This window comes from Bolinopsis microptera, chromosome 10 (genome assembly GCF_026151205.1).
Source record: "Bolinopsis microptera isolate Bmic1 chromosome 10, MBARI_Bmic_1.0, whole genome shotgun sequence".
Taxonomy (NCBI): Eukaryota; Metazoa; Ctenophora; class Tentaculata; order Lobata; family Bolinopsidae; genus Bolinopsis; species Bolinopsis microptera.
Genome location: NC_087081.1, coordinates 9,528,687 through 9,668,112, shown reverse-complemented (window position 1 = coordinate 9,668,112; position 139,426 = coordinate 9,528,687). Strand labels below are relative to the sequence as shown.

The window sequence follows — 139,426 nt, the reverse complement described above, 5'->3', positions numbered from 1 at the left end:
ACATCGTTTTTACAACATGAAATTAACTTTTATAGATACAGTAAATTATATCATCTTTTAATTTATACTGTTCATCAATATAATTTACATAAATAAATTCAATAAGGACGCCCTATGATATGATATAAATAACTCCCAACAACTTAATTCATAACTTGATAATTACTGATATCTGGATATTATCCGGTTGGAAGAGACAAGGACAAGTGAAACAAGAAAGTTAGGAGTAAGGGCAAATTTTCGGCGTCAACGCCATCTTCAGGCTCAAATTATTTGTTATATAGTAGTGTTGAAAGTATTAAAAGTTTTAATACTTTCAACACTACTATATAACAAATAATTTGAGCCTGAAGATGGCGTTGACGCCGAAAATTTGCCCTTACTCCTAACTTCCTTGTTTCACTTGTCCTTGTCTCTTCCAACCGGATAATATCCAGATATCAGTATTTCAATCATGAGACTAATAAACAGCGAACTACTCCGCTATTTGAAACTTGATAATTCTCAATTTATTATTCTTGCAACGCTTCATCCTTGCAAGGTTCAGATTGAAATAATATTTGTGAAAGGTTTACATCATTTGGATCACTGCTTTCATTGTTAATATTAGTGAGGGTCTTGCTAGATTCACTTTTTTCACAGAATGATCTAGAACTATCAGAAAGTTCCTCTGCCTTAGAATCCCCTTTAAACACAAACGGATCATTAGAGATAGCGCTACTACTTGACTGAGTGTCCGCTATACTCTTTTCAATATCAAACATTTGGAAGCCAGCACTGCTAGGGCCACACTGCGCTAAGAGTTTATGGTAACTGTAAGGCAGATTGTTTATCCTTGCTCGATGGTTCTTTCCAAAGCACTTGTATTTTTCCACGAAGATGTTATAAGTTGCAAAGTCCTGGTGAAATTGGAGGAAGCACTCTTGCTGGCAAAGCCCAACGTCACATATGCTGCAACTCTTGCGGCGTATCTTGTGGCAGACTTTGCATCTCCTTTGTTTGCTCTTTAAAAGGTCATGACGGTTCCCTTTTGGGTCTACTTTAAACACATTTGAATCCCTTGAACCTAAAGTTACAAACAGATTAGGAATCAGGCCTGTGATTCTTGACTTTTAACACTAAACCACTAACAACTACATCTTTTTTTTGAAATGTGATTCCCATAAAATTTGATGAATTTGGGAAACAATTCAAGACGGGGTCCCGAAAAAAACTTATGTCTTTCGTGATATTAATATTATACTAATTATGTGTGAATTTTGATCGAGCAATCAATAATATTATCAATTCTTATTTTCTACATTTGCAAGATACACATGGCCATAACTGCCCTTGAAACTGAACGATAATGCAGTCAATAACTGAATCAAACAGTTTAGTAAAAAGTAAAGAAGAAGACTTACGCTCTGTAGGTTTTGATGAAAGTGATCTCTTGGATCCAGGGAGGAGAGATATGCTGTTGAGCCTGAATATAATTTTGTCACTTTGGTCTTCTGATACAACCATAAAAAATCATATTTTCACTATAGTACAATAACCTTCAATTAATAGCAGCTCTATCTGGTCTTAATGTGGTATCAAACAGTAGATGCAGTAAAAGTAGCAGTAATATGAAGAAAGTCCACAGTTCTTTTCTTCCGGAGAGGGTGAGACCATATTGGAACAAACTCCCCTCGGATGTCAAGAATTGTGGGACTGTGTTAAGTTTTAAAATAAGATTAGAGGCTTTCAAAAAAGAGACTATTTCAAACGGATCTGTAAATGATAGTCATTTTTCGTATGTTTCGTAAGTATTAGGAAAGATTGAGGGATTAAATTATGCTACTAATAAAGAAAGGCACAATGAATATCTTGTGTGTAATCCTCATGTTGCTAAAAAACGCTTGATCAACTTATATAGTAGTGGAAAATATGTAAATTATATTCATTTTAACTTGGTTGTTTAGGCCAATAGATTTAAGATAATTTTTAAACTTTAGTAGATATATTTTTGATGATGTGTGATGATGTTTGTGTCATTATATTTTGATTTGATTTGATTTATTCTATAATAATGGTTCAGAATATTTAACTAAGATAAATCATATGATTCAGAAAATCGGCTATCTGAGACTGATTTACTCTATTGAACCTATAATCAAGAGATAAAAATACATGCACTGATATACTTACAAATTTTCTGAATTTGCCATAGTTGCGCTCACACTGGTATCAAGTTGAATGTTTGACATGTCCAACATGGAGTAAGGTAACGCAGTAACAGATGGCTTAAAGTTCTGGTCATTTGATAGTTTTACTGATGGACTGATATTTTGATTGCTTAAAGAATCTGTAATAAGGTTTTCTGTTTCCATGGGCAGACTTGAGTTATTGAGTTCACTTGACAATATTGCACTGCTTTTTTGTTCATCAAGCAGAGTATTAGCAACTGATTCTATTTCTTTAGCAAGCTGAAATATTGCATCTTCTTGAGATGACAGAGTCTCTGGTTTACATGGTTGCAGCTCTGGAAGTGATTGAAAAGATGATGGATCTGGCTCTGCTTCAGTGCTGAAAAATATGATATTTGTATAATTTGTTGCTTTTTAAAACCATGGCAATACTATTATGAAGAACATGATGTACAGTTACAACACAAATATGCAAGTTTAAATACAGTTAACCCATCCAACCGCAACCCTTGCCTGCCTGTCCACAAATACACTTTTAAATGAACCAAAAACCTTACAAGTTAATTCACCTCTTCGATATGCTTTCTTCTTGTGACTCACTGTCTTCAGCTGTCTCAGCATCAAGCGTTTCTGTTGCTTGACCTTCACTTTCATAAGAAACAGCTTCAATGACAGGTGTTAACTGGTGAGCTGAAAAATTGTTTTACTTTTGAATATCAGTGGTATCAAAACAGCAAAGCAAGGCCAACACTTTCAATTATAATAACTTTAAAACATTAAAAGTTAGTCAAAATTACTGGCATGCTGATCAAAAAAGGCTTAATGTTAGGAGAATAAAATGTTACCTATTGATAGAACTCTAGAGGCTGTATCCAAAAGAAAAACAATGAATTCATCATCCGATCTTTGATGAAAGTTGAATTCTGATTTTTGCTTCCTGTAAAGATCCAATACTTCTTTCTGTGGAATGATGTAATCTACCATGTCCTGCTGTAGTTTAAAAGGATCATTAGTAATTTAAGTTTACTTTTAACTGACAAAATTATATTATAGTAGAGACCAAAGAATTGTCCATCTAGTATGCAACAAGGATTTATCCTTTAGACAAGGATTTAGATTCTCAAAACAAGAGCTAGAGAAATCAATGAAACTAATAAAATCAATGAAACTAATAAAATCAATGTTTTAGCTCATTTTACAAAGTCAAATATTCAAAACAATTAAAATTGTATAGTGCTCAATTTGTAAATGACTAGTTGATCTTTGCTATTGGAAGTTTGCCAAGGACTGGCAGCTAGCGGGGCAAGGAATGCACGGGCTTAGGGGCTTTTGTGCACACCATGCCAGAACACTAGCTCGGTACATTTTTGGAAACTAGAAGGACTGAAAACTAAAATTGTTTTTGATGGAGGTTGAGGCATGTTTTTGAGAGGGACTGTATAATAGCTTGTGGTAACAACAAGCCTTTACTTTAATAGGATGAAGTTTTGGTTTTAGGACAGGGAGAAGGCATTAAGAAAATTTGCTCTTTGTTAACAAGGCAGAGGATAAGCAATGTTGGTTATAATATGTATCAATATCTAGATCTTCGTTTATCAATTTTCACTAAATATTTTTAAAATTTTAATAGGGAGGGGAATTCATCAACTTTATTAAGTATCTATCAAAAATAAATCTTATCAATGTAATAGTTCAAAAATCATAAATCATAATCCTAAGTTAAAAACACTTTCTCACTACACTGCGCTCACACACGTTAGTAAGGCAAAGGAAAATGCCACCCAGCTAATTTTCAATTTCAAGATAATCATTTTGGATGTGTGGACCCTAGGGTAGACTTGGTGTCAAAATTTAAATTAGAGCATTCGAAATCTTTGTTTGTCCAATCAAGATCAGCATGGTTATGCTGGTTGAAGAGCAGTGATTGCTTCATCCTAGACTTCAGGCAGGCCACACTCAGACAGTAGTCACGTATACCAAGCTTAGGCACAATTACGTTCCAAATACGAGTCGTTCTGCTATTGAAGTTGTCAGGGGGGTCTGCTTGGCTTAGTATAAGGGTGGGTTTCCTACTTGAGCAGGTGAAATTTTCATGGAGGGAAATCGGAGCACGGAATTTCATGATTTTATAGAGCTCAAGGAAACAGTGGTAACTGTACAGGTTTTGGACGGCAAGTATTCCGTGTTCCTTGAACAAAGGTTTGGTGTGCTCTTTCAAGAAAAATTTTTTGTTCAGATTTTGGTTTTTAAACGGTCGAGCACGAGCACAGGTCTTAAATTTATCTAGGTATGCCTCCCTGTCGCCAAACAGTACCCTGAGACAATATTTTTGCGCTTTGAATACAGAACTTATACGAGTGTTGGCTGCCCCACCCCAAACCGTGATACAATAGGAGAGGTGTGATTCAAATAGACTGTAATACAACTGGCGGTGTAAGAAATCTGGGAGGGAGCAGCGTAGGCGGCAGAGAGTTGATGTTGCATGGCTGAGAGAATGCCTAAGTGATTTTATGTGTTCTTCCCAGGTCCGGTCAGCTTTTCGTCGATGACGACTCCCAGAAACTTAGCAGATGCAACTTGTTTTATTGGAAAGTTATCAATGGTTAGGGTATTATATTCAGAATTATTGTCAGTCTGGGAGGACGATGCTGGTTTAAAGTGAATGAAACAGCATTTAGACATGTTGACATGGAGTTTGTTTGCTCGCATGTAGGAAGATAAACTAGCTAAAAGAGAATTACCACGCATATGTGCCTCCTTTTTAGATTTCCCAGTCACAAATATATTGGTGTCATCAGCGAAGGTGACAAATGATCCCAGACTGGAGCAGTTGGCGATATCATTCATATATAGGAGAAATAAGAGAGGTCCGAGAATCCAACCCTGGGGGACTCCAAACTGTATTTTCAAGGCGTCAGATTTCTCACCAACCACTTCAGTATATTGTGATCTATTTGTTAAGTAACTTTTTATAAGATTATTTGCCACCCCACGTATCCCATAGCCCTGTAATTTTACAAGTAATGTACCATGATCTATTGTATCAAAAGCTTTGCTAAGGTCTATGAATATGCCTAAGACATGATGCTTAAGTTTTAGAGATTCAGTTATAAGGTTTACTGAGTAATTAACTGCATGTGAAGTAGAGTGTGACTGCCTGGGTGTCTTCCACGAACAGTTTATGGTGTACTTAAGAATGACTTAAGTACAAATTTAAGTACAACCCTTCGTTTGTCGTCCACGAACTGAGTCTTAAGTACAAATTTTTACTTAAGTCGCATGATTTAAGTTCCTACTTAAATATTTAAGTACGACTTTGGGAGTTAAACTTAGCGTGCACTTAAAGTTGCGTTAGCCTCCATATAATATGGTGCGTGTTGGAAGCGTAATTGTAATCGATACTTACTTAAGCCCCAAATTAACTTAAGAGTGGACTTAAATCAGGGAGATTTAAGTAAAAAGTTAAGACCAGTCCAAACCTCACTTAAGCTGTACTTAAGTCGAACTTAAATGTAAAATCGGATTTTGTGATAACTAAAAATAGTGATTGAGGAACAGTAAACAGTTTCGAGGGTTTTAAAAACATATAAACCGTAAATTTGGAGTGTTTTTCAATAAGCTGAAGGTCTTAGTAACAGTTATCTTCAGTCAATATTTACATGAACGAATCAATGACACATGTTCTAGCTTCCTGTCCCAATTTCAGGGCCCCTTTTTCACTGATGTCCTCGCGATGTCTGTATCTACAGGGTAGTCCATATTCCTAGATCTGCAGTAATTATGCAGGACCATACAACTAACTATTATATTACATGCGGTGTCTTCCTGATATAATATTGCACCACCTGTCTTCTTGCAGAGACACCTAAACCTCGATTTCAGGACACCAATGGCCCTTTCTACAGTGAAGATTCTTCACTTTTTGTGTGCAACGTTGTACCGTTTCTCTTTCGGAGTGAGATTTTCTTCAAGCAGTGGAACCATCATGATTTCTCGCTGGCCGTACCCCGAATCACCATGAAGCTAACCCTTATAGTTTGGCCCTTGGCTCTTGACAAAATCTTCGACCAAGGTCGTACCCCGAATCACCAAGAAGCTAACCCTTATAGTTTGGCCCTTGGCTCTTGACAAAATCTTCGACCAAGGTCTTAACCCCACTTAATTTCCAAATGGTTGAATCATGGATACTACCGGGCCAACGCACAACAGAGTCCAGAAATCGCTCATTGATATCACATATAACCTGACAGTTGATAGCATGTCCCTCTTCCAAATAACTGGAAATGACATAATCAATAATACTAATAGAATCTGCCTGGGTGTGCTCAATTTGGTTCCTACTTGCTATCACACCATTGGTTAGTGTGACCTGCGTTACCTCATTCACGTGACAGTTAAGTACTCTGCATGATACCCGTTCATGGACGACAGGTTTGTTCTAAATTTGTGTTTGCTTAAGTGTCTCTAGTTTCGTGGACAGCAGAAATTGTCGTACTTAAGCTAAGTGCGAACTTAGCTTAAGTTCAAAAAAGTTAAGTACAAGTTTCGTGGAGGAGGCCCTGAAGCCAAATTGTGATTTAGATATTATACCCTGTGAGCTTACAAACGAATATATTCTTGAGTAAATGATCTTTTCAAAGATTTTACCAAATATAGAGAGAGTAGAGATTGGGCGGTAGTTTTCTATCTCTTCAGGGTTTCCCTTCTTAAATACAGGTCTTTAGAACGTCGGGGAACGTGCCATTGGACATTAAGATGTTGATGTATCGACTAAGGATTGGTGTAATTACGTGAGATGATCTTTTGATTACACTAACAGGAATATCACTTGCTTTTCCATTTTCAAATCCTTTTATTATTTCCATTATCTCATTAGGTGTACAGTCTTCTAACATAATCGATTTTTCATTTTTCTTTCCAAGGAAATCATAGAATGTTTTTATAGGGAGAATTGGTAAACCAGAGGCCTCACTGCTACAAAGTGTTTCATTGAGCTTAGGGGCAATAGAAACAAAGTAAGAGTTGAATCCATTGGCTATGACTCTACGATTCATGATTCGTTCGTTGTTTATGATAAAGGGAGGCTTAGTTTGCTTCTTTTTCTTGCCCCTGAGCTCATTGATTATCTGCCACGTTTTTTTGCTGTTTTCTATATTTTTATAGATTTCATTGCAGTAGTACGATCGTTTGGCGACCTTGATAATACTTTTAAGCATTCTTCGGTAGTCACTGAAGACTTTATAGAGCAGTACATTACCCTCAGGGTTTCTATTTGTTACAGTGCTTGACCAGTCTCTACAGAGTTCATGTTTTCTTTCAACTGAGACAATGATTCCATTGGTAATCCACGGGTTGAGTTTGGGAGTCCTTTTGGTAACTTTTGGCTCATCAAGCTTACAGTGTTTATCAAGTGTTTCATTGAAGCAGTCCAAAAACTCATTGAAGTTTACCGAAGGAGTTAAGTCATTCACCTTCACCTCGAGTTCATTAACAAAATTAGTGAGTTTGGACCTTGAATAATCATAGTAGCGAACATGTTTAAGTTTTTCAGTACTGTTTTCGGTAGGAATTGACGTGAAGGTGAATATAAAGGCATGGTCACCAATCCTATCATTCAATACACCGGAGAGAAGTACATGATCTATCTCTGATGTGAGGATATTGTCAATACATGAGTTTTTACAGTTAGGACGGAAGTGGGTAGCAAGTGATATAGTAGGATACATATTGTTACGAAGTAACGTGTCCTCAAATAGCTGGCTGGAGGTTTGTACATTGAGGAGGTTAGAGTTAAAATCGCCAAGAATATGGAACTTTTTACCAGACAACTGCTTAGATATATCCTCAAGAGTTTGACAAAAGGACAAAAGGACGATAAGCAACCCCATATGTCAGTTTGTCACCCGAGCTAAGAGTAATTTCAACAAATAAGCACTCAATATCTTTAGTGCAGTGAGATAGATTTTCGATTACTACAGCATTCAGGCGATCAGAGACATATAAGGATACTCCTGTTCCTTTTTTCTTATCAGGGAATGGTACTTGACAAAATGTTGTATACGAGGGGATTTGGTATAAGCCTTGTTGGCTTGGATCGATGTTGGTCTCAGCCAATCCAATGACATCAAAATTACACGGGAGGGTCTTATGTTCTATTAAAAAGCTGTCAAAATTACTAGCAAACCCATCTATATTGCAAAACAGAGCGGGCAGATAAGCTGAATTTTTATTTTTCTCAGGAAAAAGTTTGCTGATTGAGTTTGCTAGTTCTTGTTTTGTGTAACACTTACAGTCTTCAAGTATTGAAGAGAATTTAGCTATGGTGACATCTTCCTGGTTGTTTGTATCATAGAATTTATCTGAATCATCATATCTTTGGCTGCTTGGAAATGGGCAATACCTATCTTCTATTGTACTACAGCAATCACTACTGTACAACAGCAATCACTAAATGTATGCAACTAAAAGGTACACAAGATTCAAAATCTTTTGGCAGAGCCCCGCCCTATCACAGTTTTCCCAATCATTCAGCTCAGTAGACCACAGAAACGTGATATGTTAATACCGCTAAATAGGGAGAATTGTTATCAATAATATCAAGTCAAACTCTGTGGGATAAAGGGTTGTAATAAAATAGATTTATAACAAGGTTAGATAACTCTCTAGTTATAACTCTCAGATGTTCTTGGTTGATCAGTGATATGAGTGTTATGATTATTACGCTGAGTGATCTGTGTTCAATATCCAAATCACTTCAATAAATATTATCTAATAATAATTTAACTTGTGCTTTTGGGAAAGTTCCTTGATCCACTCTTTAATAGTAATAGCTCTCTCAGCTATACTGTCCCTCTTGATCTTACTTGTGCTGTGCTGGTTAATGCTCTCTCAGAGCTCACTCAGGTCCACTCAGGTTATACTTGTCTGCTCTCTCAGAGCTGTTCCCTCTAGAACTATATCCTCAATCTAACTAACCATAGATCATCCTGAGAAATTTGATGGCAGAAACGGAACTAAAACCACCTGATCCAAAATAAAATGTCTTTTTCACGATGTTCATACACTATTATATTGTATTATAAGGAAAACACAATTTAAGGCCAAAAATATGTTAATATATATTATGAACTATATCGTTTTTAATATACAGGGTGTCCAAAAAAAGGTGACCTTAACGGGCAATACTCGCAACTATTTCTTCGAAATATATCTTCGACAAGTCGAACTCGGCGGGCGTATTGGTAGGTTATTAACCTACAAAAGGTGACCACAAGACTTTAGTTGATGACTCACCTGGAATTTATGTAAGGAAAACACAAATTATGTGAGTAAAACAAACGACTTGAAACTGAAAGCCAATGATCAATGAAACATTAGGGGACATGGGTTCTGTTTATAGTTGTTACTATAGGTTGCAGTCTTGTTGTGACAAAAAGTCTACACTAAATTGATTGAAATAAATTTTCGTGCACATACAGAATGAATGGTTAATAATTTAATATATATGTAGACCAAGCTCTGTGCACGGGATGCTTCCTGGAAGAATCCAGTTCTTTTAGCGGGGCACCCTACCTAAAGCCAAATTGAGATATAATAATCATATTCCTAGGGAAATAATCAGAAATCGAATACCAATCAAATAATATGATATATAGGAGTAATAACCATATAAATAATGCAGTTATCCAAGCTTTGCATCACATGATCTTCAGTTCGGGACCATAAACAAGTCAATACCATAAAATATGAGCAAGATATTGAACAATTCGTAAAAAAGCGTCATGATGCTACCAAACACTACTTGATTGAACTATACTAGGGGTCTAAAAATGACCTTGATTGCTATCAGACACAATGAAAAGAATCAAACATAGTTTAAAAATTCGTATCTTTAATGGAATTTTAGGGTAATAGTTACTCGGTAATATTAGTGAAACAAATTTTTTTAGTGAAACAAATTTAAAATTTTATCCTTTATTTTACAATCATAATATAATAATATTTATAAGCCTCCGTTTTGAAGGTTTTAAATTTTAATACATTCACATTTCTATTTAAAATTCAATATTATGTACAAGTCAATAACTGGCCGCCAAAGCCGCGCATTCTTGAAAACAGGATTAACTTAATTATAGTTATACGACTTTGTAAATTTAAAACTATCCGTGGTTTTTTCTTTAAAATAAATAAGTTATAATTTTACCTAAGTCCAAAGCCAGCTTTGAAAAATTTACTATTAAATCTAATCATAATATATCGTCAACTTTAAATATTTACAATGCAACAATTCATTAATCTGTAAACACGCGTACTCCAGCCCCTAAACGCATAAATTGTTATGCGGCGCGGCTCAAGCCGCGCACGCACGTATTATTTTATACTGTTTGCTTTCTAATAAATATCGTGCCAATGTGTACGTCTAAATTGTAAACGTTCATGTTTTGTGTAAAGTGAATCCAATTGGGACTAGTGACAAGGATAAGGACCCAAGTGCCTGTACGGCTTTTTCGGACCCCTGTGGACCACTACTCTTGAAATCACTCTACAACATTGAACATTTATATCTACTACGTCATTTGGCAACTATTGTCATTAATCTAACTTTCTAATTAATTGCCGAGGGGGAAGAGTAAACGCTTCACATTAAAATTCAATATACAAAATTCAAAACCATCAATACGGTATTAAATATTATGGACAAATCTATAGATCTATTTCGTAGTCATATATTCCCATGATTTGCTTTATATTATCTTAATACTGTAATGAAGTACAGTAGGATTTGTGTTTCGAGAAAGAAAGGTTGCGGTCAAATTATTAACAAAAGTAAACAAAAGTCCATCAGGGACTCCGTGGAGTCGAAAAAGGTACACGGCCGCTGTCTGGTGCTGCTAGGCATTTATTGATCACGATGTTTTATTGTATTGATTTATAATGATTCTATTGTTCGTGACTAATCAAGTTCTAAGTGGAGGTATAAAGTGCTGCTTAAGATACTTCGTCATATCATGTCCAGTATATTAATGATTAAGATAGTATACAATGCAGTTTTAGTAGTTGACCCATACAGTTAAGTCCGTCATAACTCACAATCGTTAAGTCGTCGGTCAATTGTCAAAGTCGTTGTGTGTTTATTCGTTGAGATAGCAGTAAGATAAGATGTTACGCGCGCGCGCGCGTTTAATCCCGTCGACGTGAAATGTGACAATGAAAACGCCATAGAATTATTATTTTCGCGCGTTACGTAGAGTTTACCAGTGTGTAATACTAGTTAACACTGGGTGTACACTGAGTGTAAGTGTAAGTTTCATATACAAGCCGTTGAATATTTCCAATTTTGAGTGTATCGTGAGCATGTTTTACAGTGCGATTGCTCGGTACTAGTGTGTTTGTGTATATATATATATATATCATTTGTGGAGTATGGTGTAAGTAATGTTTTTGGTCGGAGTGCAGTGGTTGTATGTATGAGAAAGATATATGGTCATTTTAGTAACTCACATAAATCAGAACTTGAGCTCATTTGTGGCAAAATTAAGCTCACACCAATCAAGTGTATCATGCTTGAATTGCAATTCTCGTAAGGCAATTTTCAATATATTCTTAAACCCGTTTGTCGGAGTATTAAAACTTATCTTACTTGATGTTTGTCGACAGCTGTTCCACATGTAGGATGATTGGTAGATGAATTGTGAGGATGGTTGTGATGTAATGAAATAATCCTCTCGTCGTGGTGACCTGTTAAATGATGAGTACAGTGATAATGGTTCCTCTAACTTATTAATTTTGAATAGTTCTAAGAGACAAGTGTACTTGTACAGATTGTGGACCGTCAACAACCTGTGGGTTTTAAACAAGGGCTTGGAGTGTTCTTTTTGGTAAAAGTCCACCCCCAGTCTTTGCTTATCAACAGGTCGTGTTCGGGCACACGTTTTAAACTTCTCTAGGTAAGCTTCTCTATCCCCAAACAGAATTCTTATACACTTTTTCTGTGTTTTAAAGATAGGTTCAAGTCGGTTATTGCTAATACCACCCCACACAGATATTCCAAATCCTAAATGTGATTCAAATAGAGTATGATATAAATCCTTATAATACTGCTTTGGGACAATGTGTCGTATTCTGCACAGCTTTCCTACTTCGCATTTAAGTTTTGAGTTAAGTGACTGCGTATGTGATTTCCAGTTAAGTTGGTCGTCAATAATAACGCCTAGAAATTTAGCTTCTTGAACTCTTTTAATAACTACATTATTTAAAGTTAGTATGTTCTCGTCATTTTCTACTTCCTCTTTGGCCCGTGAGGGTTTAAAATGAATAAAACAACATTTCTTAATGTTAATATGTAATAAGTTTAGTTTCATATACTTGTACACAAATGATAGAACTTCATTTCCTTTTTCGTATAGTCTTTTGACACATGTGTCTTCTATAAATATGTTAGTGTCGTCGGCAAATAGTATAAACTTTCCTATAATTGATGAGTTACGGATGTCATTAATATAAATAATAAAAAGTAAGGGACCAAGACAGCTCCCCTGCGGCACTCCATAGACTACTGGAAGTTTCTCGGAGTCTTCACCTAATACTGAGACATACTGGTATCTGTTCGACAGGTAACTTGCTATAAGGTTATTTGCATTTCCACGGATTCCATAATTTTCTAACTTATGCAGTAACTTTTCATGTGATATTGTATCAAAGGCTTTACTAAGATCAATAAATATTCCAAGAACGTGTTGTTTTTTCTTGAGGCAAGATTCTACGTGGTTCACTGAGTAATTTAGGGCATAACTGGTCGAGTGATTTTTACGGAATCCGTACTGGTTTTCATATAAGGAGTTCTGTGAATGAAAGAAGCTGTATAATCTATTGAATATAATCTTTTCAAATATTTTACCAAACACAGCTAGCGTTGATACAGGTCTATAGTTTTCAAGGAGTTCCTGGTTATCTTTCTTGTAAATGGGACTAATCCTTCCAACTTTAAGGTCATCTGGAAATATGCCATCTTTCATACATTCGTTATACAGTACAGTGAGTAAAGGAGTAACTATTTTAGAGGACTGCTTAATTACATGAATCGGTATGTCACTTGCCTTGCCATTTTTAAGTTCAGATATGATTTTGCTAACCTCGTCTGTTGTGCAGTCATGCATGTAAATGCTGGAAGTGTTTGAAAGCGGTAGATAATCATAGAAACTAGGTATACTGTTTATGTTAATTTGTCCAAGATCATTGTAAGCGGTATTTAGGTCAGAGGCTAATGATACAAAATATTTATTGAATTCGTTTGCTATGATCCTTCTATTTGTTATCTTAACGTTGTCTATGGTGAACAGCGGCTTTATTTCACGCCGCCGTTTACCTCTTATACGATTTATTAGTTCCCAGGTCTTTTTGCTATCACCGCTATTTTCAGGAAATTTACCAGAGAAGTATTCTGTTTTCACAGTTTGACGTGTTTTCTTTAGGACTTTTCTGTATTCTTTGTAGATAAGGTAGCGACTACGTTTTAGTGAGCATTCAGGGCACTGGCAAATGCCGCCCTTGTTATCAGTTTCCCCGAGTTTACATTTTCTATTTCTTATCTCAACCCAATTTTCGTACAGTTTATGCTGATTATTAATTGAGCAAATGAGACCGGGAGTTATCCAAGGGTTAACCTGAACAGTTCTCTTAGAGGTTTTCGGGGTCTCTAGTTTAAACGATTTTTCGACGCAGTTTTTGTAAGTGTCATGGAATTCAGTAAAGTTATGGATTGTTTTAGTTTTAAGCTCATCTTCAAGATCCACTAGGAAGCCGTTAACATTTGATTGACAGAAGTCGTAATATTGTTTAAAAGAAGTTTTTTCAGAGTTGACTTCAACATTCCAGTTAAATGTGTTAAAAATAGGTGAGTGATGAGTTTGTTAGTATTCTCACTGAGCTGCGAGGGCCACATCGCTGCAGTGTTTCTATTTCTATTATGGATTGTATTTGTATTTATATTCATTTATTTATTTATTAAGATGACTAACCATCTATCTCCATAGGAGTGGTGGGGCTGTTTTTACACTACAATTACTGCCTATCATTGCACCGTCTAACCAATAAAACATGGTAAACAGTGAAGATGAAAAAGAAAGTAATCCACCACCTGATACAGCAACATCATCAAATGTTCAAGGAGCAGTACTGCAACCAGAGCCAATACAAGTGCAGTACCAACAGCCAGCAGCCCGCCTTACAGCCCCACCGCAATGGAAAGCATCTATGAGTTATGAGGAATGGAGACTACAAGTTGAGATGTGGGACAAATTATGTGCAGTCAGAAAAGTAGACCCCGCAGAGCAAGGGTATGCCTTGTTCAACCTAGTATCTCAACACACTGATCATAATATCGTATCAAAGCTCAACTCAGCAGTAAAAAACAAAGACATCGATGTTCTTGACGGGGAAGGAGTACAAAACATCATGAAGCTATTAGATAGAACATACAGGAAAGATGATACCAGTAAGATGATGAAATCCTGGTCGGATTTTATCAATCTTAGGAGAAAGGACAGTCAAGATATGTCAAGCTTTCTCAATAACTTTGATCAAGCCAACACCAACTTGAAAATTAGCAAGATAACTCTTCCTGGAACTGTGTTAGCATTACACATGCTAGAAAGATCCGGTTTATCAGCAAATGACAAAAAGCTGGTAATGACTGGAGTTGAGTTAGTTAAAACAGAGTCTGTTGTTGAAGATATGATGAATTCAATCAAGAAATACTTTGGTGAAGGAATCCGCGAGGTTGAAAAGAGACCACAATGTGATACGCCCATCAAAGAAGAGCCAGTATTCAATGGTGAGAGACTTTTTTCTGAATCGTCAGAATCTACACGTTCATCATCAGATCCTGATAACATGTCTGAAGAAGAGGAAGCCTACTACACCAATTGGAGAAATAGAGGAAAGGCTTGGAGAAGAACAGATAATAACAGATCATACAACAATCACATCTCAAGATTTAATCGTGACAAAAGGGATAATGGCAAAGGAGAATACAAGCCAAAGAGATATTCAGATAATGATCGAAGAAGAGATAACTCTAGAAGTTTCAAAAAAGAGTACTCTAAGACATATAAGACAGCTGACGACTCTAGGGCAACTCAGAAGTTTAACCCCCGGTTGAGATGTAATAGATGCGAATCAGTAATGCATTTGATTAAAGATTGTCCTCATTCAGATAGATCAGAAAATGTTAATGAATGTAGAGAGATTTGAGAGATGGAGACAGCAGAATGCCATCAGGTAGCACTTTTAGACTCTGCTTGCTCGAAGAATGTAGTTGGCGAAGAATGGATTCGTGAGTACATAGATAACCTGACAGAAGAGGACAAAACACTCCTGAAAGTGTCAGACGCCCGTTCAAAATACAGTTTTGGAGGTAGTGACCCTATTGCTGCCGCGGATGCGGTGAGAGTACCTTGTATAATTGCCGGAAAGAAGACATTCCTTTGGGCTGATATAGTGCAAAGGAATATTCCATTTCTGATCTCCAAAGAAGAGATGGCAAAGCGAGGGTTTAAATTAGACCTTGGTACAAGTACGATTGAAGTAGATGGAGAGGTGATCCCTGTTATAACAACCGAGTCAGGTCTGATTGGCATATCTCTATGGGATTATAATGAAGTTGCTATAGAAGAGCAATGTAATCTAGTCAATCTAGATGACACAGTCAGCAGTATTACCAAACTTCATAAGCAGCTGGGTCATTGTTCAGCAGAGAATCTGAAAAAGATTACCAAAAATGCAAACGTACAAGGTGAAAATGTGAACAAGGTGATTGATCAAGTGCTAAAAGAATGTGATGCCTGTGCGAGATATAAAAGAACACCCTCCACACCAGTCGTTGGATTACCTATGGCAACGAAGTTCAATGAGGTAGTAGCTCTTGATTTGAAACAATTTACTGGAATCAATGGTTATGTGATTTACATTGTTGATATGTTCTCAAGATTCTGCAAAGCTAGGGTGATTTCCAACAAAAAGCCAGAGACAGTAATAAAAGCCTTTACTATGGAATGGATTGCAGCAGGTATGGGACCTCCAGGAAAAATATTAGTGGACAATGGAGGAGAATTCGCAAACAATGAACTTAATGATCTCAGTGAACAACTCAACTTTGAAATTTGTGTTACCAGTGCCTACTCACCTTGGTCAAATGGCTTATGTGAAAGAAACCATGCTGTGGTTGACAAATCAGTGCTTAAAATGATGTATGACGGGTTTCCATTGAAGATAGCACTTGCATGGTCAATCAATGCCAAGAACACACTGTACAATGTCAGTGGATTTTCTCCAGTGCAGATAGTGACAGGTCAGAATCCAAACTTTCCTGGGGTATCTTACAACTTGCTACCTGCTAATGAAGGAGCAGATGAATCATTATCAAGCGACATTCAAAGGAATCTTAATGCAATGTATCTAAGCAGAAAAGCATATCTAGAGGCAGAGAATTCAGAAAGAGTGAAAAGAGCTTTGAAAAGACCCTTACGAGATATCAACCAAGACTTTATGATTGGTGATGTTGTATTCTACAAAAGACCTAATATTGAACGCTGGAAAGGACCTGCCAAGATAGTCGGCAAGGAAGGAAAGACTCTTATACTGAGGCATGGAGGACTGCTTATCAAAGCAGCAAGCTGTAGAATTGTGAAACGAGAATATATAGTGAGTGACGAGCACAACCAAAACAATGATGATATCTTGGAAACAGAGAATAGCCAACATGATGAAGCAGTCAATCTTAACGATGATCAGTTTGATGAAGCTGCTGAAAACATAGAAGAAATGCCTATTCAATTTCAAGTGCCAGTGGAAACAGAGGAAATACCAACAGGACAAGAAATTATGAGCTCCTCTCCAATACTTGAAATAGACTCTAAGATAATTTCCAATGAACAAAAACAACAACTCAAGATTAAGTATTTGGAAACTAGACTTCAGAAAAACGATGTTTCGGTCGGAGATACGGTGAAACTTGTTAAAGAAGGAAAAGAAAATGAATGGGAGACATGTACTGTGACTCAAAAAGGAAAACGGCTTGGCAGAAAAGATCACTGGGTAAAACTTATGACAACCCAAGGTGAAGAAAAGCTGATAGATTGTACAAAGACGGCTATGTACAAAGCTGATGCTGCTATTGATGCAGAACCTGGAGACGATCACGAAGAATGTAATGTTGTGACAATTCCCACTTCCAGACACAATGAAGATGTGGTTATTAAGGCTAAAGTTATTGAATTGACTAACTGGAAGCAGAGAGAAGTATATGATGAAGTCAAGGATTGTGATCAGAATGTCATTACAACAACTTGGGTAATAACAGAAAAACCCAGCAGTGAACTTGGAGTTAAAGCCCGGTTAGTAGTCCGTGGATTTCAAGAGCAAAATCAGTCGATTGAAGTGGAGTCACCTACAGTATTCAAAAACACTCTCAAGGTTGTACTTGCTATAGCTGCAAACCAGCAGTGGCAACTAACAACGATTGATATCAAAGCTGCCTTTCTGCAAGGAAATAAAATTGAAAGAAATGTTTATGTCATACCACCCAAGGAAGCTCATGTAGAAAAAGGTTATTTGTGGAGATTGAGAAAGACAGTGTATGGTTTAAATGATGCGGCAAGAGCTTGGTTTATCAGTGTGAAGGGACTTCTTATCAACCTTGGTTGTACTCAATCAGTGTTAGATCCTGCTTTGTTCATATGGAGAACTAGTACTGGATTCGAAGGAATACTTGTGCTTCACGTTGATGATTTCTTAGTAGCTGGTACAAAGTCATTCTTTGATAGAGTTGTAAAAGAACTGACATCAAACTTTGAAGCTGGTAAAATATGCAAATCAAAGTTCAATTACATTGGTCTATCAGTTGAGCAGACAGAAGACGGTATCCTAGTGAACCAACATGAATATATCCGAGATCTAGCAGATGTCATCAATGGTAAAGAACATGAGATATATCATCTGTCGACTGACAGGAAGCTTAGAACAATATGTGGTCAGTTGAACTGGGTAGCTGCTCAATCACGCCCAGATTTGTCATTCATGACGTATGATTTAAATGTAACAAAGAGTGTAGATCCAGTAGAAGCTGTTAAGAAGGCCAATAAAGCATTCAGACGGATGAAAGAGCTCAACGGTTGTTACAACACAAAGTTCTCAAAGTTAGGAGACATTTCTACACTAAAGATTGTGATCTACTCTGATGCATCATCTATGAACCTCGGTGACAAGGTGTCCACAGGAAAAGGTCATCTAATAGTCCTAATGAATGAGGAAGGAAAGATATCACCGTTATCATGGGGAAGTCATAAATGTAAACGAGTTGTAAGCAGCACTTTGAGCGCAGAGACTTTGGCATTCAAAGATACATTAGATCATGGAGTGTATGTCTCTCATCTGATAAGTGAGATCTACTTCGATCAATTTGATAAGTCAATGGTTCCAGTAATAGGCTTTACAGACAATCAATCTTTAGATAAAGCTTTGCGATCAAGTAAACATGTTGAAGAAAAGAGGTTGAACGTTGATCTGGCTACCATTAGACAAATGCAGCAGAAAGATGAGATTGAAGTAAAATGGGAAGAGGGAGCTAAACAGCTTGCGGATCCCTTTACTAAAATAACCAGTAACAGTGATAAACTTTTAGTGATGCTAAATAAAGGAGAAATTGTTTCAATTTAATTGGTATTTAATGGTTTTTTAATTAGTGGTAGGTTTTGACGCCAATGAAACAGTGTGCATTTGTTTTTTTTTAATTGTTTATAATTTGTTTATAATTACGAGTGACGATGACTTTAATGTATAATTAACCTTTAACCAAAAAAAAAAAAAAAAAAAAAAAAAAAAAAAAAAAAAAAAAAACAACAACAACAATCCGAAGTCCCGGTGACACTTTGTCAAGAACAGCTTGTTAAAAGAAAAAGACAATCCGAAGTCCCGGTGACACTTTGTCAAGAATCAGCCCATCAAAAAAAAAAAAAAAAAAAAAAAAAAAAAAAAAAAAAAAAAAACTAACAATATTTACAGGGTTTCACAAGGAATTGGTACCTGTGCATCTCTGCTTTGTTTTTGGATCTTGTGATCTCTCTGTGGTAGTGTGGCTCTCCTCTTGGCTAGTACCTACTCTCACCTTGCTCTCAACGTGACAGACTACTTACTTTCTCCTGCTATCTATGGCCGTTGTGAGAACGGGATACAGACTATGATTAGTACAGTGTAAGAAATTGAAAGGACTGAAAGAATTGAAATGAACAGTATTATTATGATTTTTGAAAAAGGAATGAAGAAAGAATTGAGAATGTGATGATAGTTTTTGGAAAAGTGGTGATGATAGTTTTTGGAAAAGTTTTAATCTGTTTTAGAAATTGGGGTAAGATGTTAGTATTCTCACTGAGCTGCGAGGGCCACATCGCTGCAGTGTTTCTATTTCTATTATGGATTGTATTTGTATTTATATTCATTTATTTATTTATTAAGATGACTAACCATCTATCTCCATAGGAGTGGTGGGGCTGTTTTTACACTACAATTACTGCCTATCATTGCACCGTCTAACCAATAAAACAGAGTTATTCGTTCTTTTAGGGTGCCTGAAGTAATCACATTCTCAATATCGTTAGTAATAATGTTGTCTATGCAGGATGCTTTACAGCCTGGTTTTTCGTGGGTAGCAATAGATATTAACGGACAAAATCCTTTACTGAATAATATTTCTTCATATTTTTGAACATTTTTGTTATCTTTATCATGAAGATCGATATTAAAGTCTCCAGCTAGATAACTAAACTTCGGCATGTGATCAAGAAGGTTAGAAAGTTCAACTAGAGCTTGGGAAATACAGCCACTTGGTGGACGATACAAAACACCTACATTAACAGGTTGATCTTCGTTACTTAATGATAAGACAAGTATTTCTAGATGTTCTGTGACTTGTGATATATTCTCCACTACAGTAGCATTTAATTTATCGTCAACATAAAGGGCTACTCCAGTGCCTTTTTGTTTGTTAGGTGCTGTGTCCTGATAGTAACTATTATAACCGTCGAGCTGGAATAGATTGCTTAATTCTTTTCCAGTGTTGGTTTCAGCTAGGGCTATTACGGAGAATTTTGTTTTGTACCTACAGGTTTCAATGGCAAGGTTGTCAAAATTTGATTTATTTCCATCAATATTTTGAAAGAGAATTGATGATTGTTTCTTTATTTGGTTGCAGAGAATATTTGTAAGGTCAGATGCAGTGTATGAGTTACAATCATTTAAAGTATTTGAGAATTTGGTTGTGTATTCGTCTAGGTTGTTGTCGTCGTCGTCATTGTCAGTGAGTAGTTTAAATGGGTTGTATTTAACCTTGTCTAAATGGATACAACGAGTACAGTAAAACTCATTAGATTGGCTATTTGGATTTGATTTGCGATAGCATTTATGGTGCATTATGCACGGATAATTTACAGTGCAAATAGATGTGCAATGTTTGTGGATAAAGCAGTAAAACCACAGTAATCGTCTAAATCAAGCTGAAATGATCAGTATCAATGTATGGTAAATAATACCTCTAGTCAATCTGAATAACTCACAATACTTCTATAAAGAGTAAAAAACAACAATGCTTAGCCAGGAAAAGGAAAGAGAAATAGTGCGATGTGGTAAGGCAAGTGAGGACTAGAATTAGATTCGCCATGTTAAGGACAACACCATGTTAAGGACAAAACTATCCCAGAAGAGAGGAGAAGACTATGCGGCTATTATGTGTTACATGCGCACCAGGATTAGATTCTCAATCCTCAGGAGCACCCTGATAGCGGTCAGGGGTGAGAGAGGGAGACGGCAATCGTGTACATTGCCAGTCAGTGTAACTTCGTTTAACTTGATACCTGCCACCATGGACTATGAATGTTTCTAGACACTATCCTTTTGATATTGAGATATTGGTATCTCAGATCACGTGTACATCGTTCCTTTTTTATGACACAGTAATTTATTGACACTCACAGCTATAATTTTAATCATTGAATCAGTATTTTTATCTGTGCTCTGCGTAATGCATCACATGAATCAGTTTTTTAATCTATTAACTTATTACACATTTGTGCTCTGCTTTAGCATCACTTGACTATTTAATAAAATTGTTTGTTCAGGCCATGACCTTATAGTCAGCCAATTGGCCATTGCTATATTATGTGTATATTGTTTGAATATTCTTTTCTGTTAAGGACAACACTCATCGCTCTACGAGGTTACAGAGGCAAAAGAATGGACAAAAATATGAGACACCTTTGTTTTCTTTTCTTTAAAAAAAAGGGGGGGACCCCCAACCCATGTAGCTGAGACACCTCACAGCAAGTAGACCAAAGTGGCTCTTGCTTGTGAAAGGTGCGTCAACTACCCGCCGAAGTCTCTTACAACCTCATTCCTGCCCCTATGATGGACTAGATGTGTATATGATATTAACTGATCGTCAATATTTCATATATAATATAAAAGTATAAAAATTATTCAAACAATGTACACATAATTGTCACAATGACCCTATATAAAAACAACCCATCAAAAAATCAATATATTCCCTATGGACATCTTCAACAAGACGTTGTCTCACGTTTTGACTGCCACATGCTCGAATTTTGACTGCCACACCATGTGATAGTTATTACTCGGCCAATTTTAAACCAATTACCACAAAAATTTGTAGTTTGGTCAACAAGGATACAATAATCACTCATTCATCAACATGAAACAGCTAAATTTGTTATTTGTACACTTTATGATAAGAATATCACATGGAAACTTGTTTATGGCTGTGTAAAATCGAATTTACATGATTTGAGTGAGTTATCGTGATAGATGTGACCATCAAACCTTTCTGAAGCATGTGGGTGTTATATGTACCGCGATTAATGGTTAAATATACGAAATATGGTACGATTATCACACATCACTTAGGGTAGGCTATAATGACAACCAGTGAGGACTATTTTGATGTTTTGAACGTTATTCAAGGTGCTTTAGGCTGTAAAATAATGTTGTAATGATTGACACTCAATAAATAACCTGTAAATGATACAAATATCACATTAAATTCAATATTTTTCACGAATCAATGTCAATAATGTGTGAATGTTGTTTTTGAAGATCAATTTATCCAATATTATTAAACATAGTCAATAAGTAATAGGCATTTCATTAAATAAGCACTTTTCAGATACAAATATCACTTGATTAAAAAAAAATTTAAAAAAATAAAAAATTATTTAAATTGAAATTGTGATATTCGTATCCTATTTTGGTTCCTAGATGTGCTGTGTAAGATGTTCAGGGAGTAATAATGTTTATTGTACATGTATCAAAAAGAATCTCGTTCTATAGACCCATATTGATACATTTATCACGAATGTTACACTTGTAAAATTTGGTTCACAAAAAATGTGATATTTGTATCCTTCAAGTGATTGGAACAATTTTTCATCCTTGTATCCATACTGAGTTACCATTTTGTAGGTGTGAATGAAGTTTCATCTTTATTAATGAATTATGTACCCTTCAAACAGCCACCCAGAGAACTGGACCCGAAAAATAGCTATATTTCGTTGTTTTAAAATACAATGTGATAATTGTAGTACATCTAACGGGAGGTTGATTTTTGTATCATACTTTTCACTAATTCTGTTTGGAATTGCCTCTGGTAAAGTTTGAGTTCAACGAAACAGAAAAAAGAGGTCAAGGGGATTCAATAATCACATCATAAAACGGACAATTTTGAAACGAAAATGTGTGATATTTGTATCATAATGAGCCTAAATAACGATTTCCTTTTGTACACTGCTTCCTTAGGAGACAGGCATCATGTTACGAAATTTTCATAAAAATCTGATAACATTCGGTCTCTCCAGACCCATTTGTATCATTATCACATCTCAGAAAATGTGATATTTGTATCATTGGACTTTAAAGTGGTCTAGCTCTGTCAATTTATGTGATAGCATGATTTTGATTTCATAGTCATAAAGCTATGAAGATTCTGCAACCAATCAATCGAGTCTATCATAGCCAATAGACTATATAAGACTCTAAAAATCAATTTAGAAAAAGTCAAAACGTGAGACAACGTCTTGTTGAAGGTGTCCCTATTTCAAATATTGGGAGAAATGTTTGAAAATCACCCTTGCCCTTGTGGCTCCAAATTCAAATCTAGACTATTTATATATTAACAAAGTTCTTTCTCGCACTTCTGTCTCCAATAAAGCAGTCAAGCATTATGTATGTTATGTTGAGCATTCTCAACCAACAAATGTGGGAACACCCACGAAAGACCAAAACAGATCTAAAGAGACACTTAACAACATTGGAAAATAGACTTCAATTTGTTTATATAATTTATAAAGCGTATATTATTGCCCACGTTAAGGGGCCTGTTAATAATTTATTAAATTATTAGCTATTTTAGATTTAATAATAATAATATTCCCCGGAGAGAAATTACTGTTTCATATATAAAATTGGTAGCAGTGGACAATTTCCGTTAACTCAGTATTGTGCTCTGCCAATTGCATCACTTGATTTCATTTATTGTATATATACTGTTTGACACATTTTTCTTATCTTTTTAGTACGGAAAATTTCAAATTTCACTTTGTTATATTTAGAAAATTTTCCTGCTTGAAGTCTTCGACAGTTTCAAAAAGGATATCCGATTCCCGGTTTTGCAAAATGTGTACACTATTTGTTAAACAGAAAATGGGTCTTAGAGCAATACTACCAGGTTTTGTTAATTACTGGTACAAAGATGGTACACCACCAGCAAGTACCAAGTCTGGTTTCTATGTACACAAAATATTGACAGTTCATAGTATCATCGTAAAGAACGCATTAGTTTTTATACATAAGCTGAAAAACTTCCCAAGTCTAGTGCCTCCCTCTATAAAGAAAACAATACCTAACAGTGCACCAATATTTAACGTCGCCGATCCGGATTCGAGTCTTACAACTTTATGGTCAGATGAATACGGTAAACACCCTTACAATAATTCAGTATTCTACAAAGGTCCACTATTAGCAATAAACAGATATAGTGTCGCAGCAACTTCCTTGCCAAGTCTATTCAACCTTAACATCTACAAAAGGTGCATAAAAAACATGCTCATTGATCAACAAAACGAGGGCATTGCAGACGAATGGCCTAACTTTATGTTATACAATATAACGGGACTAAGGAAATCAGAGCGCAACATCAACCGTAATGCTAATAATAACTCTGTCCCATAAGCACGCCATCACAGAATCAATTTCACTGCATACCATCTCAGTTACACTGCCATCAATTCGCCAGCAAAAACGGCATGACGCTATGCGACTGATAACAGTCGTTAAATTTTAAAAATTTTGGAATAGCTAGCTAGCAGTAGCTATGCGCCTGTTTCCACTCTAACAACTCTAAAAGCATATTAATATGATAATTTCAACTAAAGGCAACTTTATATGTGCTCAGCTATGTTTTGTTTCGACAAGCTCTATTATATACATTTTAATCGTTTTAATGAGATCTAATCTTGTATGAGTTTTGAGTTTGAATTGATAACATTTATTATATATATTATTTTTTGAGTAAACATTGGCTGGTACTTCGGGCCGGTCCCCAACAAAAAGTACGTTTTTGGATTTTTGTTTTTTAAATGAGGACCTTGTTATAACTTTAAATGTTAAGGTTATTTTTTAAACTAATTTTTGGGCGAAATGCTTAATTGACGATGTCAACCCTACTTCCAGATCGTTGCTTTGCGAATTAACAAAGCAACGATCTCGTTGCCCGGCTCAAGCTGTTCATAGAAATAAGATTATCGTGCGATTCTTGCGCTGTGGCCAAATTATATACCATCCGATAGGAAAAACGCCAAATCGGATGTCGCAAGAAAAGCGCAACCTAGCACAATTTCCTATAAAAAGTTATGACTAAATAACTGGTCAAAATAAATATTTACACCGCGCAGCGAATAAAATAAAACCATATTAAAATAACTTGCGCGTCTCTATCTGTTACTATGCGTCGCCATGGTTATGACGTCACGTATGACTATATTTGGAAATGAGGGGAAGGCTCCTTGATCGCAACGGCGAGGTAGCGCAGTTGGTTAGAACGCCAGCTTTGCAACCGCGAGGTTACGAGTTCAAATCCCACTGTCTGCCTGGTTGTGGGGTGAGCGTCGTTGACGTTCAGCTAAGGATCCTGAGTGGTCTATGTAGCCCCCGCTATATTCTATCAGCCGAATACTCGGGAAATCGGAAGTGAGGGTTAAATGAGGAGCTGCACATTGCAGCAGTCTCGGGCGAAGTACGGTACACACTACTTTAAGTTTAACCGTCACTGGCCAAAATTAATCCTTCGGCTTCCTGCAATTGGCTGGTTGCACGTGTGTAACAATGTGGCTGTTGGAATACTCCGAAGTAATGTCGTTAAATTTACTGGAGAATCAATGATGAGGTCTGAGGACATTTTGTGTATTGGGGTACAGGGCCGGTAGCATGCGTTAATTTAGGGTAGCATGCGTTAATTTACTGACTCTGACACTACAACATTGGAATCCTTTATCGATTAGCACAGCTCGTAATCAATAAATGTAGTGGTTGTCGGCTGAACAGATTGCCGATGCAACCGCTACAAATTAGCTTTATAAGAGTCTTCAGTCATATTGATTTCTTCAAATCAGAGCTGCATTTTACACCCTCCTGTCTGGTGGCAGTGCAACTGTTAGTGAGGAAATTTTTGGGGTACCTCCCTACAGGCAATTGTGAAATAACATGGTAGCATGCCTTAGAGAGCGTATCTCCAATTTCAGGGGCGACCCTAGATGGATCAAAGATCGTGCATATCTAGGGGTATCTGTGATCTAGCGCCCGGCTCTACATTAAATACAGAAATATTACCGATTTTACGAGAAAATCGTGGTGTTGCTTGCTTACCTATGTTATGCTATGTATGCTAGAATAGGAAATGATCGCGGTGCCAACAAAGAATGCGGCCCAATATTGCTTTAGTTCTCCAGTAGGATATACAACTTGTATGAACAAGGCCAAGGCATGGCCTCAAAATTCGTTGCATCGTGTATTTGAATTGTAATATGGCCTAAGCGGGATTATTATATCGTCTTGACATGCTTTTCTCTGCATGAAGCCTAAATACTAAGTGTGGTAACACGTCGGTTAGTCAACGGGGACAAGCAGTACCGAAAATAAGCGACGCTTAGTTGAATTTCCCCCAATTTTTCTCAATGGCTGGGTGGCCTAGTGGTTAGAGCTTCCGCCTTCTGTACAGAAGGTTCAGGGTTAGAATCCCAGTTTTACTCAGTCTAGTAAGTAGCTAAGGATTCATTGGATCTATGTGATCTCCTCGGTCGACTCAGCCGAATGATAGGAAACTTGATTGAGGGTTAAATGAGGAGGGGTGCCTGTGCCAGAAGATCAAGAATCTTAGGATACTCCTTCAGAACATCTACAATGTAGTGTACTGTTAAACAAGGGCGGTCGAACTATTCGATGACCCTGTAGAGGAATATACGAACTTTACAAATTATACAAATTATTATTATATTCTTCACCAAGAGACATTATCAATTTGAAAGTCATGTTAATAAATTTAAATCACAAATTCATTATATCATAAATTCAAATCATACATCCAATAACTTTAAGAAAATCAAGTTAACAGTCTGCAGTCTCTCGTCATACTTAAGATCCACTTTGCTGCTCCTCGGCTAGGACGTTCTCTGCACAGTCTCTTCGTGAGTTTCACATATGTTATGTCCTGCTCCGCCTTCAGACAGTCCAGAAATTTCCAGATAGTAAGGTTTGAAAAGGATAACATTGAGTGCAGTAGAGGCCGTGGAGCAATCCTTCAGCTATGTTGAACTCCGGGGAAGCAGCATCTTGGTGGAGTCCATTTGTAGTGAGCGAAGGTAGGATTGATGAGATCTCGATCCATGTGGACTCGTAGCTAGTAACTGTAGAACTCCGCTATGTCTGTAGAAATCGAGTTTTCTGCACTGTATCCAGGAGTAGGGGCTTGTCTGGATTCTGGAAGGGTGTCTAGGAAGTTTCCAAGAGATGTCTTGAAGCTTGTCAAAGTCCTTTGAGTATTGACAATTTTGGGGAGAACATTCCAGAGTCTTCCAGCTCTTACTGCGAATGAGTGGTCGTAGGTGGAGCGTGTAGCAGCTGATGCTTGTTTGGTGAGAGAAGGGAGTATAACTTTAACTCCCAGTCTGGCATTCTCTCTGAACTGTACATCTAGAACATTTGGACATATTCCCTGGAGAACTTTCCACAGATGTATGATGGTGTAGCGTTCTCGGCGTCTTTGCAGTGATGTAAGTTTCAGTTCCTTCAGTCTATTCCATTTAATCGGTGTCTCTAGAGCCCTAGAATCCGTCTGGTGAACTAGCGTTGTATGCTCTCGAAAGACTGGACATCATAGATCTTGTTTTGATTCCAAAGCGGGCAGCAGTACTCCACTCTGGGGATTTGTAGAGCTGGAGCATAACAAGTGTTGTCCTGTCTTTGAATACTCCAAGAGTGTTGTCAGTGTTGAGTCTGGATATTCTTTTTTCCTTCGAACGTTAGTTTCCTGACGATAAGAAACAATAGTCAATTGGAATCATGAATTATTGAACATATATAGACTAGATACAATTGGAACATTAATTTAATAACTGAATAAAGATTTGGAGACAAGAATTGAACATAAACTAACTTGAAAATGACCCACCGGTTAATACGGAGTGCATGTCTCACTGTCTCAGACCCCTCACTATCCACGGCTCTCGCACAGCGGATATCATTAGTGATTATAGAGATAAAACATTCCTTTAGCTTCACCTGGAACAGACAAGGTTTCAACTAATACAGTAGCGGACAAACTAAATCATTTCAAATCGTAAAATACACATAAAATTTTGAACGGTAATAAATTCGGACACTCTGCTGTGCGCGCGTTTATTGCGCGCCAATAATTTAATTAAAATTTATCAATCCGAAAGTGCTTGCGATGTAAACTTCTTATGAGGATCTAACCAAAAATTACTAGTACTTGAAGATACAAAGAGTTGATATCTTGTGGTTCTTGAAAATATCCTATGTTTGGTCGAAAGGTTAACTTACTCAAGTTCGACAAATAATTTACTTGGTAGGCCAGATGTTCACACGCAGAGCTTTCGGGACTCGCGTTAGAACCAGACAAAATTGCAACACACCACTCTCAATACCAACAGAGAGGCTGGGAAAGCAGTCAAGTCTGCCATTAGCCTGTCTCATGCCATGTTTTTGAGTCACTCAAAAACCAGCTGATGAACGATCTTCCACCTTTGATCAGTGAGAAGATCCCACATGCATGTGAAAAAGGTGCATCAAGCTGGCTGACCGGACTACCTTATGAGAAGTACGGATTTGTCTTGAACAAGCAAGGGTCCAAAGACGCTATAGCACTGAGATACGCTCTACCCATTGCCAACATAGCCAAGAAATGCATTTGTGGCAAAGATAACACCTACAACCACATTCCTATTTGCAAGAAAGGAGGCTTTTTCAACAGCAGGCTTTGTCAACAGCAGACGTGACCACAGACGCTCCCGAAAATTTCAGCAAAAAGGTAGCCAACTTCAACAAGATCTTAGTACAAGCTGGCTACAACCATGTCGGGAAAACATCCCCTAAAAACAAAGATAGCTGGATGAATAGTGATATAAGAGCTAAGGCAAAGAATCTTAACCTCCTTACGTCGAGAAGTGGGGCAGAAAGTACTGAGGACCAGGTGATCCGCATATCTCAAGGTATAAGCGACGGATTCCAGAAAAAACCTGCTCAGCGGACAGTACTAGCGATGTTGGACTATTCTAAGGCGTATGACAGGGTATGGCAGCAGGAACTTTTCCACACCCTGCTTGATACAGGTGTTCCTGCCCAAATCATACGCTGGTTCAGAGCATTCCTCAAAGAAAGAACAGCCCAAGTCCTCTACAACGGAGCATTCAGCAAGCGATTCTTTATGAGACAGGGTCTCCCCCAGGGTGCAGTGTCATCCCCTCTGCTTTTCCTCTTCTATATAAACAGCATAAGTGAAGTGATCCCAGAGCAGAAGGAGTAGAGCTAGCTCTGTTTGCAGATGATGCCTCCCTGTGGGCATCAGACATCGATCTCAACAAAGCCAACAGATAAGTTCAGCTAGCTCTTGATTAAGTACAGGAATGGAGCAACAGGAAAAATATGATGCTCAATGTAGATAAAAGTGAAGCTACGTTCTTCACTCCAGCTACTAATGAAGCAAAGTGGAGACCTTCCTTGAACCTGGATGTAACACCTATCCCGTTCAACGCTAGCCTAAAGTTCCTTGGGGTTCATATGGACCGAACACTGTCATTTCAACAGCATGTCACTGAAGTGACCAAGAAAGTCTCTGAACGCTGTAAGATACTGGCGTCCCTGGCAGGAAAACAGTGGGGCTGGAGGAAAGAAAACCTACGGAGGGTGTACATTGCTACCCAGAGGAGCGTACTTGATTATGCTGCAGCTGCTTGGCAACCATGGCTATCTGCTACTCAACTCAACAAGCTAGAAAAAGCACAGAACAAAGCCCTGAGGCTAGTCACTGGTCAATACTCGTCAACACCTACAGAAGCGCTAAGAATCGAAGCTGAAGTTGAAAGCTACAAGACACATAGTGAGCGAATCATCACTATTGCTGCAGGAAAAGCAGACCGACTCCCTTCAGATCATCCAAGGCACACAGCACTACGCCCTAAAACACCTACCATCCACAGAAGCAAGATCCGTAGTTCCTGGAGAGAGAAAACTAACTCCACCAGAGGGCAACTACCAACTCACGGAAATCCCGTAGAAGCCCTTTCAGAAGAACAGAGGAAAAGGAACTGGAAAGTGTTCACAGCACTCCCAGAGACTCCTATGCTAGTACCCAAATCCCATCCAGCTGTGCCTAACAACCAACACCCTTTCTCCACACGACCAAGAGACACTTTCTGGGACACAAGCGATACAGCTAACGAAAGCTCTGCCAAAAGACTGACCGCCCAAAGTGCTATCAGAATGATTGACAAGTACGACATATGTACTACCATCTATACTGACGGATCATGTAAAGGTGGAACCAAGGAAGGTGGAGCAGCAGCAGTTATCACCACAGGGTCAGCAGCTAACCCCGTTATACTGGAGACCATCAAAAAGAAGGGAAATAAGTTCACCTGTTCCTATGGTGAGGAGAAAACTGCGCTTACGGAAGCCCTGAAATGGATGACAGAGAAGCAGAAGTATGATGACACCATCATATGCTCTGATAGCCAGGCATTACTGACTAGCATCGATAGCCTGAACCCAGACACACAGAATATCAGGAAAACTCTGGAATCACTCCATGGGACAACGAGTGGATTCCCGGCCACTCCAACATTTCTGGGAACGAATACGCTGACCAAGCAGCTAAGGAAGCAGCACAACTCCCGGACCTGGGCCAAGGACAGTCTACAATCTCATACGGAGTAGCCAGAGCAGTAGCGAAGGCTCACATCAAGGATAGCGACCCCCAACACCACCTGGTCTCCCAGACTTACAAGGGATACAACAGAAAAAGAGCGGACAGTAAAATAGAGAGCAGGAAAGACGGAGCGCTGCCAGCACAACTCAGAGCAGGCCATTGCCTTCACCTGTCCCACTACAAAAATAGGATCGACTCTACAAAGAGTGCAACTTGTCCCCGTTGCGGAGAAGAAGAAGAAACAGTTGCAGTACCACACTGGATTCGGTGCCCTGCAACGATCAGGACGAGAGAAGAAATCTTCGGAAAATCTGACTTAAACTTGGACATACTAACCACCAACCCGATAGATATCCTGGCGTTTGCTAAGAAGACCTTGCTTGAGGGACCCTTAGACGCCTAGCCCATCACCACAGCAGACACAACCGACTGGGAGACACTGTTGCAAGCATTCTTTTGGACTTTGTACAATGGACTTCTCTGTGGAAAATTGTGATCCACATATAGTGGCAAAAGAAGTGATTACCAAAATTTGGGAATCATCGGGGTGTGATCCTAAAGTGGTGGCAGCAAGTTTGATCGGGATTAAAAAACCTGCAGATAGTGGTAAACCGAGACCGATAAAAGTGACATTGGCTTGCACGGAATCAGTCAAAATGGTTCTTGCTCGAGCAAGAAATCCGAAGAAATCTAATTATGCAGCGTACCACAAATGGTACATCACACCTGACAGAAATAGGGAGGAGAAAGCAGCTCACCAGAAAATTGTTGTAAAAATGAAGGAAATGATTACTGCTCAGCCAACAAAGTATCACTATATCAGAGACGGCAATTTATTTGTAGATATCACCTTGGTACTCGGGACATCCTGGAAGGCAACAAGGCTGATATTGTGGTGGGGTCATAGTACTTTTCTATCAGCGAATTAAGTTAGAGAGGAAATGAATACTCAGAAATCAGTAACTCAGTTGCAAGGAGAACTATTGGACATAACAACTTTAGAGCTAGATTCAGTCCAGAAAACTGTTAAATCCGCCGTTAAGAGTTATCCAGTGTTACGGTGCTGCTGTGTCAAAACAGTCTACCAGCTTTGCTCTGCCTCCACTTTCACGGCTAAGAACTAGTAGAAAATAGTTCGGAATGTTGTAGATGAATAATATCGCAACAAGAATGTCTTGATTTAAAATCTCAGGGGGGATACAGGAGAGAAACTCGGCGATCAAATTTGCGATGAACCATAGCAGAAAAACCACGCTCCGAGGCAGCTCGATACGGGAATGTGTCCGCTGAAAAAAAAAGTACTCACATATTCCACTTTCAGCCCATATAATCGGTTGTTATCATGCCAGCATACAAGAACCTTCGTCAGGAAAGCATTACATCCCAAGGGAAATTCTGGTTCAGCTAGTAATAATGATATTTGTTTTACTTAATTTAATCTCGAAAATTCTGGTTCACTGCTTGAAGCTATACTATAATTAGAAAAATCAATCTACAAGATTAGTACACAGTTCCACTAACAGTTCCACTAACAGTTCCACTAATTCAGTAGCACTAAATACCCTCTAGCGATTACTTAATAACATAATCGCAATGTGCAATAATACAGTTACTTTCGGACAAATTAAAGCGTGTGACAAGGGATGCTAAAAGGAAACAAGCGAGCAACAGCAGAACGAGATTAGACGGTGCACGTGTTGAATTGCGTAGAAATATACGCGCTTCCAAAAAAATCGAATTAAATCTTTTCACTTCCAAGTAAAGTGCGCGGCGTAGCGTGTACTTTAAAATCCAAATAATAATTATTTTAGATTCAAATATTAAACACAAAAATTACGACATAGGACTAATCTTATGTAAAAAAATGTGATAAACAATATGCTGTCAAAAATATTTGTCAAAAATTTAAAAAACACGGTTCTCCGCCCCGTTTTCTGAAGTGATCATTTTATGGACTTTGACAGGCTATATGCTATAACATATAACTTTTGCTAAAAGTGGCCATTTGCCTAAAACTTTTTATAGTGTGACTCTACTCAATAATATTATTCCTTTGATGTATAATGTAATAGGGGTTTATTTGTTATTAAGGGATACAATTTTCATCCGCAAGTTTACGCTTTTAGTAAATACACTATAACATACAATGTAAAAGTTTAGTTTGAAGACAAAAATCACCTGCACTTGCAATATTTTTCCACTTCACTGTTTTAAGTTTATATAATGTATTATATAACGAATCGATTTAATATAGTATATTAGTCGAAAGTGAACTGTCGATCTATAAATTAAAAAGCAATTAACATTTTCATGTATTTACTGGGCGGTGCTCAGCCTGCAGCCTGTCATTCCGCCTAATCTCTATTAACTTGATCATGCACATGAACATATATGTATTTGCCAGGGCTCCCCAGGACTAATGTCATGTATAATACTTAATAATTAATTTGTAATACAAAAAAACATATTATATTATGATAATTCTGAATTCGACGCGCAGTTTGTACGTGTTTGTACGTGTAACTGTATATAGCGCGGCCGAAATTGTGACAAACCTACCTAGGAAGTAGCTTGACGTAATTGTATCGCGCGAGAATGTTTTTGTAGACGCGCATGTGACGTAACGACTGAAGAGCTCGCAGTGGGTGCGAAGTAAAAATGATGCAAAGTAAAAATGATGGGTTGCGCGGCGCGGCAAACTTTCTGAACTCAGGCAGCTTGAACAACTAAATTTGAAAAAGTAACACTTCTTGTCTGAATGAAATACTAGAACCTCAAAAAGCTGATCCGCATATCTCCGCTACTAAATTTTTTAATTGTTAATGAGCCCAATCACTCATCACTTAACAGTTTAATCCTCAAAGTGAGTTGTACAATTTAAGTTGTTTTAAGTAGCTGTTGATAGTGTAAAACAGAAGTGACTTGATCGTTTTCATAACTTCGATTTACAATTTGTACCATAATAAAACTAGCACTGCCATGGGGTTCGAAATAAAATGTAAAAAGGGTCATTGTAAGCCTCCAGCGTAATGGTCCTAAGTCTCTGCCCCATGCGGTGCCTGTCAGCATCAGCTAACAGAATAGCCCTAACATAACGATCAAGCCACAAATTAGGTTCTATAATGATTTAATATTGTTGAATAAAGAGATTTGAATATAATATTTGTTTTATTCTGAATATTTGTATTTATTGCATTTGTAAAAACTAAAGTAAGTTCATTTTAAATAAAGTCACAAATAATGAATAATTTAGAAATAAATATTCGGAAATTTATCCCATTATTTATTAATAACAATCAAAACATATCATATCATAAAAATGAAGCCGCGCGTTGGTTGACTGCCTCAGTAAGGTAAATAATTTAAGCTTGAAGGTGCCCCGCGCATTTACAGAACCTCATGCGGCGATCACATTATCAAAGTAAAGTCTAGTAAAAGTAAAATAAAATTTATGACATCACATCATTACACATGTTTACAACATATCTTTGCACTATATGAAAAAATATTTAATAAATATTTCCCCACCAACATTAATTATTTATCAAATACAATATAAATATTTAAAAACAATTTTATCAAAAAGGAATACAAAATTTTAAGAAATACAAATTTACAAAAACATTATCCTATTTTAAAAACTTTCCAGTGGAAAAAATTGCTCTAACCAGAGCCCTCTCGCTTACAGTAGCTCGCGAAACAAGCGCGTCACGCATGACGCAGTACGCGTATACTTACCTTGTCATACGTTGTATGACCCGCCGCGCATGAGTGCGCGGCTCCCCTGTATCGTAGAAACTATACACTATAGTGAAGCGACAGTGGGGGTCACCACGTGATACAATACTTACCTGGGTACATTAGGAAGCGCCTTCGTTTCGAAATCTTAAGAACGACGGTAATTTCTCTCCGGGGAGACAGAGGGGCGAGAAAGAATTTTGTCAATATAGCATATCGACAGTTTACATTAAAACTTGGAGCCGCATGCAAAGGCCAAGGGTGATTTTCAAAATATTGAGTTTTTGAAGGGTTATTTTTATATAGGGTCATTGTGACATTATGAAGAAAAGAATATTCAAACAATATACACATAATATAGCAATGGCCAATTGGCTGACTATAAGGTCATGGCCTGAACTTTAATAGTCAAGTGATGCTAAAGCAGAGCACAAATATGTAATAAGTTAATAGATAAAAATACTGATTCAATGATTAAAATTATAGCTGTGAGTGTCAATAAATTACTGTGTCATAAAAAAGGAACGATGTACACGTGATCTGAGATACCAATATCTCAATATCAAAAGGATAGTGTCTAGAAACATTCATAGTCCATGGTGGCAGGTATCAAGTTAAAAAGTTGTGACATTATCTGTATTCCTATCTAGATGAAGTGTTAACAAAAAGCAGCACACAAAAAGCATTCATTAGGAGAGTCGGATTTCTTTGGGGACAAAATGATGCTCTCCAGGATTTATCCGACTAGAAAGATCACGAAATAAATACTCTGCAAACATCTCAGAGAAATATTACCACCATAAAGAACAAAGAGGGAATATCCTGGACCCCGAAATCCACCACTTTTCTGTACTTTCAGAGGTACCAATGTGGCAGAAAACCAGAGCTCATACTGCCTCTGAGCTAAAGCAGTAGAGGGGATGGCGGCTTCTCTAGGATCTAACCACTAACACGTCCTGAAGCAGACCAACACTATGTCCCAACGCACTGGTGTTGGGATGTCTGCCCCCGTTGCCTGTCCGGGCCAATAAAGCAGTCAAGCATCATGTATGTTAGGATGAGCATTCTCAACCAGCAGATGCGGGAACTCCCACAAAAGACCAAAACAGATCTAAAGAGACAATTAGCAAACTCGGAAAAATAGACTCACATTTGTTTATATAATTCAAATTACGTTACGTAATTATGTTATTACCCACGTTAAGGGGCCTGTTAATAATTAATTAAATTATTAACTATTTTAGATTTATTAATAATAATAATATGTGTATACTGTTTGAAACATTTTATTAATGTTAACATTAATTGTTAATTATTTATCAAACACAATATTTTTTTTAAAATTGATTCAAATTGATTATTCATGTTATATTGAGCCCTTTGGCTGGAGAATAATTTCTTAGATATTTTGGACAGTTTTTAATATTGGTAATGTTAATGAATTGAAATTGATTGATATGTAATATTTAGGCACGTGGCCATTTTTACATATTGTTCATGCTATAAGTTGTTCCTCTAAAATCTAAAACGATATTGTGCATTGATGTTAGCTAGTGCACTGGAATACGTTTGAAATGGTTTTTAAAAAACCTGTATGGCAAATTTAAGATTCGATGCCGTCAGGTTTGTTCATTAATGTAGGTAAAATTTGAAATTGCAAAAAATGATTTTTTAATGAATTTAGCAAAATTCTACCGCCAACCGCTGTGACGTGAAAAGCACATAAAGAATTGTTCAACATCGAGCACTACCAAAATTCCCCTCTTCCTGGCCTCCTTAATCAGTTCGATCTAGTCTGTTAAGGATACATTTGTAAACATAATAAAATGTACCATACAAATATTTTTGTTCATCTTGGCTGAGTCGACCGAGGAGACATTACTATACACAGATGTGTATTGTGTAACGTTGCCTAGATCCAACGGATCCTTAGCTTTCATCTGCACCCTAGACTATGTGACACTGAGGTTCGCATCCTGGACCTTCTGTACGTACAGAAGGTGGAAGTTTTAGCTAATTATCGTTTGAACTCATGTTCTCGTTGACCCCAATTCCTCTCTTCTTGCTGATTGAATATTCTGCGTTTATTGTTGTTTAAATATATAATACATGGAAACCAAATTATGGGAAATTGCTTTATGTAAATGTCAAATTTGGTTGTTTTCAATTAAAAATGTAAAATTTTATACATGTACACTTTATATATTAGCGACAATGTAGATTCTGGATGATGATTAATCACTCTTCACTCCACTGTCACGTGACTTTTTCAATACGTTCTTTTGGTGTCCGAAATTACATCGATTAAAGTTAGATTTAAAAAAATCTCGAAGATCGAGTGTAGAGTGATTGAGCACGCTCCGTGGATTCTATATGACTGTTAACATTTATCAACTGTTATTATAAGGTTATCATGTACATTCCATTCATGATCTTAGATGAATGGAATAAAATTTAAATATTTATTCGATATTTCATCCATTCATTTTCAGTTTTAAAACATACAATTACAATATTGTTTGACAATATATTAAGGTGTATAATCAGTATTTGTTTTAAAAACTGGAGATTGATCCTTTATCTGGAAATCCTTTTGTATTTATTTATATAAAAACATCACCCATACTTTTTTAATAGGAGGGTTTATCAACAAGCACAACAGCAAAGATTTTACCTCTAATAGTGTTCAAGTTAAAACTCACCATTCTGTACCAGTAAGTACAATTTGTTTTTATAATTCATCCCTTTTGTACTCAAAAAACCAAAATGCAACTTAAACCAATATTAGGTTTAAAGAAGCTGTAAGATCCTTTTTTACTAAAACGTTTTTGTTGTGTGGGCTTAAATATGGGTCAAGTGTTTGTGGATGTACATATGCCAATGCAATGTAATAGTAAAACAAATGGCAAGTTTCCATAAACGATATTTTATGATCGTCGCCGATAATCGCTTATTGGGCGCTTTTTCGGCGCTTTTTTTCAAAAAAACCGTTTACAATCGCTTTTTTTACGATTATAAGCGGTTCAAAAAAAAATCGCTTATAATCGACTATAATTGGTGTCATAATTCAAAAAAGCGCTTTTTTGAATTTAAAAGCGCTTATAAGCGCTTTTAAGCGCTTACTAGCGTCGCTGAGCGATTTGAAAGCGGTTTTCCAGTAGGATTGGCGCCAAAAACGGGTGGATAAGCGGTTGGCCGGATAAGCGATTTGTAGGCGCTTTTTTGAACCATTTATAAGCGATTATAAGCGCTTATAATTGGGGTGCAATTTAGCTGTTTGTAAAGCGCAAATAAAGCGCTTATAAGCGCTTTTAAAATTGACTCAAAAAAAACGCTATATTACATCTTATAACCGCTTATAATCGATTATAAGCGCTTTTTGAGAAATCGCTTATTACGGCTAATTCATCGCTATTTCACCGCTTTTACCGCTTTTCCTATCATCCATGGCCAGGTGAGCAGGAATTAAAAAGCGCTTATAAGCGCTTTTTCGATGCTGCCCCTAGCCTGGTCGGAACGGGGTAGTGCCCGGAATTTAAAAGCGCTTATAAGCGACTTCTCAATTCCCCTTAACCTGGTTGGAACTTTCATGTGCTTTTCTGAGCAACCTGGGGTGCACCGGCAGAGTCAGGATTTAAAAGCGCTTATAGGCGCTTATGATCGCTTTTCTACCACTTTTCCTATCACCCATGGCATGGGTTGGCAAGGATTATAAAGCGCTTATAAGCGTTTTTCAATGCTGCCCCTAACCTGTTCGGAACAGGGGAGTGCCCGGAATTAAAAAGCGCTCTTAAGCGCTTTTTAAATGCTGCCCCTAACCTGGTCGGAACTGGAAATCAGAGTGCCCGCTTATAAGTGCTTTTCTGAGCAACCTGGGGTCACCGGCAGAATCAGGATTTAAAAGCGCTTATGATCGCTTTTCTACCGCTTTTCCTATCACCCATGGCCTGGTTGGCAAGAATAAGAAAGCGCTTATAAGCGCTTTTTCAATGCTGCCCCTTAGCTGGTCGGAACGGGGGAGTGCCCGGAATTTAAAAGCGCTTATAAGCGACTTCTCAATTCCCCTTAACCTGGTTGGAACTTTCATGTGCTTTTCTGAGCAACCTGGGGTCACCGGCAGAATCAGGATTTAAAAGCGCTTATGATCGCTTTTCTACCGCTTTTTTACCGCAAGAATTAGCGCTTTTTCAATGCTGCCACTAACCTGGTCGGAACAGGGGTGTGCCCGGAATTAAAAAGCGCTTATAAGCGCTTTTCAATGCTGCCACTAACCTGGTCGGAACAGGGGAGTGCCCGGAATTAAAAAGCGCTCTTAAGCGCTTTTTAAATGCTGCCCCTAACCTGGTCGGAACTGGAAATCAGAGTGCCCGCTTATAAGTGCTTTTCTGAGCAACCTGGGGTCACCGGCAGAATCAGGATTTAAAAGCGCTTATGATCGCTTTTCTACCGCTTTTTCTATCACCCATGGCCTGGTTGGCAAGAATTAGAAAGCGCTTATAAGCGCTTTTTCAATGCTGCCACTAACCTGGTCGGAACAGGGGAGTGCCCGGAATTAAAAAGCGCTCTTAAGCGCTTTTTAAATGCTGCCCCTAACCTGGTCAGAACTGGAAATCAGAGTGCCCGCTTATAAGTTCTTTTCTGTGCAACCTGGGGTGCAACCGGCAGAATCAGGATTTAAAAGCGCTTATAGTGTATAGGCGCTTATGATCGCTTTTCTACCGCTTCTACTAAATCGCTCGCCCAAATTTTAAGGAAATTCTTGTGAAAAGGCCCTTTGGGGCATGAAAGTGATCTATATCGGTGTATTTTTGGACGCTGATTCCGAATCATCCCCCATGGGCATGACGTAGGGTTAAAATGCTTCCCTGGAGAGTTATGGGCAAAAAACCGTTTTGGTCACGTGACAGGCTAGTATTAGTATTGTAGCGCGATGCACTACTGGGTCGCGCGCGCATCAAATAATGCTTCTCGCAACCACACTTCGGTAGATCGGCGAGATGCACCACTGTGCCTCACCGAGCTGCGAAGGATTGACATCGTGAATCAAGTATTAGTAAAATACGAATTCGATTGTTTAGGGCCCGGGTTAGGGTTAGGCTTGTGGTAAGGGTTATGGTTAACTTCGGGGTTATGGTTAGGGTTAGGGTTGGGATTAGGATTTATGTAAAACCGTTTTGTACGGCTGCAAAACCATAAAAACCAAAGTCACGTGAAATTTTTGGGCGAGCGAATTAGTAAAAGCCGAGTTGGACTCCAATATATGGAACAAATATTTTACGAGTGTCACCCGTCAATTCTCGCAATCTCATTCAACATTGCGCTTCGCTAGTTTGGTAAAAATTCACCACTAGATCGACTGGGCCTCGCCAAGCTGTGAATTGAAAGATTGACATCGCATTGTGAGTCAATATTTTATTTTGTCTCATGTTAGTTCATGCTGTAAAATGGGCATATCAGCTTGTTTACCGATTACCGCGCAATTGTTTAATTTACTTATGACTATGTCACGACGCGACCTGAATGATACAAATAGACCCAATACCCATGGTTAACAGGTGATACTCTTAATTGACGGATGTTATTGTTACTCGTCTAAAGTAGCGCGCGCCGCTTTCTTCTCGAAATGCCACGATGGCACGTGCTATGTCGGGCCAGACCAGTAACATGTAACATGCAATGGTCAAGTGATACTCTTAAAATATTTATCACAAATATAAGCAATTAGACCGGCGACAATTAAGTGTCTTGCATGCTTATAAATACGTTTTGAATTGCATGGTATAAATACGTGTTGTATGGTTATAAACACACAAACTTATGGTTATAACTATACATAATACAGCCATGAGGGGTGATTCGGAATTGACGTACGACACTTCGTTTAACAAACTAATTAAAACGTTTTCTGTTTCCCGCTAGGCTCATTGGACCAGGTACGTGAGCTTGCATGCTTGTGAATGTGATTGTAAGTACAGCTGTACTGTAGTTTATACCTAATTACCTCTACTGCAGAAACTGCAAAGTGCGGGAAATTTTGGGAACCAATATATGGTTGCCAAAATCGATGGAGGGTTGGCGGCTAAATCAAAGCTCAACGGCTCTGGATTAGGGGTGGACGATAAAATAAACTTGCTCAGATTTTAAAATTTTTTTGTAACACTGTTTTCTAGAGACTGTGAGAATTTTCACAATACCAAATTTGTCATACCTTTTTGGAAAGATCAGTGAGTTTCGCCTCACTAGCTGGGTGCCATTTGCTCTATCCAGAGCCCTTGCGCTTGCAGTAGCGCGCGCCCACTCACTTCTTGACGTACTTGTGAAACAAGCGCGCCCGAAGTGGCGCGAAAGCACATGGTTAGGTGAAGGGTGCCATATTTTATGGTGCGCGGCTTTTGGAGCAAAAGTAGATGTAAAAGTCGCGTAATTTAACCAAATTCGTTGATTTTTGTCGTATTATTTCGGACACTTTCCTCGTAAGTCTATGAGTACAGAGTGAGCTAACCAATTTTTGTTGCAATCGGAGGTCGGGAAGGATACTCAATATCTATTTGTTTGAAGAAAATTGTGCTGGCCGAAATTAGCGCTAAAAAACTATTCTACTATACAGTCGGCACGCGCGGCTCACTGTCGATGGCGCACTACCTATCTGGATAGAGCAACGGCAGCACGAAGGCACATGGTTAAGTTAGGTGCAAAATAATCGAACATGCAGAAATTCTTAGCTTTATTGCATTGTATATCATGTGTACGCTTATTTTTGTATAAAAACCGCGACCGGCTCTTGCTAATTCGCTCGCCCAAAAATTTCACGTGACCTTGGTTTTTATGGTTTTGCAGCGGTACAAAACAATTTTACATAAACCCTAATATAATCCCAACCATAACCCCGAAGCTATCCATAACCCGCGTACCTTAACCCAAACCCTAACATGAGCCCTAAATAATCGAAATCATGTTTTTGTCACGTGACTAAAACGGTTTTTGCCCATGTAACTCTCCAGGGAAATATTTTTACCCTACGTCATGGCGGGTGATTCGGGATCAGCGTCCAAAAAATACACCGATTTAAATCAATGTCATACCCAAAGGCCTTTTCACAAGAATTTTTTTAAAATTTGGGCGAGCGATTTCGTAGGAGCGATTCAATTTAAACACGCAATCTGGCGCGGTTTATTTGTTGCAGTTTTACTATCTAATAACCAAATTTTAAAAGCTATCTCAGCACACCTGCACGCGCACGGCTTTACTAGCGTATATATACATTACTTTTTTCCTATTGGTACTCAGCGTGCACTTGTTTTTATGTCCACGATTGATTATGAACAAGTACATGAATGCTGGTCACGCACACACTAACTTTCAATGAGCACCGCACTTTTTTCAGACGTCGTGATTCGCTCAGCCCGACTAGAGATTCCTTGGAATGACATAAACAGGCCTGTCATACTCGTTGACAGACTGAGCGTGGCCCAGCGCAATAATTTAATTTCATATACTATATATTTCTTTTGCAAGTTCTGAATGTGAAGTGTGTATGACTGATGACGCAGCGCGCATCGACCGCCACCAGGACAACCACCACCATTAACAACATATAAATAAACGCTTGCAAGCGCTATACAATTTCTGACAATTATTGTCGGAGAACTTTGCCGCGCCGTGCACTTAGCCTTCTTGCTTGGCTTCTAGATCGCCAGTCAAACAACTATGTTTAAATCCATGTTGATGAATGATAGATAAATCGGTAAAAACCAGCAATAAAAAGTGATTGTAATCGCTTATATCTTATAACCGCTTTTCAAATCCTTAGGGACAGCATTAAAAAAGCGCTTATAAGCGCTTTCTAATTCCTGCCAACCAGCCCATGGGTGATGGGAAAAGCGGTAGATAAGCCATCATAAGCGCCTATAAGCGCTTTTAAATCCTGACTCTGCCGGTGCACCCCAGTTTGCTCAGAAAAGCACATACGAGTTGGCACTCTCCAATTCCGACCAGGTTGAAGGGAATTGAGAAATCGCTTATAACTATAAGCGCTTTTAAATTCCGGGCACTCCCCCGTTGCGACCAGGTTAGTGGCAGTATTGAAAAAGCGCTTATAAGCGCTTTCTAATTCCTGCCAACCAGGCCATGGGCGATAGGAAAAGCGGTAGATAAGCCATCATATTCATAAGCGCCTATAAGCGCTTTTAAATCCTGACTCTGCCGGTGCACCCCAGTTTGCTCAGAAAAGCACATACGAGTGGGCACTCTCCAGTTCCGACCAGGTTGAAGGGAATTGAGAAATCGCTTATAACTATAAGCGCTTTTAAATTCCGGGCACTCCCCCGTTCCGACCAGGTTAGGAGCAGCATTGAAAAAGTGCTTATAAGCGCCTTTTAATTCCGGGCACTCCCCCGTTGCGACCAGGTTAGGGGTAGCATTGAAAAAGCGCTTAAAATTCTTGCCAACCAGGCCATGGGTAATGGGAAAAGCGGTAGAAAAGCGATCATAAGCGCCTATAAGCGCTTTTAAATCCTGACTCTGCCGGTGCACCCCAGGTTGCACAGAAAAGCACTTATAAGCGGGCACTCTCCAGTTCCGACCAGGTTGAAGAGAATTGAGAAATCGTTTATAAGCGCCTTTTAATTCCGGGCACTCCCCCGTTGCGACCAGGTTAGTGGCAGCATTGAAAAAGCGCTTATAAGCGCTTTCTAATTCCTGCCAACCAGGCCATGGGCGATAGGAAAAGCGGTAGAAAAGCGATCATAAGCGCCTATAAGCGCTTTAAATCCTGACTCTGCCGGTGCACCCCAGGTTGCACAGAAAAGCACTTATAAGCGGGCACTCTGATTTCCAGTTCCGACCAGGTTAAGGGGAATTCAGAAATCGCTTATACATTATAAGCGCATATTAATTCCAGGCACTCCCCCGTTCCGACCAGGTTAGGGGTAGCATTGAAAAAGCGCTTAAAATTCTTGCCAACCAGGCCATGGGTAATGGGAAAAGCGGTATTTGAAAAAAGCAGCAGTGAAAAAACGCTTATAAGCGCTTTATAATTCTTGCCAACCAGGCCATGGGTGATGGGAAAAGCGGTAGAAAAGCAATCATAAGCGCCTATAAGCGCTTTTAAATCCTGACTCTGCCGGTGCACCCCAGGTTTCTCAGAAAAGCACATGCAAGTGGGCACTCTCCAGTTCCGCCCAGGTTGAAGAGAATTGAGAAATCGTTTATAAGCGCTTTTTAATTCCGGGCACACCCCCGTTCCGAACAGGTTAGGGGCAGCATTGAAAAAAACGCTTATAAGCGCTTTATAATTCTTGCCAACCAGGCCATGGGTGATAGGAAAAGCGGTAGAAAAGCGATCATAAGCGCTTTTTAATCCTGACTCTGCCGGTGCACCCCAGGTTGCTCAGAAAAGCACTTATAAGCGGGCACTTTGATTTCCAGTTCCGACCAGGTTAGGGGCAGCATTTAAAAAGCGCTTATGAGCGCTTTTTAATTCCGGGCACTCCCCCGTTCCGACCAGGTAAGGGGCAGCATTGAAAAACGCTTATAAGCGCTTTCTAATTCTTGCCAACCAGGCCATGGGTGATAGAAAAAGCGGTAGAAAAGCGATCATAAGCGCTTTTAAATCCTGATTCTGCCGGTGACCCCAGGTTGCTCAGAAAAGCACTTATAAGCGGGCACTCTGATTTCCAGTTCCGACCAGGTTAGGGGCAGCATTTAAAAAGCGCTTAAGAGCGCTTTTTAATTCCGGGCACTCCCCTGTTCCGACCAGGTTAGTGGCAGCATTGAAAAGCGCTTATAAGCGCTTTTTAATTCCGGGCACACCCCTGTTCCGACCAGGTTAGTGGCAGCATTGAAAAAGCGCTAATTCTTGCGGTAAAAAAGCGGTAGAAAAGCGATCATAAGCGCTTTTAAATCCTGATTCTGCCGGTGACCCCAGGTTGCTCAGAAAAGCACATGAAAGTTCCAACCAGGTTAAGGGGAATTGAGAAGTCGCTTATAAGCGCTTTTAAATTCCGGGCACTCCCCCGTTCCGACCAGCTAAGGGGCAGCATTGAAAAAGCGCTTATAAGCGCTTTCTTATTCTTGCCAACCAGGCCATGGGTGATAGGAAAAGCGGTAGAAAAGCGATCATAAGCGCTTTTAAATCCTGATTCTGCCGGTGACCCCAGGTTGCTCAGAAAAGCACTTATAAGCGGGCACTCTGATTTCCAGTTCCGACCAGGTTAGGGGCAGCATTTAAAAAGCGCTTAAGAGCGCTTTTTAATTCCGGGCACTCCCCTGTTCCGAACAGGTTAGGGGCAGCATTGAAAAACGCTTATAAGCGCTTTATAATCCTTGCCAACCCATGCCATGGGTGATAGGAAAAGTGGTAGAAAAGCGATCATAAGCGCCTATAAGCGCTTTTAAATCCTGACTCTGCCGGTGCACCCCAGGTTGCTCAGAAAAGCACATGAAAGTTCCAACCAGGTTAAGGGGAATTGAGAAGTCGCTTATAAGCGCTTTTAAATTCCGGGCACTACCCCGTTCCGACCAGGCTAGGGGCAGCATCGAAAAAGCGCTTATAAGCGCTTTTTAATTCCTGCTCACCTGGCCATGGATGATAGGAAAAGCGGTAAAAGCGGTGAAATAGCGATGAATTAGCCGTAATAAGCGATTTCTCAAAAAGCGCTTATAATCGATTATAAGCGGTTATAAGATGTAATATAGCGTTTTTTTGAGTCAATTTTAAAAGCGCTTATAAGCGCTTTATTTGCGCTTTACAAACAGCTAAATTGCACCCCAATTATAAGCGCTTATAATCGCTTATAAATGGTTCAAAAAAGCGCCTACAAATCGCTTATCCGGCCAACCGCTTATCCACCCGTTTTTGGCGCCAATCCTACTGGAAAACCGCTTTCAAATCGCTCAGCGACGCTAGTAAGCGCTTAAAAGCGCTTATAAGCGCTTTTAAATTCAAAAAAGCGCTTTTTTGAATTATGACACCAATTATAGTCGATTATAAGCGATTTTTTTTGAACCGCTTATAATCGTAAAAAAAGCGATTGTAAACGGTTTTTTTGAAAAAAAGCGCCGAAAAAGCGCCCAATAAGCGATTATCGGCGACGATCATAAAATATCGTTTATGGAAACTTGCCAAACAAATTTTTAGTAAAACAAATTTTATTTTATACCCACAATCAATTCATATTTAGTTCAAATATTAAAAGTCAAAATAACCATTTCACATAAGTGGTTTTATTATAATAAAATAATTTGTGATAAATTAATAAATTAATTTACACTAAAAAATGTACAAAATATACAAAATTTTGACCTAGTGCAACACTGGTTCTGCGCGCGGCTGATCGAAAAAGTTTGGTTTGCATTTACTAACTACAGTGTACAGCGTACATGAAAAGATAACTTACTGAATCTTTTAATACTAAATACATATTAATTCAGATGTTGTTCAATGGGTTAGCCACAAAAATGTTCAAATTATGTAGGAGGGTAAAGGACACAATTGCTAGTAATGCTTCTTTGTGCCCGTTGACTACAATGAACATTATGCGGAGTTTCTCCAGACGGCTTTTATCGGAGTGCATGTTATTTACTAGGCTATGCACAAGCCAGACCAACATTTTGTTTTTGTGTCAGCCGCGCTACCAGGTTGCAGAGTATGATAAACACTAAAAAATTATACACTATACAAATTTGCTAATACATAATATCAGAGTCCGATCTAGCTGCAAACGTCAGACACCAAAGTTCAGCCACCAAGTACCGTTTAAGTGAACACCGAGACACGAGGATAATGTGTATTATATGATAACGCAATGGTCAACACGATAGAAAGTATGGGAAGTATGGGAAAGCTAACAGGATAATGTAACATTAAAGCATTAATAATGTTTTTTATCTCCAAGTTAATCATAACAAGGTAAACTGGGCAATTGAAATAGCTTGTACCTTACTTTTCTAATACACTGCTAATGAACAATACACGACCACCCATCACTTTGTGGTTTGAAAACTAATCAATAAGTCTAAACATGTACTTAGACCAGCTCCGGAAAAGTACAAAGTAATTAAATTACTCTAATTTTGATGAAGTATCTTATAGAGTATTACAGTGTGCGTGCTCTAGTGTACTTAGACTCAATTAGTCAATCTCTGTCATCTGATTTCCAATAATGTCACTATATTACTATTATGTTGATAATATGTTAACACTGTTACAATTACAAAATTTGTATTCAAACAGCGTCGCATGTGAAAGTGAGCTAACTTGCTCCATGATTGCAAATGGCTGAATTACACTTTGTACTTCACAATCGGTTAAAGGTTCATTGCTTGTTAATCCTTTTATCTAAGAGTAAGTGCTTATCAAAACGATCTTTATAATTCAGCTTGCATGCATGACGCAAGCCATATCACATGTGTTCACGTCAATACTCAATACGACTATTACATACCCGGGCCGGGCCATTAATACAGCTATATTATAGGAATAATCTATATAGACACAACAGCGGGTAGTTCAAATGTAAACATAGTAACTGTTATTATAATAATACACTGTAAAAATCTACACACTGTAAGGTATATATATATAATATAACTACTAACCAGTAACCGTTAATATTATAATAATAACTAGTTACACACATTTCAGATTGTACTTCAAAGAGCTCAGTTATTTTGTTAAAAACCCGCACAACCTGCATTATAATATTTAAAGTAATAAACTGCGCTTTTATAATATTGCGCTGTTATAGCTTTATAGAATTGCAGTGACAATTATTACACTGTAAAATTAGTCTGCTCTCTCTCTCTCCGTACACTGTATTGATTGCACAACAAGACAATAAGTAGCTATATATTGTGTTATATATAAAAGTACACGTTATCTATTATACTACGATAAAGCAGTCCACGGAGTTGCTTCTCTTTACGAATTGTGCAACTTGCACAATATGTGGTTGTAAAATAGAGATTATGTGTTTATACACAGCAGCGCTCCTGGGGTTTGTTATAATGATAATGGTCCATTGTAATAGTTTACATTATTGTTTTCAAATTGTGCTTCTAGGTATTAATAAATCTGAGAGTTATGTGTTGTACCAGATGCTGAATATTGAGGGAATATTGAGGGAATGTTGCAATATGTACTATAATACTACCAGGCAGATTTAAGTAACACTTCGTTAACTTTATTCATGAAGCAGGAGTGATTTATGTGGTTTCACGTATTTCACGTATTCCGCTCATAAAACACCCTAGATATGAGGATTAGGGTAGCCTATCCGATAATGATATACGGTAATGATATTATATCACTGAGTGCACAAACAAAATATACACACAGTTCCTGAAATAAATCATGGCTTTACTTGAAGTATTATTACATTATATTATTTAGAATCTAGACTTACATTTGCATTGTAGTTCTAGAGAATTTCAGAATTTCACAAACTATAGCGGTTTTAAAAATTACTTTTAGACGAATAAAATCGCAAATATAATAGTGAGTTGTAATCTTTAGTCTGTTCTACTATTTTCCCGTCGAATAGTTTAAATTTTGTGAAATGGAATCCCTAGGAGCGCCTAACTACTCTTTCTGCAGACTAATAGTAAGTATGTAGTAATAAGTATTAGGTAGGCTGTGTACTGCACCTGTTAACTTAATTCTTTTAGTTATATACTGACTACTGAGCTTTATAAAGTTTCTCGTGTCTTGTTTAATTCTTTTATTTTTACCGCATATTATTGTGTACACTAAAACTTACGTTTACCTACTTGTAGTAGTAGTCCACATGCTGACCTACTAAAATGTTTTGTTATATTAACATTTACTACATAGTAATATAAATACACATACTGTGTAAGTTAAACATGTGAGTTAGACATGTAAATTATGCACGTAAATCATGGATATTAATCATATATTATGTAAATTATACAAAGTGAATTATGCTTCTAGTGGTCTGCTTGAAGCTGTAATTAATTAAACATCATGCTAGCACTAAGCACATGTTGGTCATTAAGTAAATGCTGAGGGAATGTAATTCACGTAAATATTTAAGAAAATCAGATATTTTTGTTTCCTAAAATGAGCCTGCTGCAACCCACGTTCATAATAATATGCTGTTATACTGTAATTAATAATTATATTCCCTGATATTCCTATATTATTGTTGCAAAGAACCTCGGATTTCGTCTCGACTCTCAACTAAACTTTGGTGAGCAAATCAAGCAACTTAAAACATCGTGTTTTCTGAAACTAAGAGACCTTGCTAAGATGAAAACATTTCTCACAACCAAACAGATGGGAACACTGACTCAAGCAATTGTAATCTCATCGCTTGACTACTGCAATGCGCTTTACTATGGTTGTAGTCAAGCCTCAATTACACAGCTGCAGAACATTCAGAACCGAGCATGCCGTCTGGTTTTTGGATTAAAGAAGAGAGACTCAGTCGAGGAGAAGCTCAAATCCCTTCATTGGCTCAAGGTGAAGGAAAGGATTGAGTTTAAGTTATGTTTACTGATTTTTAAAGCAGTCAATGGTGTTGCTCCTGCATATCTGTGTGATCTAGTAACATTTGTTAGTTCGAGTAGCAGAAGAACTTCCTCCTTACACCTACCTGTCGGATCTACAAGATCGCACCCAAGAGCGTTTCAGACTGTTGCTCCGAAAATCTGGAACCAACTACCAATTGAAATTAAGACTTGTTCTGATGTTGATCTGTTCAAAACATTATTAAAAACTCACCTGTTTAAGAAAAGTTATGGCATGAGCGATTAATTGACAATATAACTTTATGTTATTTGCTTAAACTGTTTAGGATGCAACCTAATGTCATGATCTTTTTGAACTTATTAGCAATTAGACTGTTAGCTCGCTTAATAAGCATTTCATCTTCGTTCCAAAACTTTTTATGTCCTATGCATACACTCCTTGATAGTTATCTTGATCTAGTATCTTTGTTTCACACAATAGAGCATAAGTTTTGTGGTTTATCCACTGGGCTTAGAGTTTGTGTTTAAGCTACCAAATTTTATTATTATTATTTATTATATTCTACTAAAGATATATTCCAGCAGTGGGACCTTCATATCAATTCTTCCAAGACTGAATTTGTCCATTTTTATTTAGCAGATCCTAAACCCACTGTTAAACGCAAGGTGATTGTTGGAAAAGTGTATAGAGGTGGTGAAGAGTGGCGCTCTAACAAAACTTTAGGATCGTTGATGTGCACTGTTAAGGATATCAAGAATCGAATATTCCTTGGTAATGTTGCCTTTAGTAAATTTCAGAAAGTTTCGATGAAGAGCAAGATTTCAGTCCAAAGGAAGATCAAAATCTACGAGGCACAAGTAGTCTCTATTCTACTCTACAACTGCAACTCCTGGGCTGCACCACTAGCTTCGTTGAATGAACTTGATATTGCTCATCGCAAACACCTCCGAAGAATCCTCAACATCAGATGGCCTACTGGGGTTATTTCTAATGAGGCACTCTATGCTCGTTGTTATGTCACTCCCTTGTCTGTGAGAGTCTCTAAGTTTCGATGGAGAATGTTAGGACATATCTTAAGAGGACAGGAAGACTCACCAGCATACACCTCTATGTTATTTGCTATAAATTCTGATATTTTTATGGAAGGGAGACGGGGTAGACCATGTTTAAACTTATTAGATGTTATTAGAAAAGACTTGACTAGTAGAAATCTTGATATTAGACTTAAGAATTTGACTGATTTCGAAGACCTTAGATTTTTAGCTTTAGATAGGGAGGAGTGGAAGAAGTTAGAAGATGGTTGATGTTTTTGTTTTCTTTTTTATGCGTTTTGATATCTATAAGGTGCCTAGGATGCTCTTTTAAAGAGATATTTCGTACTTTGAAAGATTTACTACTATATTCTACTAAGATAAATTTGCTGCTCAGTGTACAGAATATTTTTTGTTTGACATGTCACTCTGCAGTCTGACCACGCTCTGTATCAATTAAGCTACACGCCACCTTTTTGAGTATAAAAAGGCTGTACCACTGAGCTTAATTACATTGTGTACTAAGATAACACCCTGTTTAATAAGTGTCTATAAGTTGTTGTCATGACAACATTCCCAGTCTACTGCAAGTCTGCTGTTGCTGTTATACGGCTTTAAATTGGAACCATGATATTATATAATAGTTCTTTTAAAATTATCCAAAACTCAGTTTGTAGATTTCCAATACATTACCCAGTTGCTGGGTTAACGTTGACTATCATATTATTATAAAGAAGCCTTTTAAGTGTGTAAAACGTGTGCTGGTAACACTAACAATATTATAATATTAACAAAAGCAACCCATCCCCTCAATGCTGCCTCCCTCCATTCAACCCTCACTCCTCAGTTTTCACTTTTAATGTACGCTGTAATAAATATCTAAGATAATTAATTAGTTAATGAGGTTTTCTGCATCGGTTAAAGTTTGCTACTTGTAAGAGCAGATTGCTTTTCAGCTTTGTTTCATAGACCCTTGAATACTAATATCAAGATCGCACGGTAAAAGTAAAAGTGATTTACAAAATTCTCTCGTAAAGCTCTAAGTAATTATGGGAATTTAACTGTCGGACCAACAGATATAAAATGTGGTTAACCAAGGCTCAGCAAAGCGGTTAATGCGGTTTGTACAGTGGCTGCCGGGGCTGCCCCTGGCTGCCGGCTGGTCGTACCATTGGTAGTTATTGTTACATGATAAAACCGGGAGGAGCAGGAAAGATTTTGCTTTTGGTGCGTGGTAGGAAGTTCTGTGGTTTGGGTGCTTCACAGTCCACATCTGCACTAACAGTATCATGATACAGATGTCAGATACATAAGGTAGGAAATTAGCCACGTTACGCTACAACAATGTAGAACGTGAGGAAGTTAGCACCTTATATGGTGGTAATTGTATTTGATCGAGTGCTCGAGCATTGTATTGTACTTAAGTTTGCGCATGGTTACCCCCCCCCCCCCCCCCCCCCTATAATATTATTTGTATGATATAATATTCAACCACGAATCGACAATCTGACACATGGGATAGCCATGGGATTCCAGCCATTACGTCTGTAACTAAGCAACTATATAATATTAAGGCTATAGCTGTTATAACTGTTATAGCTATTGTCTTCTTAAATGACTACCAAATCGAACTATAGCCAAATATTTAAGATTTATTTAAAAGCTGAATGGTTTTAAGCGTTCGGAGGGGGTCCCTTTACATATCATTTTGGTCCATTTAATTTTAAGACCCAAGTGAAGTGTAGGTAGTTGATGGTCTACTTCTCTGTAAAGGAGTATTTTGCTTGAAATATGGTTGAATATTATCTAGTTATTTGTTGCAATAGCAGCTGGGGTTGTGGAGATCTTGTTTTATTTAGTAACAAGAAATGCCGACAAGTATTTTGTCACGACTGAAACTCACGCTCAGAATTCCAACAGAGGCTAAGTTTCAGGAAGTTCAGACTTGGCATTTAGTTCTAAAGTTTCAAGGTTAAACAAAGCAAACAATTAAATTAAAATATCGTGATAGATAATGGAACGTCAATATAGTGCTTAAACCCAAAACCCATCTTATCAATTTCTAGTTTGTATTCAGGAATGCCAGATGTTTCCAACCTTTTAGGAATGTGTCTTATAATGGGGGTAACAGAGTTACTTCATGTCAGATGATTTTCATAGTATCCATTTAAAATAACTGCAAATAAGCTCTAAACTTGCAAGTATTTTGGCCTCTCTTTAATATTTGTCGTTTTCCCAGGTGTTAGGCCATTTCTGTGGGCTTCCCTCAATTAAATGATAGTATTCAACATTCCAATGATTCAGAAATAACCTCTCCATATGCCTCTCTCTTTTGTATCTCAACTCTTTGTAAGCTTTGTCGATAACAGTTGTATTATCATTGTTACTGTGCAAATTTAAAACATGGAATTTAGGACACCATACGACTTTCTTGCTAGCAGCTTTCAATCTCAAAAACATATCCGCATGTTCGTGTACTTTTAGCTCCTTGCTCCAACCACCAACTTCAATAATATCTGTTGTCCTTGCCATGAAACTGTTACTGGTCAGATCGCATCGCAAACAATCTGGAAAGAAAGGCAAGCTCTGGTTAGCAATTCTGCAGGATGTGGAATAATGGTTAAGAGTTGGTTTTGATTTTTCACAACCAAATTCCATAAACGCAGCTCAGGCCAGTCCATCGAGTCGGTTTTCCCACCCACTAAAGATAAATCTGTTGTATCGAGTAGTTCTACCATTTTAGCGGCGTCCCACGATTCTGTGACCACATTATCGTCGTCCATGTTTACAAAGTATTTTGTTGTTACCATGTTAACTCCTATCATTCTGCCTTCGCTTATCCCAAGATCCTTATTTTCGTTTATTACGTAATTTATATTTGGGAATTGGTAAATTTTGGCCACAATATCCGGGGGATGCGGGTTTGGGCCATCATCGATCACTATCATCGGAAGATCTTGATTGAGAACTGTTTTTATTGATTCTGCAAGTCTGAGAACCAGGAGAGGTCTCCGTGCTGTCTTCACCACCACAGTTACACATTCAGATAATATGTTGCATCTTTCAACTTGCATCTCAGGTAAGAGCTTAGCCATTGGTGGTCGGTTATTGGATGGCGAATCACAAGACTTATCTCCAGACGGCATTAAAAGTGCTGCTCTGTCGCGCAGAAATGCACTTTCCTCAAGAAGATCAATCTGAGATGCATCTTTTTTACATTTTTCAGTCAGAACAATTTCCCTTCCCAACCGTGTGCTACCTCCTTTGGGAGAAATGCAGAGTACTCCACGACCATCTGCTTGATCTTCTCTGTAGATGAGTCTACCATCCTCTAAGTTAAAACTGATGGCTTGTGTGCAATCTAGGAGTGCCAGACTGTCACCAGAGGTAGAGTTGTTGAAACCCGCCAAACCGACACAGAGTGAAAATTCTACAGATCTCAGAAATCCATTGATGTGGTAGAACGCTTGTTGTTTAACCGGATTACAAAAAGACAGTGTAAGTCTCTTTTCTTTGGAAATGCCAATACACAAGCCTTCGTGGGAAAACTGGAGACGATAGCTGGTTGATTGCTCTACTTTGTCGCTTGGTGAGACAGTTGCAGAAATAGTGGCAGTAGTACTAGCTATAGTAGTATTTGTATGGGAAGTGGTAGTTATAGCAGTGGTAGTAGTAGTGGTAGTTATAGCAGCAGTAGTAGTTATAGCAGTGGTAGTACTAGTCGCTTTATACTCAGATTTCTTCCTAATTTCAGCAGCTGCCGAATTGTTTAAAACTTTCTTCAAGGCATCCTCTGTGACACCTGCGCTACTGTTAGATCCTTCTCTTCCTCCTGATGAACGCAACTGATGGGATTGCTGTTCCGACATTGCTTGAGCTGAGTCCACATCAGTTGATAAGGACACGTGTGCACCTTCGTCACGTTGGATAAGACGTTGGCAAAATAATAATACGAGAAATGACAAATAGGTTACGATGAGTATGTGGCATCCACGTTCCATATTAGCAACGTCAACTATCGCAATCACTGAAAACAAAATTTCGTAATGGTTACTGCTGTGTAATCGCAATGGAGAAGAATTCGAAAAATCGGTTATTATGTATGCAAATTGCCAAAGCAATTAAAATTGTTTTGTGTTTCGTTGCACAACTTGAAATAATGTGCACCACCTCCAATGGGTTTTGGTAAGATTAGTATAATGGTGGAGGGTATAATATTAATAAGTGAAGGAAATTAAGGAAATAAACCATAGTTTTACCACTATAAACCATAGTTTTACACGTGGAATTGGAAAACATGCTTGTCATTGATATCATTGTACATCACTAAATTGATACCACTTAAACTTCAATTTAGCGATTTAACATCTCATTATCCTGAACTACATTCAAACACAATAGACAAAAATGACAAAAACACACATACCTTCGTGGGAGAATTGAAGACGATATTTGTGAGAAAAGCTTATCAGTTGATAAGGATACGTGTGCACCTTCGTCACGTTGGATAAGACTTTGCATCCACGTCCCATATTAGAACGTCAACTATCGCAATCACTGAAAACAAAATTTCGTACAGGCAGCTCTAGCTGATCTTGGAATCATATCTTGGTAATACTTAGATTACTTACCATTGCTCCCAGGTTCCTCTCTTTGAGAGTCATCATAGAAATACAGACTATTTTCTGTACCTAGATGAGGATTTAAACTTTGAAAGTGATGCCCAAAGTTTATCCTCAAAAGGGCCATGGTCGTTGATCGTGAATGGTCGTTAACCATTTCTGCAGGTAGTTTGTTAAAAATTGAGATAATCCAAACCAAAAGTTAAAATTTTTGTCCATATTTGTCCATTTTTATCTATGCGGTAACCTATATTCTGAGGACAAAAATGGACAAAAAAACATTATCCCCATGGTTATTGGTTATCAGGTTATAATTGGAAGCTACTAGAAGCGGGTAGCAGTAGATATAAATATAAATTTATTAAATGTGTATATTATAATTAAGTAATTATGCGTTTCATTTTATAAAATTTGATCGCAAGCTGTTAATATACAAGTAAATGACATCGATTCAATTAAATTTATTATACGCCTCAGTTCGCCCCTGAGTGGCTCAGAATGTTAACGTTAAAAACATTTTAGATCCAAAATACATTATATCATACTATCATGATACCTATTGCATCAAATGTTAAAGCTTACGCTGTGGTGATCATACATTCTACATACACGGTCCACGGAGACGGGACACAAATGACTGTTTTTGTCTAGATTTTCTGTCTAGAGTCTGCGAAAGTGGCCGTAAATTCTTCATCCGAGCTCTTTTGAGTATAAACTAGCCCAGAGCCATGATTTTAACGGAATTTGCTGGGTCAGACAAATATTCTAGAATATACCTATCCTCTGGATTTAATACTGACAATTCCTCTTTGTCAAGGCTTGCCCTAAAACCACATACCACATCTCCAATTTTAGAATTTTTTTGCGTTTAGAAATTAGGAGGCAAGATAAGTAGCAGATAACGCCCAAAATGTGCCAGAAGGTAATAAGGTTACGGCGTAAAATAAAACAGCAACCCTAGGAGTGTTAAAACGTCGTGATCTCGTGGTCTCCTTTTAGGGAAGTTTCCGGACAAATCAACGCATCATCTGTGCAAGATTGAGGAATTCAAGATATTGGGGAAGGGATGTGTTACATGTTGCCAGCAGTTATTTACCTTACAGAGATGTGCTCCTGTGATAATACAAAGTTGAGACTAACTTTGGGATGTACTGCCCGAGTTGGAGGTGTTATAACAGGAATATCGATTAGAGCCTGTCTATTTGTTGCTAGTTTGTAAACAATTCTGTAGCTCAACTTTGCAGACAATTTGTTTATGATTTAAACAGAGTTTCATGTTTGGTATTTTAACTGTTTTGAGGTTATAACTAATGTTTAGATTCTGGTTTTATAACCGTTTTGAGCTTATAACCAATGTTTAGATTCTGGTTTTCGATCGTAGCTCTCAGTATTTAGAGCTTGGGTGTGTCTATTATTATTATCTAAGATCCATCTGATGTTGTGTGTAGTTTCAAGACATCATTGAAAATTGGAGCCCATGATATTCGTATCTTTTGTTCCAGTAATAATAAAGCGTTTAAATAAGAATAAAGTTCTGTATCCACATGAAAGTTGAGCACTTATGTTAAATGTGTTGTCTCAACTTTGCGTGGCCAGGCCAATGGCCACGCACATTATCCTGGACTGTTCATATTGCTGGTCCTGAGTCGTGAACACAGCACAGAATATTGATGCTAAATGTAATGAACAAATAATGTAAAGACTAAAGACCGACATATATAATATCATGAGTTTATGTTGATGAATATTGTGGTCCCTGGAGCATTTCTATAAATGAATACTCCACACTGTCACTATACTCTATGCAATATTATGGTTTAATGATATACACATTTCTTCGATACCCATTATACCGGGATTGTTAACACGTACGCTCTCTAAAACACTCTCTAAAGTTCCCTCCAAAGTTCTCTCTCAAGTTCCCTCTAAAGTTCTCTCTAAAGTTCTCTCTAAAGTTGAAAAGTTCCCTCTAAAGTTCTCTCTAAAGTTCTCTCTAAAGTTCTCTCTAATGTTCCTTCTAAAGTTCTCTCTAAAGTTCTCTCTAAAGTTCTCTCTAAAGTTCTCTCTAAAGTTCTCTCTAAAGTTCTCTCTAAAGTTCTCTCTAAAGTTCTCTCTAAAGTTCTCTCTAAAGTTCTCTCTAAAGTTCTCTCTAAAGTTCTCTCTAAAGTTCTCTCTAAAGTTTTCTCTGAAGTTCTCTCTAAAGTTCTCTATAAAGTTCTCTATAAAGTTCTCTCTAAAGTTCTCTCTAAAGTTCTCTCTAAAGTTCTCTCTAAAGTTCTCTCTAAAGTTCTCTCTAAAGTTCTCTCTAAAGATCTCTCTAAAGTTCTCTCTAAAGTTCTCTCTGAAGTTCTCTCTAAAGTTCTCTATAAAGTTCTCTCTAAAGTTCTCTCTAAAGTTCTCTCTAAAGTTCTCTCTAAAGTTCTCTCTAAAGTTCTCTCTAAAGTTCTCTCTAATGTTCCTTCTAAAGTTCTCTCTGAAGTTCTCTCTAAAGTTCTCTCTAAAGTTCTCTCTAAAGTTCTCTCTAAAGTTCTCTCTAAAGTTCTCTCTAAAGTTCCCTCTAATGTTCCCTCTAAAGTTCTCTCTAACGTTCTCTCTAAAGTTCTCTCTAATGTTCTCTCTAAAGTTGTCTCTAATGTTCCCTCTAAAGTTCTCTCTAAAGTTCTCTCTAAAACACGTTCTAAACCGAGTGCTCAGTTTCGTGACATAACACTGCACACCTGCGTGTGTGTTGAATTCAGTAAATCTAAGAAGCTATTTAACTCGTTTCAAGAGTTTTAAATTTACATTAACGAACAAAGTCTGATGGATCCCGCGGCTGCCTGGTTGGTCTCAAATAAATCGCAAAATGAAGGTGCGCATAAATTACACAGCATAAAACTTGCGAGTAAAATATTCATGAAATAAGTTAATATTATTTCCGTGCTGGACTCGAGCCAGGTTTTTAAGTTCAAGATATTCATATAATGGAATTGAGGAATTCCAGGGGATCATACGAGAAGCTGAGGGTAGCTACTTACACACATCCCCACATCATTCGGAGCGGTGTTTGTTGATGTTCTACCTGTGTGTTGAACAACAAATTAGTATATAATATAGATATATCCCCACAGTATTTAACTTTTGTCTAACCTTGGAGGATCATCACATCAGTTTCAACATAGTGCGTGTTTTCTTCCAACAGTATCTCCATGAGGTTTTAATTTTGCCCCGTTTTGGTTTAGTAGTTGTTATAATGTTGCAGTTGTTATAATGTTGTTTGAAAGTATCAAGCGACCACTACAATCTAGAAACCCTTGAAAACATACTATATAGTGCGTTTCACGGCAGGTTAGGGCCTTCCCTGATAACTTAAAACAGAGTAATTCCTGGTAGAATGGAATTTGTACGGCTTGGTAAAGGTCGACTAAGATAGGGAGGAGGGGGGGGGGGGCATTGGGCAACCGCATTGCCCATTTATTCCTTAACTTTTGTCCAAATGGGCATGGTCATCGATGGGCATTGCTGTTTTTAATCCTTAAAAAATAGCTTAAACTTGAGTCATGATGAAAGCCCAAGATATTGTGGCATAATACAACCTATCGTGTAATGAGCGTATATATAATAGCAAAGTCCGAAAGTAACACAGAATATAGTGATACTTAAAGGATGTCACCAATTTTGGTGAAACATAACATTTAACTTGGAACAGGCTCTAGTTTTGATAATTAACCGCAGGCAAAAAGCTCCCGCTTCTGCCATCTCATGACAATCCCCAGTTCGCCCAGTAAAATTACTGGTAAAATAGTTCACAACTTTGACGGTCAGATGAAAGAAGCGCTTACCCGTGCTAGCCACTTTACTCCGCAAGACTTTACTTGCAAACTCGCCACTTTGCTCCGTAATCAGACAACCTCAAACAGTCTGAAGACTGTTAGCTTGTTAGCTCGCGTCACGCTTCGTCACGATGTGTCAGTGTTTGAACTCATCCAGTCACCAGAATCACAATGATAATTGTTATATAAACATTTTACGAAGGAGCATTGTAATCTTGATGGGTTGTTATCGTATGGTGATCTGCGTCATGTTACGTACAACATGGCTTTTCAACCTCTTAGGTTCCTGCTTGCCGTATTCCAACCACTCACAATACAATATTATTATTATCTATACGGGCAACTAGAACGAACACCGATGGGACAATAAGACAACATTAAGACACATTAAGACAACAATAAGACAACATTAAGACAACAATAAGACACATTAACACAAAAATAAGACAACATTAAGACACCAATAAGACAACATTAAGACAACATTAACGCAACAAACACCGATAAGACAACAAACGATAAGACAACATTAAGACAACATTAAGGCATCATTAAGGCAACATTAAGGCAACATTAAAGCAACAAATTCGTTTAAGACAACAAATTATACTGTTATACATGATTATTATGTATACATAATAATCATGTATAACAGAAATAGTGTTATACTGTTATACATAACAGTATAACACTATTTCTTCGAATATATTTTACTTTGTCAAATTATATTTTACTTCATCAACTGAGTTAGAGTAATACGAAATTGTGACTTAAACTATGAAAATGAAATAATTAGGTCTCATTATTTATCAGGTAATACAAATTTACAGAGCAATAAATTAATCAAAAATTCTTCTGAATAGGGCTGGGATATCTTGGTTGAAGGCTTTCCTCACGGACGCGTTGTCTCTTGTCAGTCCGTATCGCTTACACCACATAAATTCTGACAGGGCTACAGTCATGGCTGCTGAATCCGTTCGGGTACGACCGGTTCCTCTTCTCATGTGGTTCTTAGCGTGGAACCACATCCCTTCGCAGCTGTTGGTGTGAACACCAGTGACCGGGTCCACAAATCCTCGATTTTGACAACTTGATGAGGAAATCCGTGGTGTTGCAGGGCGTTATACCCTTTCCACTTGTCGGTGAGAATAGTTGTACCCGGTAGAACGTGCTCCTTGATGAGTGTGATCAGGGTGTTGTGATCGCGTCGATTGCCGGTACACTCCACTAAGAAGCATTCGCCAGTAGTCCTACAGAACCCACCCAGCACCCATTTTCCGACTACACGTCGACCTCTGTTATATTTTCGTTTACCGAATTTGGATTCGTCAACCTCCACTGTACAGCCGACCCCACCAATCTTTCTGCGTGCACCGTTGTCGAACAGGTCTTCAAGCATGCAATTTCGGATCGAGGAGAAGATGGACCGTACACAGCCGGTGCTGATGGTTATGATCCGTGCTACGTCGCAGACGCTCAGTCGGTTGCAGAACAGCCAGATGATGTGGAGGAATACGGAGAAGGGTAGCTTGCGTTTGTGGAGGATACTCCCGGTTCTCACTGAGCAGAAGTGGTCGATGTCTGAAGAAGTGTCTGAACACTGCCAGCAGTAGCCGTCTGTGTACTTGCTCGTTGGGCATTTCTTCAAGGTCATAAAATTGTTGCACTCTTCACAAGTTTGGAAAGGTCGCAGCATTCCGATATCCAAGCAGTACTGTAGACATTCCGTGCATTGCAGAAGCAGCACTCGTGGACAGACGTCAGACAATCCCTTGAGAGCTCGTTCCTGCAGCTCCGTAAAGTAACGCTCCAAACCGTATACCCAGCGGCAAAAGATATCTGCAACAGAAAACATAGAGACCTAACTCGCCTTTATGCTCAAGGAAACGCCCTGAAGCCTAAAACTCGTTATTAAGATATTTGTTTTATTCTATATTGTAATCCAGTTATTTCAGTATCAATTTAACATCAATTTAAATTTCCGACTTTTAACTAGCTGTCCAAAGTATCTTAACAGATAATTTCAAAAATCTGTGTGTGTAATAATGCTACCCTTTTTAACTGCGGCAATGAAATCCCGGCCGTATATTACATATTCTAAACATTTTGTTGCATTAATGTTGCATTTAACGAGTTTAAACACCGCAATTCCAGTCGCAAGCCACTACTAGCATTGTCACAACTATAAAGCTGCCATATAGCCTGACTGACAATTTTATCGACTGACTGACAATGTTTCTTCTTTTCCCCATTTAGAATACAAAGATTAGTACATTTTAGCTTATGATTAATACATATTATATTTTTACCTATAGTTTACCTAGATTGTCTTAATGTTGTTTTAAAGAATTTGTTGTTTTAATGTTGTCTTGAATGAGTTTAGTGTCTTAATGTTGTCTTAATGTTGTCTTAATTGAGTTTGTTGTCTTAATGTTGTCTTAATGTTGTCTTAATGTTGTCTTAATGTTGTCTTAATATTTTATCTTATTTTGTTGTCTTATCGGTGTTTGTTGTCTTAATCTTGTCTTATTGTTGTCTTATTGTTGTCTTATTGTTGCCTTAATGTTGTCTTAATGTTGTCTTAATGTTGTCTTAATGTTTGCTTTAATGTTGCCTTAATGTTGCCTTAATGTTGTCTTAATGTTGTCTTATCGTTTGTTGTCTTATTGGTGTTTGTTGCGTTAACGTTGTCTTATTGTTGTCTTAATGTTGTCTTAATGTTGTCTTATTGTTGTCTTAATGTTGTCTTAATGTTGTCTTAATGTCCCATCGGTGTTCGTACAAGTTGCCTCTATACGTTCTTATTATTCTATTAGTCTATTCTAGAGCTGGTGTGTTTGTTTTCCTTGCTCGCTATCCATTTTATTAACATGATACGCACGCGTATCTACCATCTGCATCACGACTAAGTCTAGGTTACTCTAGTCCTAGATCGAGTAACCGATCATTTTAAAGTGTACTTAAATATAATGTATATTATTATATACTAGAAAGCCCGTGGTAACAGGGACGAAGCTAGTAGTATTTCTTGAAAGAAAGTTTTAATCGCATCAAAAAATATCCATCCCAACCGAAGATACGGCCGATTTAAATATAAAAAACTTTAAACACAACGTAATTACGTGCATGTGTACATTAAAACACCGTTGCTATGGAACGTTTTGGTTGTTACCTAAATTCCTATTTTTCATCTTATTTGCACGTGGGCGGTCGTACAGACATACAGACAGACAAAAATAATTCTCTGAACTATAGTAGAGATGATATACTGTATATTAATATTATATAATGTACCTTTAATGTATGTATTATGACATACTGAACGACCAGCTCCTTTGCCCTAGAGAGTAAAGCCTTGTGAGCTGTGTTTCTCCCTGTATTATGTGAGATCTCCCTCGTCCTCCTACGTTAGAAAACATTGGTACGGGGTATCTCCCTCGTCCTCCTTCGTTAGAAAACATTGGTATGGGATATCTCCCTCGTCCTCCTACGTTAGAAAACATTGGTACGGGGTATCTCCCTCGTCCTCCTTCGTTAGAAAACATTGGTACGGGGTATCTCCCTCGTCCTCCTTCGTTAGAAAACATTGGTACGGGGTATCTCCCTCGTCCTCCTTCGTTAGAAAACATTGGTACGGGGTATCTCCCTCGTCCTCCTTCGTTAGAAAACATTGGTACGGGGTATCTCCCTCGTCCTCCTTCGTTAGAAAACATTGGTACGGGGTATCTCCCTCGTCCTCCTTCGTTAGAAAACATTGGTACGGGGTATCTCCCTCGTCCTCCTTCGTTAGAAAACATTGGTACGGGGTATCTCCCTCGTCCTCCTTCGTTAGAAAACATTGGTACGGGGTATCTCCCTCGTCCTCCTTCGTTAGAAAACATTGGTACGGGGTATCTCCCTCGTCCTCCTTCGTTAGAAAACATTGGTACGGGGTATCTCCCTCGTCCTCCTTCGTTATAAAACATTGGTATGGGGTATCTCCCTCGTCCTCCTTCGTTAGAAAACATTGGTACGGGGTATCTCCCTCGTCCTCCTTCGTTAGAAAACATTGGTACGGGGTAGACGATCCGTAGTCAGTGATTATCGGGCAGTGCTACTCATTTGACATTTCCTCCTCCTCTTTTAACTAGTCAGACTCGTTCTATTTACTTCCTTTATACTTTTATAAATATATTCCTTTGTACTTTACTAATCTTTACATTAGAACGGTGTAAAGCAATACAACACGCAAAACCTGTACCACAACAAACATACACAATCTATGTGTATTACACATTACATTGTGTTATTATGTGTAATTCTATTGTGTGATTTTATCATACAAATCATGATTATATAATATATATATATGTATTATGTAATTTATAATTATATACCATTTCCGTTATTTTAATTTACTTACATAATATATTTCTGGTGGTTATTTGCAAAGCCACTCCTTTTACCAGCCACTACTTGCAGAATGCAGATGTGTAAATATTATTCTGGCTTCTCAAATAAAAAATAAAGATTAAAAAATCTAGTTCCCTGATAAGTGCACGTGACTCATAACAAGATGTGACATTGAGTTTGGCTTACACTTTTTACTCTTGATAAACTTTCAGAGAGAGAGAGAGAGAGAGAGAGAGAGATAGAGAGAGTGTGTATTGACACTGTGTATATCCAAGCAATGTACACTCGTGTATTTTAGTCCTTGTATAATATTTGTATATTGCGGCACGTCTATTCCAATGTTATTATATTATGAGGAGGAGATTGTATTCGCTATTCGAATCTCTCGATATAATCTGACGGTTAACATTTATTAAGGAAATGTAATAATGTAATATAGGAAATATAATAATACAGTAAGAAATATAATGAAATATAAAGAAATAATACGAAATAATACGAAATATAATGAAATATAATGAAATAATACGAAAGACTATGATATAATAGTCAAGAATATAACCGGTTTATTATTCTCGCTATTGACGGCAAGCAATCACAGAAACTATAAAAAGCAGCCAGTCGGTAGCCTTCTAGAAAACTAAAAGCATTCTTCTCGTTCAATCATTAGATGATATTATTCTTACGAATTCTCGAAAAAAAGAATCCATTAAAATCACATCATTCTGTCGAATTATGTGTCATACATCCGGATCCCGACGGCACTCGTGGCACTCTCGTGGCACTCTCGTGGCACTGTTGTGGCACTATGGCGGCACTTTGGCGGCACTATGGCTACGGTGTCATAAAAGCATTACCCTTTATTTACTAGCCTTGTCGAAGCCTTGAGGTTTACAATCCTGATCTAGTGACGTGTCACATGCTATCAGCTTATTGGCGTTGCGATAACATTCCTGCAGGATACACTTAACACTTAGGTATCACAATATAGCAATAACAAGTCCCACGTGCAATGTTCAGTTGTTATAGAATCTGGATTGGTATGACGTAGGTATTAACTTGACGTGAGGACGTGAGGTGTGTCATGAGAATGCTACATTGTATCTTGCAATCATATCACAGAAGGACATATAAGACGAGGTCCATACGGAAATAGCATCAGTGATAGTTCACACTTCCCGATCTTTCAAGTAAGCCAGCTACGAGAAGTTTCGAGATCATGGGATGTTTTTAACAGAAGCTAACTGTAAGGTTTTGTCAAGACAGCATGAATTCACAGTTGGGCCGCCCAACTGTGAATTCATGCTGTCTTGACAAAACCTTACACATAAGTTTACCTGATCCTTTTTTAGCTATGCCATAATTACCCTGCCAAGGAAAGAAATGGCTTCGGCAACATCGTGCAATATGGTTTCACCAACTGAAATAAATGCTTGTTGAAAAGAGCAGATATTATCTCCTTGTCTTAGCTTTACGTTCAGAAGCCATTTAAAATTTAAACACCCCAATACTGCAGATATCGTTGCTGCTGAGAATATAAAACTGCAAACCTCGCTCCTTATTTGGTCATTTATACGCGTGGTATTTGTTTAGTGTCAGAGTTTTGATTCTTCAGAACATTCACTGCAGATATTGTTAATTGTTTTAACTTTTCTGTTTTTGTAACAGCGTTAGATTTTAACGTAGCTAGAAAGCGTGCATATTACTGAATATAATGTGATGACATATTGGGGGAAACAGTCGTGGCTGTCAACAACGTGCACGTGTCGCATTCTTATGGGTATACTAACTACATGCAGCTGTACTTATCCTCCATTATATAGTTATATATCAGATATACTACTTTATACTTTACCTATAATTTTATCTTGAGTATTGGGTATCATGTATCAGAGTATCCCTTGTCAAATTTCTGGGATTTTATTTCTTCCATTTTATTATCAAATATATCTTAATTAATCGAATTTTAGATAAACGAAGCCTGTTCATAGTTCAATTTCAAAAGGGAGGCTTAATAGAAGGATCATTTACTTCCACAAAAAATCGTAATTCAATTTTGTGGGCTTAACTACCATAACACAGTGCGTATGAGGTTACAACATAGGAGGTTTCTATGAATGTAATTATTTTTACAGAGGAGGGATTCTGTTAGTAACCGGAAATAATATTTAAACAAAATTAGGAGTCTAGATTCCTGAACACTTATTATTACTGCCATTTAAAGTTGTATGCTATATACGCCGTCGCAAAGGGTGGGTCCTGAGAAAATGCTACGAAAACAGATTTAATTGCGTATAAGGGCAGCGTATACGATTCTTATAAGGCAAGATAAATCATGTAACGTCAGCTCAAAGTGATGGTGACGCACACTGCAGCCAATGTCCCTTAAGTCTGATTAGCAACCAGCATACTTGCGCAATTCTAAATTAAGATGCTTTTCACCGACTGGCTGGAAGACGCGAGCTATTGCTAGTTTATTGATGGCATTTGAACGTCAAGCTAGCTGTGCATGATGTTATTATATTGCGCAAATTGCGCGCAGTATAATTGCATGTGCGCGTTCTTTGGGAATCGGTTTCGGTTTCGACCAGCTTCCAGATTGCAACGGTTATTAAGAAGAGTGTCACGTTTTCATGCTTAGTAGTTAGTGTGTTTTCAGTGTACATACTACATTAAACTCGATGTGTCAATGTTAAATTCAGATGCATATGTAAAGTCAATTGAATGTTATACTCCCTTATGATTTCATGTAAATGTGTGGGCTGTGAGTATGTTTTGTCTCAAACTAGTTTTGCATTTTGATGAAGCCTAGCGGCACCGCTTCAACAATCGTACAGAGATAATTAGTGGGCAGAGTAATCTAAAATGTCAGTCACGGCGCCTACATCTCCCCTTCTCTTTATCAAGCGGTATTCAAACAATGTCTAACTTAATCACAGGAGGCAGGAGAGGGTAAACACATAACCTCTTTTCTACCCGAATGAGGTGCTTTCGGTTTTGGATAAGTCAATGTATATCACGAACCTTAAATGTAGTAGGCAATGCACCTTCAGGAATGTGCCTTTTCTCATAGTTCTTGGTGTGAAAATCTGAAATATGTGTTTCGCCCTGGATGCCAGTTGAGAATATTCTCACAGTCATTATTGCGTTACGTCAGAGAGAAAGTGACAAGTCGCACGATTATCCTTCAAACGAATGTAATCATACATGTAATAATCTTTGTTGAATTCTTGGGTAAGCGGGCTGGTCTGTGTCAAAGCCTGTACGGGGCCTCGTAAATTTATAAGTTCATTAAATCGCTTGATAAACGAAAGGGCGGTTCGTTTTACTTCTTATTCAATAGTATCATACCCAGTCCGGCCCTTTTTTACTTACTTTTTTAATTTTTAGATCTGATAGATCTATGATCACATTTCATTGTTGACGAAATAATTGCTTTCCCGTTTTCACCTAACAAGCACTTCACAGTCCCTAAAACACAAGCTCTTTGCACGTGTTGCTGCGCTAACACAAGCTCTTTGCACGTGTTGCTGCGCTAACAGAAATTAGCTTTTTGTAAGTGTTAGCAAGAGTATTTACATTTTGCTATTTACTAACACATCGGCAATGCTCGGTAATTCCTTTTATCAGCCACTTAACGGGCGTGTCCACTTTGGGCTACTGATTTACACTACACAGATCTGTGTGCTTATCTTTTAATTTAATTTAAATTAGCCCTGTCCACTCTAGTTCTGAGAGGTAGTTGAATGTACATGAGATAAGGAAGTCAGGGCTAAGAAGTTGGCTAACTTATCTTAGTAATTAGGACTAATAAATCCTCTGTCTGAACGGTGAACCAGTAGTGACTAGACTATTCCAACGTCTCACTGTTCTGACGATCGACACATTGCGTTACTCAATCGGTGACACTGAGCTGCTCAGAACTGAAAATTGGAATATTTTTCAGCAGAAAACTTGACCACTCCTTCTTTTGTCAAGCTAAACATTTTACAGCGTAATAATTGATAGGGTGGGAGCATAATAGATCTGTGTAAGCAAAGGTGCGCATATTATGTTGAATTATGTTGGATTATGAAAGATATGAAAGTTTACAGCGGGGTAAATATCCCCATTGTTTAAAGATATTTATTGCATCCGGGGGTGCAGAATATGTAGCCAGCTTCATTTTCTGTTTCGATTACTTCCCACATTTGTTACACTTCTGTTTGTTAATGCGAACTTAACATATTTACCAGCCTTTAGTTCGTTTCAGGTCTCCCTCTTTTTTAGTTCTTTGCACTATTAAGTTATTTTTCTCTGTTTTTATTTGGTTTCCGTCCTGCTCTGTGTTCATGCATGATTAATTAGCCATGACGTGAAAATCGCGAGCTAATTTTTAAATAGCCCACGTAAATAGCCCACAAGCTGTGAAGGGACGATGTCCTTGAAGGGGTTCCCATAAGAGAAGCTGTGAAGGGAACAGTTAAACTTGTCCAGAAGAGGAGTAATAGAAGGGTCTAGGAATTTTGTACGGGGCATTTACCTGTATGTAAAATGTAAACGGAACAACAACAACTTCCTCCTGGTATGAACACAAAACACAGCCCCAAACAAACACCCACGTTCTCTATCCACTTTTAAATGATGTTAAACTGAGAATCCCAAACAATAATCCACCGTGTCATATACAACCAACTCCAAACAAACAAGCGTCACCAAGCTGACTAATCTTAATTCAAATTAGTCGGAACCGCGGAACAGTAATGATTCAACATCTATCCCAGCCCCCGGCTCTATCCCAGCCCCCGGCTCTATCCCAGCCCCCGGCTCTATCCCAGCCCCCGGCTCTCACCCGGTCTCCGGCTCTATCCCAGCCCCCGGCTCTCACCCGGCCCCGGCTCTATCCCAGCTCCCGGCTCTATCCCAGCCCCCGGCTCTATCCCAGCCCCCGGCTCTATCCCAGCCCCCGGCTCTATCCCAGCGGCCGGTCCCCGGCTCTATCCCAGCGGCCAGCCCCCGGCTCTCACCCTGTCCCCGGCTTTATTCCAGCCCCCGGCTCTCTCCCGGCCCCCGGCTCTATCCCAGCCCCCGGCTCTATCCCAGCCCCCGGCTCTATCCCAGCCCCCGGCTCTATCCCAGCCCCCGGCTCTATCCCAGCCCCCGGCTCTATCCCAGCCCCCGGCTCTCACCCGGCCCCCGGCTCTATCCCAGCCCCCGGCTCTATCCCAGCCCCCGGCTCTATCCCAGCCCCCGGCTCTATCCCAGCCCCCGGCTCTATCCCAGCCCCCGGCTCTATCCCAGCCCCTGGCTATATCCTAGCCCCCGGCTCTATCCCAGCCCCCGGCTCTATCCCAGCCCCCGGCTCTATCCCAGCTCCCGGCTCTATCCCAGCCCCCGGCTCTATCCCAGCCCCGGCTCTATCCCAGCCCCCGGCTCTATCCCAGCTCCCGACTCTATCCCAGCCCCCGGCTCTCACCCAGCCCCCGGCTCTCACCCGGTCCCCGGCTCTATCCCAGCCCCCGGCTCTATCCCAGCCCCCGGCTCTATCCCAGCCCCCGGCTCTCACCCAGCCCCCGGCTCTCACCCGGTCCCCGGCTTTATTCCAGCCCCCGGCTCTATCCCAGCCCCCGGCTCTATCCCAGCCCCCGGCTCTGTCCCAGCCCCCGGCTCTATCCCAGCCCCCGGCTCTCACCCAGCCCCCGGCTCTCACCCGGTCCCCGGCTTTATTCCAGCCCCCGGCTCTATCCCAGCCCCCGGCTCTATCCCAGCCCCCGGCTCTGTCCCAGCCCCCGGCTCTATACCAGCCCCCGGCTCTATACCAGCCCCCGGCTCTATCCCAGCCCCCGGCTCTATCCCAGCCCCCGGCTCTATCCCAGCCCCCGGCTCTATCCCAGCCCCCGGCTCTATCCCAGCCCCCGGCTCTATCCCAGCCCCCGGCTCTCACCCAGCCCCCGGCTCTCACCCGGTCCCCGGCTCTATCCCAGCCCCCGGCTCTATCCCAGCCCCCGGCTCTATTCCGGCCCCCGGCTCTATCCCAGCCCCCGGCTCTGTTGCAAATAACAGCCACTATTCCCCGCAAGGTTATCCTTAACCAGTCTGGGTTGGTTGTTATACTAGTGACTGTGAGGGATTGTTTCTCGTTTCTCTTGCACCCATTGATACCGTTATTGATATTTTGTTGCCACGTAATGTTCTATTTCGAGAGCAATGTGGCAAAAATATACCGATTTTGGGTCTGAAATAACTGTACTCTATTAGGAATAAGTACTAAATAAATTGATAGATCCCTTATTTCTCTACCCTACTCCCATGTTTGGTATAAGTAAGTGCATGGCCACTGACGAGTAGGTCCCGGCCACATACAACTCAAACCATATAAATGAGTACTAGTAGTACTACACCTCCGGCAACTCCTGGTCCTGTATATTGAAAACTGTAAATTTGGGAATTATCATATTATTATTGACGGTCTTTCTTGGAAAATGGAATATTAAGGTCTTTAATTCGTTTTGTGTCGGTTTCTCGGTCTAGTGCTCATATGTCTCTTCTTTTCATTGTTAACTATAGTTTTGTCATCGGGACGAGGGACGTTCTAGGAATAATTAGAATTTACTCGGAATAATTACAGTGTAATTGTGATGAGTATAGTTGGTGCATAGTGGGGGCTGGTTAGACTTATTATAATTGTGAATAGCTGAACACTTTACCCGGTGCACAAATATTGTCTGTTAATTTTGTTTTTATTAGTCGTATGTAAATGTGACAATCGCAAACTTTTCTCACCCTCTATTGAGCTCTCTTAATTTTCTAGCTCATTTTTTCAAAAGTCTCCTCTTTTAGGTCACCTCCATACATTATCAATAGAAATAATAATAACTTAATTTACTTTTAATTTCAGGCTAATGAAAATCTGACGACTTCTATACGTGAGTAAACTCTTTTTAAATTTAGATTATATTTCAATTTAAAGTTTTATCAACAGTTTGGTGAACAAAATATTTCCATCTACATGGGTTGTCTATGGGTTGTCAGCCAGTAGTAGAAGCATCTGCTGTTTTACGTTTATTTGTATATTATATATATTAAATTTATTATATCTATATTATATTTATATATAAGAAATGGCCTTATTGGAATTCCGACCACGTTTTGCGTCACTTCACTTAAAACTGTACAAATAATTTACAATTATTTACAAAATATGCACATTTTAACCACAGATGATATTAAGGGTGAGTAATAACCACAAGCATAGCTATAGTTTTAAACCTTTTGTTGTTTTGAATTTACATGTAGACAAGTCATCTTAATTAACATTTTAAAAGTTTAAACACCGTTTAGATTTATCTAAATGACATTTTAACGATTTTTAACTTTCATTTTGGTCATTTTTATAAAAATTTAACGTTGCTTTTAACATTTCACCACACAGAAGATCGGGTTTTGTTTGATAACAAACACATAAAACAAATCACTTTTTGTTTCGGTCAATGATGATATCATTTTGTAGGCAAACATCAATAATTTCGATACAAAAAATAATTTATCAACACCAACTTATCCCACCGTATTGTCCCCAGAAACATCCCCCAATAGCTGACACAGATTACATCTCACTGTCCACCATCTCCACTATAATAATACAATACTATTCAGTAATCCAGTCATCTGTTTACCTCCGCTCTCTGTTCTGTCATTAACATTATTAAGTATATATTAACATTATTAAGTATGTATTAACATTATTAAGTATATATTAATATTATTAAGCATATATTATAACATTGTTAAGTGTATATTAACATTGTTAAGACTTAAGTGTATATATTACTTTACATGGGATGAACCCCCTACTGCTAGGAGCACCACATACTCCAATACTCAACATTATTCATTGTGCTTTACAACACACATAATCTCATGGCATTACGGCTTTTAGTATGCATATTGCTCATAACCAATGATGTGATTGTATGTAAACTAGTTTCAACATTACAAATCTATTAAATTTATTGAGTGCTATGTAATGGGATGGTAAGGTTTTAACCAATTGTAGATATTCCACACCGTTCGCGTTGCACCATAATATGAGGAATTTCTTTCACTTCTAGATGAAAAGCTCTAATAATGAATATTATATGAATGTTATGACAGTGTATTCGTATAAAATACATAATATGTATGAACTACATGACATAATAACTTGCACATAATCTAACATAATATGCGTTATATTACATCATATCCCATAATACAATCCTTCACGCTCTCTTCTACAACTGACATCATTTCTCTAACATCTAGTTATCAAGGTTACAGCACTCACACACGCTCTCATCATCTCCGCCCAATACTGCTAAATACCGGGCATATTCTGAAATCTGAAGAGATTAACTGCTAAATTCTACTAAGTCTGAAAAGTCATTTTGTGTATCACACTGGTGTCACACTGGTGTCACACTGGTGTCACACTGGTGTCACACTGAACCAGGATCTCTTTACCACACAAATCATTACCTTCATAATAATACCGAGTAATACACAGCGCCAGGTTTTATCAACTTAACAGCTTCAGTGAGTCTTCACGATATATATTATATATATAATATATAATATATTATCTCATAAGGAATATAACGTTTAACTCTAACCCCCCAGTTCCATAGCGGATATTATGCCAAATTATTAGACGGACGTCCATTTCTACGGTGATGATTCTCCGGCTCCGTCTACTGTATTAGACGGAGATGAATCTCTCCGGGAATTTCTCGGAGATTGTAGCAGTTTGTGGCAGTTTCTTTGCACTTTGCTCCATCTGTGAGAATCAACAAAATTACCGTATATGGTCTCCGGATAAGGTTATGGAACTGCAAACCGGAGAAATATCCGAAGAAATATCAGTAGACGATATCCGTCTAATAATTTGGCATAATATCCGGCCATGGAACTGGGGGGGTAAGGAATATAACGTTTAACTCTAAGGTATAAGGTGTCCGCCTATATTTCTGCAATCTAATGATTACCAACCCCAGTAGTGTGTTCTAATGATATACCCTCAAAACGTTAAACCATAATTAGGAGATTGACCGAGTGAGAGAGGGACCATGTAATCTTACGTATGATTCATATCCGTTTAGTTCACTAGATTACCTGGTCCCCCTAGCACATTACAATTTGTATGGTGAACTACCTATACCACAATTAGGCTTATAATTGTTGTTACCCTGAATCAAATTGCTTTTACCTCTCGCCGCATTAGTTCCTCACTGCTCGTGGTAGGTGTGGTGCATCGTCAACTTCATTTTGTGGGTCATGAGTATTTTTGGCCAAATTCTCGTTCTCAAAAATTATTTTTTAGTATTCTTGAGAAAAGTTTCCAGGAAAGTCGACAAACTCATTCTCAAATCTGAGATCTGGTATGACCAATTACTAGGCCCCAAGCAGCTGCAGTGACTTCTAACTAATACTCGCTACTAAGCGCCGATGTAACCTTGTCCCACCCTCACATAGCGGAGTGTGGACCAGTTCATTCATCTCACTAATTTTTCTAGCGGTTCTTAGTGGTTTTCTCTGCACTCTCATGTTCGTGAACCACTCAAATCAGAAATTGCGTAATTTTCCTTCCATTGTTTTTCACGGGTTACTTCTGAATACTTTCACAGATTACAGAATAACAGACGTAAATCTATAATAAAATTGGGATTTTAATCTAACCTAAATTCCACCACTGCAACAACGACAGTATTATTACCATGTTTTACTGTTGCTACTTACTATTAATAAGTGGGGATGTAATCGTTGTCCTTTATACAGCTGTCTCTATCACAGCAGCTATTTTAGCTAACCTCAGCGTGTGCAGCGTCATGATCTGCAGCTAGCGGTTATTTCAGGGGGAGGACGATTTTTTGTTCATTTTGTCAAGAAATACGCACCCCCCTTCCTTAAACTTTTAAAATGTTTCTTTTATTATGTCTCCTCTTTTATTATCTCACCGGTCTGAACTTTGTTCAGTCTGGACTGTATGGCTGATCGTTTTTCTCCTTTCTTTGTTTTTCATGGGTTACTTTTAAATGGTTTTATAGATTTATTTGTGGATTTAATTTGATAATCCAAGAATTCTTGTCTTACTTGATTTTTGTTGGAGAAACAAGTCAATTCAAAGATATCGAGTGTGATTATTGATTTGTTTACTAGATTCTAACCTGGATTAGGATTCTAATCTGGATTCTGATCTGGATTCTAATCTAAATTCTAATTTAAATTCTAATCTGGATTCTGATCTGTTCACAATTGTTACTATGACGTGTAACCATGGTTACTATAATAATCACGACATCACCATCTACAGATTATCAGCTAGATTACCTATGTAGATACAGTATCTACTGTACAGACATTTAGTTTCGTCTAATGTGTTAATTGGACTGGGCCTGAATTTTGGACTGATTCGTTCTTAGGTTTCTTCTACATCTATTTAGAGTAGCTGCGAACTTTTCTGGCTGGAATACGGATTGTTTCTAGGATGACGTTAGTGTAAATTCTGGCTAAAGTTGGCTTTATTCTGGCTACTTCTGGCTAAGGTTGCTCGGTTTGCTAATTGTTGGCTCGCTCACAACCGTACCTCTTAGTACAGAGCTGAAGCTCGATTAGTGTGTGAGTAATTATATGAGTAATTAATCTAGCTGGAAAATTATAAATAATTACAAATAATTAAAGATACAACTCACGGAGTATAGATGCTTGACGAGCACGTGTTGATAAAAACAAAGCCACTTTTGCTTTGGTCATTGTGAAATAATTCCAGTATTGAATTGTGAGTAGTTCACAATCACCAAATTGTCCGATGATATCACGACCATGAGGCATGAACCTGGAAAGTTATTGTTCCTAATCTTAATGTTGAGTAGATATTTGGCATGTTACAATATAAATGTTATGACGTCACTAAGCACGTTGTTGTGACGTCACTAAGCACGTTGTTGTGACGTCACTAAGCACGTTGTTTTGACGTCACTAAGCACGTTGTTGTGACGTCACTAAGCACGTTGTTGTGATGTCACTAAGCACGTTGTTGTGACGTCACTAAGCACGTTGTTGTGACGTCACTAAGCACGTTGTTTTGATGTCACTAAGCACGTTGTTGTGACGTCACTAAGCACGTTGTTGTGATGTGTTAGTGATCTTCCTGTACATCTATTGTCATGAGTACTTACCAAATTATTACCAAATTCAGCTCAGTATTTAGTATTTTTAACAGGACTTCTATTGTTCTGTTCTTGTTGCTTCCAGAAGTCGGAAGATCAAAATAATTTCGACAGCATTGTAATCATGTGCAGTCCTTTTTTTGCATTTAGTTTTTTTGTTTTCTATTTTAATTATCTGTTTCAGATTTTCCAGTTCTCCCCATTTCCATAATATATAATTGCCCCATATTTTTCACTATTCGCAGTTTATGATTCTCTTTCGTTGAACTTTAAGTCTTGTACTCATATACTTGGACAAGGACACAATTGTTGTCCAAATTTGCCAAATTGAACGTTTCCTCTGCCCTTCAGCAATCATCATACTCTGTTACCAGGCACGTAGCCAGGGGGTGGGGGGGTCCTGGCTACGTGCCTGTCTGTTACTATCTAATCTTCTGATCATCCTACTGAAACTTGTTTTATTGTTTGAGACGTTCACACTGAGCAATGGGCAATGTGCAGGATATAAATATCTCCGGGATTTCGACGCGGGATCATATTATCACTCAGCCCGGCCCGCTGTTAGATAAACATCTCAAGGTGATATCATCCCGCCCCGGAAATTTGTATAAACCCGGCCCGCTTTTTAGTGGTAACTGATGTTTATCATTCAATTCTCCGACTTACAATAATCAATGATACTGCTGATTAGAACTCGATAATAGTAGAACAGTAAGACGCGCGATCACGTGGGCGCGTACCACGAGTCTATACCACGTGACACGAAAGCGCACCACGTGATATGAAACATCGTAACCGTCCACTTCTTTTACACGCAAATTCCTGGGAACGTTGCCAAAGCAGCTAATTCTTGGAATTTCTCCAACGCGTGGCGTGAGAAGTTGGCGACTAGCCAGCTACCCTTGTCCGTGCCCTAAAAATAGTATTGTTTTGCTTGCTCTCCTTCCAGCTCTTGTTCCTGCTAACGTTCAAGCTATTGCTCCACTATGACAGATCGGTTTGACATTCAGATTGATGAACTGCTTTCCAATCGTGTTCCGGACAGTACAGTAAAAACTATTTTATCACTCTCTTCTAAAGTATAAATCCCTTGTCGAAATCGCCGGAGATAATTATAATCCATAAACACTTCACGCTCAGGGCTAAATAAATGTAATCCCTCAGCTGGCGCTTCGGGATTACATATTAACACAAAACTCGTGCGCTGCGCGCACTCGTATGTGTTTATCAGATCATCCCGCTAGCGCGGGATGATCTGTTATATAAACCCTTTGCGTGGCGGGTTTATGTTATTATACATATCTGGAGTGTGCACGGTATTAACAATACCAGGACAGATATATTATATGAGGTGCTACAAGCTAATATCTATTATCTTCTAGCTTGTTGTTGTTGTTGTTGTGTAGCTATTATCTAAAAGCTTGTTGTTGTTGTTGTGTAGCTATTATCTATTATTGTTTTTTATATACTACTAGCTATTACCTCAAGATAACAAGCATTTAAATGGAGGCTGCGGATAAATTATTATATATATATATATATAATAATATAGTTTCTTGTATAGTAATTACTGATTAGGGGACTGTAGCGAGTGTAACATGATATTATAGTTTGTGCGTTCTCTGGATAAAGCAGTGTTTTGTAAGATATCATAGTAGGAATATAACAAAACCTTTTAATAGCGACTGGATCTAACAATACAACAAAATGTACGTTTGACTCTTTTTGTTGACTCTTTTTATGGAATAAAAAAGTAAAAATGGAATACATTTTAAATCGTCAAACGATAATTTGTTCATTTTTCCCACCAGCCCTGATATTGGATATCACTCGAGTCACAGCACCTAAATACTCATTGTCATAGAATGGTCAATAATTGACACTTTAAGATTCGGAGGTCGGGGAACCAATTTATTATCCTAGTTAACCTCTGGTCGAGTATTGTGGGAAAACGATTAGACAATTTATTGACCTGGGGTGAGAAAATTAGGTCTAAATATTCCATAAATTCTGGATGAGAAAGACTCACTCCCATTCTGAACATGTTAAACTTTAATATAAAATATAATTAACTTACATCACGGTTCACCAACAAATCAAATTACCAACAAATTTGATCTGGTCCACTCTCAAAATTGGTTTCCCAAAATGTTTGAAAGGCACGTCTGTCCTACGTCAGATGTAATCTGTAATACTAACTTTCCAAATCAGCAGCCTGGTTTTATGGTTGGTATTTAAATTTTGCCAGACTGAGCAATCAGCGTTAGTGGCGGGTAAGTATTGATACTTTGTGAGCTTAATCTAGGTTTATGTGCGGCTCTCGTTTCTTAGCAGTATTTGATGCTAACTTAATACTTAACCAAAGAGTAAACGAGTAACCCATCCTTACTTGTTTTAACGTATCGAAATATTTATAATCTATTCATTCATATTTCAAGGCTTCTTTAATTAAGATCTTGTCTCGAATGATCTGGAATGTTTGCCCGCCCCACCCCTCCTCAGCTCTCAGCGAGTACAATTCCTGCTATTGTTAATGAAGCTTGAACATTAACATTACAATAGAGTGTACACTAAGTCCCCGCGTTTCAGAGTGGTGTTAAATCGACAGTGAAACACAAAGCTTGTTATATTGTATAATCACATACTAGCTACACTGTACTGTAACACAAACAAACAAACATAAAATCCAGTATAATCACATACTAGCTACACTGTAATAACCTCTTACTGTAACCTCTTATTGTATTATTGTAACCTCACACTCTCACCTCACACTCTAACCTCACACTCTAACCTCACACTCTAACATCACACTCTAAACTCACACTCTAACCTCACACTTTAAAGCTCTAACCTCACACTCTAACCTCACACTCTAACCTCACACTCTAACCTCACACTCTAACCTCACACTCTAAAGCTCTAACCTCACACTCTAACCTCACACTCTAACCTCGTACTGACTGCACTGTAACCTAACACTCTAAAGCTCTAACCTCACACTCTAACCTCACACTATAACCTCGTACTGACTGCACTGTAACCTCGTACTGACTGCACTGTAATCTCACACTCCAACCTTACACTCTAACTTCACACTCTAACCTCACACGCTAACCTCGTACTGACTGCACTGTAACCTCGTATTGACTGCACTGTAACCTCACACTCTAACCTTACACTCTAACCTCACACCCTAACCTCACACTCTAACCTCGTACTGACTGCACTGTAACCTCGTATTGACTGCACTGTAACCTCACACTCTAACCTTACACTCTAACCTCACACCCTAACCTCACACTCTAACCTCGTACTGACTGCACTGTAACCTCGTACTGACTTACTGACTGCACTGTAACCTCACACTCTAACCTTACACTCTAACCTCACACTCTAACATTACACTCTAACCTCACACTCTAACCTCACACTCTAACCTCGTACTGACTTACTGACTGCACTGTAACCTCACACTCTAACCTCACACCCTAACCTCACACTCTAACCTCGTACTGACTGCACTGTAACCTCGTACTGACTGTACTGTAACCTCACACTCTAACCTTACACTGTAGCATCTTACTGATAGTGATCAGCTCCTATTTTACTTAAGCCTGATAACCACCATGACCTGCTAAAGATAATGCCGTGATTCCGAATTGCTCATTACAATAATAGAGTCCCACTATAATTCCATTTAATGCTCCTCTCTCTCTGCTACCTTCCTTCTCCAGTCCCTTTTGTCATGGCACCTGCTTCCAGCAATTATTAGACGTGAGATGAACACAGCAAGATTTTACCAAATTAGGTCAGATTAACTCTCTAGACCAGTAAATTAACACTATATTTGGGCATGACAATGACCTTATTAAGCATTAATCCCCTGATCAAAAGTTCTTGTGTTCTTAATAAGGTATAAGCGATTGAAATGGAAAATATATAGCGGCTGTTTAGCCCACGTGCAGAGTCACGCCTCACCTGATTGGTGCATTTAGACCACGTGGTCGCAACACTGCGCTCTGATTGGTTTTCACGGGGACATTGCTCAATATAGTCAGCAGTGCTAGGAGGAGGCCTGTGCTGTGCTGTTTTGGGGTTTTCTGTTTTTTTGCTCGCTGCTCCAACTTGTGAAAGATATCCTTTTCACGTGACTTGTTTCTGTGTGCCCACGTGTTCTATACATTGTCTGTTGAGAGAGAGAGAGAGATAGAGGGAGCCCTACCAACTGTCAGTATTGAGTACACTACTCTACATTAATCTACACTTATCTTCAAGTTAAAGGTGAGTAGACTGATCTCATTCGTTACTTGAGCGCGAAATATCAGTAATACTCAGATTTTTTGTTAAAGTGAGAGGATTTTGGGGGATATTCAGAATGCATGTTTAATTCTGCTGAAAAAATCTAAATCCGGAAATAAGTTGACTTGGTAGCGGTCAGTTATTAAACGTTTTCCTTGATTTGTTTCTACAAGTATTCTGAACAGTCCTATTAACGTGTACTTACAATGAGTATAATATAGCTTAAATATAATTTTAGTTATTATTTAATGTTACACTATTATAACCCGTAGTGCAATGTTGTAGGAGTGCTTTATATTTTCTACGAAAAAAATAACTGTAACCGCAATATTGCCTCAGAGAAGTAATATTGAGACTAGTTCGCACTTTTAGTTACAGTTATTATTAATTCTCCTCTGTTCCGGTTCGCTTGGCAGTTACTTCTTGTTCGATTTATCGGATGTGTGAGACGTGACCAGTATAATGTGATTACAAGATTAATGGTGTGACTTCAATGCTCGATTACAAAAATAGGTATTCTCAAAAGATTTATTTTGGTGTGCTGTGGAAACGGTGCGCTAGATGGTCACTGAACTGCCTATGAGGTCATTTGGGGGGGGGGGGGGCACAAATCACTGTTTTGGTGTATGCCCCTATTAATGAGCCATTCACTTGCAGCAACTCTTAAGTTGGTCCCCGCATATTAACATTATTAACATCTGAATTTACATTCCAGTCACGTCCATGTTCGAAAATTCTGTCCCTTCTCTCTCTCTCTCTCTCTCTCTCTCTCTCTCTCTCTCTCTCTCTCTCTCTCTCTCTCTCTCTCTCTCTCTCTCTCTCTCTCTCTCTCTCTCTCTCTCTCTCTCTCTCTCTCTCTCTCTCTCTCTCTCTCTCTCTCTCTCTCTCTTCTCTTCTGTCCATGTCACGTGACCTATAAATTACCTGGAGATGCTTCATAAGTTTACTATCGTGAAAACTAACAACGCCAGGAAGGCTCAATTCGTGGCTTTGGGCATGAATTGTGTGTTCAATTGTTCTTAGTGCCAGTCCTAGCGCTGAAATTTGACGCTGATATATGATTTAAGTTTGTGAAGGAGCAAAGTATTGTGCTCAGAATCAGTGAGTCAGGTATAGAGTTTAATATTAGTTGCCGTGTCAATTGGGAGGCCATTAATAAGAATTAAAATGGACAAAAGGGACGAGTTCCATTAATTCATCATCGTTTAATTTTAATAATCTTAAATACTTGAAGTGTGCAGACAACAAACTGGTAATTTAATTAATGAGTTTTACACTACAGTTAATAAGAATGTAATTAATTTTACTAGTATATAAATTAATAAACAAAACTGCTCAGTTACATCTCCTTGTTAAAATGTTTATTAAGTCCAACCTGCTTGAGATTGTGATTTATGTAGCTCACGATAATTTCAATTTGAATATTCATGTTCCATAGTATAACGCTTGGAAGTGAATATGTGTTATCGATCTGCGGAGTCACGTGACCTATCTCACGCTTATAAAGTGCCTGGTTGCGGTGTATAATTGCTGAGGTACTGTACCTTTAAGGAAACTGTAATATGTTCGGTTCTTTTCAAAGAAAATTCTAGAAGCATCTTGACTCCACACAGGAAGTCTGCTTTTACACGAAAAGTTATCTTCATTCAGATATTCTGCATCTAGATAATAATTATATTTAGCGATAAGTGCGCAGGTGGGCTGTTCCAGTTTCTTTCCTGTGTGAGTTGACTCTGAAATTAATTATAAAAGATAATTAGAGCTAAATATAAACCTAGTTTATACCAACAGTTCAGTCAAAACTAGTCACTTTTGAGTCCTTATCTATATCCTTAATGAATTCTGAGATGAACGAACCCTGAGATTGATGAACTCTTATCTATGTACCTCCCTTCTCCGACTGTTTCCTTGTCTGGTTCCAATAACCACACTTAATCATGGCTCACACACTTTACAGCTCACACAATAATTGTTCGTTCCAGGCTACTATTCACTATTTGTCCCAGAAATTATCAATTTCTCCGGTTCGAAAGTGAATTTTTAGAAGCTTTACATTGCACGGTGCCTTCTTCTCACTCATAGATCAACAATGACTATCACATGAAATTTTACTTCTTCTTTGTGAACACTTCTCATTGATTGTTAATTGGACGAAGATGCCCTCGTAGAGCTCCCTAGTCCCTATTGTTTATTTACTCAACTCTCAACTCAATGCTGGATCAGAGAGCTGATCTATTAATAGCACTTTTATATATAGTGTTTACTCCTCGTGGAGAGCAAACTATGCAAAACAGAATTTTAATGTGATTAAATCCTCGTCAAGCTGCTAGTTAGCCGCTTCATCATGAGTACCACATACCTCCTGACTCTCACAAGTACACTCTCTACACACTATACCCTGACTATTACAGTGAGTTTTTAGTGTACATGTGATATATACAGTATAATACCCCGACTATTATAATATACTCTCAGCTCCGCAAATTACTACCCCCACTGTAAAGATCAGCCTTAATTTGATAAGTTTTCACGACTTTGAACTGTTTTTTTTTGCAATCTTTTGTAGGACCGTATGGGGTTGCTACTGTGTTGATATAGTAATATGTGAGTTTTAACTCGCTTACACAATGTTCCCGGTATTTTAGCAAGCCTCTGATTTAGGTGTATCGAGCGTGACACCCACTGAGTGTACCTGAGTGTTAATCTTATCTCTGATATTGGAACCCCCTCTGAACATCATATTATCATCTAATTTATGTCTGAGTAGAAGTATTATATCTAATTTATCAATACTCCCGTCTCTAAACGACCCCCTTTATCAATATGAGTGTATAAATGAGGGGAACAGTAAACATAATAGTATCACCATTAGAGCCTGTGTGGGGTTATTAGACCCTGGTACCACCCTGGTACCATCTTGGTACCACTACTAATACCAGTGTGGAACTCACCTCAGCTTCAGGTTGAACTTTTTAATCGGACTAATGACAAATCAAGCACTGTTCAACATGAAGTGAAGTGCTGTTAAGTGTTAACCAACCATGAACATCCCGGGTGAAATAAAGTGCTACATCATATCCTGGGTTGGGCCACTAATAGGGAGCTACATAACAAGGGCATTTTCTCTCAATTACAGTTAACAAATGAGAATGTTTTACAAAGAAAAAGTATACATGTCATGTGATATACTAGTTATCGTTGATCTGCAGTAGGGGCGAGTAAGAACATAAACCAAAAGTGCTAATAGATCAGCTCTTTGATCCAGCATTGAGCTAAAAGTTGAGTACCTAACCAATAATGGGGAGCTACAAAGGCGTCTTCATTCAATTGCAATTAACAAATAAATTCCATGTGATGTAGTTATTGAAGATCTATTACAGTAGGTAGTCAGTAGGATTGAGCAAGAGACACCGTGCGATGTAAGACGTCTCAAAATGTTCGCTTCAAACATTGTTTCTACTTCAAACATTGTTTCATCTCGTACTATCGTCTCATAAAAAAGCACCCTTTATTTCGAACTTTTCTTTGAAGTTTCGACCCTTTAGTTCGGGCTTTGTTTTACTCACAGATGTTTTTTAGCAAATATGTACCAAAAGTTTCTAGTTTCGACCCTTTAGTTCGGACTTTGTTTTACTAACAGATGTTTTTTAGCAAATATGTACCAGCAGTTTCTAGTATCTCAAAAACTAAGGTATTGTTGCGGATATGAAATACAACATTTTGCGTTTTAAACATCCAAGTTGATTCAGGATGTAAAAACTTAGAACACTGAATTTAGAGTACATTTTTTTGTTTCCGTTCTAGTGGGGTATGGCTTTGTCCGTTACCGAAAATTCGGTCTCTTTTGAACTGATAATATCTCAAGTTTTAGCCTCTTTGATGAACATTTCTTTTAGTTGTTTAACTTTAACAGGCAAGGTATAGTACACTACATCATGGAATAACGAAGATCTATAGATTTATCTTTTGCTGCTTGGAGATATGATTATAAACATTCATTACAATAAGTATTCCATGTGGCTAATGAACGATCGCCTGATCGTTCAGCATTTCAACTCCATTCGTTGAGGAGTATGTTTAATTAATTGAGATTGACATCAGATTTCAGATCAAATGTCTTTTCTAGTTTACATCCGCCTTCCTCCCATTTTTAACCGGTTATTATGAAATTATGGCCTCACATTTTTTCAATAACTCCTCATTTCACGATATTTAGTAGATGTGGAATGTGATTTAGTTATCGATTCCAAGTTACAAATGAACTTAAGGAATTGAGGGAATCCCTGGTATTTACGTCTTCAGTTTACAAATCAGTGAAACACAAACATACTATGCGGGGGGACTACTGCAGACCCCCTCAAAGTCCTTTTCAACGTTACTGCCAGGTTACATAGCACTCAATAAATGTAATAGATTTGTAGTGTTGTAATTAGTTTAAAACTGCTACCTAAAAATGCTACCTTGGGGGGCCGGGGGGGGGGGCCAACGCCCCAAAAGGCCCCACACATATCAAAAATCCGAAAAGGGCCCTAGAAATCGGGGCCTTTTGGGGCCTTTTGACCCTGACCACTATTTGATAGTGTTTATGGACCATAATCTCCATGTAAATACACTCAAATAAACATAAAAGTACTGTGCAAGTAGTCAGATAATATCATTAAAGCACTCAGCATATATCAAACTTGATGAAATTGAAGTTAATGCTAGGGCCCCAAAAGGCCCTACACATATCGAAAATCCAAAAAGGGCCCTAGAAATCGGGGCCTTTTGGGGCGTTGCCCCCCCCCCCCCCCTCTACCTTCACTCATTTCCAAGCTTCATCGACATTTCCCCCAAATATTCGTGACAATCGTGACAATCATAAGCCAAACATAATTAAAGTCAATCCCCTAATTGTGCTTTTAATCCAATTAGTCCATTATACCAGAATGATTCGGTAATAAGGGACCACCAATTAAGGGACAGGCTACAAATCGTTAACATTTTAACGGTTTATTTTTGTGACTTCTTGATTTCTTCAGCGTCTATCAATCGCGTGATAGTGATATTGAACTTTGCATAGCTTAATCAAGTTAATTATCTCTATTAGTCCCTATTATTTTAATTATTAACTAGATTGAGATCGTGCCAAAATTCCATTTTTTATAAAATTAGTTTGGCTTGGTGCTCAAGCAAGTGCTGCTGAGGAATTTTCGCATATTTCAAAACTTTAACCTAAAACTATTTTTATCTAAAACTATTTTTACCGATATTTTTTATTACATTGTACTTACAAAATACTTTCAACACTACAATTTGTAGTGTTGAAAGTATTTTACCATCCTGGTTTTTGTACCTCCTCGTTTCTCTGCTACTCAATCTTACCTTCCAGTCGGAATTTGCTTCTCGAATTCAGCCTTACTGACAATTTTTCTAAAAAAACCCTGAATCATTGAACTTTAATATTGCTCCTACCACTTCAGTTTAAACACGTTACTTTAGCTTACCGGCACAGCAACTAAAATAACGTGTAGCAATAAAGACACCCCAACTACCACTACCACTGTAGTAATAACTGGTGTTATGGTAACTACACTACACTATAGTAATATAACTACACTATACTACTAATAACGCTCGCCAGGGACAACTTATATTCACTTTACACCCGTAATAATGATGACAAGGCCACTGAGAAGCACAACTGCATTCCAGTATATCCAGTAGTACGTTTCCTCTCTGTAGTACAGGTAACAGGATGGAAGAGATGTAAAGATTGTCTAGTTACATATTTTTACCTTGGGTTGGAAGAAGATAACATCGCAGTAGTGGCTTTTCAAACGGACGTCTGCACTCTAACATTCTGTTTTAATACTCCAGTAGCAGGGAGGGGTTGAGTGTGCACTTCGCTGCATAGAGTTTTTTGCTACTGAATCGGGTTAAATAGGTCATTGGTAACTCAAATCACCGAGGAGGGCATGTTGTGTCGCTAGTCCCAACTCTATGCAGCGAAGTGCACACTCAACCCCTCCCTGCTACTGGAGTATAAGTAGTTTGCTAGTTTGCTGGATTACACGTTTACATTCCAGTACACATTCCACTTGCACTGTAATGGCGACTGGATTACCCGCTCTATTGGACTTCGTTATGACATACTTTCAGTTCAACGTGGCTCGTTATAAAGTGTGGCTTGTTTTAACTGTCGTTACTTTTTAGATTTTTACTGAAGTCCATCAATAGTTTTTCTTTTGGAGCTCAAAATCTGTTCATTCCATTACAAATTCCTCTAGAATACCTCTGTAGAAACATGCTTCTCAATGATATAATACCTTACTATAGTCCACTATAGTCCACTGTATTATAACAGTGTGGCTATTTTAGGTGTTTACTGTGTTGCTAGGTTTTCAGTGGTGATATGTTAGGTTTCAGAAGTGATATGTCAGTTAGTGCTGGTTTTATTATCGGAGATGGTGAAGAACATGATACAGTGTGGACACTTCTTAGCCTGGTGCTAATCGTTTTGACAACATTCTGACATGTTAAGGTGTCCGAACCAGAGCTCGACCACTGGTCTGAACGTTCAGCAACTGTCATTTAGTCACATTCCACTGTTAACTACTTGGTTTCACTGTAGAGCAAGCAACCGTGTTTATTTGGTTATGTAGTTATAGTTATTCCTTAAGGGTTGTAGTCCTTTTTCGGTGTTATAAGCCAAAGTCAGCTCATATTAACTTAGTTAAAATAACGCATTGAATCTGGTACGTATCTTATCTTGTTTGTTAGTAAGAAGACAAAGAAATTCTCTTTCATTGGAAAAGCCTTTGTGGTCTGAATTTTCTGAGGAAATGTATTTGAACACTAGAGGTGAGGTTATTCATACCAGGTTGAGCTGTTAACCTGCATAATATCTTGTGTTGGAGAGAGAGAGAGAGGAATTTAAAGCTCTTTTAGTTTACTCTTCCAATAGCTGTTTGTAGCAGAGTTGCTTGTGTAAGATAACAGGTTTGGCAGAAGCGGAGATACTTCCTGCTTAATTTGTTACAACTGTTACAGCTTTTACACTTGTAGTGACTGTCACCAAGTTACTCGTAATAGCAATAAAATGAGTAATACCGAGAGTACATTATTCACTGAAATATCTCATGGTAAAGCACTATGTTATGTATGCCAACAATGTATTATACCACTCTGCTTCATTACTGGTTAATGAAGGCTTAATGAAATTTCCGTTGCTTTTCTCCGTTGTTTCTGGTAAACCTCCGTCTAACACATAATGCAGGGTCTTCTCCCGAATAATGCAAAGTCTTCTTCCGAATTATTCAGCTGCAACGGTGCATTTGTTGTGTAATCTCGCAGAAATACTTGTTTTGGTTCTCGTGTCATCACAAATTTGCTCCTTGAGAAGAGTTATCTCTGTTCCGTAGTTGTTCGCCCAATTTCTTCGTGGGAAAATGTCTGCCAAGAATTATTTTTAATCTTTTAACTTTTTCTGAGGTTCGAGCAGGTTTCTACAGAAATAATACTCGTCTCGTCCGGCCTTGTTGATCTGTGAACCTATTTCCAAAGTACCGCCTTGATGTATAACTGTTGTGTTGTCTCTCACTGAGTTGTCATTCGCTTCGCTGATTGCGGGAACTACTGATTTTTTAGTAATAATAGTCTTTGGCTATACGATAGTCGCTGAGCATAATAATAATAACTGAGTTATTACAGCCTCTGACTGATTTATAATAGTCTCGGTTCTCCTAAAACCACATACCGTGTTACTGTTAATTGCTATAGTAACCCTTATTTGCTCTTTTACTCCATTTTACTGAATTGTTCTCGCATCATTTCTTAGCAACGGGTACAAATGGTAAATGGTTTCAAATTGCAGTTTGTAACTGCTCTCATAACGCCACATCTCTCATTTTCTCACATTGTCTGAGTTAATCCTAGTTTATCATTTGTTATTAGATATTTTCTTACGCTTAGCTTAAACATAACTGGCCTCTTTTACTTTCTCTTTCACTTTCTCTATCGTTTAAAAACGTAAATCTTCTTATGTATCCGGATACAATTCTATTGTCTATGTAATCTCGTGCTCTCTTAATCGAATGCAAATTCTACACGACAATAATTCTTTTAAATTAAACGATCAATCGCAATGGTGAGTAGTTAAAGTTTAATATCTTAAGAATTGCAAAGCAAAATCTAAAGGATTTTGTTTTCTTTTTTATCATATATATTGTCTCCACCCTGCTGAGTGCTGAGTACTATTGAAATTCAATAGTGTGAATATTATCTACGAAACACCAAAAAAGATACTTTTGTGACCTTATATATGTCAATAAGTAAATCTTATCGGTGAGTACTAATACTATATTATGTAGCAGTAAATCTTATCTACTCAGAAACAAAAACAAGGCGTCTCCTAGTGATCCTACTGGCCTAATTTATAGCGTAATAGGATTTTATTTCTTCAGTTACTCTCTTTAAATTTTCCCGTTGTAACGTTATACACGTCTCTTACCACTCGCACTAAGCAATATAATCAACTGCTTTTCCGTGCTTTTATCTAACAGTAAACACATTTATTTATTTACAATGATTTAATACTTGCATTGTACTGATTTAGCATGACAAACGATGATTTCCATTGAAAAACCGCCGTGTTGAATGTTGATTCGTTATTATGTTAATGTTTTTCACTTGTCGATGTACTGTGTTGTGTTGATTGCCTATTGTTATACACGTCTTGACGTGCAGTAAGTAGTACTTTCCTGCTTTAACAAGGATATTTGATGAACGATGTGTAAGGTGTAAGTAGGGCAAATGACAAATGCAGGCTATCTGGCACAGTTTTATTATCAGTTCTTTATTTCATTAGCCTAGGTCGGTTTAAATGTAATAATCTGCAAAACAAAACGATACAAAAAGGCTCCATTCTATATCTGCAATACACCCGCCCTTAAATAACACCTTAGATAACACCTTAGTCTGAATCAATATCTCGGACTCTATAATTTCACACTTTCTCTTTTGTTTTACCGGTTTTACTCTCTCCGAAGCTAGTGATAAGATTAGAACCAGGTGTTGGAACCACATCTAGCACAGTGGAACACCGTATCTTGATAGGAGCGGGGGGGGGGGGCCCCTAGGAGCGTGAAGCAGTGTGAAACTAGAAGCAAATAATAAGATTTGTACTGTGTTTTTGTGCTCCATCTGTCGACAACATTGTTGATTGTTCTGACTGTAATATCTTGAAAATAGGGCCCCGTCTGCAGGAGAGTTTGAGACAGTGCTCCTCCAGGAGAGTTTGAGAGGACAGTAAGGGATACATTCTCTCCAGGTGGTTTATACAGTTTGTAAGATAAACGTGTGAAATGTGAACCACCTGGATTAGTTAGATTAACCACACCTGGATTAGAAGATCAACACACCACACCTGTATTAGATGAAGTGCTACTTCTATTGGGTGCTGTTCTGAAACACACCTGCAGTTAGCTTCCTAACATACCTCTTGTAGCTGGTCATGTTGGATTAAATGTGGAGTTAGTTTGATAATGTAGTGACTAGTGTTGTGAAACTATCCGAGCTTTGTTTCTCCACCTGGGTTTATATATTTTGTTGATTTAAAGATTGTGATGTCAGCTAAGATGTGCGGACCTCGGAAAGATGACATATATATAATACCCGTTTTGCTGTATGAGAGGTTCCTTGACGTATACAATAACACGATCTAGAATACTTCAGTTAGATAATCCCCACTGCACTGTTCAGAACGTTCTAGAATTATAATACACATAATAATTCTAAAATTAGAATGCATCTAATTATTCCGGTATTCTTTCAATTCGGATATGACACTTTCATCACTTCTTCATAATGATTAATGGCATGGTAAGGTTTGAAAGTTGTCTTGGTAACTGGATCAGTGACGTGCGTGTTAATGAACAGTGATGTGTGACGTCACAAAAACCCATTAAATGAATTTGTTTTGAATTTTACAACATGAGCCGATGTAATGACATATTTGCACGTGCGGATGAACGTATCTATCAATCATACACATGCATTTAGTGGTTTCGTTTTTATATTCGAACAAGCTTAATTTCTAATTTTGTAGATAGAGATACCGATCAGACAACAAGCGTAGTGACTATAGTGACTATAGTGACTATAGTGACTATAGTGACTATAGTGACTATAGTGACTACAGTGACTATAGTGACTATAGTGACTACAGTGACTATAGTGACTATAGTGATTAAGTGACTATAGCACGACTATAGTGACTATAGTGACTATAGTGACTATAGTGACTATAGTGACTATAGTGAATATAGTCACTATAGTCGTGCTATAGTCACTTAATCACTATAGTGACTATAGTGACTAAGTGACTATAGTGACTATAGTGACTATAGTGACTACAGTGACTATAGTGACTATAGTGATTAAGTGACTATAGCACGACTATAGTGACTATAATAGTGACTATAGTGACTACAGTGACTATAGTGACTATAGTGAGGGTTGGAAAGTTGGCTGGAGGAATGAGCTGCAGTGACGTGTGTATCAGTCTCCAGTCTTGTGTTGTACGTCATTATAACAAAACCCGTAAAACTTACAATATAAGCCGCTATTGTGAAGTATTCGCTCGTGCACATTTTCTGGTAGACACCAATAATAGACATGAAGCATTTCTCGTGCAAGCTTTTGTTTTTTAATCAGTCAGCTTGATAGTATCTTGATCGTATCTCACTAGATACATGAGTTCATTACGATTAGTCTTCAAGAACTGTGTCTCAATGATGTCACTTATTTAGTGACTTACACCAATATGCGATAAAACTGTACAAATGATTAATTGTTGAAACCCTACTTTTGAGCATGAGATATTTGACATGATTTGTTCATAAGTAGCAGCGTGCTTGTGTGTGTTGCTAAGCAAGTACCACCAAGTAAGTACCAGCAAGGATAGACCAGTACCAGGCTCCTATCACCCCTGACGAACTATCTGTCCATCTCACCTTTTGTTTGTAACTTCAATTGGTGTACCGGCATCCATATGTTTCTATGCAATGATTTTATACGCCTAGTTTTATCATGATTGCTCATGTTTACCTTGATGTCGCAACTTATTACGGATAGTACGATTTCTTAAGAGCTCTTGATTAACCCCAAACACAAGGGCAACATTTGTCACGTGTACAATAAGTGTACCTCTGATCACGTCACGTGCACAATAATCATACATCTGATAACATTTCGTAACCTTGCGGTTTATGATAATGTTAATTAGGTGACTCTCCTATTGGTGGCACTCCGAACTACAACTCGGGTCTAACACAGTTTTAAACTGTTAGAACTGTCAGCCGCGCGGATCAACAGCACTAGTTACGTAGTTTCAAGTTTCATGTACGAGCTATATGTTGTGCTACGTCACTTGTACAATGTACAAGCTACAATATTATTATTGAGACTTACCTCTCACGTATGCGCTAAATTTAGCTCCCCTCTCTCTCTCTCTCTTTCTCTGATTTCTCCTCTCTTTCTCCTCTTGTTTAACTAATTCTGATGTTTGTTAGCAAGTACTCCACCATCCTGCCGTCTCACTGAGTCGCTTTATAACAAGTATTGCAATCAAGACCGATCATTTCCATTGTAAAGCATTGTAATTTAGATCCACCAACTTCAGTAGCTCTCCACACATGTGTATTATATTGTGAGTAAACTCTGATTACACTTTGAACTAATAGCTTGATCACCGTTAGAATGATTACTGATCAAGGTTTGTTGCTCACATTAAAGATCGAATATTGCTTGCGGGAAGTTGTTGGAATATTGTTAATTGCCCGGCTGATAGCCATCATTATCATTATTATCGATTATTTTAGGTCTTTAGTCGCCTTCAAGTTTCATTAACTCTCCTCCCTTCCCTCCTCTCTCTCTGCTCCTCTCTCCTGATGATCTGCTGTTCAAGATAGTGGTGATGTGTGAGCTGGTATGTTAGTAACATACCACCTAATGTTATCAAACCATCTTCATATTTAACATATTTCATATTCAGCATATTTCATATTTAACATATTTTATTGTATGGTTAGAGACGGTCGTTTGTTTCTTTTTAGACTTTTTTCACGTTTTTCTTTTGTTGCTCTTTTTGGTTTTCTGCTGTTGGAATCATCCGCACTCCTCATCCTTTGATAAACATGCTAAATGTTCGTACCTGATTTTATAGAATTGTGTTTCACAAAGGTTTGCTGTCTAGTTAGAAGCACTTGATGAAATAAGTCCGTTTAACAACAGACTTTTGTCTCCCACATCACGTTTACCTCAAATTTATAGCCGTTAAAAATGCCAGAAATCGAAACCTAGTTTCCCAGAATAATACGCCTACTGTTTCGAGTACGGCTCTGTAACAGTTGTTAAACAGGATGTCACGTGGTTTGTGTCATGTGACGTCATACTGTGTGTTGTGACGTCACAAGCTCCTGCTATCTATCCCTGCTTCCTACAGTATATTGGATGTCTTATTATGCGTTTTTAACTGAAGATAATAATAATAATAATAAATTAAAATTTAATAACACCGCTTTTAAGATAAAACTTATACTCAACAGTGTTTAAACTAGTCATCCCAGAAAATAACATGAATTCTAAGTTAAGAAAAGTAACTTATGCTTGAAAATATATCGTCAATACTTAAGCCAGAAAATTGTACTTAAACATATTATACAAAGATCAAACACCAGATAAGACAAAAATAGTTATCGATAAAGTTTTTCAAGTTCATCTAGGGACAGTTTAAAAAGATACGTTTTTAGAAGAGCTTTAAAAGATTCCAGGGATTGAGCTGAAGAGATGGTAACAGGCAGACGATTGTAGATCTTTGGAGCCACCACAGAGAAGCCATGCTCACCAAACTTTGAATTACAATAAGGAACAATAAGTTTCAGTGAGTGACCATAGTGAGAATACTTGAACATGTCTTGCAGATAAGTTGGAGTTAATTATATTGGAGTTAATTATATTATTTCTGGGAAGAACACATTATTTGTTTCAAATTTCACCCCCACATTCGAACCAGTAATTGTAACTCCCAATCCTTTAGAATTAACACAGCAAATGTTAGCTCTTCTAATCTGCAAACCTAAAATGCTGATCTGTAGATTATACCAAATACGGTCACACAAATATATTATAAAATATATCCCCTGTTTTTCATGGCTCCATATTCTACTCTGTAGGACATTACTTCAGTGAGTAGCGAACCAGTAGCTGCAACTCTGAACTGCAGCTGAAATTTACAGAATCCTCAGTAGGCTCCCGTGGGATCGCCGGTCTGTACATCACGTGATCAGTGCAATAAGTCACGTGATCAGTGCAATAAGTCACGTGGTCTTGTGTAGCGTGTCACGTGGTCTTGTCAGCTTCAATTGCTTGTTGTCAGCTCAGACGAAGCTCTTTAGTTGTTGTCTTCTTGTTAGACTGCTATTGGTCTTATTAAATCATTAGAAACTTAGGCTCTACTTAATTAGAGCTATAATTACTTCAGGTTTACCTAATTAATGTTTGTGTACACAGATACTTAAAGTTAAATATCCTAATTTAAGAGCAGTGCCATTCGAGGAAGAGACTTTTGCAGGTTTCACGTCTTTTCACACCGACATGGACAGATAACCCCCTGTCTATGTTTACAGATCACACCAAATAAGGCAGTAAGCACTAGACCACCCTCCTCACACCCCCTCTCTCGTACCTGACTAATGACTTTACTCCCTCACCCCACCAGCATCCCCGTCCCTACATCTACTTACCCCTCGTACCTGACTCTACTCCCTCCACCCCACCAGCATCCCTGTCTACATCTACTTACCCCTCGTACCTGACTCTACTCCCTCCACCCCACCAGCATCCCCGTCTATATCTACTTACCCCTCGTACCTGACTCTACTCCCTCCACCCCACCAGCATCCCCGTCTACATCTACTTACCCCTCGTACCTGACTCTACTCCCTCACCCCACCAGCATCCCCGTCCCTACATCTACTTACCCCTCGTGCCTGACTCTACTCCCCCCACCCCACCAGCATCCCCGTCTACATCTACTTACCCCTCGTACCTGGCTCTACTCCCTCACCCCACCAGCATCCCCGTCCCTACATCTACTTACCCCTCGTTTAGTCTTAGTCAGCTGTCTCCCCACTTTAAGCACTTCCTGTAGTGCTCTCACTACATCACGTGACACCAGCTGCAATATTAAGTGCTAAGGGCGATGATGATGATTATCCCCTGCTCCGACCTTCCTTGCCCCTCCCAGTGCAGCCTGATGATAATTACCCTACTCACCACCACCTGTCAGGGAGGCTGGTTTGAAGGCTCCTATTTAGATGTCCCAGATTTTCACCTTGGCCAGGCTTTTCATTGGCGCTTACACCAACTATTGACTCGCCCCCCGGTAATTGTTTTGTTATGGTTTGTGTGTCCAAGAAGTTTGTATTATTGATTACACGGTTGTCCCTACAGTCCTTTTCAGTTGTATTATCATATACATTATAATATTATCCTAAGTGTTTAAATTCTATTTTGTCTGCTTGAATTGAACAAACGACACGGTTCAATGAGTGAGAAAGGTGTAGATTAAGTTTATTCCATGGGGCTAAATGAACAATCGCCCAATCTTCTAACTTAGTCCACCTAGATTAATCAACTTTTGCCCCGCCCCATACCGTTCAATTGCTATTTCGCAACGTTTCTCTGTTTCTAGGATAATGGCGATCTAACTCATGTACAAGAATTGCTTCCAGTGTTTCATCACTGTTCATACCTCAACATACAAATTTTAGCGCCATCCTATTTGCAGCAATCTTCAAATCAGAAAGCACTGTCAATCATGCTCCAACCATGGAGCTCCATTACCACCACATACACTAGCGTTACCTTATTGTATGATAAATGTTCTATAAAAAGATGTGATGGAGAGAGAGGGAGGGAGAGCTGAGAGGATGTTATATTGTTATAATGGAGCCAGGAGTGAGGAGATTTCCTAGAAAGACTAGTTATCATGACTTACATGTTAGTTAATGAGTTAATGATGTGAAGACTAAGAGGGATCTAAAGGTAGGTTGTTTTGTTTAAGGACTTGTTGCTATAATTTAAAGCTGCTTCAGCCCAATTGAAGGCTACATTGGTTAAGACCGAATTAGGGGTATAATTAAGGCGCTCGGACACAGCTAAGCTAAGAGGGTTGTGGTTTTTGACGAAAACTGGTATTTACCAGTTTTCGTTTTTTTTTAAGTGTGGTGAAAATGACTTTGAGTGCCATGACACTTTTGACAATGAAAGTGAAATGACTAGTAACTAGAAAGTGTTGCACAGATATGCCTTCAATCTTAACTGCCCCTGTAAGGAAAATCCATTACTTAGTTAATACGTCATAATATAGTACCAAGGCAGTGCCAGTTTTCAGCATTTTGGACTATAATGTTGAAAACGCCCATAAAAAACTGAATTTTGCGACTTTTCTGTTCAAAATTCAGATTATGTCTCAGAATTATTCAAAGAATATTTGGATTTTGGTAGGAATACTTGAACTGTGCTCAAAATAAGCAAACAGTCATTTGTTTGGTAAAATTTTTAGTTTGGTTGAAGGGGTTGTACAAGGCCCATACTTTTGATCAGCTTGTGAATGAACTGTAACAACTTTCAAGAAACGTTGGTCTGTAATAATGTAACCTAGGAAAAACCTATTGTGTGCCTGTATTCAGTAAAAATTCACTCACAAAATTACAATTGATTTTTTTACATTGCAGTAGCTAGACAGCAACAAATTAGAACGTTTTTCAATCATACTGTCGAGAATAAGTCTGCTCAACAGCATTCTGTTCGAAAATAAAATTAAGAGTGTGTCAGTTTTCAGTAAAAAGTCATTTTTAGGTCAAATTCATCACGATTAAAAATTCAAAAGAAATGACTCTTTGCTGAATATTGGCACTATACAATTGATGTCTGACAGCATAGGCAGGTTCATCAAGATGATTCTTTACAAAATCTAACGATATTGTGTGTTCTAATTCAGCAAAAAGTCATTTTATAAATAATATTTTTAGCTTAAAATCTTCATAGAAATGACTTTTTGCTGATTATTGGCACGATAAAGTAGATTTCTGACAACAATATTATGTTCATCATGGAAATTAGGTACATACTATTGATTTTTGAAGTTCATTGTGCCAGTTTTAAGTTAGTTATAGCAGGTTATCACAACACTGCTTACAAAGCAAACATTTTATGTGATTTACCATTGGTATATGCCTAGAAAAAGAAGTCATTTTAAGCTGAATAATGGCACACAGTGCAACAAAATTGTGCCACATTAAACAAAAAAAGGCACACCGCTCCCTCAAACAATATTTTGAACTAAATGAGTGCCATTTAGCAGTAAGAATGACTATTTCTGTCAAATAAGTCATTTTTACTGATTTTCAGGACACATATGCTATTCAAATTATCAGGATATAACTTAACTAAGATTCATATCTGAAACATTGACTTACAATAGTTGGTAATTCCCACGTTGGCTGCAGCAGTCACTACAGCTGATTAGTGGCACTCTAATATTATTATCTGTTTTGACCCCTTTATGAACACATTACTTTTCGAAATAGATGCTTAAACTAACACTAGTACACCCATGGATCAAGAAATAGACAATTTTTGTCTTTTTACATCATTTATCTATATGACTGATATACTGAATTTGGGCACTCGGGACATAATTGAGTGTAAGCAGTACAGAGTTCAAGCCTTATTTTAACTGATTAATGGCACCTTCAATCTAAAAGTCAATATGGTGACTGAACAAGAGAACTGAAATTTCGATAATTATTTCATCAATTAGAAAAAATTAAATTTCAAGCTGATACATGTGTGACTTTTTGCTGATGGCTGGCACATAGACATGTAGGAATTAGTTTAAAGACACAACCAATCATTATCTTATCCAGAAAAAAACACAGTTATGCCTTGATCTTTTTACTATTTTGACAAGAACCATCAATAGAGCAGTCGTATTCAGATATAAAAATGACTTCTTACTGAATTCTGTCACTTACTGGAATTGCTAATCATGACTAAAATGCTGAAAACAGTTACTCACTCCAATCTACTAGTGTAATGTGAACAATATTTGAGCAAAATATGGCGAAATCAATGGAATTAGTCAATTGGAGGTTAAAATGGTTTGCTGATTTTTGGCACTCAGTTTAATTGCTCATAAGTCATATTCTGCTTGAGCCTGGCACTTCGTTTTTTCAAATCACAACTGCTGAATATTTTCACTTCATCTTATGTACAAATTTATGGTTGCACTTTAAAAAGCATTGCGACTTTTTCCTCATTTTGTGAACTCTACTTTGAAAAAAGTGAAATCAGCAACTCACCACACTTAAAAAAACGTGTTAAATTAAAATTTAAAGGAAGAATCAATTGTAGGTGCCAACGTTAAACCTTCCATTATTTGTCTGCTCTAAATGTTGTGATTATGAGCTGTTTATACTGGTTTGAATACAGATAACAGGGTTTCATTAGTGTTTAACTCTTGTATTGATACCCTTTATCTTTAGTTTGGGTCGTGTCAAAGGTAGACACAATCCGAAATAAAGATTTAAACTGTAAACTTCTTTACTCTGTGAAGATCCCATGATCGTGGTTTGTACGGATGTTACAACATTCAGTAATCCTAACCATGATCACATACAGTATATAATAAACACGCTAATTACATGGTAATTAATTATGTTGAATATTACGATGCCCCCAGGCTATCAGCCTAAAGGCTCGTGTTGTGTTACATCATTATTGTGCCCCATTTTCTACTCAGTCTGAGCTGTTTTGAGGTCCTCTCTCATGATTTTGTCAATCCCAGTGTCGTGAACTTGTGGTGTGTTTCTTTCGTTGTAATCAGTCGCGTGTTTCTTGTGGGGTTAAAATGTCACCCCAGTTTTGTTCACTTGGGTTTTCTTTTTTCTACCACCTAATGTTTAGGGATGGGCGTCGTTTTTTTTATCTCAATTTTGAGCTTCATTAGAATGACCACTTATGACCACTTAGTTTTGTGTAACAAAAACAATCACCCGCAACCCGTACGTTCATACCTTCCCAGTGTCTCACATCACGTTTGACTTGATAGTCCACATCTAAAAAACGGGTTTAAACTTTAAAACTCGCGGCTTGTTTGTTTAGATAAAACTGGTAGTTTCGTTTTCACGGTCTTACATTTTATTATTTATATTTTACATCTCAATTTCTGGTTCTTCAATAGTTCTTTCAGCCTACTGAGTATAAGTTTCACTATAGTTTCAATAAGTTGTAAACACATTTATTTCAACTTGTACAGCTGATGCTTCGTGAAACTATATATATCATTGTAACAGGTCTTCCTCTTCTTCTTCTTCTTCTCTCGGTATATTGTTGCACCCTTGTAGAGAGGTTTCACTTTGTACCTATAGAGGTTTCACCCTTGTAGTGGTGTAGGTTAATACTCCTTTCAGCAGCTCTTATCGCTGTTACCCACTGATAAGTCACTTATGAGGACCACTATAACTAGTAGTACTGAGGGTGTCTCCTTTCTGTCACACTGCAGTACCCTTCACCGGGTGTGCTGATAGTTTTTAGTGTTATCTGAACCAGTGGACCACTACTGTTGTTATATCTCTACAATACGTTTAATCCAGTGTTATCTGTATCATTAGTAAGTTAGTATCTGTACACTACACACGTCTTTCTGTCACACTTGTTAGTTCTTACTGACACGCTGCTGTGCGACGTCTTGTCACGTTTGTTCGTTTGTTAATCGTCCGATAACTTGTCTCATGTCTTTTCTCCTTTGGTAATTGTTCTAATGTATTTTTAATAGTTCGAATGCCTTTTCCAGTGTCTTTTTTTGATAGTCATAATGACTTTTCTAGTGTCTTTTTCCAATGTCTGTTTTATAGGTCTGATGTCTTTTCTAATGTCTTTTTAATAGGTCTAATGTCTCTTTGCAATGTCTTTGCAATGTCTTTTCCCCTTTGGTAATAGTTCGTTAGTCGTTTTTTCTTCACTGAAATTTGGGACAGAACAGCAAATGGACAGTATATAATGGACAGTATATAATTGGCAGTATATACCACCCATACTCCAACAGTGCACTAATCTACACCCTAAGTGTTTCACATCGGGCTGCGAAAACTAGCTCCCAACTTGTAATTAGACCTGCAAGTCTCTATTACAAAAGGTCACGTGATTACCCCTATATATCACGTGACCTCGATATCACGTGACCTCGATATCACGTGACCTCGATATCACGTGATTAGACTACTATTGACTGCTAATATATAATAGACTGCTACGGGATCATGTTTTCGAGCCTCGGTTAACCCAGGCCCCGGTATTATGCACCTTGTCGTTTATAACACAATACCATTAACCCAGGGCATGCAGTGGCTAAGTTAAGTATATAGTATAATATATTATAGGGGATCAGCCAATGGGCAGGCTCTATTTGACAGCTCATCCAATGGAAACTCAAGATCTGCGCCCACGTGCTGCTCACGTGACATGTGATCGGTGTACAAAGTGATTGGGTGATCTTGTCACCACCTGTTTGAAGAAGGCAGTGTAAAAGTAGTTATCGCGGGCTGGTCAATGGCCGGTACGGCTATATACCCTGGTACCCTAATATAATGCCCAACCCTATTATTGCTCAACATGCCCATAGTCCTTTGCTCTATCTGAACGGTAATTTGCCCTGTTTTTAAGTTTTTGCTGCTCAAATTTTAAACCCAGAAAACTGGTCATCTCAGAAGTAACTTGAACGAGTTACACTTAAAATATGCTTAAAAAGTGCAGCTTCCGAATGGTTCTAAGTGGTAAGTGTGCCGTTCTATTTTTAGCGTCCCGTGTTATTTTATTGCTGACTTATACAATACTTAGATAACACCCTCCTCCTCCGACCTCCTTATCTAACATTTACCCCAGAACCTAGTTCTAATGAAAGTGTAGCTTCCTGCCCCTTCAATCTACCCTGTAGTGTCCGGCGTGCCAAACTTGTATTTTTAGTTTGTCGAGTTCTCTCAATCCTTTCCACGTACAGTTTGAGTTTCATAGCGCTCTGGTCGTCAGTTCAGACTGGAAATTGGATTTTATGGAGTCCCAAGTTATCAGTTTGTCTTTTTGATCCGATTTCTTTTCGTCCTGCTGATCGTTCTACGGAAACTAAAACCTGGTATCAAAAGTTCATCTTCCAAGCTTGATCCAGGCGACGTTCTGACTGTTCAAGGTTTGTTCAGAATTAAGCTAGTTCCCTGTAATATATGTAACTTGTTCGCGTGACATGTACCTGATCAGTATGTCCTGACTCGTTCTTAAAATTCTTTCCCATTCGCAGTTCGCACGTGGGAACTGTTCATACTGCACGTGGACTCGCACACTATTCTGATCGCACGTGCACGTTTCAACTTTAGTAACCCTGTCACTGTCAGGGTACAAGGTACCTTCTACCTGGTTCCCAACACTTTATCACCAACACGTTGTACGTTCTGTGTGTCTTGAGATGTGCTAACCCTAGAACTCTGCCAGGACTTGTTGTCATTATGTTTGCTCAGTTTGGAGTTATCTTTTTGGAGTACCACACGGTATTAGCAGAATATGATAAACAACTATAACTTACACCTCACGCAAACTTCACCCCCATGTGTGTATAAACTACTATTGTATTATCCTGTGTAACAACACCAACAATATACACTTCATGTTTACTTCATACCTTGTATTCACAAAGAATCACACATTCTCACATTCCAGACTCTGTGTTATTTGTAGTGTGTAGTGCGTGATACTCACACACTACATAGTACACACCTAGTGTACCCTGTGTTATGTGTAGTGTGTAGTGTGTGATACTCACACACTACATAGTACATACCTTGTGTACCCTGTGTTATGTGTAGTGTGTAGTGTGTGATACTCACACACTACATAGTACACACCTTGTGTACCCTGTGTTATGTGTAGTGTGTAGTGTGTGATACTCACACACTACATAGTACACATCTAGTGTACCCTGTGTTATGTGTAGTGTGTAGTGTGTGATACTCACACACTACATAGTACACACCTTGTGTACCCTGTGTTATGTGTAGTGTGTAGTGCGTGATACTCACACACAAACTCCAGACTCCCTACCCGCATTATAACAGCACTCACACTTACTCTCCCTCCCAAATTAGATTACACTACCCAGTGTTGTAGAGAGTGTGTCCTGTATTACCCTACATAGGGGCCCTGTGTTAGTACTACCCCACTGTGGCAGGGACAAAAGGAGATCGAGCCATGTACGGAATCGCGATTTTTCCCATTATTTGCGACACATTTTATGTGTACTAGTTTAATGTATAGCCTGTTAAATTTCGCGGTATCGCGATTTTTGGCCAAAATAATCGCGAAATCCTTTTGTCCCTGCTGTGGGGTGTCTGGTGGAACATTACGTCACACCCTCCCCGTCACTCTGACGGTCAGTAGTCCCCCGTTCTAACCTGCCCTAGTTACCCCCTGATAATAGTATGTGTGCACCCTTAGTCTCACCAGGTATAATATGTTTACTACTGCTTGTTGTTGTGTGGGCTCCCGTTTAGTTGGTACTTTCTCTTTGTTTTATCCTTCTTTGTTTTCTCTTTTTCTTTTGTTTGCCCTGTCTGAGTAGTACTGGTTAGGGGATTTAAATAAGGACTGCACGAATGATCGGTGCTTGTTGTTGCGGTGTAACTTGTTTGGTAACTAGTTTGGTAACTTGTTTGGTAACTTGTTTGGTAACTTGTTTGGTAACTTGTTTGGTAACTTGTTTGGTAACTTGTTTGTTCTCGGCCCTGTGGGGAATCATTGCGTTTGTTTTATTCAGACTGAGACATGTCAACTAAACTGATTTTCCTTTGATTGCGTTAGACGTGTATTTGTAAGTCACAACTTTGTCATGAGTCCCAACTTTGTCCCCACTTTGTCATGAGCCTTTCTCTTTGACATTTGGAACTTTGAATCTATGAATTTCATGACTTATCTCAAGGTTTAAACAGGCTCGTCTCTCTTTAACCAGACGTGTCGCCATGTGTGTAAATAGTGGCAGGGTTTACCTTATTTCCATTTTTGAACGTAACAGCAACACATAATTACCTATAATTACACATAATCACCCTTAATTATAAATTTTGGCCTGTAATTATGTCTACCGTAATCTAATGATGTGAGCGGAACAGTTTTACACAATCTTCCTTTCCATAAAGTCATATACGCTGATGTTTACCAGCTCATGCTCTGAAACACTATAACATATCAACACTTTATAATATTTAGGTTGCAATCGAACGATTGGATGATTATTTACCTTCATTATCCACACAGCATTGATTCGATTTTTGTTGGGTATCCATTTATGCAATGTCTACTGAGTTATTCAGGACCTAAATAACACGTACTAACACATCATGTTAACTACATACGTTACCTTCGTGATAATATATTGTTTCAAACTCCTAATTGTACGTGGTTTTTCTTGTGCGTTCCACTTCCGGGGCTTTATTAAGTTCATTTGCAGAATTACAAGGATTTATTTGAGTTTCCAGATTATGCTAATGTATTGAAAGAATGATCAAGACGTTTCAGTTCCTTCTGTTAATACTTTTAATTATGGTATTGACGCAACTTATCTCTAGCCCTGGGAAAAGTCGGATTGTAACTGTTACAGTGTTACAATGTTACAATGTTACAGTGTTACAGTATTACAAACTTACAGCTAACAGTTCTAAACTACATTATAGAGTTCACATTTATGGATTCGCGTTCTTCAGCTTTATTTCAATCTCACTTGCAGAATTGCAAGGCATTTCTTTAATCTTATTTTTTGTTATCTCATATTTTCTGTCTTTTGTTCTAATGATATTCTCTCCTGTATATTTGATGAAGTTTGAGAGTTGTTTTAAAATAGTGTGTTAAGTTGTTGTGAGTGATGAGAAAATGCAGTCCTATGTCATGTTGATTGTTATGTTTCAAAACACAATACTTGACTTTCTAAAAAAACTGATTCAGTTGTCGTCGAGTTAGAATTCGGGGAAAATTTCATCCACTAGCTAATAGCTTTGAAGTTTGATTACTCCGTTTCAGTTTTTATTATATTTTGCGTTTACTTTCTCGTTGACCTTAATAACTATTTTTAGCTATTTGTTATTCATTGCGGTCCTAATCAGTTCAGCATCAATATTATAATTTTCATATTTTGCTCTCAACAAGAATTCTGTCATTTGATTCATGAACGTATGCTACGATTATGGAAATTGTTTTAAAAATTACTATGAATCACCAAATATGTGTAGAATCGGGCTCAAGGAATTTTTAAAATTTTGTCGGAATTTTAAAATTTCTGCCGGAAAGCTTTAGTTGGCAAGATCATTGATTTTGGTTGTCTGCATTGTAATTGGAGTTGGTAAGCGCACCCAACCGGTAATCATTGGTAAACTGATACCAGTAAAACACCATGACCAGTGCAGCATGCAGGGAGGAGTGTAAAAAAGGAAGTAGAGCCAATTCCAGATTTTTTGAATTACATTTTTTGTTGCATCATCCTAGCCTCATCCGTGGTTCTCTCTCAGCTGTTTCTCATCTGTTTCTCAGCTTTTCAAGAAAGTGCCAGGAAATTTAAAACATAATATGCCATTTATAACCTATTATAATGGCATTGCTTATAAAAACCACTGAAATAGAGTTTAAAAGATTTTTCGCCTTAAACTTTCACGATGCTTAAAAATAACTTGCTATGGTAAGTTTTATGATTCCTGCTAAATAACTCGCTTACATTTTAAATGATCTTGTGATCAACCAAAACATTTTACAGACTAAATTTAATAGCAATTCACCATATTTAAATTCCCTTATAAAGTTATAAACCGCCACCAAGGAAATGATTTTACGGCTTCTGTTCAGCATGTACTCAAGTAGCAGTATTCGCCAGAATCCTCTTTCTATTTATAGAATGTATTAAGTAACCTGCTTTATTTAGCCCCATTCAGAACATGGCAGTTGTCAGGGGTGCAAGTATTAAACTTGTCTTACGTTAACTACGTACTACTTACGTTAACGTTTCCACTGTCGTAATGTATACCGCACAAAGCACGGAGCACTAGTTGTAATCCCGATAGGACTGCAGTGTCACAGCAGTGTCACACCAGTGTCACAGCAGTGTTACAGCAGTGTCACAGCAGTGTTGCAGCAGTGTTGCAGCAGTGTCACAGCAGTGTTGCAGCAGTGTCACAGCAGTGTCACAGCAGTGTCACAGCAGTGTCACAGCAGTGTTGCAGCAGTGTCACAGCAGTGTCACACCAGTGTCACAGCAGTGTTACAGCAGTGTCACAGCAGTGTCACAGCAGTGTCACACCAGTGTCACACCAGTGTCACACCAGTGTCACAGCTATACCTCTTACTGTCCTAGTAACCGCAGTAATTGGCACCTTGCGTCATATACGTTACATTGCGTCACAACTGTCAAACTCGATACCATCGATTAATCAGTTTGTTAAATACCATGTCAAATTATTATATACCAACTTGTCGATTGTGTCAAGAATCGTTTTCCACGTCAGTCCCAATAATTCCATCTTTCTTACATAATATGTGAGAAATTCCATTTGATGTTTTGCTTTATGGATTTGTTTGAACAAAGCACGAGTTCGGCTGCCTGAAATCAGAGATGGTTTAGCCTCACTGCTGTCTACATGTTTGAATTGACTCTATTTAACTGATATGATTATTAGATTATTCGGGTCGGCACGCCGGGTGATCTAATCATTATACATGATATACCTAGATCCTAGCAGAACCTCAGTTTATACTCCTCTTTTCTCCTCGTCTGGTGGCGCCCTATCGGTTAGAAGTCCACACTTCACACTGCCTCCCTGTCCTACAAATAGGTTATATTTTATCATTTGAAGGGGTTTTATAATATTTAGGAGGAACTCGATACAGGAAACTCCTGACTGAAGTGTTTCCCGGAGTTACATTGTAATTAAGATATAGCCCACGTGTCACCCCACGTGATACCACACGTGGGTGGGATGGTTTAACAGCTGATGGTATATCACTCGACTGGATAGGTTCTGTCCTGTGGGTGAGATGTTACTCTCTCTCTCTATCTCGATATTATCTCGATATTATCTTGCACAGCTCCGGAGCCATGTCAAGGTTTAAATTTCATTTAGATTTCACTTTTTTCAGGGGTACAAGTCTATAAATAGCAATATTGAGAGGCCCACGTGTCAGGTTTTATCGGTTTCTGCTGCTGGTTTTAATGTAATCATCTCCACAACTTGTAGTTTATTGTGCCTGATATATAAGTTACTTTCATTTCTCTCCCTCCGATAATAAATCGACATGTTCTCTCTCTCGATATCATTAGTGTAAAGTAGCTTTTAAAGGTCCTCTCACATTGATGATACTTCTCCTCATAACTCCGAGAGACCTGGATTTATTTCCGTCCGTTTAGAGAAAGTTCCTGTTCGTTTGATCTGTCAACTCCTCTCCTGGCACTGACCCAATATATCCAGACCAATGATACGTCCTAATGGGATATAGTGCGGAGCGAGAGGGGATACTCAGATAGCGACTTAATAAGTTTTTATAGAACCGGTAGCCAGTGTTCTTGTAACTGATATCTCCGTAATAATTGTAACTGATAGCCAGTGTTCTGATAGCCCGGCATTTGGGAGTCTAGTTGTAGTTTACTGTGTGATTTGTTAGGGATGCGTTTGTCATTAATATTCAGCAGTGTTGTAGTTTTTAGTTAGTTCATGCTGTTTGATAGTTTTTCATGCCAGATGGAATATATAATGTTGCATCCGGTTACTCTGATTTGAGCCCACTAGACCTCATACACCATGTAGCCGTGAGCCGCCTCCCAGACCACATACACCATGTAGCCGTGCGCGTGAGCCGCCTCCCAGATCACATACACCATGTAGCCGTGAGCCGCCTCCCAGACCACATACACCATGTAGCCGTGAGCCGCCTCCCAGACCACATACACCATGTAGCCGTGAGCCGCCTCCCAGACCACATACACCATGTAGCCGTGAGCCGCCTCCCAGACCACATACACCATGTAGCCGTGAGCCGCCTCCCAGACCACATACACCATGTAGCCGTGAGCCGCCTCCCAGACCACATACACCATGTAGCCGTGAGCCGCCTCCCCCTTACTGTAGTGGGTTCTACAGAAGTAGTCAGACCGGCCGTGCGGGTTACACAGAATAAGCAGGAGAGTAGCCTCCAGGCAGGTCACACTGTAGTCTCACCTCCGGCCAGGTTGTCTGATGTGGGGCTGTCAGATCTGGTAAAGAGAGGGAGGCTAGTCTCCTTCTAGTCTCAAATCTGAGGATATAAAATAAAGGAGGCTAGTCTTAGATCTGAGGATGTAAAGTAAAGGAGGATAGCATCTTAGGAGACTAGTATCTAAGGAGGATAGTATCTAAGGAGGATAGTATCTAAGGAGGATAGTATCTAAGGAGGATAGTATCTAAGGAGGATAGTATCTAAGGAGGATAGTATCTAAGGAGGATAGTATCTAAGGAGGATAGTATCTATGGAGGATAGTATCTAAGGAGACTAGTATCTAAGGAGGCTAGTATCTAAGGAGGTTGCAGCGTGTGAGACTATATTGGCATGTTACTGACATGGCCCACTAATTTATTGTAGGATGTGTATGTTGTATGGGCTTGCTGCTCCTTACTCCTTACTCCCTTACAAACCGCATCACTTTGTGTGTGGATATTATGTGAACATAAAACTTAAAACTTAATTAACCTTTGTTGCGGCCTTTGTTTTTTCAACTGCGGCCTTTGTTTTTTCAACTGCGCTATGTTCACTCCCGTACAGCCTTTAAGGCCCCGGCCACGTACAACATAACAACAGCTCTTATTGCATTTACCCCGGCGTGACTTTACAGTTTACCCCTGCGTGTGACTGAATAATTGTAATTGAAGGAAGCTTCAAATTTAACTTGTCATTTGTCTGTATCGGTTACCGGTGAGATTCTTGTGTTTTTAGTCTCCTCAGTTCTCTGCGGGAGATCTGATAACTAGCTATCTTTTTGTTGTTTGTTTTGCTTTTCTCGCGTGCCTTCTTGCGTATTATTGAATTAAGATTATGACGTCATATTCCTCGAAATTCGACTTTAATTCATTTCCCCCTGTATCATTTCTTTTCACCATGACTGGCGAGTTATTATTAGATTTACACGTCCTGTTTTGCTTTCATTTTTACATACTAAGTACCGGTTTGATTGTAGTTATGGTATTGTAATGTTACCCGGTCCTTGTATCACTGTATCTGTATCAGAGAGGTTGTCATCAGTTGTTTTAAACAGTTACATTTTTAGTTCCAAACTTGGCGATATCTGCATGGTCGAGAAATTCCACACATTTAGTAAGCACTAAAAAGTGTCAAATAATAGTATAAAACGTGCGACAGAACTGTGAGCCCAGGTATTCTAGTGAGGTAGTGACGTGTTTGGTAACTAGTGACGTGTTTGGTAACTTATTGGTAACTTGTGACGTGTTTGGTAACTTATTGGTAACTTGTGACGTGTTTGGTAACTTATTGGTAACTTGTGACGTTGACGTCTCCTCCACAACATCCCTCGGTATTCTTGCATAATATTACTTGTTACACACTTCTTTCTACATTACAATATAACCCGGTATTTAGTATGTGTACAAGTACATAGTTTACATAGTTAATAGATAAATATGTTGAATATTATTCCGTAATTCAGCTGTTAGTTCGTGCTGTCAAAAATGCATTTGTTGTTGCTGTGCAGTGGGGTGCTAATTAGTGGGGTGCTAATTAGTGGGGTGCTAATTAGAATACTAACAGTGCTGAGTGTTAAATCAATAATTTTCATTAAACCATAAGTCCGCTTCCGGACCACCGATTTTATACCCCATTTACCGCAAACCTCGATTTACTGCGGCCATGTTGATTTCCTTCCCCAAATAGGGTTTAACATACATAATATTGTGTATTAGTATCTTTGAGGAGTGACCTTGAATTGTAGCTTGTATATTCCCGAATCCTGAATTTGTATTCCTGAATCCTAAAGGTGCATGAATAATGAATATTCATTGCAACTGTGATAACGTGTAATTGATACACGTGGTTGATGTTCATTCACATATCACAACCGCGTAGAGAATAAGACCAAATTAAGAATAAAGGCTGTCACCTAGGTATCAATCTTTGTAATTAAGCACCCTTTTGAATCCAATCATAGCTTTTGGCAGTATTTATTGCTTTCCGCCTTTAGGGTGGTATTAGGCATTTATCCGTAACTAATTGACAATTATACATAAATAATAAATAGCATCATCAAATTTGTTAATGGGTCAAAGATGTAATGTAATCTCAATATAATTGAGGCATCTCATTGTGAGTGTAACTAATCAGTATTTGTAAACAGATAAGCCATTGTATCTGATAAGGGACATTTGAAACCTTATTATCCAGGAACTGTTGTGATACTAAACTAGGAAGCAGTGAGAGGTCTAATCTTTTACATTCCTGGATCATGGTAATTAGTTGCTATTAATAGTAACGGTCACTATTTAACCATGTAGCCTGTGTTATCTACACATTGTGTACATAACATGTAGTTTTAGTGTTGGATTTGTTTGTCTGATCCGGCCCCATTCTCATTCTATTAGATAATATACTCTATTTTATTAGGAAATACTCTGTTTTAGTTCTGAAGGATTCATTATTGGTGGTAAAAGTGGTAGATTGATTAAGTGATAAGTATAATTGTGTACTTAGTAAGTGTGACACACCATTACGTAATAGCAGCTGTTTGTCTACAGTTGACTGTCATTAGTGTACATGTGAAGAGAGATTACATCACTTTCTGTGTATTATCATACTTATAGTTATAACTATAACATTATACATTGATATAAATATCAATGTATAATGTATATTCAGTGGTATTGTTTTATTCCGCTTGTATCGCTGTGGTGTGTTGTGTTTGCTTGTGCAGATTGTTTCTCCCTTATCGAGACGACTGAGAGATAGGCGCGGCGGGGATATTCTCATTTACGTCACAACATTTCGCAACATGTCTGGAAGCCAGCAATACTTGCTTCTTATTTCGTTTTGTTGAGATATGAATGTTAGGCCCGGAGATTTTAAAAACTTGTTTCGTCACATTTTCCGACCGCGTTCCTTATTGTCTGCAATCTTCTTGTTTCTTATAACGTCGCTTCTTTTTATGTGTCTCCTTGAAGTTGTTATTCGTGATTCCTATAAAAAGTAAAAACACATCATGTGCGCTTTTAAATTATCAGCATCTTTTCTCTTTGATAGTCTACTGGCACCTGTACAAGAATAATCTGGGTAATTTTATAAGATAGAGGAGATCCCCCCTCCTAACCAGTAACCATTAGCGCCCACTAGTCACCTAGTAACAGTCACCTAGTAACAGTCACCTAGTAATAGTCACCTAGTAACAGTCACCTAGTAACAGTCACCTAGTAACAGTCACCTAGTAACAGTCACCTAGTAACAGTCACCTAGTAACAGTCACCTAGTAACAGTCACCTAGTAACAGTCACCTAGTAACAGTCACCTAGTAACAGTCACCTAGTAACAGTCACCTAGTAACAGTCACCTAGTAACAGTCACCTAGTAACAGTCACCTAGTAACAGTCACCTAGTAACAGTCACCTAGTAACAGTCACCTAGTAACAGTCACCTAGTAACAGTCACCTAGTAACAGTCACCTAGTAACAGTCACCTAGTAACCTAAACCATTAGCGCTGGTGAGAATCACTCATTTCCCAGAATCTCCTGAATCCGTACATGTTCCTAATATCCGGTAAAGGGCAGGAAAAACCAAAATACTTCTCCCTGAAATAATCCCAGTACACTGTTGTTAACAGTTAACTGTAGTACTCCTTTATAATATAAGGTTGCGCCAGCTTCATTACTGTCTCTTCACTTTACCCCTAATATTTCCCCTTGTAGCAAGCCTTATAACTAGTATGTATGGTTTACTGGAGGAGCACTATACGGAAACAATTCCCAGTGATACCTGTCATAACTACTGTTAAACTGTACACTTGTAGAGTACTGTAGTATAATGAATAATACGCTATGATGAACACTGGATATATGTGTATACATGACATGTAATGTAACAGTACACATAATACTCATTACTTGGTGACTTTATTTCATTAGTTGTTCGTTCGCTATAAGAGTATAAGCAATGTAAACAATACTTGCGTGTAATATTAATAATAATCGCCGTTCACAAATAATCCCTGTTTTTCTCCTTTTTGGTGGGAATACACCGCATAGTGCCGCTTGATATACCGCTTTGATATTCTGAAAATTTACCGGTTGAATACCACGACTTTTCCTTTGAGTATCGAGTTTAGCCCGGGATTTAATATTTAGAGCACACATTTTACCGGTTTGAGTGAATCAGTGAATAAGCTATTGTCTTGTAGCTACTGTCAGTATCATTACCTCAGAGAATCTCTATAAGAGACAGGTATCATAGTTGTGTTATGTGTAACCTTTTACATTGGGAGTTCTCACTTGTAGTCTCATTGGTAGTTGTTCCTTGTACGTGAAAGGTAACATTGTAGTTTTAATACGCTTGTTATTAAGAATCAATGTGTTTGTTCCCTGATAGGTACACACTACATAATATCAGAGTTGCGTTCCTTAAATTATCATTACTATCGTTTCCAGTCTACCCTGTTGTGTTGCAAATCTCTTGTATTTATACATAGTTTGCAGAAGTATCATATAAAAACAAACTATATATTATATAGTTTGTTGATGTATTATGTGTATGTGTAGTTTTTAGTGTTAGGAAGTGCTCTGTAAGAATTATAATCTGGCTCGCAATTATGTATGAAAATAATTACAATACATAATATGAGTGGCATATGTTATAGTGTATTTAACAAGTGTAAGAACGCTGCACTATTGTTGTCCGTTGACAAGTTATCTTGGATTTTAGCTGCCACATATTTTACATGCCATACATATTATTATTTACATACACATTATCGTGTGTCAGTGTGTGACTGTCACACCGCACTAGAGATCACACCTTCATCAAATATTCTCGGTATGTCGCCAGCACGTGGGCATGTATCAGACAGGGTTAAATCATCTCTTAATGTATCATGTACATGCTGCCAAAATGTACATTCTTTACATTGCAAAGAAATGTATAATCTGTACTGTGTGCAGAGAGGCGTATACATTTTCACCACATATTTTTACATTGTTAACGGTTTGCTGATCTCCGTGTGGAACAACTATTCTATTATTGATCATAATACCGCAATACCCGTTATCTTAGGTGTACACTGTACGTGGGTGCTTGTTTTGTTGTTACTTGTTGCTTATTTATACTTGTCAAACTACTTGCTCCTTCGCAAAGTTATTTCTTGTAATCCTCCACTACAATATAATAGTGCTGCAGGTGTTCACATGTGACGTGCATACTACATTATCAGTTATAATCTGTTAAACTGGGATATGTGAATATGTGAATATTCACGACACAAAAGATAGCATATTTTATGTGATACACATTTTTATGTACTGACATACTTTCTATTGTACTTTACTTGTTTAGGCGTACGTTTTCTACTGTAATCTGTATGCTAATACCCCAGCTCATGTCTCCACATGGCTAAACCTCATCAAAGTAAGTTGTATTATAATTCTCAACTCTCTGCTTCTTTAGATACGTACTTAGTTAAGAGAATGGTTGTGTGTGTGTGTGTGTGTGTGTGTGTGTGTGTGTGTGTGTGTGTGTGTGTGTGTGTGTGTGTGTGTGTGTGTGTGTGTGTGTGTGTGTGTGTGTGTGTGTGTGTGTGTGTGTGTGTGTGTGTGTGTGTGTGTGTGTGTGTGTGTGTGTGTGTGTGTGTGTGTGTGTGTGTGTGTGTGTGTGTGTGTGTGTGTGTGTGTGTGTGTGTGTGTGTGTGTGTGTGTGTGTGTGTGTGTGTGTGTGCGTGTGTGTGTGTGTGTGTGTGTGTGTGTGTGTGTGTGTGTGTGTGTGTGTGTGTGTGTGTGTGTGTGTGAGGATTACCCCAGCTAATGGGAAGCGACGTGGTAAACTGCAATGTCTAGACACACTACAATGTCACACACTCTCTTTAAGTTGCACCATCATATTAGGCTACCTCTCAGCACAGTCCTTAGTTTCTAGTGACCCTTCCCCTCATGACCATGGTAGTCTTTATAGTCACAATGGTCGTTGATTTTTGCCCCCATTTTGACTCGAATGAGACTGCGTTTCTTTAGAGTTTAGAAGTCGAATTCTTAATGGTGTTTCCAGATCTTTCAAGAATTTATGGTTCTTAAATGTTTCTGGTGCGTTTAGTTCCTTCTAGAAGCTTGTATTTGTCATTTAACGAAACCTGAACCAAGGTATAAAGAAACATCCTGAATGGTGTTTCCAGATCTTTCTGTTTTATTTAGATCTTTAAGGGGGGGGGCCAATGGGTATTTTTTTGTGAAACTTGATTTCGAGATAGCAGTTGACCAACAAACTAGGACCAGTGACCGAACTTTTGAGGGGGTCCCGGACCCCAACCGCCAAACGGTGCGCGCAGGGCAGCCACGCCCATATTTGGTCCAAATTAGGCCCAATTTAGCCAAATACCCTGTACATGCCCCAAAGCCAGGTTTATGGTGCTCTACTTGTAGCTAGTGGTCTCCTGAACTCGTATATGAAATTTCATCAAGATTGGACAAAAAATGACTGAGTTATGAGCCAAAAACCATATGCCCATATTTGGGCATACGCACCAAATTTGGTAGATTTCGTCCCATAAATTGGTCAAATATCAATATTTTTGAATGAAACTTACTTTATATGAAAGGTAAGCCTAAACTACATATTCTCTGTAATTTATAGCTTTATATCTGTTTAAATGTGGATACTAAGGCGAAAAAACCACAAAAAATGAACTAAATTGCCCATATCTCGGTTCGCGATATTCGCGGAATTGATCTCACCAAAATTGTAACAACTCAATCAGTTTTCAAAATGTTTGCATGAAATTTTTGGAATCGACTCGAAATCGCATTTCGACCTTATTTTAAGAACGGATTTTTGATTTAGGCCTCAAAAAAAATTTGGCGGCCAAATTCCAAAATTATATTACAGAAATTCAGAATTTGGCCGCCAAATTTTTTTTGAGGCCTAAATCAAAAATCCGTTCTTAAAATAAGGTCGAAATGCGATTTCGAGTCGATTTCAAAAATTTCATGCAAAAATTTTGAAAACTGATTGAGTTGTTACAATTTTGGTGAGATCAATTCCGCGAATATCGCGAACCGAGATATGGGCAATTTAGTTCATTTTTTGTGGTTTTTTCGCCTTAGTATCCACATTTAAACAGATATAAAGCTATAACTTACAGAGAATATGTAGTTTAGGCTTACCTTTCATATAAAGTAAGTCTCATCCAAAAATATTGATATTTGACCAATTTATGGGACGAAATCTACCAAATTTGGTGCGTATGCCCAAATATGGGCATATGGTTTTTGGCTCATAACTCAGTCATTTTTTGTCCAATCTTGATGAAATTTCATATACGAGTTCAGGAGACCACTAGCTACAAACTTAGAGCACCATAAACCTGGGTTTTGGGCATGTTCAGGGTATTTGGCTAAATTGGGCCTAATTTGGACCAAATATGGGCGTGGCTGCCCTGCGCGCACCGTTTGGCGGTTGGGGTCCGGGACCCCCTCAAAAGTTCGGTCACTGGTCCTAGTTTGTTGGTCAACTACTATCTCGAAATCAAGTTTCACAAAAAAATACCCATTGACCCCCCCCCCCTTAATCTGCACCTTCTGCGTGTGGTTTTTTAATCTTCTAGTTCCTTTTATTACATAGAATAAATAAGTTTCAAATTGTGTATCCCCACACTGAATGTTACCTTTTCATTAATATTTATTTAATCTAATATTTATTTAATCTTATAGTTATTTAATCTTATAGTTATTTAATCTTATATTTATTTAATCTAATATTTAATGTCATTATCATCACTTGTTTTCGTTCTCAGCCTGAATAGATGGACACGTTTTCCACGCCTGCAACGTTGCACCATCGTATTTTGTGTTTACCTGTGTAGTACTGTATTATCATATTATTATAACATATTAGTATGCTTACTATTAGCAATCCTTAGTTTACACGTGTCACATGGCATGAAGTGTAATGATTACCACACGTGACGTGTACTTACCACTAGGTTCCTACATCACGTGACGTGTACTTACCACTAGGTTCCTACATCACGTGACGTGTACTTACCACTAGGTTCCTACATCACGTGACGTGTACTTACCACTAGGTTCCTACATCACGTGACGTGTACTTACCACTAGGTTCCTACATCACTTGAAGTGTACTTACCACTAGGTTCCTACATCACGTGACGTGTACTTACCACTAGGTTCCTACATCACGTGACGTGTTCTTCTGCACGTTATTGTGAACCGTGTTATATGTGTATAATAATAGACATGATTCTGAGCTGAGTTGTACGGGACACTATAGTCTGTATACTGACATTATCACGTGCACATAGTTAGTAGCAGAGCGAGTAATCCGGCAATAACGGGCACGTCACAGAGGTTATACTTATTATTACTGATCGTAATTTTAGGTGATTATGATTAAATATAGGTAGAGATAATTATAATAACTAATTAGGGTGATTATAGCTAATCAAGTGCAATCAGCAGTCGTGATCTCTGCTGTCTGTTGCACGTGTGGATATGTATCGACACACCAGTGCAAGTGCACATGCACAACGCACGTGCACACTGTATGTCATGGTATAATTATAACCGTTAAAAGTGTATACATTATATCATGATATTATTACTTTATGTGAGTGCACCGCGATATAATAATGTACAAGTCCACCATGTATAATTTCCAATGTTATTCATGAACATCTTCAACCTGTTCTAGTGTATTTCTAATCCATTTCCTGGAAAAAATATCTTTTTCTAGTTAAACACATAGTACCTTGGCCTTGGCCTTTTGTCACAGTTGAGTTTAGTCTCACTTGCCTTGGCTTCATTGTATTGTCGGACCTTGCTCACATGTGTCATTGTATCATGTAAGACTGATTAGTTTACGGAATTCCAATTACGCCGATTATGTTCAATTCCCTATATTTGTTGAGATGAGGTTATGTTTGGTTTGACACGTGAAATCGGATAATGTGGAAATACAATCCCCCTCAAACTTACCGTAAATAGTGAATAGTGATTCACCTCTGATGCTGACAGCCTTACGACTAACATAGCAATTATAAAACTTATCAATAATCCGATATTAAGTTGATTAACCAATATTAAGTTAATTAACCAACTAATTGGCAGCTAATTGACCCAATTAACCCCCTCAGCCTAATGAGCACAGCATCATGCCCACGCAGCCCACGGACAGAGAAGCGAATATCGGAGAAGCTTCGGAGACGGGAGATGACGATGAATGGAGACATTGCGGACAAACTGTTCAGACCGGACTTTGACCGAATGACGCTCGATCTGTCCATCAACAACCGTCCTGATGTAAGTAGTTTTAATTTAGTTTTAGTTTTTGAGTAGTTTTACTCCGGGGAACACTGAGTCCCAGTACTGAAAAGTAGGTACTAAGAAGCTAATAGCACTGTTATCTTGTTATAGTTCCCAGAACTTATATCTCATATTGTTAACTGTAAAACACATACAGTCGTGCAGCATCCACGCAGTTCACTGAAGCTAATTGTAATTGTCAACTTATCTGTTTTCTTGTGACTTGTCTAAATCTCATCTGTCTCTTTCTCCTCTTATATCCGCCTCATCTCACAACTTAGTCTTAAAGTCCTGGACTAGGGTTTCCTTCATCGGTCTACAGTTTTTTTCAAATTTTTGGCGATGACCGGATGACAAATGATACCAAGAACACTGTTTGGGGATCAGCCAATAATGTTGAAGTCATGTAAAACTCAGTGCCTTAGTTCCATGACACGAGAACAGTTCGTATTTTGGATGCTTATTCTTCCTTGTTAGGTGATTTGAGCCGTCTAGCCGTTACAACTTAGAATATATTTGAAGCATGACTTTTTTCAAAACCCTGCCAGCCCCCTGCATCTCCTTCTAATTGAGTGTCTCCTGAACAGTCTAGTTTTAGACAGCGACAGAGTGTTAAAAGTTAAGAAAGTGTGATAAAACTGAAGTATCGGTCCAGTGTTTGTGAGGTAACTTTGTAGGTTTTGAAGCGAGTTTGTGATTAGCGAGTGTGTGTGATTAACGAGTGTGTGATTAGTGAGCGTGTGTGTGATTAGCGAGCGTGTGATTTGGACAGTGCAAGTATGCCTCATTACCCACGGACCACAATGTTTCACTTTGAAACAGAACGCATATTTATACCTATTATCTAATCTCAATATCAAGTTTAACCGGTATTTTCTGTTAACGGGGAGACTGTAAACTTTCTCGGTATTTCTCAGTATTTCTCGGGTGTCTTCATGACTCCAAATACTATTCTCCAAATTCTAACATCATCTTATCCTTACAGGTGTCGCCGATAAATTCGTCTCCAGAGAAGGTATTAATTTAATTTTTATTACTTGAAATGTATTTAATCTTTACGTCTCGTTATGGGACTATAATTTGCTAACAATATTTTTAAGGTTTTTGTCAAGACGTTTTATTTTGAAATTATCATTGTCTAATTTTTTGCGGTATTTAACAAGAATCTGTTCAGGCTAACGGTAAACACAAAGAAAGAGGAGAAGATGGCTTCAATAAGAACAGGATCGAGGTATGTTATTTCATATTTTAATAGAGACCTATGTTAGTTCACATTTTAACGGCACTTGCGTAGAGCCATTCATACTAAATGTGAGTTTGAAGTTTTAGTTTTTCAGACGTGAACAATGTTTGCAGTATAATTATCAATCCTGTTAAGTGCTACAAAAAAGCACGAGTATTTGAAATATGCTCGTGACCGATCCTACTTTTAAGAACTTTTATGTCACCCTCTTTGTCCCAAATTTCACTATCAATGCTCAACGAATCAATAGTAAAATCAGTTTTCTGATTGACAGATTAATTGTTAGCTGGCTAACAGATCTTCCCACCAGGCTGCCTTGGGCTCCTACGCAGACTTCAAGCAGTTGCGGAATTTCCAAAGAATGCAAGGAATTTCCTCTCTGCAATCCCCCACCTGCACTCCCTCCCCCACCTGCACCGCCAACAAAGACAAACGCAAGATGCCTGGCTCAACACGTGACCGCGACCCCATAGCAACGGACTCTTCCACTACCAGCCACGTGACCACCAAATCAACTGATCTGAGAGATAAGATCAACAAATCACGGACAAAACCATGTGAAGTACCACGTGGTGTTCAGGTGACACATCGGGCTCTGAAAGAGAGGGTGGAGAAGGAGGGCCTGTTAGAGTTCACCAAGTTACCTGGGAGCAAGGTCAAAATTGAGGAGTCGGGTGATGAGAGGAGAACTAAACAGGTTAATTCTTCTTTTATCCCGCGGGAAATTACGGGGATTATGGGAATCATGAGAATATGTTTTACAATGCATCTATTATTAAGTAGGCCGTTTCCCATCAAATAATTTCTTGGCTTTCCACCAATCTGAACAGTTTAAATAACAATGTTCCCAACCAGGACAAGAGGAAATACCACAACTCCAGCTCCACAGAGAGACGGAGATCTTCCAGCGACCGTAAGGACTCCTCCGAAACCAGACACCTCTCAGGTAATAAGAAAATAGTTTTCCTATTCAAGGACATGGGGCGTTCTAGAACTTTCCGCTGGTTTGACCTGACAAATGAGCTGATTGTTTGGGTTCTAAGATATTTGGGTAGAGTCCAACTCTCTGGATAATTTGTCATGATATACCGGTATTATGAAGTTATGAGATATCAGGGTAATTTCTGTGATAATGCCAGCTGGATATTATAATATGGATTATGGTAGTTTAACCACCCTGGTAATTTATAACCGGTTATTGAGGGAGGGGGGCATCAGGTGGTTATGGTACGATGTTACGGGTTCATGTTCCTGACCCTTCTCCTGGAGCTATGACATTGTGAGTGTATGAGCTAAACAATAGCCCATACACTCATGAATAAGCCTTGTATCCTAGCTTATAGGTCTAAGGATAACGATCATGTTGGAGCAGTGACAATTAGTGGATAAGTAACCATTGGTTAGTCTCAGTAACCAAGTAACGTTAAGTAAACAAGTAACGCTAAGTAACCAAGTAACGCTAAGTAACCAAGTAACGCTAAGTAACCAAGTAACGCTAAGTAACAATAACTTGGTCCCAGGCGAGAGAAAGAGGGACCAGAGACGGAAATCTGACCACAGACACCGGGACAGAAAGCGCCCTCACACAGCTGGATCTGGGATAGATAGTGATATCGAGAGTGATACTACCCTGTCTACCAGTGACATCTTCAGACTCACTAGCATATTCAATGTGAGTATTCCCTTATTCATAGATGTACCCCTGTATTGCTTTTATTCACAGACTTACTGGCTGCTGCCTTTGATCATAGATGCACTGCCTTACTGCTGTTTAGTCAGTTCAGCTGCACAGTTTGAACTCCTGACAAGCCCTAGAATTGTAACTGATTCCTTGCTTACCTTTTCTTTTTACAACTATAACGCATACTTAATTAAGGTAATAATTAAGGTAATATTTAAGGTGATATTTTAGGTAATATTTAAGGAACCTGCGCCTTAACCATTAGTAAACAGTTGGTCCCGTTTATAAGCCTTAAACCTCTGAAATAATGACATGTAAAGAGCATTTCCGGTCCGCTCAGGGTACCTATTTGAGATAATAGTAAGTCGTGTACCGTTATAGTTGGCATCAACATTGTGGTTATAGTTTCTATCTCGACAACGTCATCTTTAAAATTTAGATGACTCCGGCAAATATGTATATTAACCACATTTCTCACGTTAATATGAGATTACTCTGAATTGCAACTATGTATAATATTATTTGCTTCCTCATGAAAGATTATGAAGATTTAGTTACTAATAACACCATTATATCTCGTGACTTTGAATTCTTTAAGTTTAGATATTGGGAAAGCTATGATATTAAATGAACTCTTTCGCTCAGTTTTGTTGTGAACATATTCGTTTTTTCCGTTGTGCTATTTAAGTTTTACTTGCTGATATAATTTGTCATTGTGATAAGGTGCCTCTATTTTCGTGGTGTTGAGTTGTAACACCTTTATTTTAAGGTGATGAGGTGTAACGGTGCTGGAGACATGTCACCTCTACCTCACTCCCACAAGAAGACCTTATCCTCCTCTCAATCACGATATTCAGCTCCCAGGTAAAAATTCACCCTTTTTTAACACTTACGTCTAATGTAAGCCGTCCGTCAAAACTTTTTATATCTCTTGGGTCACCGATGAGTTTCTCAAAAACCAGGCAGTTTTGAGAATTTGAGAGCTCACTTACCCCTTCCGTAGTTTATCTGCAAGTTTGCGTACCCAGCTGTTTGAACCTAAACATTCCACTGGTCTCCCAGTGATAAAGCCGCTTGTCTTCAGACATTATCTTTAATAAGGTTTCGCGTTCGAAAATGATCTCGTGACTAAAATTATATTATAATTTGAATTTCGTGGAATTTAACCATTGTGGCTCGGAACTTTCTTCGTAGGCAACTTTCCGGTTACTCCAAGTTAAACATAAGAATTCTCAACCGTTTCATTGCACTTGTCAAATAATTCAGGGTGCTGTGTCGCTAACTTTATTTTGTTGGAGTGTAAAAATTGTTTACCTAGAAACAAAAATCCGATTAACTGGAAGAATTTGTAGAATAAGAAGCATATTTAAAATATTAATATTTCAGATGCGTAAGAGCAGAAGTGGAATCTGAAGATTCGGACGAGGAGGAACTCGACTTGGAGAAACTGAAGGCAAAATTGATGGACGATTCTATCCTGCCGTCCTCACCCGCCGTCAAGCTGAAAGGGAAACTGATGGACGAGCCGTCCTCAACAGTGAAACTGAAACCGAAAGTGATTGAGCCGTTGGTATCTGCTGGAGATCTCAGTGGTTCTGATATTGATAGTGACCAGGACTGTGACGAGTTCCCTCTCAGTAAGAGCGTGATGGAAATTGACGTAAAAAAGGAACCTTTATCTGACCCCGAGCCACGGTTCAAATTCGACAGCAATCCAAGTGTGAAATTAGAGGATCCGAAACCGAAAGTGAAAGTTGAGGAGAAACCTACAATAAAGCATGAGGAGAAACCGAAAATGAAACCCAGGGTGAAGCTGGAAGAAAGACCAGTTGAGGACAGCGTTAAAGTTAAACCGGAAAGGATAGATAAAGAAGCTGTAAAGGCTTGTGCAGCAGCTGCAGCCTTCTCCTTACCAGCCCCTGAAACTTCAATAGAGGTATGTGAAATGGTTTTTCTAATGCTAGAAGTTTGCGTTATGATAACAAGCAACCATGTTATATTATACATTATTATTTTAATGTATTACTGTACTGTTTCGATAGGTCTGTAATAGTGAATGATAGTATTGAGTATTTTAAAATCCAGGTCGAAAAGAGGGAGCAGAAACCTTTTGTTGCTGTCAACCCGCGGATGAAAAACGCCTCCCTTTGTGACGATGAAGGTGCTTACTCGTTTATAAGATCATGTAACCGGTATATTTCTTTTATCCCCTTACGATGAGTTCAATAAAAAAGCTCGGTTCGTTAATTACCTGCTGATTGAACTACTAATTGATTAACCCCATTGTGTTTCAGGGTCTGGGGCAATGGGTGAGATGTTGCGCAACATCAGGGAAACTCCGGTTACTGATGATAATCTTGTTGATATCAGACGATTGTTGGCTTCAGGTGCCCAGTTTAATCTGCTGCTCTCTTTTGGTTTTGAGAAGATTTCCACCAGGTTAGTTTTTCGTTGTTTCATCTACAAAAGTTGGAATGAATTGAATTAGGAATGTTATAGTGTTTATCAAACTCTTTTGGGATGTGTCCAAAAATTAATAGCAATTGTACTTCCTCTTCCCTTAAAATATGGAATTATTCACAAAATTTGTCTCTAAAAAACTGAATCATTCATTAAGATTAAATTAAAATTTCTCCCCAGGTCCCTGAACCACCCCGAACTGATTTCTTCCGTCAAATCCTATCGTTCAAAAAGAGGAGAATCTGAATCTTCTAACGAGGAGGAGGGTAAACCACACGAGAAGCCGTCGTGCAAAGTTCCGTGTATTCCACGTGCAGACCATGTGACCAATGTGACCAAAGTGCCGGCCATGCCGCGCGCAGAACATGTTGCACGTGGGCAGCATGAGAAACGCGAATCTGTGTCACCGGACCGGGATCAGTCTCCTGACCAAGTCTATCACAGGTACGGGTCTTATAAGTTATCTTTGGCAGATAGCCAATGGCTTTATTAGCCATGTTATAAAGAGGGGACATCTCCTCAATAAAACGACTTATTAAAGCAAAGGCTACATATTTTTTCTTTGTAATAATGTGAACAGTTATGCTGTGTCGTTGCTGCGATATTATGTGATGAAAGTTTATTGCAATATCTGCTTAACACTTATGAGAAGAATAATGTAAAATACATACATTCATTTTTCTCATTGAAACATCTTGTCTTGTCCTTAAGCAACTAGAAGATATTAATATTATGATTATGCACATGCATCATACTTCATGAAATGGCTAACAAACAAAATCTCGCTCATTCAACTTCTGATATTATAAAGTAACCAAGTTAACGACAATTAACTTGGTTGTGGGTCCATTGTTACATTGTAAAACTCAAACTAACCCAAGTATCTTCACAGAGATAAGCGAGAGTACGGTTACCCACCAAAAAGACGTAGAATCACAAGAGAGCCCCCAGAATACGACACATTCCAACACTCTGCATACCTGCAAGGTTTACACCAAGGTTTGTAAAATAACGTTTGGTTGTTATTCAAATAATGTTGTGTTAATGTGGAAGCAAAAAATCAATTTTTTATAAACCAGTGAACCATCAAATAATTAACATTAAATATTGAAACTTAAACGGTTTGTTTACACTTTCTCCTCCCTTTAACACTTCATACTTTCAGTTCCAGGCATCCACACGATTGCAGCTATCCCCAGTTTAGCATACCTAGTCCAACAACCCAGAAACCTCCTGCCCCCTACCAGGACTCAATGTACCTTTGCTAGTGTATCTCAGCAGGACAGTGAGAAGGGTGATCTGGACAAGGCCCTAAAAGGACTCCTTAAGTTTGAGGTTTACTACAAGAAGGGTCATGCGTTGAAGAAAGAGGCAGATAATATAACCCACAACCAGGCATTGAAGATAAAGAAGTACATGGAGGCTTCCATCCAGTGAGTAACATGTTCAGTTTTGCAGTGTTAGATTTTAAACACAGAGTTATTCGTATGGAACCTTAATTTAGTCTCTTTTAACTCATGAAAAGTTCAAGTGTGCTCATTTCCGTGCGGAGACTAGGTTTGCAAACTTTTGAACTGTGTTGTGTTTTAAACTTAGTATTATATAGGTAAAGTCACGAAAACAATAATAGTGTGATGATTTCGTCGAAACTGCTGTTTCGTGAAAGAAATTCCGGGAAAATCCTTTCAAGGAAAATATCTCCCGATAAATTGTAAATGTTTTGACAAACTCACCGCTGACTTTCATGAGTGGTCAACTCTATCAAAAACCGATTAACCAATTAGCCAACTGATTAGTTAATTTCTTCAGGTACGTATACGCTGCCCTCAGTGCTCAACAGAAGCAGGATTTCAAAAGCTGCTACGTGTGGTTGCACGATACAGCTAATATCATCGACTTTTGTTTGAGACTGCGGTCAAATAACGGTCTAGATGTCAGGATACAGGTAAGAACATCCTGTATTTTGCTCGAATGCACTTACAAAAATGTAGTTAATCTCACGTGCTAACTGCATAGTATTCAATTAAGCATCACATTGACTGTCAACCCTTAAAAGTTAATACGTATATATATAAACAAAACTCTTACATTATTTAAAAACTGTAAATATTAACAATATTATTTAACAATTATGACTTCCTCAGGATAAGCGATTAGCAGTCCTGTGTCTCCTACTGGTGTCCCACATACAACGTACAATCTGGACCAACAGAAGGGCAGAGTATCTCAACCTACAGAGGTCATGTAGCCACATCATCAGACAGAAACAGAAAGAGGTCCAGGTACAGAACCGGTCCCAGAGCAGCGGGGGAAACAACAACACCTCCATGAAATCAGGAGACTCACCAACTCCCTCACCTGCTGGCAGCTTGATGAGCATGGCCAGTTACACTGGAACTGAAGTGTTGGATACCAACATGCATCACAATACTGATACTGTTCCAACTAGGTTCATCAAGGATATCTCCAAGTATTTCAAGCTAGCTCAAGCTCTCAACTGTTGGGTTGATTACTGGGAGGAGGCCGGCACGTTAGCTCAGCATTCTTTAGGTGAGTTGATTACCTGATTGATCAAGATGAGAGATTTTGTATTAGCTCCACGAAATATTTCCTTGCGTTTGATTTGAAAACTTTGAGGCAACTTTAATAGAAGATGTTTTGAATTGCGATTTTAATTCATTGATTTTTAAACCCATACTAAATTCTAACCCGAACATGTTTTCAGGATTTTTCAACTATCTGGACGAACAAGTGTGTCCTATCAGCTCGACCACTCACCTCTACACTGTGGCACGGTATGTGGGCCAAGGCCTTGAGAACCTCGACAACTACAAAGAAGCTTCCTAGCCACGTGGTATCGGTAATTAATCACATGACTTAATTGATTGGTCACGTTACTTGATTGATTGTTGTTCCTTTGGTAACGGTTTACGCGGTAGTACGTGCAGGCGCTGTCTTTGATGCCTTTAAAGATAAACATTTTATGTTGAGAAATATGTTCTTCATGTAATGTGGACTTTTGAGATAATATGATTTGAATTTTAAGATAAATCTTCGAAATATAATTGTTGAAATTTTTGAAATGATTTAATTCGCGTGGGGAAAGAAAATATATCTGGGGTTATCCTTGCTCCTTCATAACGTTATTTAATCTGCCTTGCTCCTTTGCAAAGTTATTTATCCGGCCTGGTGAGTGCTGTACTAGAGTGGTCTCTGGTTTCCATCAGGCTAGTTTTAAGTCACGTGCTCGATCTATCCACTTTTTTATAGTCTCCAACTCATGGTCCCTTTTATTGATGTTTTTAGAAGTTTTATGGATTTTGATTGGCAATTTTTGGCTCATTTTTATTTTGGACGCTCTGCCTTTGAATTTGCTTTAATAATAATAATAGCGATAGTTAATAACTAGGAACACAGCTTACTTTACCACAACTGCAAGCTTTGTGGCATGTAACGTGACATGTCACGTGGTAGATTCGCTAGTTTGTCTAGGTGCTATTTTTAGGTTAATTATCATGAGATCTGCTGTCGTGGATTCCACTAAGATTCTTCATAACAAATTTTGTAATTTTTTTTGAGTTCAGTCCGACCAATGCGATGATGAATAGGAAAACGAAAATGTTGTGATTTGGTTTTGTCTCCTTTTTTATTATTAAGAACCGTCTTTTTGCTTTTAATAACGGTTATAGTTGTTTTCATTTAATACAATTTCGGGAAAGCTATTGATTATTCCCCTTCCTCTTTTCACGTATTCTTTGTGGGGTTTTCTGCCAAGTAATTTGAAAGATAATATCAGTGTAAAGGGTTAGCGATTTTAACATTTGGGAATGTTTATATTCAGATGGTGAGATGGCTGACTGCTCGGTTTGAGAAGATAGCTTAGAACTGCAAATATGGCCTTTTTATTTTAAAAAATTCCAGTAAATCAATAAAGATTGAATGAATACGACCTTAATTTACTCCAGCTTTGACACACTTTGATCCCATTTAACATTCGTATGAAATAAACCTTCAAATGTTTAGTAGATTCGAATATTGATAATTTAATTCCATTAAAATTAGGACACAATGCAGTACTAGTTATATTATCAGGCCAAGTTGCCATGGCATCTCACAACACGTGTTTACTATCTGTATTACAAAAAAATGACAAAAGGGGTGCAATATACCAAAAAAATGTCGACAGGAGATGTAGATAGTCGGTGTTTATGAGAATTTTACCCCGATGGAGATTTTCTAATCAGCTGGTGTCGATTTGATTATGTTGATATGATTATATCTTGATCTAATTGATGTTGTTGATTCTTCTTTGACGGGTTGAGGTTTTCCAGAGTATGTAATAATCCGATTTCTAGGTCTCCTGTATTTATAAGATATTATAAACAATACAGATACGCTAAACCAACACACATACAATCACACGAGCACGCTTGTGAAGGACAAAGAGGGAACTATTTCACCTCCCTGCGTGTGCGTTGTCATGGTTACACTAGCACGTGCGTGTGCGTTGTCATGGTTACACTAGCACGTGCGTGTGCGTTGTCATGGTTACACTAGCACGTGCGTGTGCGTTGTCATGGTTACACTAGCACGTGCGTGTGCGTTGTCATGGTTACACTAGCACGTGCGTGTGCTGCGTCACTGTGCCTTCTTTAAGGTCACATTTCTCAAGAGAGCAGGTAGAAAAGTGCCCTCTAAGTCCGAATCAAGTTGTGAAGCTTAATATAGCTCTGCCCAGAAGCAGAGGACTGTTTTTTTCAAGGGTACTATGTATATGGATTATGGAATGTACACCGTACAAGGTATTGTATATGGCGGCGGCTACCATGCCGTTTAGCCGCCATGGATCGGTCCTGCCGCCACAGCCAGCCCCTTCCAAACAATAATACGAGATAACCGTCATACTGCTCCTCAATATGTACGTTACACAGCAACTTGGTAAGTGTTGTTCGCACACCTCCTCGTTTAACAGGCGTTACTACACCTGAGTGTAGTGATGGAAAAAACAATTTGAAAAGTAGCGGCTGATGGTGGCAGGTTCGGTTGTGATCGTACAAACGTTCAATTTGCTTGAAATTCAAGGTAATATGTACAATGATAATACTGTATAAAGAAAACATCTTACTTGTTTATGTAACTATGGTTACTTGTTTATGTAACTATGGTTACTTGTTTATGTAACTACGGGAACTGTGATTCCCTGTGAGGAAAAGGAGCCGCGAAATGACTGTCTCTTTTTCGGCCGACTGATTGCTGATTTCCCGTGAGGGTGGATACTGGATATTGAGAATATTGATGATGATGATGATACGATATGAGACTGAGATTTTGTATGATTTTTAAGAGAATAACAGTGAATTTGATTTCTGTGTAATATATGATATGTGATGAACAGATATGATATCTCCCCGCCGACCTCCAGAATGACCTTGTTCCGAATAAATCTAATCTTAACGGTTAACCTTAACCATCCCAATCATTTGTAACATATCCCGCCATCTTTTATCCTGTCCAACTCAACCTTCACATCCCAAAAGTCTCCATATTGACTTATTAATGAAACAATAAATAATAGGGCTCTGTCATTCTGGTGGTGGAGTGGAGAGATTGCGGTCCGGGTGGACTAAGAAACGGAGGGAAATCGGAGTGAGAGAGAGATAATATTGAGACAGTGGTACGAGACAGATGGTCTGTACCGAAAATTCAGCCAACAGGGCGACCGACTGGCAGGAGATGACATATAAATTAATCAGTTGATTGATTATTTAATTAATTAATTAACCGATTGATCAGCTTGATTCAGTGATCATTCCTACCATTGCAAATGCAACACTTGGTATTCTCTTAGAGTAAATCGCATTTTTGTGGATGGGACAAATAACTATAGATATGTTTCCTGGGAGTATGCCAACTTTCGAATTGTTATCTCAGTTTTTTGTTGAAGATGTATGTTCTGATGGTGGTTTTTAATGATAATCTGCTGGTGTCATCTTTTGTTAGTCGATCTCTTTTGATGCGTTTGAAACCTGCATTTAAAAATATAAGATTGTTTTATTTCGTACTAAAATTTACGTATCAAATATTTACTAACAATTGCTCAACCTGTAAAGACATGTGTTATAGAGAAACTGAAGATGTTACAAAATAAAAAGTTTGCTTGTAACAATGAATAGGACGAAAGGCCACTTTCTCGTTAATAATGAATAAATGTATATGCAAGTTGCTGATTTATCAGCCAAAAAAGCTACACCCATATTTGGGCTTTAGTACTAAATTAAATAACTCAAACTGTAAGTTACAGTCTGCAGTCTATAAAATAGTAAAATATCAACATTTGTTAATGAAATCAATTAAATATGATAGTTAATAGTTAGTGTATAACATAAATATTCTATCTGATTTTTAGCTCAGTATCAGAGTATCAGTAAAACATAGTTTTTAAGGTCATAAAAGTAAAACTACGATAAATGTAGCCGGCTAGTGAACACCTAGTCTTAATTTAGTCAAAAGGGAGCTTTTCTAGTAGTGACGGGCTAGTAGTAGTAGCCAGTAAATAAAAATGACCACTAGGCACTAGCCGGCTTGTGAGCATTTTCAATCTATGCGTTAATTGATTTGACGGAGTTTTGTAATTTAGGCTAATTTTGTAATTATATACTTATAGGCTAATTTAACGGTCGATACTCGTAAAATATTTGTCCCATACCGTCGACGAGTCCAACTCGGTGCGCGTCCTGGTAGGTTATAAACCTAAAAAGGCTAATCAATCATATAATTGCTGTTGATCAGTTCATGTAGCTTTATTACTTGCTACACAGCTTACACGTTTGACGTTGTATATCTAGCTCTCATGCACTCCGGCCGGCCGGCGAGAAAGGTATCTTGCGACCTTTTTATCTGCAACCCCTTTTGGAGCTGGGCGAATTGTACTCTGTACTGATCGTCGACGAATATTTTAAGAGTATCATCCGTTAATACCCCGCGCGATGCAAGTGCTACAAAGTAACGCGCACCGGGCTAGTCTATTAACAATGGACAATCGCTGCGCGCGCGCTTTTTAGCACATTTTTGCAGTTTTTATATTTTATAGGCCTACTTGTCCATTGTTAATGGACTAACCTGGCGCTCGCTATTTCGTAGCACTAGCCTCGGGCTAACATTTCGAGACGAAAGCGGCGCGCGCTACTTCGAAGAAATTCGAGGCCCAGTTATAGCGCAACTCGCCCATTTAAGGAAAGTTGTATTGTTGAATGATAAGGGATCGTGATTAGATTTCGACCGTTCTGTGTACATGCTTATACGTTTTTGTAAAATTAGTAAGCTGTGGGATTGTAAAAGTAAACTTTACCAATGCATTTTTATGCTGATTTTAAATAAAACCTTATATTACGTAGCATGAAAATCATTTCTTGACGAGTTATGAGCAAATAACCGTTTTGTAAAACGCGCGCACATGATAGGCTTGTAAAACGATGTATGAGCTGTTTATGCTTTTACTGGGCCGCGCTCAGCCTGTCATTCCGCCAATGTCATTCCATTATGTTAATGAACATAATAGCCTGGGGTCCTCAGGTAATTTATGCTTTAGCTGTTTTGAGGTAGTTTTGGTTTTAAATTTAACGGGTGATACTCGTAAAGTATTTGTTCCATATATACTCAGCGCGCGTCCTGGTAGGTTGTATAATGCCTACAATTTTAAATTAGTAGTTATGAAGATGATTGTAGCGCGATGCACTACTGGGTCGCGCGCGCATCAAATAATGCTTCTCGCAACCACCTTCGGTAGATCGGCGAGATGCACCACTGTGCCTCACCGAGCTGCGAAGGATTGACATCGTGAATCAATGAAGATGATATTAAGATTGTGGTTGCAAAAAGCATTATTGGATGCTCGACGGTCGCATTAATTATTATTATCCATGATAATTATGGCATAAGGATGTCAATCCTTCGCAGCTCGGCAAGACTCACTGGTGCATTTTGCCTTCACATAGCCATGTGCCTACGCGTACTTCGGCGGTCGCGCGATACTGCAAGCGAGAGGGCTCTGGTTAGAGCAACATTTTACCGATTTACTTAATTGACGATGTCAATTCATCTCAGCTCGGCGCGGCACAGTAACGCATTGCGCTACAACCGATTTACCGAAGAGAAGAATTATTTGATGCGCGTCGCGGCCCAGTAGTGCATCTCGCGTACAATGATTTTGATGCTTGACTGTTGACTGTTGTGTGTTGACATACGTTGCACATGCCACTTTTCGCGCTCGAAGCGCGCGCTGCTGATGCTTGCTGTTTGGTTGCTGTTTGTGATGCTGATGTTTGTTGTATCACGTCGCGACCCCCAAAGTCGTTCCACTAGGTTCTTACGCGACGATACAGGGGAGCCGCGCACTCGTGCGCGGCGGGTCATACAACGCGGTATGACAAAATGTTTGCTGTTTGTGATGCTGATGTTTTTGATTCACGATGTCAATCCTTCGCAGCTCGGTGAGGCACAGTGGTGCATTTCGCCGATCTACCGAAGAGAAGCATTATTTGATGCGCGCACGACCCAGTAGTGCATCGCGCTACAACTGATGTTCAATGTTTGTGATTCGCAACATTGGACATGTATCAACAGTGATCAATGAAACGATATTTACCTTTTATAGCCTAAATGGAACTTTTTATAGCTTATAAGTGGTATCTAAAATTTGGTTACACGTTGTATTCCTTTAATTTTTCATTTCGCTCGCAAAAAAATTATACAACGGTAAATGTGTCAAAGAAATTTAATCTAAAAATCCGGGAATATGAGATACTGATATTTCCAAACAGTCTAATTGCTAGTGGCAGGTGGCTATTTCGATAATAATAATATAAGGGGGGGGGGGGGGGGGGGGGGGACAAAGGGGCAGAGGGCCCAAGTTGCGACATAAACCAGACAATATTGAAGATTTAGATTTAAACATTGAGCCCTTTGGCTTTCTTAGATATTTTGGACAGTTTTTAATATTATTATTGGTAATTTTAATGAATTGTAATTGATTGACATACGTTGCATGCCACTTTTCGCGCGCTGACGATTATTCTGTTATTAAAAAAGAGGCTATAGAGAAGTATACAGTATAGCGGCCGAGGAGTGTCATTTTTACATTTTAAATTAAAAATTAATAATTCCAAAAAGGCGCAGTTTATATCTCCGCCAAAAGCATCACATTTTAGCATTAATGCGCGTAGTTTTCTCAACTATTTTCACAGTCGCGCCTTCCTGAAGTTACATTAAACAGCCACTTTTGCTTCCTAACATACCAGTTTATAGGAAGCAAAATATTATATATAAGTAAAGTGCAAGAAACCGAATTCGAACTTGGCACATTAATAGCATGGCCGAGACGATATTGTACATGGGCGATATTTAGTAGAGAATAAACCGGTACCTACGGTGTACCGGTACCGGTATACCTACGGGGTGATATTAGTACAATTTGGTTAGAACACCTCCTCCCGTATTATTGAGAATAAATTTACTTTTCCATACAATTGTGCACTTCAGTCGTATAGTAAACCGGCAGTAAAGCATGAAATGCTTTAATGATAAAAGATTCGTTTGTTATATAATAATGCTTTTTTTGAGTCGAGAAATACAAAATATGATGTTACAAAACACAACTTTAAAGAACGATCAAAATTCTTACAAAGTTTTATTATAAAACTCTGTGACTGTTAAAAAGTATTAGGTAAATGATTCTTTTAATTCTGCCTTGATGGTCTGTAGCTTTTTCTCCTGTTTCCCATTTTGAGGAAGTCAACCCTCTTCTTAGAAATTGTGCAGTAGAGTGTCGACGGGTCTGAGAACTCCAACGAATGAGGCATGATATCTTCTTCTACAGTCTTTTCAAAAACTTGTTAACATACTGAGTTATATTATTGTCATAACAACGAATAAAATTTATTAGAGTTGAGCTATTCCTAGTCCTTGCTATGACAGTATTAAAACTACAATAGTTGTCACGAGATGTTTGATCTAGTGGCTAGAGTTGAGCCATTCCTAGTCCTTGTTATGACAGTATTAAAACTACAATAATTGTCACGAGATGTTTGATCTAGTGGCTAGAGTTGAGCTATTCCTAGTCCTTGCTATGAAAGTATTAAAACTACAATAGTTGTCACGAGATGTTTGATCTAGTTATTAGAGTTGAGCTATTCCTAGTCCTTGTTATGACAGTATTAAAACTACAATAATTGTCACGAGATGTTTGATCTAGTGGCTAGAATTGAGCTATTCCTAGTCCTTGCTATGACAGTATTAAAACTACAATAGTTGTCACGAGATGTTTGATCTAGTGGCTAGAGTTGAGCTATTCCTAGTCCTTATTGCTATGACAGTATTAAAACTGTAATAATTTTCACGAGATGTTTGATCTAGTTATTAGAGTTGAGCTATTCCTAGTCCTTGTTATGACAGTATTGAAACTACAATAGTTGTCACGAGATGTTTGATCTAGTTATTAGAGTTGAGCTATTCCTAGTCCTTGTTATGACAGTATTAAAACTACAATAGTTGTCACGAGATGTTTGATCTAGTGGCTATAGAGTTGAGCTATTCCTAGTCCTTGTTATGACAGTATTAAAACTACAATAGTTGTCACGAGATGTTTGATCTAGTTATTAGAATTGAGCTATTCCTAGTCCTTGTTATGACAGTATTAAAACTACAATAGTTGTCACGAGATGTTAGACCTAGTGGCTAGAGTTGAGCTATTACTAGTCCTTGCTATGACAGTATTAAAACTACAATAATTCTCACGAGATGTTTGATCTAGTGGCTAGAGTTGAGCTATTCCTAGTCCTTGCTATGACAGTATTAAAACTACAATAGTTGTCACGAGATGTTTGATCTAGTTATTAGAGTTGAGTCATTCCTAGTTCTTGCTATGACAGTATTGAAACTACAATAGTTGTCACGAGATGTTTGATTTAGTTATTAGAGTTGAGCTATTCCTAGTCCTTGTTATGACAGTATTAAAACTACAATAGTTGTCACGAGATGTTTGATCTAGTTATTAGAGTTGAGCTATTCCTAGTCCTTGCTATGACAGTATTAAAACTACAATAGTTGTCACGAGATGTTTGATCTAGTTATTAGAGTTGAGCTATTCCTAGTCCTTGTTATGACAGTATTAAAACTACAATAGTTGTCACGAGATGTTAGATCTAGCAGCTAGAGTTGAGATATTCCTAGTCCTTGCTATGACAGTATTAAAACTACAATAATTGTCACGAGATGTTTGATCTAGTGGCTAGAGTTGAGCTATTCCTAGTCCTTGCTATGACAGTATTAAAACTACAATAGTTGTCACGAGATGTTTGATCTAGTTATTAGAGTTGAGTTATTCCTAGTCCTTGTTATGACAGTATTAAAACTACAATAGTTGTCACGAGATGTTAGATCTAGCAGCTAGAGTTGAGATATTCCTAGTCCTTGCTATGACAGTATTAAAACTACAATAATTGTCACGAGATGTTTGATCTAGTGGCTAGAGTTGAGCTATTCCTAGTCCTTGTTATGACAGTATTAAAACTACAATAGTTGTCACGAGATGTTTGATCTAGTTATTAGAGTTGAGCTATTCCTAGTCCTTGTTATGACAGTATTAAAACTACAATAGTTGTCACGAGATGTTAGACCTAGTGGCTAGATTGAGCTATTACTAGTCCTTGCTATGACAGTATTAAAACTACAATAATTGTCACGAGATGTTTGATCTAGTGGCTAGAGTTGAGCTATTCCTAGTCCTTGCTATGACAGTATTAAAACTACAATAGTTGTCACGAGATGTTTGATCTAGTTATTAGAGTTGAGTCATTCCTAGTTCTTGCTATGACAGTATTGAAACTACAATAGTTGTCACGAGATGTTTGATTTAGTTATTAGAGTTGAGCTATTCCTAGTCCTTGTTATGACAGTATTAAAACTACAATAGTTGTCACGAGATGTTTGATCTAGTTATTAGAGTTGAGCTATTCCTAGTCCTTGCTATGACAGTATTAAACTACAATAGTTGTCACGAGATGTTTGATCTAGTGGCTAGAGTTGAGCTATTCCTAGTCCTTGCTATGACAGTATTAAAACTACAATAGTTGTCACGAAATGTTTGATCTAGTTATTAGAGTTGAGTTATTCCTAGTTCTTGCTATGACAGTATTAAAACTACAATAGTTGTCACGAGATGTTTGATCTAGTGGCTAGAGTTGAGCTATTCCTAGTCCTTGCTATGACAGTATTAAAACTACAATAGTTGTCACGAGATGTTTGATCTAGTGGCTAGAGTTGAGATATTCCTAGTCCTTGCTATGACAGTATTAAAACTACAATAATTGTCACGAGATGTTTGATCTAGTTATTAGAGTTGAGCTATTCCTAGTCCTTGCTATGACAGTATTAAAACTACAATAGTTGTCACGAGATGTTTGATCTAGATCAAACATCTCGTGACAATTATTACAGTTTTAATGACAGTCATAGCAAGGACTAGGAATAGCTCAACTCTAGCCACTAGATCAAACATCTCGTGACAACTATTGTAGTTTTAATACTGTCATAACAAGGACTAGGAATAGCTCAACTTTAATAACTAGATCAAACATCTCGTGACAATTATTGTAGTTTTAATACTGTCATAGCAAGGACTAGGAATAGCTCAACTCTAATAACTGGATCAAACATCTCGTGACAACTATTTTAGTTTTAATACTGTCATAGCAAGGACTAGGAATAGCTCAACTCTAGCTACTAGATCTAACATCTCGTGACAACTATTGTAGTTTTAATACTGTCATAGCAAGGACTAGGAATAGCTCATCTCTAATAACTGGATCAAACATCTCGTGACAACTATTTTAGTTTTAATACTGTCATAGCAAGGACTAGGAATAGCTCAACTCTAGCTACTAGATCTAACATCTCGTGACAACTATTGTAGTTTTAATACTGTCATAGCAAGGACTAGGAATAGCTCATCTCTAATAACTAGATCAAACATCTCGTGACATTTATTGTAGTTTTAATACTGTCACAGCAAGGACTAAGAATAGCTCAACTCTAATAACTAGATCAAACATCTCGTGACAACTATTGTAGTTTTAATACTGTCATAGCACGGACTAGGAATAGCTCAACTCTAGCCACTAGATCAAACATCTCGTGACAACTATTGCAGTTTTAATACTGTCATAGCAAGGACTAGGAATAGCTCAACTCTAATAACTAGATCAAACATCTCGTGACAATCATTATAATTTTCATACACAACTGATCGTACAGTTTAAAATGGAACAAAATAAGACAGAATAATTGATCAAATGTTAAAAAAATAAGCTGATTTAGGAGAAGCAAATATTAGTTAAACTAATCTCTGTCACATAAAATACTGAAAATAAAGTTCACAACTGTGAACTCAAATGTATATAAAACACACTCACAATTAATCGTACAGTTTAAAATGGAACAAAATAAGACAGAATAATTGATCAAATGTTTAAAAAATAAGCTGTTAAAAAATAAAGGTATCATATCAGACGAGTAGCTTAAATGCGGGGCGAAGGTCTCAATTGAAGGAATAATGCTGGAGGGCGCGGCTTAGCAACCATCTAATGCGCAACGATCCAATGCGAAAATTTAAAATCACATTTGGATATAATGCGCGTGAGTGCTTACAAATTTGCTTTTGGCGGAGATATAAACTGCGCCTTCCAAAAATGAGTCTCCTCGGCCATGGCCGAGGAGTACCAAACAATATTCCAACAAAATGAGTATCCTCGGCCATGGCCGAGCAGTACCAAACAATATTCCGACAAAATGAGTATCCTCGGCCATGGCCGAGCAGTACCAAACAATTTTCCGACCATGAACCTCCTCGGCCATGGCCAAGCATGCAGTACCAAACAATATTCCGACAAAAATGAGTCTCCTCGGCCATTTTGAGACTCATTTTGTTTCATTTTTGACTCATTTTTGGAATTATTAATTTTTAATTCAAAAATGACACTCCTCGGTTTCTGAAGTTGTAATATCAGATTGCAGATGTTTTGTCGTTAAGCTATGTTCTGCCTAAGTTGAATGTTAAGGCCACTAAGTATTCCGAGTTGTGTTCTATGCACCCCATGCACATGACACAAGATTTAAATGCTCCCCTACCAAGATATAGGCGAAACACTTGATTCACGATGTCAATCCTTCGCATCTCGCCGATCTTGGATCTGCATACGTGGTTGCGAGAAAATGCGCGGCGCGACCCAGTAGTGCATCGCGCCACAAGCGAAAAACTGTTTCGATCATCACGTGGTATGACCATGTAAGGAAGTTGGTCTAATTTCTAGTTAGGGTTAGGGTTTAAGCATATGCTTTTTTAGAGATTAGGTTATAGTTATAGAGTTAGGGTTTACATTGACATAGCCATGTGTATACGCGTACTGCGTGACGCGCTTGTTTCGGCGGTCGCGCGCTACTGCAAGCGAGAGGGCTCTGGTTAGAGCAAGGGTTAGGGTTAGAATCAAATTAGAGGGTTAGGGTTTCGAATAGTCGTTCAGGGCCAGCTAGATCAGAGAACGGGTTTAAAAGCTCACGTGACAGTCGAGTGTAGAGTTATTAATCATCATCCGATCAAATTATAATTTGTAGGTTTACAACCTACCAGGACGCGCGCCGAGTTGGACTCGTCGACGGTCCTCGTCGACGGTCCAATATATGGAACAGATATTTTACGAGTATCACCCGTTAAATTATAATTAGAGGGTCAGGATTTCAAATAGTCATTTAGACTTAGAGCCACCTAATAGAGGACGTGTTTAAAAAGTCACGTGACAGTCGAGTGTAAAGTAATTATATTTATTCATGCATCCAAGAAATAAAACAAATGCGTTTTTGAATATATCATTCACTTCAAAAAGCATACTCGGCCTTACTGGGCCGCGCTCAGCCTGTCATTCCGCCTAATCTCTAATGAACATTGATTCACGATGTCAATCCTTCGCATCTCGCCGATCTGGTTGCGAGAAGCATTATTGGATGCGCGCGCGCGACCCAGTAGTGCATCGCGCTACAATAATGAACAATAACATGATAGCCTGAGGTCCCCAGGTAAACTCGGCCGGCCCAAGTAATTTCAAATTTGTAAATTGTATTTGCTGAAATTCTCCTAGTTCCACTATATAATAAGCTTTTAATTATTATTATTTGCTCGTCCAATTATTAAATGACTTGACCCAAGTGCATATGTTTTTGTCGAGTTATAAATCGAGCGTGCTAAATCACTCTACACTCGATCTTCGAGATTTTTCTAAAAGGGCCCCTGACAGTTGAACTTGAAACCATGAACCAACTTGAATTGTAGCGCGATGCACTACTGGGTCGCGCCGCGCATCAAATAATTCTTCTCGCAACCACTTCGGTATATCGGCGAGATGCACCACTGTGCCTCACCTAGCTGCGAAGGATTGACATCGTGAATCAACAACTTGAATTGATGAATTTTCGGACGCTGATTCCAAATCAGTATCACCCCCATGACATAGGGTTAAAATGCTCCCCTGGCAAGATATTGGTGAACAACTGTCTCGATCATGTGATATGACCGTATAACTATAAGGAAGTTGGTCTAATTTCTCGTTAGGGTTAGAGTTTCAGCATATGTTTTTGTTAGGGATTGGGTTAGGGCCGGTTAGGGTTGGGATCAGATTAGAGGGTTAGGGTTTCGAATATTTATTCAGGGCCGGCCAGCTACTGCGCTAGAGAACGGGCTGAAAACATCACGTGACAGTCGAGTGTAGAGTGATTAATCATGTCAAGGTTGAATGCGATATGCCAATCATATTGTGTATTAATGTATAAAGTTTTAAAAATAAAAATTGTCGAAAAGAAGGATAATCTAATTAAATCATTAATTATAAAATTGCATAAAATGTAACTTGCTGTATGAAATTATTCATGTTTGGAATCAAATGCTTAATTCAGTTTGATTATGATAAAGTTCATTTAAGCTGTTGTTGATGTACATCGGAAGTTTAATATAAAAGTAAAGTTTATATTCAATATCCTTGATCGTGATAATTGTTTTTTCTCACGAGATCAATTCCCTGAGAACAAAAAAATATACAGTGTCATCGATTTTATTTCATTGTTACAGTCTGAAATGCGTATGCTTAACAATAGTCTTTACTTATTGTGTCACTCCTAATCCTATTTGAACCAACTAAAAAATTATAAAATACAAGAGCAATATGAAATCAAAGGAAGCAGTAGATTACATATGCCCACAAGATCGAAAAGAAGTTTGCTTTAAAGTCCAATGTCCGCCACGTAAGCCCAAGAGCATCTGATTTTGATTTGGGGGAGGTGTTCTCTGAAAGAAATGTGAAAAGCATTAATAAGCATATACTTTCACTTTCAATTTTTTCGCTTTCACTTTCACTTTCACTTTCATTTTCACTTTCATTTTCATATACTACAAGTAAAGGTTGGTGCAAGTTGGTTATTAAATTGCAATTCTAAATAATTACCGACTTTCTGAAAAATGTTGTTTTTCTTGTCGGCAAAAAATATGACATCATAAAACAAGAATGTATAACGATCAAGAAATAATTTGTAAAACTAGGGTCACCTACCTTTGAAATAACTGTCATGCGGGTTACTGAGGGATCTAAAATAGTTGTATTCCTTATCAGGAGGTAGCCGGCCTTGAGTTAACCTCCTCTTGATAACATCAGTAAATCTGCTATCTGTAGTTATGTTACACACCTGTACTATCTGCTTTACCTGAAATCAGAACAGTTGTTTTTAATGCAACATTGGATCTTGAACATGGCTGGATAAATACTAAATAGTGGGGAATCAACATGGAGAAATTAAACCGAAAATTAGCAAGCTGCCGCGCCGTGATGATAAATTTTGTCACTTTTAATTAACTTACTTTGTTATAGTTGAGCCACGAATCCGAACTGAAAGCTGTGTTGTATTTTCTAACCCCCGAACAAAGTTGACAGGGATATAGTGATAAATTGCGGTAAATGGGCGTCCACTCGTAGGCTGGAATATGTAGGAATGTTTGAAAATGACCATTTTATATAATAATTCAAATTGGTTGCAAATACATTCAACGTAATGGAGGGTTATATTTTTCAATCTCACTTCCACTTTACAAGAACACGTGTCTTTAACTTGTAAGCATGCTTTCATATTCCTACAAATGTGGTCAAGAACTAAAATTGAATGATTCCGAGAAGAACAATACCTATTGTGTAATTGGGAAAGGGTATCCTATCAGGGTCAATATAAGGTGTATCATCGTACGGACACGTGCATTTTATCGGGTATCTTATTCCAACGTCCTCGGGAACAATTCCCTTGAAACAGGAGATGAAGTAAGGGTAGTCTACAGTCGCGTGGTACCTAAAATAAATATTCAATTATTCATTATCAATATCACTAAATTTAACTACATAATCATGGATATTATTACTGAATTTATTCCCATTTGTAATACTATATAACGACTTTAATTTGCGATGTTCACGATATTTTGCAGCCTCCCAGGGGGGGGGGGGGCTCTCACCTGTATTGGCCATCAGAGACTTTGCCGTGACACTCGTCAAGGTCCGCAGTCGTGAGCTGTCTTCCTGTTTCGTCTATCGGACCGTATATAGGGTAACCATCTAAAGCAACACCTGAAATTGTCCTTGATAAATCGACTATAGAATTGTATATTTTTGAAAGGGATCGAATTTGATAGAAATCTCGCCATATAGAACGTTCATGTGCTCGCAGCAGAAATATTTGGACTAAAACTATCAAACAATATTCACCAATCATTCCGGAAGGCTCGGAACAAGTGAGAGTTTCAAAACAGTCACTCCAAGTGTAAACCCGATACGTTCTATTCTCTCCCACTTGACCTCCACACTCATCAAAATCAGGTTCTTTCACCCCATCTGGGATACCGTCCCCGATCACTGGCTCATCTGCTTGGGGGCAGCCTGAGTATTGGAGTGTCAGAAATATGTCATCAATTTCTAGAACACGAGTAAATGATGTATACAGCTGTCAGCTTGAAAGACATGCAGCTGATATTAAACCGTGAAGAATTCTAAGCGCGGTCAGACATGTAACATGATTTCATCGCCCTTGTATTCTATATATTCCTGGAAACATATACAATGTACATATGTTCACTTTCACTTTCACTTTCACTTTCACTTTCACTTCGTTTTCGTTTACCTGGAAGGGCAAGAGACACGGAGTATATCAAAGTTCCCAGTATTGTTATTCCCACGGGCTCCCCCGTGGGGAGGCAACTAGACCTGTCACCGTACATCGGGAACTTGGGTATCTGAAGGTGCAGGAGCTTATCATAGTATGATTTGTTAATAAATTGCGATAAGTGAAAACTTCTAAACTTGTATAATTGTTCCATTGGATGCACGTGATACAAATAATAATCTTAAAAAGCAGCAGCTGTACACCTATCAGGTACTTACATTAAGTTGGACATCTTTATCCACCGGATAGCCCGACTTGTCGGGTTCTATGTAGCCAGGTTTACTGTTAGTTCTAAACGACAGCCTTCCAGCATTCTCTTCTTTCATCTCCAGCTGAAGGAAGAGGTGTTGGTTACATAACAGAAATATGATGTATTAAGACAGTTCCACTAGACTGTACTGTTAAAATATAACTAAATTATTTTAAATCATAGTGGATCGTAACGAAACACTTTCCAATTGAAAATAAAAACAATTTCCACTGTCCTCCGCAATTAGTTTTCAAAACTTTCAGCATCATACGTTTTCAAAATGGTACAAACACAATTGCTCACCTGAGACAACTGAATACCATTTATAACAAGGTTAGGTCTGTTAATCACCGCATCCCGAACCACCTTAAGCTCCTCATCAGTGAGACAGTAACCATGGTAACAGGAGATAACGAATAATAGCAGCGAGGTTACCCATCCTCTCATGTCACGAAGGTAAGCATTTCCCTTATCAGTCACTCATTTCTTTTTATCAGGACGCTAAGAAGAAGTGTTACTGAAAATATGGTTAAAAATTACTTATTGAGAATGAAACTGATGGTAAAGTTCTTCATCTTACCCTTTACACATCCTACGTTTAGGTTCTTCTTTTCTAAATTATGACCATCTTTTCTTGAACGATGAATTAATAGTGTTCAACAGGTTAAGCACATCACATATTTATTACTGAATCGCAATACCCACTGTTATTGAAATTTGTATGCTTATGGAGGTAAAACGATCGGAACATTCCTCATCTTTTGTCGATTATGGTAAACAATAACAGCCAAACAACTATTTATTATTAGATGCCGTCAACACCGAGGCTGATTGCTCCTTAGTCTGATGATTATTCTTCTTATACGAACAGCGTGTTGACGAGAATCCGAACCAATAACCCTTATGGTTTAAGGATTAACCACAAGGTATCATAATCTATGATGAAGGAGCTTCAAAATCGAAATTCTCAAAAAACCTGTTTGAAACATTGATACATTAATTGGGTGGAATAAGCTTAAAGATGTTAAACGTTGATTTTGCGGCTAACATCAAAGTCGAAATTATACATAAAAAATTAAACAGAGAAGAACCTGGTCGTTGATTCTCCAGCTTCGGAAATTTAAATGAATGTTGGAATTTGCCGTAATTAATTTAATTCAGGTCAATTATAAAATCTTACGCTTAGTCACTAGCCTTCATATCCGAACAAGCGGTTTTGATATCACTAATCACTGTAATTAACTTAATTATGACAAATCTGAGAATTCCATGGACATAACCCAAACTGTACTCTTTGGCATGGAACGAGATCCATGCTCTCCATTAAAAGGATTAAACGCACAGTATATCATTGTTCACAAAAGTCAACACAAATGTACGATGTTTTGCACTTCTAGTAATTCTATATCTTCACGATCTTAAATGACTTGACAATTGTGAAATATTCAGGATTTAACATCACGATCGACTCTAAACGAATCAAATTGTTAAAATCTCAAGAATTCTGATAGATATACTGGTG

General features: G+C 38.3%; 5 protein-coding genes and 1 long non-coding RNA gene across 12 annotated transcripts in view; 1 reads left to right on the top strand and 5 right to left on the bottom strand.

Moving 5' to 3' along the window:
* Positions 1–3,234, bottom strand: part of LOC134821811 (MDS1 and EVI1 complex locus protein EVI1-B-like) — a 4,463-nt gene extending 1,229 nt beyond the window's left edge. The window contains exons 1-5 of one of the 2 annotated variants that reach the window (XM_063832598.1): positions 3,017–3,234; positions 2,741–2,861; positions 2,173–2,550; positions 1,404–1,465; positions 407–1,066 (exon numbers count right to left, since the gene is read on the bottom strand). In XM_063832598.1, coding sequence (XP_063688668.1) covers positions 513–1,066; positions 1,404–1,465; positions 2,173–2,550; positions 2,741–2,861; positions 3,017–3,155 — 1,254 coding nt within the window. In that variant the 5' untranslated portion in view covers positions 3,156–3,234 and the 3' untranslated portion in view covers positions 407–512. Of the gene's footprint in view, positions 1–406; positions 1,067–1,403; positions 1,466–2,172; positions 2,551–2,740; positions 2,862–3,016 lie in introns of those variants that run through there. The other variant, XM_063832599.1, reaches the window with a different exon arrangement.
* Positions 3,235–26,804: 23,570 nt separating this feature from the next.
* Positions 26,805–32,366, bottom strand: LOC134821812 (uncharacterized). Its single transcript, XR_010161056.1, has 3 exons — positions 32,036–32,366; positions 27,955–28,064; positions 26,805–27,813 (listed from the first exon to the last, which is right to left on the bottom strand). It is a non-coding gene; the product is annotated as an uncharacterized LOC134821812 (long non-coding RNA).
* A 4,736-nt stretch (positions 32,367–37,102) lies between these two features.
* On the top strand, positions 37,103–125,317 carry LOC134821809 (uncharacterized). 6 transcript variants are annotated; one of them, XM_063832593.1, is made up of 19 exons: positions 37,103–37,181; positions 69,693–69,720; positions 113,805–113,970; positions 114,959–114,988; positions 115,148–115,204; positions 115,527–115,913; positions 116,072–116,162; positions 116,737–116,888; positions 117,667–117,761; positions 118,284–118,833; positions 118,983–119,058; positions 119,192–119,336; positions 119,538–119,801; positions 120,250–120,356; positions 120,523–120,790; positions 121,167–121,302; positions 121,502–121,907; positions 122,083–122,217; positions 124,933–125,317. In XM_063832593.1, the coding sequence occupies exons 3-18, from the start codon at positions 113,809–113,811 to the stop codon at positions 122,202–122,204; spliced, it is 3,048 nt and encodes a 1,015-aa protein (XP_063688663.1). In that variant the 5' UTR covers positions 37,103–37,181; positions 69,693–69,720; positions 113,805–113,808; the 3' UTR covers positions 122,205–122,217; positions 124,933–125,317. The 6 variants fall into 6 exon arrangements, with proteins under 6 accessions (XP_063688663.1, XP_063688661.1, XP_063688662.1 ...); XM_063832591.1 differs by having other exon boundaries at positions 122,083–125,317; XM_063832592.1 differs by lacking the exon at positions 37,103–37,181 and adding an exon at positions 67,340–67,379 and having other exon boundaries at positions 122,083–125,317.
* On the bottom strand, positions 59,424–60,278 carry LOC134821600 (uncharacterized). The gene has a single exon (XM_063832301.1). It carries the CDS (start codon positions 60,276–60,278, stop codon positions 59,424–59,426), a length of 855 nt encoding a protein of 284 aa, XP_063688371.1.
* On the bottom strand, positions 68,103–98,902 carry LOC134821599 (uncharacterized transmembrane protein DDB_G0289901-like). Its single transcript, XM_063832300.1, has 2 exons — positions 98,812–98,902; positions 68,103–68,890 (listed from the first exon to the last, which is right to left on the bottom strand). Exons 1-2 carry the CDS (start codon positions 98,900–98,902, stop codon positions 68,103–68,105), a joined length of 879 nt encoding a protein of 292 aa, XP_063688370.1.
* A 9,897-nt stretch (positions 125,318–135,214) lies between the features above and the next one.
* Positions 135,215–138,407, bottom strand: LOC134822119 (uncharacterized). The gene is made up of 9 exons (XM_063833014.1): positions 138,208–138,407; positions 137,873–137,986; positions 137,613–137,724; positions 137,201–137,371; positions 136,951–137,062; positions 136,630–136,787; positions 136,309–136,424; positions 136,004–136,154; positions 135,215–135,741 (listed from the first exon to the last, which is right to left on the bottom strand). Exons 1-9 carry the CDS (start codon positions 138,349–138,351, stop codon positions 135,626–135,628), a joined length of 1,194 nt encoding a protein of 397 aa, XP_063689084.1. The 5' UTR covers positions 138,352–138,407; the 3' UTR covers positions 135,215–135,625.
* Positions 138,408–139,426: the final 1,019 nt, after the last annotated feature.

What these genes read in the sequence shown, in the direction of transcription:
- LOC134821600 (XM_063832301.1), bottom strand. Translation starts at nt 60,278, where the DNA reads ATGTTTTCTGTTGCAGATATCTTTTGCCGCTGGGTATACGGTTTGGAG.
- LOC134821599 (XM_063832300.1), bottom strand. Translation starts at nt 98,902, where the DNA reads ATGACAACAAGTCCTGGCAGAGTTCTAGGGTTAGCACATCTCAAGACA. An exon ending in GATAAAGTGTTGGGAACCAG is followed by an intron (nt 68,891 to 98,811) that starts GTAGAAGGTACC and finishes CAACCAACCCAG; the next exon opens with ACTGGTTAAGGATAACCTTG.
- LOC134821809 (XM_063832593.1), top strand. Translation starts at nt 113,809, where the DNA reads ATGAGCACAGCATCATGCCCACGCAGCCCACGGACAGAGAAGCGAATA. An exon ending in CGAAACCAGACACCTCTCAG is followed by an intron (nt 116,163 to 116,736) that starts GTAATAAGAAAA and finishes ACTTGGTCCCAG; the next exon opens with GCGAGAGAAAGAGGGACCAG. An exon ending in GTTAGCTCAGCATTCTTTAG is followed by an intron (nt 121,908 to 122,082) that starts GTGAGTTGATTA and finishes ACATGTTTTCAG; the next exon opens with GATTTTTCAACTATCTGGAC.
- LOC134822119 (XM_063833014.1), bottom strand. Translation starts at nt 138,351, where the DNA reads ATGAGAGGATGGGTAACCTCGCTGCTATTATTCGTTATCTCCTGTTAC. An exon ending in ATAAAGATGTCCAACTTAAT is followed by an intron (nt 137,725 to 137,872) that starts GTAAGTACCTGA and finishes CTGCACCTTCAG; the next exon opens with ATACCCAAGTTCCCGATGTA. An exon ending in CGTGTCTCTTGCCCTTCCAG is followed by an intron (nt 137,372 to 137,612) that starts GTAAACGAAAAC and finishes TCCAATACTCAG; the next exon opens with GCTGCCCCCAAGCAGATGAG.